Source organism: Myotis daubentonii, chromosome 16, assembly GCF_963259705.1.
Source record: "Myotis daubentonii chromosome 16, mMyoDau2.1, whole genome shotgun sequence".
Lineage (NCBI taxonomy): Eukaryota > Metazoa > Chordata > Mammalia > Chiroptera > Vespertilionidae > Myotis > Myotis daubentonii.
The window spans coordinates 33,816,405-33,938,300 of NC_081855.1; the positions used below are offsets into that span (position 1 = coordinate 33,816,405).

At 46.9% G+C, this 121,896-nt stretch overlaps 1 protein-coding gene and 2 long non-coding RNA genes across 12 annotated transcripts in view; 2 read left to right on the forward strand and 1 right to left on the reverse strand.

The window, feature by feature from the left end:
• The window catches only part of LOC132218444 (uncharacterized), an 18,897-nt gene extending 1,707 nt beyond the window's left edge, over positions 1-17,190 (forward strand). Inside the window, exons 3-8 of one of the 5 annotated variants that reach the window (XR_009449196.1) lie at positions 49-2,531; positions 6,326-6,439; positions 11,354-11,420; positions 11,510-11,823; positions 12,470-14,250; positions 17,176-17,190. This is a non-coding gene — a long non-coding RNA (uncharacterized LOC132218444). Of the gene's footprint in view, positions 1-48; positions 2,532-2,592; positions 2,608-6,325; positions 6,440-8,105; positions 8,121-9,791; positions 9,807-11,353; positions 11,421-11,509; positions 11,824-12,469; positions 14,251-17,175 lie in introns of those variants that run through there. The other 4 variants (XR_009449198.1, XR_009449195.1, XR_009449197.1 and 1 more) reach the window with 4 other exon arrangements.
• Positions 17,191-63,075: 45,885 nt separating this feature from the next.
• On the reverse strand, positions 63,076-66,254 carry LOC132218446 (uncharacterized). Its single transcript, XR_009449200.1, has 2 exons — positions 66,119-66,254; positions 63,076-65,564 (listed from the first exon to the last, which is right to left on the reverse strand). It is a non-coding gene; the product is annotated as an uncharacterized LOC132218446 (long non-coding RNA).
• Positions 66,255-66,394: 140 nt separating this feature from the next.
• HNF1B (HNF1 homeobox B) lies at positions 66,395-120,000 on the forward strand. Of its 6 annotated transcripts, none has more exons than XM_059669664.1 (9): positions 66,395-66,986; positions 71,410-71,609; positions 76,701-76,965; positions 78,514-78,749; positions 97,207-97,367; positions 102,784-102,919; positions 106,799-106,993; positions 109,234-109,352; positions 119,047-119,215. In XM_059669664.1, the coding sequence occupies exons 1-9, from the start codon at positions 66,643-66,645 to the stop codon at positions 119,065-119,067; spliced, it is 1,677 nt and encodes a 558-aa protein (XP_059525647.1). In that variant the 5' UTR covers positions 66,395-66,642; the 3' UTR covers positions 119,068-119,215. The 6 variants fall into 6 exon arrangements, with proteins under 6 accessions (XP_059525647.1, XP_059525648.1, XP_059525649.1 ...); XM_059669665.1 differs by having other exon boundaries at positions 102,787-102,919; XM_059669666.1 differs by having other exon boundaries at positions 76,779-76,965.
• Positions 120,001-121,896: the final 1,896 nt, after the last annotated feature.

Genomic DNA, 121,896 nt, shown 5'->3' on the forward strand with positions numbered 1-121,896 from the left:
TGGAGGTTTCTGAACAGAGGAAACGTCATGATCAAATTTGTATTTCAGAAGGGTGGCTTTGATGGCCAAGTGAAAGATGGACAAGGTGTTTATTAAGCGTGCCTGGAGACCAGCCCCAGAAGATTTCTCATGAATCTGATGCTTGGCTAACAAGACTCTTCTACAAACCATTCCTGGCTATTCTCTATCCCTGGACTTGCAGCTCTAGAAGATGAAGATCTAAAGTGGTGGAACGACCACTTCTAAAGAGCTTATGTCCAAAATAAACCTTTTCTGTGGCATTATTCAGGCTCTGTCATTCTTCCCATTTAGGCATTCTAGTGGACCCTCTGTGGATGGGCAGGACCATATGTGTGTCCTGCACTGAGCCCATGAATGCAAGGTACTCATGAAAGATCAGAGGCAAGATCCTTCCAGCTAGGTCCTTTCCTCCTTCCATGCCCATGTCTCTAGACAGGGAAAAGGGCATAATAATATTTTCTCAATCATTCTGTGAATAAAAATGACCTTCTAGCACTTAGCAAGCCCATTGGAGCAGGACTGGATGCCTAACCCCAGGAGAGCAACCCCAGCCCTTGGGATGTGGGACTTTGAGTGGCAAAGACTGGTAAGTGCCAGCTCCTGCCCTGGAGTGGCTAGGAGTTAGGGTACAGTTAGGACAGAGGCCCTGTGGGTGGAGTCTTTGATTCAGAGTTTTCCTGAGGCAGAGGATAAACCTAGGTCTCCCAGAGAAGCCTTGACAAAAACTATGGTCTGAGCTGACCGCTACAAGCTCCATCTCCCAGCGCTCTCTGTTCACTTTCCCACCTTGATTCCCCCCACTTAGCCTGCCGAGTTTGGCAGGCTCCCATATCAACTTGTCCCTGTCCATCACACTGCTGTTGCTTCTCCATAGCACATCTTATAACCCCAGTGGCCCATGGCCTCACCAGTCTGTACATTGGAATGAGCATATTAGCATCAGTATCTTCTTTTACTGGTTGGCCATCTACGTCCCAAACCCCAGCATGCTTTAGTCACTCTTGGTCATTTATGGGGGTTCATAGACACCTCTAACATGGTCTCAAACCATTTCACCTATTGTCTGCCATTCTGAATGCCAAAGATACTTGAGGATGGCATCCTACAACTTCCACTTACGTTTCTGCCCTGTAGATGTCCTGAATTCCCTAGAAAGTTGTTCGTGCTCTTTTGTGAGCTGCTCATTTTTTTTCTCGCCTGCATTCCAACCACCTTTATATTTTGGAGAAAACTCTTATTTCTCCTTATGGAAATTGACAAGGGCCAGACAGTCTCACCCTGCTTCCTAGCAGGTAGGGTTTGGAGTTAGGATGCTATGTTCTGATGATGTGGATTGATCGGGAGTGACACTTAAGACTTATGAATTGTCAACACCAATTCACAACGGCAGAGGTGCCAGGGACAGCATCCTCACCAGATTTGCCACGGGCTGGACTTGGCTATGTCCTCTTCTACCTGCTGTATTTAGGTTCTTGATATTTTTCCCAAGCCTGGTTCACCAGTCTTCCCTACTGTTTCTGTGAGCTGTATAATAATGTCTTTCCAGAATTCCTGCTCTCTCAAGTTGGACAGAATTGGCTTTTTTGTTTGCATCCAAGAACATTCACTTGTACAGAAATGGGTGTCAGGAGTGGACACGGGCCAAAAATACTCAGGGGGATGGCAGGAGTCTGGGTTTTATGAACTGGTCTAGTTAGAAGCCCCCTTGTTCACATGCCTATGCTCTCCTATTCACGTGGCCCACCCCCTTGAGACCTTGGATGGTCTCTGTTTTGGGGAGCCACCTCCATGGTTGGCAGAGCTACAAATGGAACCCTGGGTTGCTCACAGCCTGTGTTTCTTTACCCGTGACCTCTGGCTAAGCGCCCCTCACCCTGTGGCCATTTGCTCTAATGGGCTTCTCCTTTCCCCCGACCTCCCTCTCCCACCTTCAGTGGACAGGGGTCTGTCATTGCACCTGTGCCTCTGGGCGGCTGCTGGGTGCCTCCTCGTACAAGACCCTGATGCCACCCCACCTCTGTGGCAGCATCTCTCATTCCCTGGAGACCCCATTCAGTGCTCCCCTGCAGCTCCAAGGACCTGCTGAGCCCAGGTCCCAGCCTGTCACTAGTTCCCCAAGTCCTGCCTGCAGCCCCAGGATCCTCAAGGCAGTCTGAGAGGAGGATTAATCCCTTATACAGAGGGGTGCAGACACCAGGTGGGCACTCCCCTCGGCTCCCCTCTCTGGCCCCTCAGAAATGCCTTGAGCACCAAGTCTGTGCTGATGTCCAGCTCCTGGAGGGCTCGGCCTACGCACTGCAGCCACCAGAGAGGACCCATCTGCGGAGTGGCAGGTGGAATAGGCCTCCCAGGGCAGCTGGATGCCCACCTGGCCCCAAAGCCATTCTTCAGCCTCCCACTTACCTCTTCTGAAGGGTAACCAGGTGTGGCTTCCACCCAGCCCAGCTACCTGCCTTGGGAGGCAGCAGAGACTGTCACCCTCTGCTGGCCAATTCCTGTTACTGCAGAAGGTAAGAGTCATCCCTGTTGCCCACCAGGAAGCCAGCCCAGCACATCCTTCCCATTTCACAGGTCAGAACCAGGCCGTGGCGTTTCCCTCAGCGGGGATGGAGCAGAGCAGGATGGGGAATAAGGACAGTCTCTGCAGCTGATGTGTGTGGTCCCCATTTTCTCAAGCCCAGAAGGCTCCAGGGACCTCTGTGCATTTGTAACTGTAGCTATGTCGCTGTATTTCCCTTGTCCACCCGCCTCGTATCCTGAACACCGTAGGCTCAAGTGGGTCCACCTTCCTCTCCTCAGGTCCACACCTCCGGTCTACCCGGGTTCAACGGGCTCCCCTCAGGTTCAGTGCGCCTCTCGCCTCAATTCCCGCTGGGCCCACACCTACTCTCACTATTAAATTAAGATTTATTTCTGTTACTGAATTTAATGTTTTTTATTGACTATATTTTTATTGCTCTTTTGTTTTTCTTTATCATTTCCATTAGCTAGATTAAATTCTCATCTGCTGATTTGAAAGTCATACTTCTCTTTTTATTCTTCTAGAATTTACCCCTGTGGTTTTCAATGCATGTTAATATTCTCACCTATTCCAGAACAGGAAAATTACCTTAGTGTGACCTCATTTCTCTTTGGACATGCACTCTCCAACCCCATCCCACTTGGCAGCCAAGTAGATATGTCATATGGAATTTTAGTTCTTGATTTCTTGACTTCATGTTTGCACTTTAAAAAGTTGTTTATTTTGATAATAGCCGAATTTATCAGGTTATAAATCCACCCTTACTTCCTATGTATTTGTAACCTCCTCCTGGTCCCCTCCCCCTTTCCACTGGAATATTTCCCCCAAAAGTGTTTTCAAAAAAGGTCTTTTTAGCTTTGGATGCCTGAAGATATCTTTGTTTTGTCCTCACATTTAAATTATAGTTTACTTGGATATAGCATTCTAGGTTTAAATGTTTTCTTTGACACTTAGACTATTTATTCATTATCTTCCTGGCTAGAAATGCTGCTGAGAATTCTGAAATTAACCTGATTCCTTTATAAGTAGTCTTGTCTTTCTCTCTGAAACTTATAAAATTTGCTATATTAAAATTGTGGTTATATTTCTTTGTATGTGTTCATGTGTGACATTCATTCATTTATTCATTCATTCTATTGACACTTTATCAGCCTTCAAACTAGGATTTTTTTTCCTTGCAGCCCCATGGCCCCACTGGCTCAAGCATAGACTATAGGGACTTGGGACAAATCCAGGTTATAGTCCCCTAGTCCAGTGATGGCGAACCTATGACATGGGAACTCATTTTTTTGGTTGATTTTTCTTTGTTAAATGGCATTTAAATATCCTACATAATAAAAACCTAATATGCAAATCGAATGAACGGCAGAACAACCAGTCACTATGACATGCATTGACCACCAGGGGGCAGACACTTAACGCAGGAGCTGCCCCTAGCCCACAGGCCCAAACCGGTGGTGGCAGTTGGGGGTGGGGCTGGCAAGCAGACAGCACCAAGCCAGCCAAGGTGGTGGCCCTCCCCCCCCCCCCGCCCCCGCCCCAGATCGCCCTGCCGGTTGTCCCACAGGGAGGCAACCGGTGGTGGTGGGCAGTGGCCGGCAAGCAGGCGGTGCCATGCCAGCCAAGGTAGGTGCCAGCGGGGGTCCCCGATCACCCTGCCAGTCGCCCCGCAGATCGGCCCTGATCTCCAGCCAGGCCTAGGGACCATACCTATGCACGAATTTCATGCACCAAGCCTCTAGTATAAAATAAATATCAAAAATATAAATCTTTGTTTTACTGTGGTTGCAAATATCAAAAAATTTCTATATGTGACATGGCACCAAAGTTAAGTTAGGGTTTTTCAAAATGCTGACACGCCAAGCTCAAAAGGTTCGCCATCACTGATGTAGACTAATCCATTGCAAGGATACAATTCAGAGAATTTTTTAGTAAAAGTGTTCAGCAGGGCAACCATTGCCATATTTCAGTTTTAGATATTTCCATTACCCCTAAAAGTTCCTCTGCCCATTTACAGTTCACCCTGCTTCCACCTCCAGCTCTAGGCAACCACTGATTTGAATTTTCTCTTTATAAACTTGCTTTTTCTAAACATTTAAGCATGTACTCTTTGATTACTAAATAATATTCCATTTTATGCATATCATTGGCTGCTTTTTATTTACCAAGCATAGAAAAGATTCTAGTTGCATTATCTTAATGTGCTTATTCCTCTGAAACTATCCTACTAAATACATTGATATATTTTGTAGTTATTTGTATTACTTACAAATTTAATCTCTTTTTGGTTCTCTTGTATTCTTCTGGCAAACAAACCTTGCAGCACATCTGGGATACCCCAACTGCATAGGTAAATTATAGCAATATAGAGCATAGCCAGCAGATGGAGACAGAGAACACCAAATATTCAGACTCGGGTTTTTAACTATGCCTTTTCTCAGCCTCAGGAGCTGAGGCACCAGGATATCAAGTTTCATTCATTATAACATTGGCTCTCAAACCTGACTGTGCATTGCAATTACCTGTGCAACTTTAAAAAAATACAGATTCTGAGTTTAGTGGTCTGGGATGCAGTCTTGCCATTGAGACATCTAAAATCTGCACAAGTGCTTGTAATTACAGCGAAGTTTGAGACCCACTACTTTAGAACGGGGAACAGTGGGTCTTGAGTTGGAGAACTTGTGAAAAACAGAGACCCTAACTGTTGTAGTTTTCATCCTTTTGAGAATGTGTGCATGCTGAAATGGCCAGGCATTAAGCTTAAGATAGTTAAATATGTAATCAGGACTAAATCTGATACCGTCTCATGTTAGATTCTAATGCATCAGAGTAACTTTAGGCATCAACTATTTAAGAAAATTTTATAAGAGAAAAATTTCAATTAATAAAATGCTATTATCATTATTTTTATTATGATCCTTATTGTATCAACTCACCACACTGTATTACAACTGCCTGTTTACGTGGCTATCTCCCTACCAGACCGTGAGAGTTAGCATCGAGTCTTATTAACCTTCCTATCTCCCCCATCTAGCACTGGCCAGACATACAGCAGGCTCTCAACAAGTGTATGTTGAATTAATTGTGAAGGTATTAAATATCCCCATTTTATAGATGAGCAAAATGAGGCCTATAAGGAAATAATGACTTGTTCTAGGTGACACTGCTAGTCAAGGGCAGAGCAGGAATTGAATTCAGGTCTTGGACTCCTTTCTCCAGTGCTCTTCCCTCTATACTGCTGCTATCATCAGTCTGTCGAGGCCAGATATAGAAGTCAAAATACAAAGAGGAGTTCTTTTCCTGTTTGTTTGTTTGTTTGTTGTTGTTGTTGCTGTGTTTGACTCTGGTTTTCCCAACTATGGCTTTCCTGATAATTGAGGGCCTGAGGGGAAGATTTCACACAAGCCTTGCTCTCAGGTGGGATAACTGTGATATCAGAGCTGACAGCAGCCTTCAGGATCATCCAGTCCACCCCACCCCTTTACCTCAAGGCAGCGGTTCTCAACCTGTGGGTCGCGAACAATGAAAATACATCCTGCATATCAGATATTTACATTACGATTCATAACAGTAGCAAAATTACAGCCATGAAGTAGCAACAAAAATAAGTTTATGGTTGGGGGTCACCACAACATGAGGAACTGTATTAAAGGGCCACGGCATTAGGAAGGCTGAGAACCACTGCCTCAAGGGAGACCAAGAGTCCTACGGGGGAGTGAGTCAACCACAGTCACATGCTAACAGCAGAGTGGACTCCCTTTACAGTGCTCTTTTTATTCACAGGAGGTAAAGTGGCCTCAGCGTGGGCAGAGCAGCAGAGAGGAGCCAGTTACTCAGAGGGCAGATGCTCCATGGAAGCCTCCAGCACAAGCAGTCAACCCCTAAAGCCTCCAACAGGTACCCCAAGAAATATCGTGACTCATGCTGGGAGGGGAAGGAGAGGAAAGCTCAGCAGGCAGAGGACATGTAGTCTGGGCCCCGCCCAGAGGGACCTTTTATAGTTTATGCTCTTTGCCAACTGCTGACGTGCCGTGCTCTTTATAGCTTTTCTAAGAGGAGGGTATTACCTTCCCAAGCCTGGAGGTTCATAGCTACAGAAGGGACACAAGATGTTTCATCTCACTTGCGCCCTTTGAATGTGATTCATATGACTTATCTTTGGGTTATTGCACTTGCCTGGAGCTATAGCAGGATTGTCCCACCAGGTCCACTCTTTTCTGCCAACAATGCTGGCACCCAGGGCACAGCTAGAGAAGTGAAACTCTGAGATGGGGAAATACAATTCGATGTCACCGCGGTATGGAAGTGCGTGTGAAACTCACTGGTCCAGGTAGGGGTGGGGAGCAGGGCCTGCTGGCTGCTCCCAGGGTTCCTGTTGGGACTCGGGAGAGAATAGTGGGCAGTTGGTAGGACTACCCGGCCCTACATAGACCAGCAGCAAACTTTCACTCTTCATGCCTTCATTCATCATCCTTCGCACAAAACACAACAAATACCACCTACTCTGTGTCAGGCAACTACATGCTGAGAATAGTATACTGGCCCTGGCCTTGAGGAGCTCACAAATGACCTTTAGTTTTATCTGACTTTGAAAAATAAATCATGAGCTGCTGATTGTGCTTATTTCTGGGGTTCTGCAAAGAAGTGATTGCTGTTGTTTCCCTGGGCCAACTCCAGTGTGCGTGCCTGTGTGTGTGTGTGTGTGTGTGTGTGTAAGGACGCAGCCACTGCACAGCTCAGGTGCTACCTTCTCCAGGAAGCCTTCCCTAACCTGTCCTGCGTCCCGTCAAAGTGTGTTCTTTGGAACATCAATCCCATGAGATGTGTGAGAAAGGGTTTCATTGTCAAGTGAGTTTGGCAGATGCCGAATGTCACCTCCCCACCTTGGGGATTTCCGAATAACATTAGACTAAGCAAACAGAAAACTGTAGAAGAATCCCTTTAACTTTGATTAACACAGCCTTTTCCAAGCAACAGAATTCTTTTCGCAAGGAACACATACGAGCATCCGGTGGCGCGTGTTCTGTGTAACTCGCTGTGTAGGCTGTTGGAGAGGATTACATGAGATGCTAAACACATGACTCCCAGCACAGCTCCCAGCACGCGCGTCATGGACACCCAGCACATGAGTGCCTTTTGCACTTCTTCCCTAAAGTCAGCACTGTTTATTTAAGCCTTTCTTCGCTCGGCTACAAAAAAGCATTTTAGACTGTCGGGACAAGAAATTTTCCAGAAAACTACTGTTGATCCCTTTCCATGAAAGGAGGATCACATAAGGTGGAATTAAAGAAGTGTGTACTTTGGAAGCTGAAATGTGGCCCTGGCAAGCCTAGATAAGAGAACACTCGCTCTTGGATTACTGGGCAGTGACTGGTCACACCTGCACGAGCAGGAGGCAATGAAGTGGGGTGACTTGCCCAAGGTGGTGGAACAGCCCCACCTTGCACACACAAACCAGAGTGGGTCCCATCACTCGGGTTCAGATCTGAGCACCTCTTGGTCTGATCCTTTGGAAAAAATCTGGCAGTGATATCCCAAAAGCCTTAAAAATCTTTCCACCTAGGAATGCCATTCTGGAATTACAGTAAGGAAACTATGCAACGTGCAGACAAAGCCATGTGCATGAGGATCTTCATCACATTTTAAAGGACAAGACTGGGAGCGACCGACGTCTAACAGGGAATGGTTCAATCCACAATGGGGCTTCTCTCTTAAATACCTTACTGCTGTTTAAAATAAAGTTTATAAAGAGTTTGAGTGATATGGGGACATGCTTAGGCTGTAATGGTAAGGAAATAAAATGGGCTTAAGAATAAAAATACACATTATAATAATAGCTATGTTGGTGCGCTGAGGAAGAAAAATTTACCAATGTATTAGGAGTGGTTATTTCTTAGCAGAGAAGCAATGAATGATTTTTCTTTCTATTCTATGTATTTTTCTATATTTTCTCCTCTTGTCCTATATGTCTTTCTGTATTTCCAAGTTTTATACAATCATGATCAGGAAAAGGTAATCATTTGTTTTAAAAAGAAAAAGAAAAAGATTGGAAACCGAGTTACCAGTAGATCTAAATAGCGTTACAGGCACTATTGCGGTGCCCAGGGAAACCTCCCCTCTCTGAACAATGCCAGTTTGTGTTGGGGAATCCACCCACCAGTGCTTCCCAAACCCCAGGAACCATATGCCCTGTGTTGTCACATCTGTGTAGAACGTCCACTATTACTTAATATTTGTATAGAAACTAACTCAGTTTTTTAAACTTAAGTACATATATTTTAAGGTAACGTTTTAACTACTCTAAGTGGAAAAAAGTAATACCACTTTTCATCAATGGAAAGTAACCACAAAAAATAAATGCAGTAAAGCAAATCAATATTATCCAATTCTAGACAGGTGACGCTCCTGAGTTAAACCCTATTTTCTCTCTGTTTAATAAAAAGTGGGGGCTGGGAGACTGTTGTCAGGGAGGAAGGGACAGATTACCAAAGTTGTGAGATTAACAAATTCCAGCACAGCAAGACTCCTTAAATGAATCAGAAAGATTGAAAGGTAATTGAAAATTATTTTCTGATTAGACATTTTTAAAAATGATTTGCCTATGTAGCCCCCAAACTGCCTACCATACCACACACTGGGGGCGAGTGCCATGCAGTATGCCTAGCGCCTGTGGGTCTCCCACAGGCTGTGGTCACTTGCCCAGCTGGTTTCAAACTCAAGGACAGGTGTTTCATCGCCAGCATCTTTCCTTCCCTTGTACAATTCCACAGTCTCACCTTTGTTTCCATGCAGTATTCCTCATGCCTTTGTCATTTATTTGCAAAGCATGTTCCAGGGCTTGTAAAACCATAAACTTGCTGATGCTGCGCCAGTTCTGATCCAAAACAGGCCAGGCATGTTCCAAATGGCAAAAAAAAAAAGAGGCCACCGGTGCTGGGAAGTGGTGAAAGCCAGGTAAAGGCTTAGTGACCTTGAACTCGCTCTTTATACAGATGAAGAAACTGAGGCCTGCGAGGAGGGAGGGTTAGACCTAGAGGTCCCCCAATCCCAGCTCAATGCCACCTCTCTCTTACACTCCACCTGAAGTTTGCTCAGAATCAAAGTCACCGTTTGGCTTTTAGTGTGAGAGCTTTGCCCACTTTGGAACCAGAAAGTAAAATCAGAGACCAATGAAGAAGAGAAGGGGTCCTCCTGCAGGTGTTTCTCTTCAAGTCCGACCTCATTTTTCTCTTTCCTAATTGACACCTAGCTGGGGGCTTGCTTGGCTCAAGAAAGAATCACACACACACAAAAAATAAATCACAGATCTGTGAACTTCAGGAGAAGGGAGGGACTCATATGACTCATTCAACCAACGTCCAGGAGAGAATCTCCATCCACCACTGTGCCTGGCACTGCCGCCTCATTTAATCGAGGACAAGAAGTCCCAGAGAGGAAGTGTGACTCACTTAGGATGGCCCAGCTAGTAAGCAGCTGTGCTGGGACTTGGATACGAGTCTCTGGGTCCAAAGCCAGTGCTCATCTCAACAAAAAAAGTTTTAAAGATAAAATTCATTTTCAAACTTGGGCAAGCATCACTGGAACCGTAATTAAAATTCATTTATTTAATCCATTCATTCAACAAATACTGATCGAGTGGGATATGCCCATATATATTGACAAGAGATGCATGGTATGACCGCCTGGTAGCATTAAAGAGCTGCGTGAGGTCTGAGGCTTTGAATTTAAAATATTTTTTTATTGATTTCAGAGAGGAAGAGAGAGGGAGAGCGAGATAGAAACATCAATGATGAGAGAGAATCATTGATCGACTGCCTCCTGCACGCCCCCTACTGGGGATTGAGCCCGCAACCTGGGCATGTGCCCTTGACCGGAATCGAACCTGGGACCCTTCAATCCACAGGCTAGTGTTGAGGTTTTGAATTTAAAGTGTGAGCCATCAGCATGGTTGTGCGTTTTTCTCCAACTTTATGCAGCTACACAGGGTCAGGCACCAAGTAAGTGGAAAGTTAGATCTAACCCGGTTGCGGTTTTGCCAAAGGAATATGATGAAGTGAAGAGGGAGAGTTGAGAGTATGCAAGAAAGTGATCAAGATGAGGAATCATAGGATTTAAAATGAATTTTATTTTAAAACTTCACAAAATGAAAGTTAAAACCAGGCTGTGATGCCTGTTCAGGTTGAAATGATAATATTGTCATCTTGGTACCGAAGCTGTCTTAAGAGTGTTTGCCTGGGCTGGGTCAGCTTGTAGGCGCAGGAGGTTCTCCTCGATTTACATTGCTGTTGGAGCCAGTGCTCAACCTGAGGGCCTCAGGACTTTCCTTCCTCCGGAAGGAGCCTTTTGAGACAAATCTCAGGGTCAGTCCAAAGCTCAGGAGCTGCAACTCAACTTGTAAAGCCCTTTTATAGCATTACTTGCATAAGTAAATAGTTGGCTTCCTATTTCAGGAAGGGACGTATTTGTTCTCAAGGCTGCCTTGTGTCCTGGGCACCCACTGGGGTCCTGGAGAGCAGCCACTCCTCTCCTGACATCGTTTTGAAATAGCCAGGGCGATTTGGACTCTTCAACCACAAACTGCAAGAGTACACCGAATTCAGCTGAAATGTAAGCTGCACTGCTTCCCCTCTCAGTCTGGTCGTCTGTCCATCCCCTAACTTCTCATAGCACTTCCTGGGAATCTGGCCTCCTTGCCACTCATTGTAGGGGCCCATGCATGATACGCATTACTTGGTTTTCACTGATGTCAGCAGTGATAATGATTAAGTGCAAACACCCCACCCCATTCACATGTCTCCTTTTTTCCTGCAGATCCCCATGTGAGTGAAAGTGTGAATGCCTTCCAGAATTTCTCCCAGAACTTGTACCTAGAGTTCAGGTGAAGTGAAAGGGTAGAAAGTAAATTCTTTTTTGTTGTTGTTGTTGTTGTTAATCCTCACCCGAGGATATTTTTCCATTGATTTTTAGAGAGTGGAAGGGAGGAGAGAGACACACAGAGAGAAACATAGAGGTGAGACTCTCTCTCACCTCTGAGCCCTGACCAGGGCCGGGGATCAAGCCTGCAACTGAGATACGTGCCAGTGACTGGAATCAAACGCAGGGCCCTTCAGTCCGAGAGCCAACATTCTATCCACCGAGCCAAACTGGCCAGGAGGAAAGTAAGTCCTTTGGACACGAATCACACCACCACCCTTCCCGCACTTCAGATATCGACCTCTACCCTACTTAGATGCGGCAGTCCTTGGAAAAACCCAGAACAGAAACTTCCCTGCCAGGTGAAGGTATAAGAAAAGCAGAAGTATATGCATATATTAAAAATGTATCAAGATGTACACTTCAAATGTGTACTCTTTACTGTAGGTAAATTATAATCCAATAGAAATTTTTTAAATAAAGCAAATTCTAGATTATGTTCTAACCAGCATAGGATTTAGGGGTGGGAGCCAGCAAGAATGCATAGGTTACCCACGTTCAGATCCCAATGTTCTTGGTTGCCTTTGACAAGAGGACATCAAAATAGTGATGAGTGATTGCCTATTGTTGTTTCTGAAAGAGAACAATACAAGGTAAGGCACCCCACCCCCTACTCTTGCCCTCACATTCTCAATCCCTACAAGAGATTTAAACAAGAAAAACCCAGGAAATTCCAAGTGTGAATACCTCCCCAGATAAGACAGAAATGGAAGAAAACCAAACTTCTCAAAGTAAGCATTTTGATCTTCATGCAAACATGGAGTTAATCTCAGGACAGCTAAGCACAATTACACAGATGAATTCATTGTGTGAAATGGTCATTGAGCGTAGAGAATGTTAGTGCCAGTTCAGAGTCCAGGCTCTGCAGGGGTCATACCTGAATCTGCTGAGTTGAGCACATGGAAACCTCAGTGTGCATTCAGGCTTGACCATTGTTTTTTTCATTTATTTCAGAGTTTCTCACTGGAGTGGCTTCAGGAAATGCAAATCGAATGTCTGTAGTGGTATTTAAAGACATTCAGGGTTTCGATGTGTGTTACACTGAAAATATGAATAAATGTCTTTTGGGATGTATTTACATGTACTAATATTGTTATTAAGATAATGGTATAATTTTTATAATTCTTTGCCCTTCAAATCAGCTTCTATTTGTACAGAAAGAATACAAGCATTAGACTGGGGACCATGGCAACCAGGTTCTAGCTGCCATTCCATCTCAAATTCTCTGGGAGTCCTCAGTTACTTCCTTCTTTGACTCTGGGCCTCCACATTGTAAACTGAGGAGTTTGGACCACGTGGTCCAGCTCTCTAGTTCTGAGGCTGCAACTCAGTGGAGTTTGGAAACACCACTTCCCTTCCAGGATTTTATTGTAAGCAAATGGGAGGTGTTTTTACCATGTAAAATGCATAGGACTCTACAGTTGGTTTGGCCTACCAAACCCACAAACTTAGGGCCACAGTTGGAGAGAACTCAAGTCTTTGTTTGAAATAGCTGTCCCTGTTCCAACCGAGAGAAATATTTAAACTCATCAAGTATCATTGGCCGTGGTGAATGTGTGAAATGCAACACTATACAGAGAAATCTCTCTGTGTTTACAACCATACATATTTGCACTGAAAGAGTCCTAAGCAAAGATGCAGGCCCAGAGAGGTCAAGCAACTTTCCCAAGATTACACAGGCAGCAGGAGGGAATGGAGACCAACATGTAGGTCTCCTCACTCCCAGCCTGGTCAGAACTGCTGCATGTGCCAGAGTTAGAAAAGCTCACCTTTTGGACTTGTCTGTCCATATTTGCCTGTACCCTTCCCAGGAAATAGAAATGTTGAATTTTATATTTTAGAGTTGGATCTTATTGAAGTTTACTAGAGAAATGACAACTGATGAAACACGCACAGTCGCCTAATCTCTAGGACAGTTTCACAAAAGGAATGATGAAGGGTCTTTGTTCAAAGCTGCCCCTGCCTCTTCATCAGCAGCAGAGTAACCGGGAGGCAAGAGAAGGAAAGGGGGCTCCCAGACTCCCTAGGAACTGAGCAGAAGCAGCCTCAGCTGGATAGGTCTGTGTGGACTTCCTAAATTTGCACCAGAACAGGGTCCTGGTGTGCTGATGGAGCTTGGGCCTACGGAAAACAAGGTGGTATTGGAGTAAGAAAATGACAAAACAAATCTGAGTATGTCTCACAGTGTCCCCTGACCTTGCATCTTTGGGGAAGGTACTCCCATTGCTAGCATTCTCAAATGCCTGAGCCGCCATACACTTGTTACCCAAAGTCAGACCTTATATACAAAGTGCCACACTTCTGCTCAAATGCACTTGAATTCGGGGGTCATGTCTATACATGTCTCCTAGGGAGCGAGGGCAGGGTCTGGAGGCAAGGCAAGGAACTGTCAGCTGAAGCTAAGAGAAGTTAGCGTGGCATGGTGGAAATGGCGAGGAACCAGAAGAGCCAAGTTTCACTACCATCCAGCTGTATGACTTCAGGCAGGAAACCTATCTTCTCTGTTTCCTCACCTGTGAGAAGGGGAGAATCCCATCTCCTGAAAGCACTGTTGAAGGGATGAAAGGAGAAGACAGATCTATAGTTCCCTTTCTCTGTCCCTTTCCTTAGCAGGATCTACATGAGAGATGCTACCATGTACTGACCACCTACGAGATGCCAGGCACCTACTAGCTCATCATCACACTTGAAAGCGTTTTCACAAATGTCAGCTATGGAAAGATGTGGTACTCAAGGTAGGATGTCACGTTGACACTCAATTCTCACCCACCTCAAACCAACTGTTGCACTTGTTTGTGAAACAGTGATATGGCATGTGGCTCGCTTGTGTATTCTCCAGTATCTTCCACTGGAGATGGAAGAGCGTCCATCTTCCCTTTCTTCCATTCCCAGTCCCACTCTACTGCTAGTGTCATCTCTTGTAGTTGACGCTGACCTCTAAACCCTCTTAAGTAGGAAAGGCAGCTTCCCATATGTGAAAGAGGAGGGGCCACAGTGTCCTTGGCGAGACACTGTCTTCCAGCCCTACATGCCCCCTACTCCGCTTCCCCCAACACACAGTCATCTTCATACTGGACATTGTTGGCCCCCAACAAGGTTCCGATACAGAAGAAAGCACCTGTGAGGTATCAACTTGTCTCTGCCAGTCACTTGGAGGCCAAAAGTATCCCACTGTCAGCAGCTAAAAGCAAATCAGCCCCAAAAGCATCCCTGTGCCTCATCTGAACACAATCTCTGCTTTGAACCTTACGCCAAGTCTAGGGCTTACCAGCCAGAGGGTGTGTGAATTACCATATGAAAGAACTCTCTTGGATCACATTGAAAAGAATCCTCTTTTTAATTTAGATAAGAGAAAAACACCCAATTCTCCAGAAAATACATATAAATTCCTCTCTAAATGTCCAAACAGATTTATGCCCATAGAAGATGTAATGATCTCCTTATAGAATAAAGAAATTTCTCAGCTATGAGAAAGAGCCAAGAAACCCGGATTTTCTTCTGGGGACAGCAGCAGGGCCGCCACGGACGGTTGTCCAAGTTGTTCACTGCACAAGGGTGTTGGTTTATGGGGGCTGGAGGGGCTGGAAGGGAGTGGCTTAAATCCAGCCTGCACTCCACTAGCTGAGCCACATGCTCAGTGAGAGATTATGTCAGTTCAAAGGGAGGTGTACCTTTCAGTAATTCAGCAACGCCCCTGTGTCTGCTAGCAGGCAGCTCCCAGCCAGGAGAAATAGGTCTTTGCTTACAAACACATCATCTTCCAAAGGCTGGTGGCAAGAGCAGATAGCAGAAAGGCGGAAGTGAAGGCTGGGTCCTGGGGGGGTGTGAGGAGAAGCTGCTCTTGGAGACCATCTGGGTGTCGGGAGGGGCTTATGCCCCCAATGGCTCCCGGCTGGCTTCCAAGACTGCTCCGTTTGAGAAGAACCCAGTAAGGGCTCCTTGCTCTCCCTGCCCTTCACTATTCTCCATTAAGGCTCAGGTTGGCCTTCCCTGACCTCCCAGCCTTACCCTTCCCTGTTATGGGTTCTCAAAGCAGCTCTGCTTTTCCTTGATAGCTGTCATGTTGCACTTGCAAGAATATGTGCGTAGGTCATTTGATTCCCTTCCACCTCCCCTGCAGGACTGTAGGCTGTCTGAGGGGATACTAGATTGGGTTTTGCTCGTATGTCCCCAGCACAGCGTCTGGGCCACAAATCAGGAACTATGAATGGATGGAAATGGTGTAAATGAAAGGACATGGGTCTTGCACTTCTGCATCCCTTCCTGGGCCTGACAAAACACACTAGTGAAAATACAGCTTCCCAATTCACCCGAGGAGATTTGGGATTCGTATGTTTACAAGGTTTTCCGAGTGAGGCTAAACCACCCGTCAGGACTGCGAATCCGCACACACTGTTGCAATTGATATAGGAACCTTAGACACTAAACAGAGGGAGCCTGAGGTCCAACCTGAAGTCTCCTGGGAGGCCTTCTAGTGGAAATGACGCCTCAGCCAAGTCTCGATGGTAGTGTGATGTGAGGAAAGGAAAGAAGGGCATTCTGGGTCAAATGAACAAAAAACGAGAGACAGGACAACACATGGGGCACATTATGGAAAGGGCAGTGGGACTGAACCAAAATGACAACAATGAGCCCCTGGTAGTAACTCAAGCACAAGTCATCCACCATTCAACTGGGCTTCCAGAACTCTCTGGGGCAGGAAACCCACATTTCAGCAATCCACAGAGGAGTCCCTCTACACCCCCATTTGCAATGCAGGCCTCATTCCTATTTTGGTTTCCATTTACCTCTCTCTCTTTCTCTAATGAAACTGTGACCTCACGAATAGCCTTCTGAGCCCAGTGCCATCAGGGCAGTCTGCCGCTCCAGACACCCAGATGGTCTCCAAGACCCACCCACGACCCAGCCTTCACTTCTGCTTTTCTGCTCTCTGCTCTTGCCATGAGTCTTTGGGAGATGGATTTGCAAGCAGAGGGAAGACCTGTTCCTCCTTGCTGGGGGCGGCCTGCTCGCATACACAGGGCCTTGATAAATAGGCGTGATTTAAGAATTCCAAACTGTCCTGGATGGAAAGAAGAGGTGCTCACGCTGGCAAAATTGTAGGAGCAGCCACAGCCAGGGTGCCCAGCCATGCTCATCAACAAGGCAGGAATGGGTCGTTTTACTCCATTTAAAAGCAATCTCTCGGGAGCATAAAGATCAGGGCGCAGAGGGGCCTGCACGTTGTTTCACTTCATCTTTATTGAGCTCAGAATGGGAGGCGGGGGAAGGGGGCGGAGAATGGGTCTGAGGTTGGGAATGACAGAGCGGATGCATGTGGATGAGAGGGCAGATCCTCGAAGATCTGCCTTGGCTGGAGTGGGAACCGTCCACAAGCTGGTGAAGGAAAGACCGCTCACCCCCCACCCCAGCTCCTGTCCATCCTTCTCCACCTTTTATTGCCTCTGTTCCTGCTCCTCCCCTCTCCTCCCTTCCCCTCCTGCACTGCTGGCCAGGGGCTCCAGCTAGGTTGACAGGCCATCCTCCCTCTTAACTGGACTTTTTAAGCTGGGCTTTTCTCATGAGCCCGGCTATTGCCTGGACAGGTTTTCTAAGACCAGCAAATATGCCGCGGAGAGGACGGGAGAGTCCTCAGCACGGTTTCCCTCTCTTTGGACCAGGTGGCCTCTAGGAACCAACGTGGACCTGAAGTTCTCGGCCTCTGCACCCAGCTGCAGACCCAGGCGTCCTCTGAGCAGTGCCCCGTGCCACAGTTCAGTGCCACCCCACCGAAGCCTGCACTATCTTGTCTGCTGTCCAGTTACAAATTAATCTCTTGCCATCAGTGATTAACTTCTTCGAGCCACAGGAGCTGCTGAACCAAAACAGCCCCTTGGGGTGAGAGAGTCTGCAGGTCCGTGCGGTGTGTGGATCTGCCTGTGACCCTCGTCACTCTGGCCCCTGTGCTGTGTCAGCAGGGGAGCAGGGGAGCAGGGCCCGGGACAGGGTCCCGCTCTGGGCACTGCTGCTCCGGAATGCCTGCTGGGCTCCTCAAGGTGGAGACCCACACAGCAACGGCCTAGGCTTTGTTTCTTTAGTGTGATTGTCTGCAAGGAAGGTTTTTAAAGTGGGGTTGGGGTGGGTGTGTTCTCGGGAGGCCTGTGCCCCCTGGATACAACAGCCTGGGACTGATATGGAAGGAAGGGGAGCCAAACTTTGGGACTTGCCGGATGTTGAGGGGACTTAGGATCATCTCTTAGAGCACCTGTTGCAGGGGACGAGGCCTTGGAGATCGTCGATTCCAACTTCTTATTGACACCAAGAAAGGGGCCTGACTCACTACAGTCACACTTAGAGCCAACGGGGAGAGGAAGGGCCGATGTCAGGTTGTGTTGATATGTCAGGTAGAAGGCTCATTCCTCTGCCAACGCGGAGATAGGCAACACACAGCTCTCTTTGGAGAAAAGACCCAGGGAATCCTTCCATCCACCACGCCTGTCACCTGAGGTTCTTAAAAATAAAATTCCTGAGTTTTCTGAAAAAATCCTGGCAGATTTAGCCTCACTTCTTAGTTCTAGGGCTCCTCACGGCAATTTCAAAGCGATGTCTTTATTTACTTCTTTGGCCACCTCCCCGCGCCCCCCATCCCCCCAACCCATAGCCCCAGTCTACCCAGGAGGGAAGCATCAGACAAGCTCTGGCGGAGGGACACTGTAGAGAGCCTGACCAGCTCCTGAAAACGGCCAAGGTCATCAAAAACAAGGGGAGCCGGAGAAACCCGCTCAGCTCAGAGGAGCCTGCGGAGACCAATGACTGGGTGCAAGGAGTCCTGGGTGGGATCCTGGAACAGGAAAAGGCTATCATGGACCAACTAGTGAAATCTGAATAAAATGGACAGTCTAGCTTATAGTAATGTAACAATGCTGGTTCCTTAGTTGGAACAAATGTACCATACATAGTATGTACGATTTTAACAATAGGGGAAACCAGGTGATGGGTATATTGGGATCTGTACAATCTTTGCAACTTCTCTGTAAATCTAGAACTATTTTAAAATCAAGCATTTATTTAAAAATTTAAAAAATATTGCCTTTCAATTTCCTGAGACTAGAACCCTTTTATCAGATGTTTAATTACAGTGCCCATAACGTGCGAGGTGTGGAATAATAAGTATTGGGGGATAAGAAGGAGGGAGGAAGACACTGAGGCACAAAATACAAAAGTGAATATAATGATCCAGCAGCTGATAACTACATACACAAAATGTGGTATGTCCATTTAGTGGGATATTATCTATATATAAAACCCTAATATCAAATAAACCGAATGGCAGAAGAACCGAACAACCGGTCACTATGATGTGCACTGACCACTAGGGGGCATACACAGAACATGGTGGGCATTGGCAACAGGTGGCAGAGCGCAGAACATGGCAGGCATCGGCTGCGGTGGGATGGTGGAGCAGGTGAGTGGAGGCACCAGACCGAGGCGGGGCGCCGATCACTGTCAGCAGGTGCAAGTGGTGGCTTCTGGCCCCGATCACCCCTCAGGGCTTCTCCACATCCCCCTGCTCCTGAAGGGCAATAGGGGCTGGCAGCCACTGCTCGCATCCGCTGCTGGTGCTGGCCCCAATCGCTCTGCACCATCAGCGGGTGCAGGTGGGGCTAGCGCCATCAGAGTGTGGGAGTGGCGGTGGGAGCCGGGCTGCTGGCAGACAGGGGACTGGGGGCTGTGGCAGGAGGGGCTGGGTGGGAGCGTGGAGGGTGGGCCAAGACCCACCCCTGTGCCCACTGCAGCTTCACCACCCACAGTTCCTTTCAAGGTGCATGAATTCATGCACTGGGCCCCTAGGTGCCCATAAAAAGTAATGAGTCACTGATGCATGCTACAATGTGGGTGAATCTGGGGAATAATATGCTAAGTGAAAGAAGTCAGACACAAAAGGCCACATATTGCATGATTGCATTGATATGAAATGTCTGGAAAAGGCAAACCCACAAACAGAAAGCAGGTTAGTGATTGCCAGGGCCAGGGGGCCGGAGGGATGGTGAGTGCCGGCTGGTGGGTACAGGATTTCATTTGGGGGAGAGGAAAATGTTCTGCTATTGGATAATGGTGAGAGTTGCACAATCTTGTGAACAGACTAGGAACCACACACTTAACCACTTTTAAAGGGATTATGTAATAGACTAAAAACTAAAATGAAAATGTCAAAAAGTAAACACAACCTTCAAGCAGCTCACCATGTCTGGGGGAGAGTGTCAGTCCGGGTGACAGTGAGCCTCTCTCCTTGCCTGGAAGCTCCATGGGGTCAGGAGCCGTGACACTTTTGTTCACTCGTGTATCCTCAGCCCCTGGCACAGTCCTCAGTGAACGAAAGAATGAGTGTACTAAGTCCTGTGACAGCTGTGGGGTCACAGAGGAGAGGTAGAGGGGTTCAGAAAAATCTAGGGTGCTCAGAAAACCACAGGCTGTGAGGTGGACAATACTTACTGTACCACAGCACCCCAAAGATTTCCAAAGCCTCCCGAGTGGCCATCCGAGTCCCCAAGCAAAGCCCACCCAACGTGCCTCTGTCTAGCCCACTGCCGCTCCCTGCACCTGGGACCCCTTCCTCTTGAATACCCATAAACTCAGAGCTCTGCTCTGCCCAGGAGCCTGTAGTGTAGAGAAAGGGATGTGCTTACACATCGATTGGTTGCCTCCCGCATGCTCCCTGACCGGGGCCTGGGATTGAACCTGCAACCCAAGTACGTCCCCTTTTGGTGCGAGAGCCGGTACTCTAACCACTGAGCATCCGGCCAGGGCATAATTTGTTTTCCTGTTCCTCCTTCCCAGGTGGGCTGTATAGAGCCATAGATACAGGGATACGTCGTTTTATTGTGCTTCGTAGATGTTGCATATTTTACAAATTGAAGGCAAGATTACGACTCAATTGCGACACTCGCTTTATTACAACTCAATTACGGCGGTCTGGGACCAAACCCACATTATCTCCGAGGTGTAACTGCACAGCTCTTACTGTCATCACCAAGGCCCCTGCAAGACCCCCAAGGTGACTCAGCTACTCAAAGGTAAGTGCCCTGAAAAAAAAAGAAAAGAAAACTGCTTTTGACTTCTGGAGCCAGCCAGAAGGAAGTGAATTTCTTAAAAATCTGTTTTCAAGGACTTTAAAATATTGGGCGGCTGTGGCTGGAAATGGAGTGTTGTTGACATGTGAGGGCCTTGGCAGAGAGCTCTCTGTCACAAGCATGAGCTTAGAGGGAAAAGAAATTTGCAGACCTGGGCACTGTGACTTGGCAGGATATCAGAGGAGGGAGAGCAAAGGATTTGCAGTAAAAGTTGGGTGTGAAAAATAGCCCTGTCCCTCACCAGCTGTGTCATCTCAGGAAGTACAAAACCTGAGCCTCGGTTTCCTCCTGTGTAACCTGGGGATATAGCCCCTAGCCCGCTGGGTTGCTTGAGAGTCAAAAAATAGAATGCGTGTGAGGCATCCTGATGAATGCCTGGCCAATAAGAGAGCCTCAATAAATCGCAGGTACTCTTTTTCATTATCATTATGATTACTGTTATAATTATAGTGACACTTTGTCCATTTGGAGGGTATTTGAAAATAAATCTCCATCCCCAGAACTCTCACCTTCCAGTTTCTTCTCAAAGCCTATTCAAAGAAACACTGAGCTCTGGGTTCCTATCCTGGCTAAATTGCGAATGGCGTTTCTGTACCATTTCATAATGAGTGCCTCTGACGAAATCACAGAACCGCAGAAACTGAACTTGACCCAGGGAAGCTCTTGTACTTTTTCGCCTGTCTATAGAACGAAACAAAGAGTGGACAAGCTGACCATGAGAGCTTTTGTTCCTACCATACCTCAAACTTTAAAGTGAAATCTGACTTCATTGTCCCTCTCTTATGAAGTCTTTGGCATTGCATAATGCACTACTTTAAAGTTACAGCATGTGTAAACTCACATGGTTTAAACAGAAGAAGGAAAAGGGGGGAGGAAGAGGGAGGAGGGAAGGGGGAAGGCACAAGCATTGCTACTTTTAAAACCGCCCAGGTGATTCCCGTGTGCAGCCAGAGGCCCGTTGGATGGTGCCAGTTCCCTTCAACACTCACTCCTACACCCTCTCGGTAAATAGGAAATACCTGCTTGCTTGAGTCTCTCTTCAGGTGCTGGTGGGTTTAATAAAATCGCACCAGATTGGCATTTATTGTACTTGATAGGTACTGCTGGGTGCCACGTGCTTATTGTAAAACAACCCCGAGGAACGCTGGGAAGCACACTAGATCAAGGTGAGGGCTGTGTGTTCATGCGCACGGCTTAATGGGGGAGCCCAAGGCCTCAGCCAGGTGAGCGTTGCTGCTTAACACTGGGTGGCTTCTAAGAGATTTCAGATAGTCGCTGGACTCTCTAAGCTGTTGATCTGATCACAGACACCACATCCAAAGATGCAAGTTAAAAAATGTTTAAAGAATTTTTAAAAAAGCAAAGCTTAGTTGCTTATTTTCAGCTTTCTCGCAATGCTGTTTTCAGGTTGTATCTTAGAGACTGTGGGTTCTTGGTTTCCTCTTTGTTCACGCGACCACTAGATGGCGCACATGACGGAACATTAACCCTAAGGGGCGGCTGCTTTGCCGTGACTAGAAGGCACTCAGAGGGAAGGTTGCCAAATTTATCAAATAAAAAGAGAAGGCTCCCAGTTAAATCTGAATTTCAGATAAACAACAAGTAATTTCTTAGTGTAATCATGTCCCATGCAATATTTGTTTATCTGAAATCCAGCTTTAACTGGGTGTCCTGTCCTTAACCTGGGTCCTAAAGTAGCCTCATAAGAATGGTCAGACAATGGCATGTTTTGGAAATTTTTGCTCCATGAGATATTCTGAATTCCTTGGGTCAACACATGGGTAAACATGAAAAGAGAAAGAGCCTGCATTTTTCAGATTTTCCCCATCACCCTCAAGGCATAACAGTCCTACAGAGGAAGCTGGGCTCTGCTCCTTGGGAAGGGAGGGGAAGGATCAAGATTGATTGAAGTGAGTCATCCTCACTCCCCTGCTGAGAGGTCCCCACCCCGGGAACTCAGCCCATCTGCATGGATTCATTCCACACACCTTCCCGAGCACCTTCTGTATGCCAGGTGCTGCACATAAACACCACTGCATTTTGCAAGTGAGGACCTGGGACTCTGAATTCTCAGATAACAGGGCAAGTGATGCAGCTAAGATTTTAATCTAAGCAGTCTGACGACAGAGAAGCCATCACAGAAACTTAATTAAAATGCAGCCCCTACTGCATGGCCGGTGTGGCTCAGTGGCTGTGCATCGACCGATCAACCAGATCACAGTTTGATTCCCGTCTCCATCCCCAGTAGGGGGCGTGCATGAGGACACCAATCAATAATCCTCTCTCATCGTTGATGTTTCTTTTCTTTTTAAAAAAATGTATTTTTATTGCTTTCAGAGAGGAAGGGAGAGGGAGAGAAAGCCAGAAACATTTTTTAAATGTTTTAAAAATGCAGCTCCTACTCGCACTGAATTGTAATCTAGCGAGGAGGACAGAGGAATAATTAATTAATTAGTAGAAACAGAATGGTACTAGAGGTGAGCAACCTAGAGAAATCATGGGATAAAATCACGGGGACTTAAACCAGTGGTGGGTAGGAGGAGAGCACAAGGTTGTCAAGGAGGGTTTCCCCAAGATAACAGAGTTTGAAAAACATGGAGGAATCTACTTGGGAAAGGAGTGGAAGAAGGATTTCCTTGGTGAAAGAGAGCAGCAAATACATAGGCTCCAAGGTGGCAAACAGCTAAATAGCTTTAAGAAGTCTGGGTGAAGTGGCCATCCGGAGTGGTGAGAGATGGGCAGAAGTCACTAACATAGCACCTTTGCTATCACAATGAAAATTGGATTTTATTCTGAAACTTTTTCAGAGCCATTAAAGGATTTTAAATGAGGGGAGTGATCTAAAACTGGGCCAAGTTTACTTGAGTAGCATTGTGGAAATGGATGGGAAAGGGCACACATAGAAGCCCAACATCCTCCAAACGCCTCCAAACTCCTCCAAACCTGCCCCCGTGTTCCCAGTGAAGATGACTGCCCTCGCAGTGGCCCTTGCCTTCCTGTCTTCCCTCGGAGGCGCCTGTCTTCCTCTTCCTGTCCCCACCCGTGGGAGTAGATCGCCATGTACAAATCCTAAGACAAGTTGCTTTATAGGTAAAAGTTCCGAGTTCTTGTCAGCTTGTACTGCCTTTATTCTGTCCTCACTATTGACAGAGAGAATTCTGGGTTGAAAAAGGTTTCCCCTTGGAATTTGCAGGCAGCGCTCCATTGTCTGTGGTGATACCAGCCTGGGTCTCTTCCCCTTGATCTCACGTTCGTAGATCATGTTGCGCATTGTACTTCAGCTGCACTGGCCTTCTTGCTGCTCCTGGAACACGTCAAGGTTTTACCTACCTACTCGTTTCCTCTTCCTGGAATTTTCTTCCCCAGCCCCGCTCATGGCTGTTTCCCCCCTCAGGTTTGAGCTCAGATGTCAGCTCTCTTACCAACTTAGCAAAACTATCAAATATGAGGTGTGCAAATGTGTTTATTGAATTAACTTAAAATGATTGATCAGTTCATTCTATGTAGGGTTCTGTGGGAATGTTTCCGAAAGGCAGAAGCCACAGAGAGCAAAGGGCAAGGGGGGCCTCCAGAGGGCAGAGCTGGGGAAGCTGTACGCTTGCTGCCAGGCAGGATGGCCGTGTGGTTTCTGGTAAACTATGACATGGGCTCTGGGCTATGGACTGGTGACCATGGAGAGTTGTTTCCTGTGCTTTCTCTGCAATTACCCTGTTCTCCCTCCATTCCTACTGACTGAGTGCATCAGCATGATTAAGTTTACTGCTCAGCCGGGCTGGACCACACAGGACAGCAAGAGCTTCACAGCTGAGGGCTAAACAGCACCCAGACTGGGTGAAATTGTGGCTTGTCTCTTCTGGGAAAGGAGGTTGACTGTATTGATGTAGAGGGTGGGTACTTTTGCAGGCATATTTATGGAGATATAGGTGAGTGTGGGTATTGGATGGTTAAAGGGGGTGGACTGTACTGAATGTTGTTGTTTGTGCAATTCAGCATCCACTCACCTTTCCTTCTGATAACACATCTCCTCCAAATATGGTTTGTTTGGCATCCTGATTCTGCCCCAGGTTTGGAGATGGGCCTTGATTCTGTTCTGCCAATCAGCATATCTTACCCCCGGGATGCATAAAGAGAGCCACTGAAATCTGATACATGTGCTTGTTAGGATGTGAGACCTGGGGTCACTGTGGGAGACGAGGAGGGACTGGCCCTCACTGACATTGTTAGAATCTAGTCCTTCACCTGAATCAGTCCCACCTCAGCCCTTTCCAGTTGCATAAGTCAAACGGTCTCCATGAGGTTTAAGCCAGTTTGAGTTGGGTTCTCTCACAGCAGAAGAAGTTCTAACAGGAACATTAGCAGGATTGGTGCTTTTATCTCTTCATAATAAAACTTGTTATTTATCAAGAGCCGTGTGGTTTACAAAGCATTTGCCTGGACAGATCCCATGATCTTGTCACCTGCCAGTAGGGCAGGCCAACCTTGCACTCTGATCCTCCATTTCCTAGATGAGGAAACTGGGATGGAGAAACTCCACTTTTCCAGACAACCAGCCAGTAATCAGAGGAGCTGGGCCTGAACCCAGGTGTGACTCCAGGAAAAAGTCTCACGTGGCAGGCGTTGCACAGAAGCCATCACAGAATGTAGCAAGTAAAACGAGGCAGACACGTACCAGCCCACCCAAATGCTCAGCAGCGGGGCCTGGATTTGAAATCCCAAGCCCCAGCACGGTTGCTTCTGCGGGAGGGGAAATGACTCCGTCTGAGATGTCTCTGGGGCAGTCAAGCGGGAGGTCATTTTCCCTGTGGTTTTATTGATTTTATGATGAGGGAGTCTGTGATGTTAGTTGGAAATATTTATACTTTAAAGAGAGAAACTCAGGGGACTCAGTCGTGTCTGTAGGCCAGTCACTCCCAGGGACCTTCTTAATTTAGCGGTTCCTCCCCTCGCACCCCCTTCTTCTGTCAGTCTTCCCTTACACAGGGCGGGGCTGAGTGGGGGACGTGTTTATGAGGCTGGCGCTCCAGAGCCCACGTGGAGGAGTAAATTACAAGTGACCGTACCTCCAGGATGGGGCCGCCTCCCTTGCCCTGGCGGCGCTTCAAAGCTTCGTGAACATTCCCCAAGGAGAACAGCCGCCCCCATGGGGCTCCGTGCAGCCCTCTGATGGCTCTGTCAGACACCTGCCCAAGGGTTCCCCCAGGCCCGCAGGCTTGCCTTCGCTTGTCAGCACACTCCTCTTGGGTAGGCTGACTACCCAAGGCAGAAGGAGACACTGAGGCACAGGACGGCCTGGGCTATAAACTTCGCAGGCATGACCCATCCTCTGAAGTCAGTCTCAAGTTCCATCTTCCTGCCCGACCTATCTAAAGGGCCAGGATTGTGCTTGTCTATCTTTGAATGCCTCTTTCTAGCACAAATTATGACAATAGCTGGAACGGAATACCTTTTTGTGGAAAGAGTTGACACTGTTGCTGTCCTGTTCTTTATGCCAAATTTGATTATAAGTCCAATTTGAATTTCCAATCCTTTAGGCCACAGAGAGCACAGAAGTTAAGATGTTCATAGGTCCTGGGATAGTGTCCAAACTGATTCCTGGTAACTTCCAGGCACCAAAATAAAAACACTTTGGTAAAACTGCTGTACAATTTACAAGGCTCTTTTACTTCTACCCTACCATTCACCTCTATAACCCAGGAGGCTGGCACACCTACGCCAACCCCAGAGCTTGGGAAACAGACACAGAGAGGTTGGAAGATTAGCCAAAGTCACTTGGCTGATAAGTGACAAAGCCAGGACCCCAACCCCGGTCTTTCCTTCTGAGTCCAGTGTCCTTCCCATTGCATCATCACAAGGGGTGTGTTTTTGTCCCTGACTTCTGAGGGGCCCTGGAGGGACTACCTGGGATGGAGGAAGATGTAATCACGGATGGGAAGTCCCTGACTTTGCCTGGGGCAATGGAGCAGGAGGGTGAGGGTTCTCTCCACGTTTCTCCCATTTCCTGAGCACTTAGTATTGGCCAGGCCCCATGCCGCACACATACCTGCTTCCAGGAGGGAAGCTGAAGCTTGGCGCCCTCCCTTATGCAGAGCCTCCAAGGGTAACGGGTGCCATCAATTCTTTACCCAGTAACACCTGAGATGCCCTGAGCTCATGTATGGTAGAAACCTGTTAGAGGTTTTCCAAATTTGACAACAACCTCGAAAAAGTGCCTGACTTGGTGAATAATGACTCGCGAAGCTGAATAACAAACTCTCAGTAATGTACACCAAATTTTAATCAACCATGCTAAGGAAAGACTGAATTATCTTTCTCTCCTCACTATGGAAAATATCACAAATCCCGGTCATGTTGAGGAGTGATCAAAAAGTATGCAGTCAACATGTGGGTAAGAAGGTATTTTTAAGAGCTCTGTTTAGGTAGTCCATTTTTTTTTTAATTGTCTTTTTTTCTGGATTTTGTGATATTTGGGGTATTTGCTTTTAAATGATTTTTATTTTTTTTCATTTCTAAATCTAAGTAGATGGTCATGTTGGTATATGCTATGTGCTCAGGAAATGGGAGAAACATGGAGACAATACCCACCCTCCTGCTCCATTGCCCCAGGCAAAGTCAGGGGTTTCCCATCCTTGATTACATGTCCTCCATCTTCAGTAGCCCCTCCAGGGCCCCAGGGACAGAAACACAGCCCTTGTGATAATGCAATGGAAAGAACACTAGACTCAGAAGGAAAGACCTAGATTGGAGTCCTGGCTTTGTCACTTATCAGCCAAGTAACTTTGGCTAATCTTCCAACCTCTCTGTGTCTGTTTCCCAACCTAACTTATAATTGTAATTTTGCATTCTTTAATATATATATATATATTTCATTTCAAAAAGGAAGGGAGAGAGAAACATCAATGATGAGAGAGAATCATTGATTGGCTGCCTCCTGTGCGCCCCCCACTGGGGGTGGAAGGAAATCGAGCCCCAAACCTGGCATATGCCCTTGGCCAGAATCGAACCCGGGACCCTTTAGTCCACAGGCTGACGCTCTGTCCACTGAACCAAACCAGCTAGGGCAGCATTCTTTTTTTCTTAAAGAGACTATCAAATTATGAAAGTGTCAGGCCCCATGTGAGGGGATCTGTCCCTGTATGGTCATCTTATGTAAATATTATAATAGACTTAGAGAAGATCCTTTTGCCCCATCTCCCACAAACTGGAAAGGAGTGAAGTCTGGTTTCAAACTCAGGCCCTGTGAACGAACACTTTCATGCATTATTAACATTCACAATGCCTCTTTGACACACATCCATAGGAATAATGACATCCATAGGAATAATAATAGCACCCACCTCATAGATGGTTGGGAAGATTAAAATGAGGTAAAAGGTTTCAAGGGCTCAGAACAATTTCTGGCAAAGCGTGAGCATCATGTAAAATGTTAGCCGTTATTAGTGAGGTAATTTCTTGTGCTATTTGTCTTTCCCTTTACACGTATCACAGGGTAAGGACAATGTTTTAAAAGGTTATTTCTATGTTCTCAGCATATAGTAGGTATTTAGTATATGTTGAATTTTAATTGAATGAACACACTGTTGTGTTTTGTTCTCTGTCTTTTAATTTAAAAAAAAAATCAGATTTGGTGCAGTGAAGTCCCAAGTTCTCCCCCTTGGCCCTTCCCCATCCCTTGCAGAAGAGTCTATTCCTTAGAATGTCAGACCTGGGAGCTGGTCTGGTCAACCTCCGTTTACGGAGAAGGGTTGGGAGCCCCAGGAAGGCAAGGTGAAGTACCTGTGGCCACCTGGTTAGTAGCAAAGGAAGGATTTATAATCCAGCAGACGAGGGGAGTTTAATCACGTCTGTCGAATGGCTGTTCTCTAAGAAATAGAGCTCACCGCTTCCTTGTACCCATTACTCACTGACAACACTTCATGAGCACTCACTCTGCTCAGGAGTGGGAAGAGTACAGGCCACGATGCCAACAGATCAGGCTGAAATCCCGGTTCCACCACTTGGCAGGCGTGTGCCCGTGGATACAATAAGCCTCGCTTCCTTGTTTGTAAAATGGGGACAATAACACGGAGTCTGCAGGCATTTTGTGGACATTAGATGAACAGATGCATTGATGTTTCTCCTCCCCACCTCCCCACCCCCTGCTCTGCTAGCAAGCTGAAGAAACAGAAGACAGAACCCTTATTCTCCAGGAGGTTATAATCAAAGATATAACTGTATGTCTTTCCAAGGATGAAGAAGCTGCAGCAGAGAGGAGCTAAGGCAGTGTCGAGGGAAAGAACATTCATTGAGGTGCTCTAAGGAAGAGGCAACCCCAGTTTTGAAGGAGGGAAGGAAGCTAGATTGCCAGGGTGGAGCACAGAGCTTTTCCAGGCTGCCTTTCAGAGAGACCGCCCGTAAGAAGTAGCCGTCCCTCCCTCTCTGCCCACTTCCCCAGCTCTGTTTGTTCACAGCAGTTACATCGCTGACACACTCATCTGCCTTCCATAATGGTCTGTATCCCCAACTAGGACGTATGTCGCATGAGAGCAGAGACTTCCTCTGTTTCACATACTCAGCCGCTACAGCTCCAGTCCCTAGAATAGTGTCTCGCACGTAGTGGTTGTTCACGAATTATTTCCTGAATGAGTGAGGAGTGACAAGTGACAATGGTAGGAACTGAGTTATCTTGGGAAGAAAGGAATGATCTGAGTGGGAAGAGTCTGTGTTTAAAGTACTGAGAAATACAGTGGATGATACTAAAGCTGACGTCCGATCATTTCCAAGGACAGGAAGAGGGCCCCCGCTGTGGGTCTGGCGGAGTAGCTTCCCCCTGGAGGAGGCCCCCAGTCCTGACCTTTGGCCAGTTCTCATACCAGACGGGGAGCCTCCGCCCACACGAGGCTTCAGGTGCCTTTAGGTCAGCTCTTCGCCTGGGGATCATCTGTAGTCACAAGTCATTTTCAACTGCATTTGACTTTGTTGAGTGTTGGCCCAGTGAGACTGCGGCGTTAGAAAGACCGGCACTCGGAGCCCACGAAGAACAGGGTTGAATCACCAGGCATCTTGTTTGTGTTGGAGGGTGAGGTACACTCCAGGAGCCTTCACCCATGAAACTGTCTGCAATACTTGAAGACATGCTTTATAAAAAACTCCCTGGTGACCAGGAATGTACCCTTCCAACGTGGGATGTGTCTGAAAACATTTTGAACACCTGAATTACCACTGGTTGCCTGGTGTCCCTCGTGTACAGTAGGGGGCGCCATTGACACGAATTACATCAGTTCTATATTGACTCCATTATCCTGGTTACAGTCTCCTGTTTACAGCTCTGCACAGACAGCCCTGGCTCTTAACACTGAATACTTAACAGATGAGCCGGGAGAGGAGCGTGGCTTGCTCAGACAGTTCGAAGGAAAGCGTGTTTCTGGTTGGCATCCTATTGACGGGAACTAGTTCCCTTTCTACAAAAACCTTTTCGTCTTTTCCCGTTCTCACCATGTAAGACTGGCGTTCCTCTTAAAGAGGCTCTTTATGTCACACACCCCACGGGTCAATGTTTGGCATCGAGAGTCCCTGTGTTAGAAGAATGCCAGGTGTCCAAAATGGGGGAACCCAAGTCCTGCCCACTGGCCTGAAGAAAATCCAGATGATGCTTCTGGGCCAAGCCCAGTTCTCCCAGGAGATGAAGTTGTTAGGGCTGCAAGGGTGATTGTTTGGAGAGCTGTTCTTGGCTCCCCTTGAAGCAATCCGCACTCATTTGAAGGAGAAAGCTGCATGAGAGCTTCTGGGTGCCAATACTGTAGGGATGTCCACTCACTTAGGGACGGGCAATTGATTTGCATTTATAAAAGCTCCGCGCTTTTAGCATAAGGGATGAATAGAGGGCGCCCTCCTTCCCTCCAACTTCTGGGAGAGTGGCCTGCATCGGGCTTCCTATGCACAAGCCCTCACGGCTAGCTCAGCTCCACCAGGTCCTGCTTGGACCCCCTGAGATGCCCAAGGGACCACATGGGTCAGGAAAGTACCAAGACTATTGGGGAGACAAAGGTACTTTTATCTTTTCTGGAGTCTCAGACCTTCACTGTCCCCATCAAACCTGCTTCTAGTCCTGAGGAAGGAGGGCAGTGGGTTCCCAAGAAGTCCGGCGTTCCTCACGGCTCAAGGACTGAGACTGGGCAGCAGGCCGACTGGGGTCTGAGGACCAAGCAAAGGGAGCAGCCAGGAAGTCCCTTTGGGCCTCTCAACTCCCTCCCCCTCCCTCCACACAACTCCAGGAGGTGGAGGTGCCAGCGAGAGACCGGGAAACAAAGGTGGCTTTCACCCAGAGCCAGCTGAGAGGGGACAAGACCACAGTGGCGGGGTCTGCAGCCCTGAAGCAGGGAGCTGTCCTGTGACTCTGAGCTCAAAAATGTGTGAAATTTCTTTTTGCTGGGTATTCTACATCAAGCGGAACCTGTTCTCAGAGAAACATTCCATTTCACAGACCCTAATGGCTTTCCTCTGTGCTGCTGCATTAATGAGACTCCGGCTCATTCTAATCAGAAGGAAGCCATGCAGATAATTGCCTGAATTTTTAATTCAGGGTTATGATAGGGGAATCAAAGTCACACTGCAGTTGCTGAGGCTGCCTCTGGTTCCAGGCCATTGACTTTTGCAATTTTCTTTGATTTCCCCCCTCCGTCGCTTTCTCCCCACCCCCTCTTCTCTCTCTCTCTCTCTCTCTCTCTCTCTCTCTCTCTCTCTCTCTCTCTCAGTGGAGACTGACAGTTTCGGGTTGGGGCAGAGTGGAGGAATAGGGACAGCCCTTGGGATCGTCTACAGTCTTTCATTGTCCTCCACCCCACCCCCATGAAAGAGTGGATGCCGCCTGCACCTGCCACCCAGGGCTGGTTCTGGGAGAGTGCCCTGCAACTGGCCTCCCCACTCAGGGTCTCCGTGCCCGTAAGCAAAGACAGGAAATTTGCCCCAGGAAAGGATCCCCCTCGGCAATTTACTTCTCATTTCATCTCAGTTCTTTGGGCAAAGGGACAGAAGTGGAAGGCGAAAGGGGGAAGAAGTCAGGCGACCTGAGCAGCGCAGCGTCTTTTAATCCCCTGTGAAGGCGATTTGCTCCCATCCGTGCTGGGACCAAGGGCCGGTGGGAAGCTGCAGGGATCCTGGCATGGCAATCCCTGCGTGCTAGAATTTTAAAGAATTGACAGGCTCTGAGAACTTACAGGTGGTGGAGAGGTGAATTCCGACTGGTGGTATTATATGCCACCAACCAGCAAATGGACCAGAACCCAGAGGCTGGCCCAGGAGAAAGCTCTCTGATGTTGGCCCGTGTTCCCAGGGGATCCAGGACGGTGGGTTTGCTACGGTGACAGCCAGCCTTTCTGGCTCAGCTCCAACCAGGCAAGCTGGCTTTTCCAGGAGAGAGACTGTTCCTGCAAGAGAGGTTTCTCCCAGCATCCTCCAGTGCCGGCTATAGCAACACTGTAGGCAAATGTTTACACTTGAAAACCTGTACTCAGCAGCGTGATTCTTTTCCTTCCAGACTCCACTGCTGAATCGCTGGGCACCAGTCACGTGGCCTCTGAGGGCAGAATTTACTTCCACATCTCGGGTTCTACATAGGCTCAGGAGCCTGACTTTCAAGAGAGGGAGAAGATATTTGCGCCATGACTGAGCATCTTCTAGGTACCAAGGTCTTTATGCCGTCATTGCAATGACTCCTGACAAGTGCCTTGTGAAGAAGAGACGGCGGCCTGGACTTTACAGATGAGGAAAATCGGGTTCACCAGGAAGAAACAGAAACGGTGCTGCCACCTGCACCTCGCCTTCCAGGGGGACTTTTCTTCCATGGGCTCCCGAGGTCCCTTGAAAGTCGCATGCTCAGGGCTTGGTAAGGCTGCTGCGAATGCAGCCTCTCCGACTGCAGGCTGCGGCTTTCAGACACGATAAGGAGCAGTTACTTTTATTATGCTGGTGGAATTTGCCCTCCGCGGGGCTTTTGTTTCCTCAATAAAATGCCACCTCATGCTTGAATAGCATCCCTCTCCCAAGAATGCCGAAGCAACCTTACGTATGCTCTGCAGTGATTCAAACAGTAAGGGATAAGGAGAAGACTGAACTCCTTCAGAACTTTCCATCTCTTTCAGACCAGTGGACCTCATCTTGGCTCTATGATATTTTAAGAGATGTTTGTGAACCTCTCTTGAACTTTTAATGCAAAATCACCCTCCATTTTCCTTTCATTAAAAAGAAAAGAAACACATACCTGTAGCCAGAGTTAGGGTCTCATTTACTCAACCAGTCAGCAAATATTTAATGAGCACCTACTATGTGCCAGGCTGTGCCAGGCACTGAGGATGCTGAGATAAAGGGATTGATTGAGTCCTGCCCTCCAGTTTAGTGGGGCAGGTGAATGAGTCACAACTTACCATGCAGGGTAAGGGCTGTGGCAGAGGGAAGTACACACTACTATGAACACTGAAAGGAAAGCCTGAAATGGAGCTAAAAAGATGATGGGTAACGCCAACAAAATCGAGAGGAACAGCAAGTTCCTGAGCCCAGAGTGTGTGTAGAGCCACTCAGGGACAAAAGACCCCATTCTAAACTTGGGTTCCTTCCTGTCTCAAGAGCTATCTTTTAGCTCCCTGGAGACCCAGATCTGTGCAGGTCAGCTCCAGCCCTGTGAACTCGGAGTTAATGATTGAACTGGGCATCAGTGCCATGGCTTCCTTGGGGTGAGCTGCACTGCTCAGCCCTGGAAACTGCCAAGTTCCTGGCTCTGTCCCGCCCAGGGTAGGCCAGGGCCAGATCCAGCCCCCACACCCAGATGCAGCTCATTGTCAAAGTCGGCTGGAGTCTCACCCACATGACATGCAGTTACCGAACTTCCTGCTACAAACCTAAGGCACAGTGGTACAGTAGAAAGGGGGTGTAAAAGGACATGAGAGTCTTGGGTACAAATCTGGTTCTGTTACTAATTAGCTGGGTGACCTTGGGATTGTGTCCTTACCTTTTCTGGGCACCAGAAGTTTGGACCAGAACATGCCATGTTTTCTCACATTTCCGTGCCGTTGTATGTGCCAGTACCTTTGCCTGGCACACCCTTTCCCTCCCCGTTGCCTTCTTACTCTCCTCCAGGACGCAGCCCAAGGGGCATCATCTTCAGGAAGCCTTCCCCCAGCAACAGGCTGAGTTAGGCGGCCCTCGCCCCATAGCACTCTCTGTTTCCCTTTACCACAGTGCCTGGCCTGTGTTCTTATTGCCTCTCCAGCCCTCTACCCCCAGCCTGCATGAGTTTCTTGAAGACAGCAGCTGGAGTTTATCCATTTTTGTATCCCCAGTACATAGCACTGTCTGGCACCAAGGGTGTGTCCAGAAATTTTTAATTTCATCCACTTAGAGTCACTGTGATCACTGACCTTTGTAAACTTATTTCTACTATTTTGTTTTGTCTTCTTTTTATCCTTTCTCTCTCTCTCTCTCTCTCTCTCTCTCTCTCTCTCTCTCTCTCTCTTTTTACATTTTACCAAATTGACTCTATTTTTCTATATTTTCCTTTGTTTGGTTTGCAAGTTCTACATTCTTTTAGTGGAAACCCTTAACATATATATATAAAAGCCTAAGTGACCAAATGACCGAACGAACAAACAGCTGGTTGACCGGTTGCTGTGATGCGCACTGACCACCAGGGGCAGATGCTCAATGCAGAGGATCAGGCTCCTTCCTGTCTGGATCAGGCCTGTGGGGATCGGGCCAAAACCGGCGATCAAACATCCCCCAAGGGGTTCCAGATTGGAAGAGGGTGCAGGCCAGGCTGAGGGACCCCACCCATGCACAAATTTGTGCACCAGGCCTCTTGTTTTAACATAAATTCTTGTTTTAATGACTATAATGTAACCAATATGTCTAACCTTTCCCCCCCCCCGCAAATATAAAAACCTTAGAGCACTTTACTTTGTCCTCCCCAAATCCCTATTGTATCTTGGTACCTTATTTTATTTTTAAACCTACAAAAATTACTCTTTTTAAAAATGTTATAGCCGATGAGTAGTGAGATATAGTAGCGTGCTTACGTATATACTGAATTTATTTTAGCTCATGTTGCTTCTCGCTATGCCACTTTTTCTATGTGGGCTCAATTCTCTTTCTTGAAGTGCATCCTTTAGTAGTCCTTTCACTGACAGATAAAAATCTCTCTGTCTTTGCCTGAAAATATCATTATTTTGCTGTCTCTCCTGAATAATATATTAGGTATGAATTTCAACACTCATGGCTATTCTTCCTTCGCACTTTGAAGATTATTTCCACTGTGTTCTGTCACCTTTGGTTGCCGATAAGAGGTCTTGTTTCAGTTTAACTGACATTCATGTGTAGGAAGCTGTGTTTTTATTTCCCTCTGGTAGCTTTTCATGTTTTGGCGGGTTTTGTGTGTTTTGTTTTGGTTTGGTTTTGCTCTGTATAATTTCTGTGGCTTCATTATGCTGATGTGTCTAAGTGTATACTTGTTTTTATTGATCCTGCATAGGAACCAGTATACCCCTTTAACCTGAGTACGCATATCTTTTTTCAAGTTTGGAAACCAGGATGTCTTTATTATTGCCTTTTCTACATTTTCTCTAGACTCTCATTTAGAATTCCTTTTATAAGTCTGTTGGACATTCCCATTCTTTATTTCCTGTCTCTTTTCTTCTCCATGTTTCCTTTTGGGTGACTTCCTTAGATGCATATTTCATATCACTAATTCTCTCTTCACTAGCAACTATCCTGTCATCTACCAATCCATTATATTTTAGGTTTCAATGACTATATTTTTTTTTATTTAAAAAAATTCCACATTTTCACAATTTATTTATTTTTCAGTATCCCATTCTTGACCTATTGTCTCTTTAAATATTCTAAATGCACATATAGGGTGAGAAAAGTAGACTTACAGTTGTGAATATGCAAAACACAGAGTTAATAAAGCTGTTGTAATCACCTGCATGTATTCCCATATGAACAACTGTAAGGCTACTTTTGCCCACCCCTGTATTTTATAATCTCTTTCAGAATGTTCTATTATCTGCAGTTTTGTGGATGGTAATTCTCCTACTTGTTGTCTCTGTTAACTCACCCTCGTGGTGCTTCATTTTCTAGTATAGTTGGAACTTTTTATTGTGGGCTCACCTTCAGCAGGGATTATCTTTTGTGAAGTTTCACACATGCCTCTCTCAGGGCCCTTGGATTTTACTGCTCTGAAGTGGTCCTCATACTGGCTATTATAATCTCAGACTCTACACTGACACATGGCATAATCTTGGGTTTACAGCTTCTCATGGATGTCTATTTTCCCACCCATAGTCCCAGGTGGGTATCAGACTCCTTATAAATTTTCTAGGGCGGTGAGCAGTTCCCATTTGTGTACAGGGGAGCCTGTATAATTCACCCTTCCTCTTCACCTCTCCCCGACCTCAGCTTCTCTTCTGTGCCTTCGTTTCGTACTGGAACGTACCTCTAGCCCCTAACGCTTATGTCTGAATCTGAAACCCATGTTGGCCTCATGGTCTCAGAACTTACTTTCAACTCTAGTTTTGAACCCTTCTCTCTCTTTTTCTCACAAGCTCAACATTGTATTTGTTAATTTTTTTTTCTCCTTAATCCACATTTTCTATGAATTTGTAGAGAAACAAGCCCAATCAGTCTCATTTACCAGAAGTCTCCACATATTTCTTTCTGATGAGAGAATGAATGACTGACTGAATGAATGAATGTTCCTTCAGGTTCTAAAATCTATAATTTCAATGTACTCAAAGGAGAAGCTTCACACCAGAAATAGAAATTTTGAAACCCTATTCGTTTTTCAATCTCTCTCTTTCTCTCTCTGTGGACATAGACACAGGACCCAGTGACTCCCGTGGACACGTATTTTAGCACATAAACTAAGGCCCCCCCCCTCCCAGTTACATTTGGCAACAGTGCCTAGCTTTCTTGTTCAAATTGGCATGAGTGCATTGACCTAACTTGCAGAATATTAGAATACCTAAAGAGCTTTACAAACAAAAGTTCTGTGTATCGTAGTTTATTCCCGACAGTGCTAACAGTCAAACGTCAAGGTGCCTCTCTGGTAAGTTCTTCCGAGGTTTTATTAGAGGGAGATGGAAACCTGGTCCTCAAAAAAAAATTCTCATTCGTGCTTGAACAACGGAAGGAAACACTTTCTAGAATGAAGAAGACAGGGTACGGCATTGTGAGGTTTTGTCCCTGCTGCCTTGGAACTGCCAAGAGCAGGCTGCAGTTCCTCCACCCCCAGGGTGTGCTTGTCTTGGGTGAAAATCACCGCCGGTTGGGTCAGTCCTACACAAGTTTATTGAGCTCTGGCTGTGGAGCCTCACTGTGCCACACACACCCTGAGGACGCAGAGACCGACTGGATAAAGCCCGGCCCCCCACCCCCCCCCCTAACCACCACCCCCATCCCATACTACAGTCTGGATGATACAGAGCACGCATGGGAAAGAGAATATTTCCTGTGATTTTTTTCCATGTATTTTCATTTTTAACTTTATTTTCCTTTATTTACCTACTTAGAATCATTGCCATTTCTCCCACGCAATGCCCCTTCCCCCAGAACAGTGACCACCCTGCAGCTTTTGTGGGACTTACTCCACGGCAGTTTGTAGCGTGCACGAGGGTCCCCAGCAGCCCTTCCCCATCATGAAATTCATTTTTCCCTCAGAGCCATGGGCGGGCAGAACTTTAGGATAAGCACAGGAGGGCCTCCTCTTTCTCAGAAGCCCCAGGGCCCCTCCTCTGCACTTCCTTTGGGGCACCTGCCACTGTTCACCCTCAGCAAACAACTGTTCTCTAATTTAGGGCTGCTGGGACTTGAATGTACCACAAGTCACCCAAGGAGCTTTCTGAAAATGCAGATCCTGGTTGAGGAGGCCTGGGGTGGGGCCTGAGTTCTGCATTTCTAACCAGCTCCCGGATGATGTCAGCGCTGCTGGCCCACAGACCAGCCTTGGACTAGTAAGGGTCCAATACAAGGCAGACACCGCACTGTGTACACGGGTCATGGGGTTTGGAAGTGACGAGCTGGAAAAGAGCAACAGAGTTTAAGAAAAGACACAGAACCTCAAAGCTCAGAGCCCAGGGGCTACAGGGAAATACTGTGTGGTTATGGTTAAGATGTGGCTGTCCGTACATGGTATTCTAGGTGCATGGGAAAAAGAAGAACCAATCATTTGCCTGGTTAACCACAGAAAACGAACTTTAATGTATTTCCTTGCAGGACAGTCATTTCCCTCTCTAGTGACTAATGCCAACAATACTTTATTCTGAGACTTCAGGCAAAACTGTAACAAGGCAGCTTCCTTCCGGTGGTGCTCTCTCATGAGCCCAGTGACCCTGTCCTCTCCAGCACCCCAAGTACCCCTGCAGCATTTGGGGCCAAAACTAGACCAGGTCATTTAGTCAGATTATCTTGTATCTTCTCTGGTTCCCCTGAGCCCACCTGCTTTTTAGAAACTGTCCTAGACAGGCTGTGAAGGCCTGAATTCTTAGTAGGATGTTGGGAAGAGGGGGAAATGGTGATGATGAGGGTTGGCCATCTGCCTGCTAGTTTTCATGTCTGTACTGGTGTTCTAGTGAGAGCTCCTTTCCTGTGCTACTCTGACTCAACAGACCTGTTGGTCTTTTCTTCTTTTCTTTTTTTAAATATATTGTATTGATTTTTTACAGAGAGGAAGGGAGAGGGATAGAGAGCTAGAAACATCAATGAGAGAGAAACATTGATCAGCTGCCTCCTGCACACCCCCTACTGGGGATGTGCCCGAAACCAAGGTACATGCCCTTGACCGGAATCGAACCTGGGACCTTTCAGTCCACAGCCCGAAGCTCTAGCCACTGAGCCAAACCGGTTAGGGCCTGTTGGTCTCTTCTTAAGGAAGGGGGGAAATCCTCCTTCCAGTAATAATCTCATCTACTAAGTACATTGCCCTGGGCATTTTTCTTTCCCTGGTAATTAATGTGGCCTGTAAACAGTGTGTAGCGCCCTCAGGCTATAGTCACTTCCTGCAAGAGAAACTGAGATGGGGCCCCCTGAGCTAGCCCAGAGCTGTGTGCATTGCCCCCTATTGGGGTGCAAGTCAAATCTGACAGCAAGTTCTCCAAATGACTTCAAAATGCGCTGGGAAAGAGGACAAAGATAAGGGAGGGAGTTCCTTGAAGGGGCCACCCACAATTTGTTGCAGAGAAAGATGCAAAGGGCCCAGCTCTCCAATTCTGTATATTTGATCCTTCTTTTCTTAAAGATTAACAGGGGAAAAGCACCTAAACAGCAGAGTGTCACAAAGTCCACAGGCCCAAGTCTGTGGGCAGAGGCAGAGCAGAGAGGTGCTGTAACAACCTTCAACATTAGCATGGGTGGCGGTGGTGAGGGGAGTGGGACACTTTCAGAAGCACATGGGATTTCAGAGAGGAAGGGACCTGAGCAGTTGCATAAATCAACCCCCTAGTTTACTAATGAGGAAACCAAGGCCCACCAAGGGGAAGGGATGCCCCAAGTCACCGCGCAAATACCCCGAGGGTATTTTAAATGCATTTATTAAAATGCAGAGATGGCCAGCACCGGTTTGGCTCAGTGGATGGAGCGTCGGCCTGCGGACTGAAGGGTCCCGGGTTCGATTCCGGTCAGGGGCATGTACCTTGGTTGCGGGCACATCCCCAGTGGGGGGTGTGCAGGAGGCAGCTGATCGATGTTTCTCTCTCATCGATGTTTCTGGCTTTCTATTCCTCTCCCTTCCTCTCTGTAAAAAATCAATAAAATATATTTTAAAAATAAATAAATAAAAATAAAATAAAATGCAGAGGTGAATTCTTGTATAAAATAGCCTTGGCATCCTGTCACAGAGAACTTCAGAACCGATTTATGAAAGCTCAAAAGCTGTGATGCAAACTCGACCATCCTTAACTTTCTTTTTGATACTGTTAGGATTCCCTGGATTAACTTGGAGAGGGGTGGGGGGGAAGAGCACCAAACCCTATAAGTTAACCCACTGTTTAGTATATCCCCCTAGTTGAGGATGGTTGTACATTTCTGAATAATTTAAAAAAAAAAAAGAAAAGAGAGGAAAAACAGCATTTTATGACGTGAAAGTTATATGAAATTCAAATTTCAGTGTCCATAAACAACATTTTGTTGGTCTACAGCCACCTTCACTTGTTTATATGTTACCTTTGGCTGCGTTTGCATTTCAATGGCAGAGTCCAGTAGTTACACAGACTATATGGTGCTCAAAGCCAAGAATATTTACCATTTTGCTCTTTATAGAGAGAGCTTGCAAACCCTTCCTGTGTGGAGAATAAAGATTTGTAATAGGATGTTGGCTTTGCCTGTGAGTGGAAGGGGGAGAGTGAATTCCTTGTGGGGCCATGTCTCTGTGAGCTCTGTCTCTCTCACCTCTGCACCTGCCCCACATTCGAGGAGCTCTGTTACCCCCGAATGTCCCTCCATTAGAGCCTCTTGGCGGTCCCCTCCAAATGTCCCTTTAAGACCGCTGCAGTTTCTGGGTAGGAGTCACAGATGTACCTACAATCAGAGACTCGTCTGTTACAGGGCATTAGGAATCAGAGATCAGAAAACGGGACTTGTGCTTCCATCTAAGGCCTGTTATTGGCAGTGTCCGAAGATAGGAGGAATGAAGCTTATCCATGAAGCCTCCGGAATCTCCTCCTCTGGAATGCTGCCCTGACTCCCTTGGGAAGACTGAGAGGCAGCGAAGCGCCCTCTGAGCCCCTTTGGACTCTGAGCTGCACTCAGCATTACAGTGCAATTACCATATTGCATTGTCAGTGGTTACTTGTTTACCTGTCTCCAGGAAGATAGGAAGCTGATCTTATCATCTCTGGATCCCCCAGGACCTTGGACGGCACCCAGCACACAGTAGGTGTATTCGTTCGCTAGGGCTTCTCTAACAAAATTGCACAGACGGAGGGCTTCAGCAACAGAAATTTACTTGCTCACAATTCCGGAGGCTGGAAGTGCAAGGTCAAGGTGTCAGCGGGTTTGGTTTCTCCTGAGGCCTCTCTCTTTGGCTTGTAGATGGCAGCCATCGCCCCGTCTCTTCACAGGGCCCTTTCTCTGGGTGCACAGATCCCTGGTGTCTCGTCCTTTTCTAATAAGGACACCGGTCCTATTGGATTAGGGGCTCCATTCTTATGACCTCCTTTAATCTTAAAGGCCTAGCTCCAAATACAGTCAGTCATATGGTGGTTAGGGCTCAGCATATGAATTTGGGGGGAATACAATTCCGTTTATCACGGTGGGTGCCTAATAAATATTTTTTTTGGAAAGAAGGAAGGAGGGATGGATTCTGCACACTAAACTGTTTACAAATGGCAGAGCATGATACAAATGTACGTATTATAATATCACGCAGGGGAATAAACCATCTCCCTCTTTAACGTCCCCTCTCCTCCCGAAACTGACTCACAAGCCACCAAACACCAGTTTTGTTGAGTTTCATGCATTGACCCAGAGAAGGGAGCCCGTGCTCTTCTGGTCTCCCCAGGGGTATTGACCTCAAAGCAACAGACAGACTCTCTAGCCCTATCCAGCCATTTTAGGTCCTTTGGGCCAGGAAGAAATATACGTGTTTCATGTCATAACCTGGTATGTATGTTTCATAAAACAATAACGCTACTCTGCAATACACGCTGGCATTTTCAGTTATATTCTTTAAAAAGTAGATTTTTGTTTGTGAACCAATACATTGATTTTATGACCCATGAATGGGCCAGAGTTGAAAAGCACTGCTATTTTCCTTACAAAGGAGAGCAGAGTAGGGCTCCTTTTCTTCTTTTCCCAGTTACTGACCTTTCATATGACACCTATCATTTACAGAAGAGTTCCACAGCCATCGGATCTTACAACCATCCGGAGAGGTACATTTTATAAAAGAAGAAATTGAGAGTTGGAAATACTAATTATGCTAAAGGTCATTCAGCCAGAATTCGACTGGGATTTGAACCCACAGTCTCTGACTCAGAATAAGAGCTCTTGCTGAGTGGTTTCATGTATGTCAGAAGGGGAAAATGTTGCCCGTTTTTCTCATTCACGTATTTATTTTACTGTCCTAATTGGCTGTTCTTACCTTACCTAGAAAGTTTTCAACTTTTGGGTATTCTGACTTTTGGGTTAGCTTCAAAAAATTTACAAAGCTCAAATAAAAAATATTTTTCTGATTATAAAAAAAACAGAAATAAATTACATACAATTTTATAAAATATAGAAAAGTTGACAAAATAAAATCACCCAAAATCTGAATATCCAGAGAAAAGCATTATGGGTACTTTGTTTATATCCTTGCAGGTGTTATTTTGTTTGTTTGTTTGTCGTCATACTTGATTTTATTATTGAACATTATCCAAGAGGTCTTTTTCCATCTTATTTCAAACTCAATTTAACAGCCACAAGAGCATTTTCATGATGTGAATGCACCACAATTTACTTAACCATCCCCTACCACTGGACACTTGTTTTATTTCCAGTTCTCATCTGTAAATCACACTTAAGAAGATAAATATTGACCTAAGTACTTTTTTATGCCCAAGTGATTTTCCTGGGTTAATTTCAACATTCACTAAATCTTTTTCTTTTTTTAAAAAAAAATAAACTCTCAGTGGAGACCTTCAGTATTATCTAGCTCAACATCTTCGACTTAAAGGTGTGAATTTCTACAGGAGTTCCCACTGGGGGCCATAGGACCTTTAGGTGGATAGTGGGATGGGCAGAACCAAGGAAACCATGCCCTTGAACTTGAGGAGTGAGATCATCGTAACACTTAGAAAAAAAAAATAATCTATTAAGGCCTGTATTCCCATCACTCACCACTAACACACCCACCACAGCAGGAGGTCTCCATGGAGGGAGGCATCAGGATTTGGGGAAGGGGAAGGGATTTGCCCCATATTGCACTGAGAGAACCAGTCCCTGAGCCCAGATCAAGCAATTCTCAGTTCAGTGCTGTCCACGCCCTACTGAAGAGGTGTGGCATAAACCATAAAGTATCCATGAAAACTGTATCGTGGACCTGAACCTCAAGGTCCATGTGTTCCTCCAAGTGGGAAAACAGCACTTGTGCACTGAGGTTTACTGTTTGGCTAAGCGAATATAAAACCAGCAAAGCAATGGCTTTGATGTATTATAAAAATTTGGAATACATGAGTGGAGCAACTTGTGTTGAACAGTTTAAAAACGCTAAGAAAAGAACTAGAGACACAGCGACTAGAGGAAGAGCCTTAACCATCAGTGTGAAACTCAAGCAGAAATTTCGTTTTAGGTTTTTAGCCAGAAATAAATTTGTCAAGAGTCACATTTTAACATCAGATACTTGAGCCGTACTGGGGTATATGCCGTACCTGGGTGGTAAATATCTACCCGCGATTGGTCTCAACTATGCCCAACCTAAGTTCCATTACTTCCTTACTGTCTTGGCTTATCTTGGTTCCTAGAGAACTTGCTTCTTGCTGAATTGCATTACTAACATTACCAGTCCCCACACCGTCCTTTGCTGCTAGCTTTGGATCACATACAAGTCCCGTGGCCAACAACTCAGTGACTGGCTGCCAGCTTTCTAGAAGGTAAGTTGGCATTTATGAAAAGCCACAAAAATGCCAACAGTCTTAGGCCAAACAACCTCACTCCTACGGCTCTTCCCCAGCAGAGAAGTCCAAAGGAGAAGACCGTTTGCAAAAGCTACCCATTGTGGTGTTATTTAGAACTGTCTGATCCCCCAGGTCAACAACAGCACCTCTCTAACAGCAGCTACCACTTGTTGAAGGATTTCCCTGGCAGGTCTTGACATGCCCCTAAGCCTCACTGTCATGACTGTGGACACTGAGGCTCAGAGCACAAGGCAGTAGCCAAAACACGGTCACATGGCCGGTACGTGGCAGAGCCAAGGCTTGAACCACAGGTTTGGGGACTGTTCCACTCACCCGCTAGGGTTGCTTGGGACCCAGATACTGCGGTAGCGAGTCTCGGGAATGAGCCGGCATGAGACGGCTTCCACAATAAGCAACGCAGAAAAGGCCTTCCTTGAAATAACACGAAGGGGAAGCGGATTCCAACACCAATGTGCAGCGTGATGATAATTTTCATTAAAATATGTGTAAACACTGGAAGCAGTCACAGAGGGAAACAGTCGGGCTAGCGTCTGGGTGGGTGCTGTATTCTATTTGTATTTCCTTCATGTTGTTATGCCGAAGTCTTAACAGCAAGCCTTTTATAAAAAAAAAAAAAAGCACCGACGGGGCCACTGACTTGTGCTTAATAAATGCACGTGGGTGTTTTTCCTCTCTCTCTCCTACCTTTGAGTAACTGTTCTACCCAGCCACTTCTCTCTCGGTTTCATGATGCCAGCACCTTGCTGAAACCACAGCTTCCCCCTGGGAGCTGCTGGGCGCTCAAAAGGGAATCACGGGCAGGTCTTTCTCAGTAGAGGTGAGAGGCTATTGGAATATGACATCACTATTCAAATGGCGAAGGAGAGAGGGAGAGCACCAAACTCGGGTGCCAGGAGAAAACCAGTGGGCTTTTATGGCTCTGTTTATGGGAAGTGCCTCGCCGGCTGAAAGGTCAGGAGCTGACGTGTCTAGTGGCACTGGAGCATTACATGAAACTGCAAAAATAGAACCTTATAAAAATGCATAAGCGCATGAAACACCCACTTGATTTGTAGTGAGTGGTACAGTGGCCAAGACTTTGTCAGGCCCTGGGAAAAAAGAAGCATCTTAGCGCCCCAAGCACCAAGGATGCCCTTGGCATTGTCCTAGGCCAGTGATGGCGAACCTATGACACGCGTGTCAGAGGTGACACGCGAACTCATTTTTTTTGGTTGATTTTTCTCTGTTAAATGGCATTTAAATATATAAAATAAATATCAAAAATATGAATCTTTGTTTTACTATGGTTGCAAATATCAAGAAATTTCTATATGTGACACAGCACTAGAGTTTAAGTTAGGATTTTTCAAAATGCTGACACGCCGAGCTCAAAAGGTTCGCCATCACTGGCCTAGGCCCTTCTAGTTACAAAAGGCTGAGCACTGATAGGCATCAATTAAGTAGCATATACGTGCATCTGATGGAGCTCCTCTTGTATTAACTGAGTTACTCCTGTGGGAGATCCTATTGGTTTATCTTATATTTTATGGAGGAGAAAACTGAAGCTTTAAAGAGGTTAAACACACACACACACACACTCACACACACACATACACACACACACACGCACACACTCTCACACACACGCACACACACACTCACACACATATGCGCACACACATACACACGCACACACATGCACACGCACACATGCACACACACGCACACACACATACACACATACGCACACGCACACATACACACACAGATGCACACACACATACGCGCACACACACACACACACACACACCTTGCATCCCTTATATTGAGGACACTGCCTTTCCTTTCGTTCACAGGAAATGCTGCATCGAGCCCTTCCTCTGGGTGGTCAGATCTGAGCGACAGTTCATGGGGCTTCTTGCCTTTTTGGTGAAAGAAAGAGGCACTGTGGCCTGTGATGGAAAAGAGTGTGGCCTTTGGAATGAAATGGACCCAGGTTTGCATCCTGACATCCATGTTCGGTAACTTGAATGAGTCACTGAATGTCTGTGAGCCTCACTTTTCTCATCTGTGAAATGGGGGCCCATGTGCAGGTGGTGAGGGTTGGAGTCCAGCACAGTGCCTGGTATATAGTGGGAGTGTTTTTGCTTGATTAACGGTCTGTCCCTTGCTGACTCTAGAGGAACCTCTACTACCCAGGTCTCCTCCTCTTCAGTGAAGCTGCTGTGATCAGACACTGATTACATGGACGCACCTCCAGGCTGCTTCCTTTGACCACTTCCTTTGCCTTCACAGTGAGGCTACCAAGCTTTGCCTGATCCACCCACCAATCGGATTTCTCTTTCCTGTGATGGGCATTCTCTCCCTTTTGGCTATGTATTCGCCAACCTCACAAAATATGTATCTTAATCTTCGTTGTGCCTAATCATTGGTGTCCTTGGTTCACCTCTCTTTCTAAACTCATTGGGTGCTACCTGCCTTACCTGTCTACACTGTTCTTGACATACCCTGTCTGCACCCAGAACATTCCAGCAGTGACCACAGCTGCTTTCTCACCTTTTTATCCCCCGTGGCCCGAGCACTGTACCTGGCATATAGTTGGTGCTCAATAATTGTGTGATAAATGGATGAATGAATGAACAAATGATTAACCAGTAGTTTGTATGGCCTGAGCAGAGAGTGAGTCATCCTACAAACGTTTGCCAAGGGCCTATTGTTAGCGGTGGGAGGAGGGACGCAAGATAAGTCTGTTAGGCTCCCTGGGAGTCAGAGAGATTATGTGCAGCTTCTGTTTTGTGTTTTATATACATCCTCTCATTTAATCCTCAAAAGAACCATATACATACAAGTGGAAGCCCCATTTCACAGATAAGACTAACTTGCCTTGTTACCCAGCTTGGTGAGGAGTCTAACCCAGGTCTCCCTGACGCCAGAGCCCATGTCACCTCCTTATACTGGAAGACCATTTTGCCCAGTGGTTAAACACGTGGGTTCTGCTGTTCATTGCCTGACTTGCCTCTTACTAGCTGTGAGCATTCTGACAATTCATGGGACTCCCCAAGGTGTAGTTATCTGTAAAATGGGGATATTTCCTACTTCAAGGGTTGATGTGAGAATTAAGTGAAACAATTTAAAATACCAGGATCCAAGCACACAGCAAGTCTTTGGTAGCAGCAACAGCAACAGAAGCAGTAATTATAGTTAGTAATAGTGGTGGTATTAATAGTGGTAGTAGAGCAGTAACGGTAATAGTGGTGGTGTTATGAATAGTAGTAGTAGCTGCAATGGTGATAGTAGTAGCAGTAGTAATAGTAGAGGTAGCAATAGCAGCAGTGATAGTAATAGTGGTAATAGCTATAGTAGCAATAGCAGTACTAATAGTGGTGACAATGGTATTAGCAGTAGCAGTAGTATCAGGGTGATTTTAGTTGCAATGTAACCAAAGCCAAGATAGTAATTTGAGGAGGTCAAATGGGCTTGTCCAGCTTATGTTAAACTGGGAGGCTGAGTGAGTACGGGGGTGGGAGAATGGTGTCATTGAAACCCAGCGCCGATGCGCTGGGACCCAGTTGTCCTTTATGCCCCGGAACAGAACAGGAGCACTGCAATTCCCAGACACAACCACAAGGTGGAGCAGTGACTCAGCACCCACGATGTCGGAAATCTCCCCACCCCCCAGGGCAAAATAACCGGATGGGGAGCTAGGAGTAGAACCAGGAGACGCCTAGTAAATCAAGGAGAGCTGGCTCCCCGAGCTTTAGAGGCCATTTGCTTCCTAGCCTTTGACACAGGCTTCCGGAGAGCAAGGTTAAACCCAGGAGAGCAGGACGGGCACAGGCAAAGCGGGAACAGCACCAGCAGGCGGCAGGGAACATGGTGCTCAGCCTGTTCCACCTGACTGCTAATGCTGGGACAAGGTTCACTCACGCTCCTACTCCCCACCCGGGTGCAAGTAAATGGGCCACAGGGTATGAGCAGTTCCCCTTTCTTTCTCACTCATTTGGACCCTGCTATATGCCTTTGAGAACCACTGGTCTGAACCAGACATGGCGGCCAGAGGATGAGGAGAGAGCGCCTGAATAGTATCAGAGTTGTATTTAAAGAAACCATGTATACCTAGAGGCCTGGAGTGGGGTAGAAGGGGTTATAGGTAGCATCACAAAGCATGTGGCTTTGGAGATGAACCTGAGTTCACACTCTGGCTCTACACTATAGCTATGTGACCTTGGGCAAGGGGATAATATTAGTACCAACCTGGTGGGATTGTTGTGCAGATTAAATGACACAATCTCTGTAAAGTGCTTTGCCTGTGCCCAGTGGCAACTACAGTCTTGCTCAGAGAATGTAACTACGATCCCTACTCTCATTACGGCTCTGTCGGCATGATTAAATGCACTCCCACAAGCCTATCGGTGTCATATGGTCTTACACAGGAACTGTCTTGCTGGTATATTTTGCTAAATTGGTGTCACGTGTGATAGAACTGACTTCCAGTGAGATTTTAAGGCCCCCAAGGGTAAGACTAGAAACACACCTATGTCTCTTGACTCTTGTACAATTCCAAGTATAAATCTGGACATAGTGATTAATAAGTTCATTCACTGGTCAATTGTAAAGTTGATAACTTGCAAGTTTTCCAGTGGCATTCATTCCAATGATCATTTGTTAGGCACCTGCTCTGTACCATGAGCACTGGGATAGCCTACTTTGAGGAGACTCTCCAGCTATGGCTCTGGGGGAGTCCAAAGTACTTCTTCCCCCCACTCTGACCAAACTGACCCTGATTCCGGACAGAAACACTGGCAGGGAACAGAAAGGACAGTACAAGACGCTAACGTGGTTCAGTGGATTTAGGCATTTGTTTTTCAAGTTCACAAGGCCATTTCCTCAGGGATGAGACAAAATCGATGGATAAGTTACTCTGACACGGAAGGAAGGGAAGACGGAAAAAGCTGAAAGTCCTGCTTAAGTAAATTCCACAGGACCCGAAGGGGTGCAGGCCTCTTTTAAGTATCTTCTCTGGCCTCCTAAGTTCTCCTCAGCCTCAGTGCTCTTCCTGCCTTCCTGGTCTCCGTTTCCTCATCTGGAAAATGGGAGTATGAGACCAGCAGGTCACTAAAGCAATCTGAGGCCCTGGACATAGCTCCGTGGAGACTCAAAGTGGGGGAGTTCTCCTTTCCAGTCAGCAGCTCCCCCCGGGGCCAGGCAGAGCCACACGTCCTCTCTGCACCTCTGCTTCCCCGTGTACAACTGACCACTAAGTTGGCTGTAGGTGACCTCCTAGGACCAGTGCTGCCTACTCTTCTCTGACCCCTGACCCAACACGGTTGGGGGCTTGCGTAAGTAGAGGACTTTTACTTCTTTTTCTTTCTCTCAGAGGTGGGTCACTTTCATGAGGACATACCCCTCCAGAGACAGTGTGGGGACACTTCAGTGGATGGAGGCAAACAGGGCTGTCCCTTGATCTGAGGGTGGAATTGACTGGGTTGCTGTTGCCCTTGGGAAACCATGACCCGCTCTCCCTGCGGCTGTTTCCCCCTTTGCAAAACGGATGTGCATGTTTTGTTTTTAATCAGCAACATTACCCCTAAAGAAATTTTGAATGGCAATTCTATCATGAAATATCTCAAGCAGTAACTTTGATATATGACTCCTTTTTCTTTTTTTCTTTTTGCAAATTACAAAACAAATAACCTTACCTCTCCTCTGGTGCTCCTTCCCTCTCTTCAACTCAGAAACACAGGGGCTCATTCAAGAGCATTTACCCTATTAGAGAAGAGAAAAAAAGAAGAACATTAATATGGGCTCTCTCTCTTGCCCCGATTCACCCTCGTTTCATTGCTGGCTGAACATTTCCCCTACGACCAGACACATTTGAATAATTCATATTCAATAAGCTGAAAGGTTGACCTTCCGCAGCAAGATGACTCCTAAAAATGAAAGTATTGTACATAAAGGCAGTGTCTCATGGAGCAGTCTGGGATGACACCTAAGTGAATGTCCCTCATTCAATTCACAGAATGCGGGATTAGGTCAGAAGTGACCATCACGACTGTGACACACCACCCAGGCCTCTTTGGAGAGCTTCTTCGGTGGGAGCTGGGCTCAGGTGAAGAGGCAGGGATGAAAGAACCCTACCTCAGAAGATGGCCATGTGACCGAGATAAAAATGGTCTGCTCTGCAGAGTATGAAAAGATGAGGCCTAACAGAGCTGAAATTCAGATACCTGTTAGGGGCCAGGGAAGTTTCATTCATTTGCTCATTCAAAAAACATTTATGGAGACCTACTAAATGCCAGGCATTGTTCTAGATGCTGGCATTGTAGCAGTGAATGAACCAGACCTCCACCCCTGCAAAAAAAATGTCTGCTTTCTTGGGTCTTATATCTAATTGAGAAGACAGACAATACCAGTAAACAGAATTAATTGGTTCAATACATAGCCTGTCCGCTTTGAAGAAGAAAAAATCAAAGGTTTGGGGCCAGAGACTATCAAGGAGGGGGTGGGATATGATTTTAATCAAGGTAGGCAGGAAACGCCTCACTGAGATGACAGGTTGAGGGAGATGAAGAGCGAGCTGCACAGATATCTGGAGAAGATTTCCCATGGCAGGCAAACAGCAAGTGCCAAGGTCCGGAGGCACGAATGTGTCAGGTACAACACGGAGAGCCTTGGCCCAAGACAAGTACTTCCCATAGAGCTTTTCTCTGAGTGAGATGGGATGCTGTTGGGGTATTTATCAGCAGAGAAGAACACGATCTGACTTTTGACTTAACAAAATCCCCCTGGTTGCTGTATAGAGATTAAACCATAGAGCAAGGGCAGGAACCCAGGAACCAGATCAGACAATAAGGGAAGATGGCTGGCGTGACTAAGAGGATGCTGATTGGGGTGCCAACAAGTGGTCAACTTCTGGCTGTATTTTGAAGGAAGAAGCAACCTAATTGTTGAAGAATGATTAGATACAGGTTTACAAGAAAAGGATGGGTTCTTGTTTGGGGATATGAACAGGGAGAACAATGAAATTGCCATTTATGGATTGGGCGAGATGGCAGGAAAAGCAGATTTGAGGACAGAAATCGGAAGCTGCAGATTAACAATAGGAAAGGAGGAAGACCTGTGGAGTGCTTGTCCCACCTGGGGTGAGGTGGGGTTTCAAAAAATCCTACAAAACTGTCACCCAGGGCACGCTGCACAAGCAGTGCTGCGAGGTGGGGAAAGCCCTGCCTTTTTTGTTGCTTTTTTTTTAGTAAGAACATCTGGTTTCGAGTCTACATTTGCCACTCTCTCTAGCCAAGGGCTTTTGTGTGCTTTCACCTACTCACCTTCAAAATTGGGATGTCTCTGTGTGCTTTGTAAAATGCAAAACATTACACCTAGAGGCAGAGGCGTAGTGCAAGACCACACTCTGGAACCAAAAACAGCTGGATTTAGAGCCTCTTACTGTAAACAGGATCTTGGACACGTTTCTTAACCTCTCAAAGCCTTCATTCTCTTGTGTGTAAAGCAGAGATGATGCTGGCTACTTTGCAAGGTTGTCATGAAAATTCTCGAGAAAACATGTTTAAAGCATCTGTCAGAGAGCTTGGTACAAAGTGGGTGTTCGACCTATGATGGCTACTGTTACACATAAAAGTAACTGCTACTGTGGGTATATTTATTTGTAGGTTGGCCTTCTGAATGTGTGGTCACCTGTATAAAAATTCAGGGTGGCCACAAAGTTTGGAAAGAGACAATATTATTTCATTGTGCATCATAACGTCATGATTTACTATGTGCCTATGGCTACCCTGTGGATACTCTGATTATGAGCCTCCAATGAACTGCTAGAAGCTGAGAAATACTGAAAGAGATTAAACATCCATTCAAACTTTCTGGAGATGAGAAACCTTATCTTATTTTTCTTTCTGTCTTCCACTGCTAGCCCGATCCAACGACTACACCCAAGAGGTATGTAATAGACAGGTAGGATCAAAGGAAAGGAACTTAGAGATCATCACCTGCTTTTCAAACTAGAGAAGCCAGAGCCCAGAGAGGGCCAGTGACTTGCCAGAGTGACCCAGGACCGTACCTCTCATATTTGTGGAAGAACTGGAACTGGTGTGGGTGGGATCTGGATCCTTTCGCTGACTTAGATCCACATCAGCCTCTTCCATGGGCCCATCCAGCCTGACAGAGATTCAGAGGGTTTCCTTGTAGAGATGATAGGAGCGGGGGACCTTGAGTGGTCCTTTGAGCCTGTTGGATTTCTCCGGGGCCTGCAGTGTTTGCACTGGTCTAGACATTTTCCACCAAACCTCCCGGCAAATATTTGAAGGCCTTGATACAATGCCACACAAATAACCATATCTAAAGCCCTCCCATGTAAACAGCCCGAAGTCCTTCGTCAGTCAGCAGTGACCCGAGAACAAAACCAAAACCAAAACTTGGCTCCTCAAAACCGTTTTTAGAAAGAAAACCTCAAAGACCACCTAAAAGGTGACGCGTTTTTGTTGTGGTTAAAGTCACAATTGTTATTGATGCCATTCATTGAAAGCTGGGAGAGGGAGGCTGTGTGTGTGTGTGTGTGTGTGTGTGTGTGTGTGTCTGTGTGTGTATGTAATGGTTTTTCCATGATACAGAAGAAATTTCCCATGGTAGAAAATGCTGTTTTAAAAAGTAACTTTTACACTTCAAAACACCGTATGCCTCTTGTTTTGTCCAAGAGTTGCATGTTCAACATTTGAATAACCCTTTTATCTGACAGGTATAGGGGAAAGACTTTAGAATTCTATTAGATGGGGGGAATTTTGCTCTGGAATTATGAGATGGTTCATATAATGAGTTTCCCATCATTGGCAAAGGAAAAATGTACCATTTCCTCTCATATTAGCAAATCTGGCAGTAGCACTATAGAAGGTTTGGACAGGGAGATGGAGAGAAAGTCGCATGAAATATCAGTAATAATAGTAGTTACAGTTTAGACTAACGAAGCCACCATGGGTAACCACAGGTTAGAAATCCCAGGACCATCACTTAGCCTGACTACCTACCCATCATCACATAGCACCCCCATCACCAAAGAGTCTTTGTATAATCATCCTTACTTCTGTTCTACCTTTGAACCTTGTAAATTGAGAATCCTAGTTTCTAAAATGGTCTACTTTATTTATCTCAAATAATCACTGGTTAATCAGATCAACTATCCACTGGTAATCAGTAAACAAGTCCTTTGACCAAAGCAGGGAACCAAATAACTTCAATGTGTTATTATTATTATTATTATTATTACAAAAATGGCAAATAACATTTATTGAAGGCTCACTCTGTGACATCACTGTAAATGATCTAATTTAATCTTCACTAAAACTTTGAATTGATACTATATTATCTCCATTTTTACCCATCTAGAATTTAAGTCCTAACTAGTACACTATTCCAGTTTAAATACATGAAGGCTCGTTAGAAACAATTGGTAAGATATCAGTATTATAAAAACCCTAAAAGATCATATGATCTGAATGTAGTATCTTGTATGTTCATTCTTACTAATAGTTGAGTGGCGGTAATACATATATGATAAATACAATCACACTATGAATATGTTCAAAATCTTTTTTCACTCAATATATTGATAAACCTTTAACTAAATAAATAAGGATTTAAAAGTATCAACAGTAGTTGAGATGAAGGAAACATGCGCTTTCTCACTTTGCCTTAATTTTTTTATAATGATTAAATATTCCCAAGAAGAAAGTTATTTCTTTTCTTAAAAAATAATTCCAGTACTGCATAGGCCTTGTAGCAGGGCATTGGTATGAATCCATTGGTAAAAAGTCAGTAATCATTTGCACCTGCTTAGAGCTTTCTGGTTGGCAAAGCCCTGCTGCATACCACTTCAGTTTAATCTTCACAGTGACCCTATGTAATATGTAATATGATGCCCACTTTCTGGGCAAGGAAAATGACGTTCAAAGAATTTATAGTATGCATGACTCAAGGTCATATATATCTATACGGTAAAACTGGAAGTTTGGTCTCTTGGCTTTAAGTGCTGCTCATATTCTAACAACTCGGTATCTTCTGATAATTACCTTATCCTTGTGCCCCGATTCTTAACGTATTTTCTGGATTCTGCTCTGCCACCTCTTCCTGAAAGTTTACATTATAAATTTTCACTCTGGGGACCTATTATTTTGAAAAGGATGTCTATATTATAATAGCTGTTGTTGATTGCTGGAAAGATAAAGATAATACCTTGTTCTTAGCTAGACCCTCTGTGGAAACATGAAACACACGTTGCAAGTCTGCCTATAGCACCTCCTACGAGGTCTCTAGGCCCCACCACCTCCTGCCGCCTCCACAGACTTCCTTGTGCCCTTATGGTTTGCAGAGCCCAAGTCATGGGAGCAACTTCCAATGAACAACCGCAGTCAACCTTACTGTATGTTTCCTATGTGCCAAGCACCTGCCACTCTTCGTTTTATGAAGTCCTAACAGTAATAGTGTACCCATTGTCAAGTGAGGAAACAGATTAGAAAGGTTAAGTCGCTAGCCCATCATCACACTCATTCAGGGCTGGAATGGAAATGCAGACCCAGCCATCAGTCCTCACTGCCATGTGCTGAAATGCTCCTCTTGGCTGCCCTTGAGGAGCAGAAAACAGTTAAGAAGGAATCAGGGGTCACGGGTACTGATTTGGTTTTTGAAAGTGTAGACACACACACACACACACACACACACCTGTGTAAGTGCACATAAAGGAAACAGACAAATGAAGAGTGATTGCTTGGAGAAAGAGAGGGAGCTGGGGATTGGGAATCAGGTAGTAAGGTGAGAAGGGAGACTCTGTTTTTACTTTATATAGTTCAGATTGCTTGCATTTTTTAAATGTTTATTCGGGTTTGTAAATTATGGTAAAACAAATATAAATTTACCATCTTAGCCATTTAAAAATATATATTTTTATTAATAACAAAAATATTTTTATTGATTTCAGAGAGGAAGGGAAAGGGAAAGAGATAGAAACAATGATGAAATGATGAGAGAGAATAATTGATCGGCTGCCTCCTGCACGCCCCCTACTGGGCATTGAGCCTGTAACTCAGGCATGTGCCCTGACCCCGTGACCTCATAGGTCCATGCTCAACCACTGAGCCAAACCTCGGCCCATCTTAGCCGTTTTTAAGTGTACCATTCAGTAGTATTAAATATATTCACACTGTTGTGTAATCATCATCACCATCTTTCTCCAGAACTTTTTCATCTTGCAAAACTGAAATTGCATGTATTAGAACATTTCATTTAATAACCAAACTCCCATTTCCCCACTTCCTCACCTGCCTCCACCCCTGACCACCACCATCCTACTTCCTGTCCCAACAAATTTGACTGCTCTCAGTATCTCATATACATGGAATCACATAGTATTTGTTTTTGGGTAACTGGCTTATTTCACTTACTTCGCATAATGTCCTCAAGGTTCATTCATAGTATAGCATGTGTCAGAATTTCCTTCTTAAGACTGAAAAATACTCCATCTGTGTATCTATCACAGTTTTGCTTATCCATTTATCCATTAATGAACGCTTGGGTTGCTTCCGCCTTCTGGCTCTTGTGAATAATGCTGCTATAAACATGGGTGTATAAATATCACTTTGAGATCTGCTTTTAATTCTTTTGGGTGTACACCCAGAAGTGGAACTGATGGATCATTTGGTGATGTCTGTTCGTTTTGTAATTTAAAAATAAAAGTCTTTTTTTCATGTGAATGCTCAGATAGAGTAGAAAAATATTAGTAATGAGACGTTGAAGACAATAGTGCAAACAGTGGACTTGAGAGTCAAGGTGGTTGTCCAGGAGCACCTGTCAGGCTGCGTGATTTCGGAGGGTAGGGGCAGGATTGGCAGCTTTATACGCCATCCCACCCCGTGCCCCACACCACGTCTGTCGTCTTATAGGTGTTCAATATACATGAATTCAAGGAATGACTTTACCAGAGCCTCTAGGCAAGTGACACATTTTCCCAAAGGTAACAAAAGGGCTTCCTGGAAGCAGTGCCCCAATGACAGTGGAACACGGGACTTGGCCACCTGCTTACTCACGGCGTGACCTTGGACACCTAACTTCTGGAGCCTTAGTCTCCTCAGTCACATGAAGACACTACCCCCCTGATATTGTCACATGATTACTGTGAAATTTCACCGTTCCTTTGTTCATCTATGCAGCAAATATTGAGGCCTCCTGGCCCAGGGCTAGATCAAATTTGAAGTAAGAACACTTCGTTGAATAAGCATGGCTTGAATTTTCATTTTGTGCCATTTTGCACAGTCTTTCTGTATTCTTTGATTAGCTCTACTTTAAGCACCTGGTCTCATTCCTCTGTTTTTAAAGCAAGTCTCTAAAAAGAAAAAAAGTGTTCAGGCTTCTCTGGGAGCTGCAAACACCACTTGCGTCTGGTGGTGGGTAAATCAGAAGCGCATCCCCCCTTGTCCTACAGGGAAAAAACTCCTGGGTCAGAAACTTCTGGGAAACTGTGCATTGCTCAGCTCTCTGAAGAACCCGCCGGCTTTTCTAACCCATAATGGTCATCTCCAGCTGCAAGGGGAAGTTAATGAGGTGTGCGGGACAGTGATGGGAAAATCAGCCTCCACATCACTCCTGACACCCCTGCTAGGTGAGGGCCGCAGAGGGGAGCCAGCCACAGGGTAAGAGACATGGGCCGGAAAATAATATCCACTTCATTAGCCACTGATTCTGAGTGTCTGCAGAGGCCAAGGTCCAGCCTACGGACTGTGACAGAACATTCTTACCCGACTGTGAGGTCTGGGCAAAGGCAGGCAGAGAACTTCCTCACTGCCTCTATCCAGTGGCATCTGGAGAACATCTCTCTCTCTCTCTCTCTCTCTCTCTCTCTCTCTCTCTCTCTCTCTCTTTCCCCCCTTTCTTTTCGCTCTCTTCTTTCTCTTTCTCTTTCTTTTTCTTTTCCCTTTTTCTTCTTTTCCTTTTAAAATGTTATTTATCTTATCTCTTTTTCTCATTTCCCCGTTTCCTTTTCTCCTCTTTTCCTTTCTCTCATTCTATACCTTCAATCAATTTCCTCTTTATTCAAATCTTTAAAAAGAATCCCAAGAGGCAGATATTTGGCGACCTCTAGCCAGGTTTTCACTTTAAAATAAAATAAAATAAAATAAAATAAAATAAAATAAAATAAAATAAAATAAAATAAAATAAAATAAATAAAATAAAATAAAATAAAATAATAAAATAAAAAATAAAATAAAATAATAAATTAAATAAAATTAAATAAAATAAATAAAATAAAATGCAGTAGTACTTTCATGCATCCAAACGGGGTCCCAAAGTGATACGTGTGGGTATAGGCTGAAAATATTAGCGCTTATTTTTATATTGATGTTAATTCCATGGCCTTTGTATTTTCCTGTTGGCTTTATAATAAGCCTAAACTATTTTTTTAATATATTTTATTGATTTTTTACAGAGAGGAAGGGAGAGGGATAGAGAGTCAGAAACATCAATGAGAGAGAAACACCGACCAGCTGCCTCCTGCACACTCCCCACTGGGGATGTGCCTGCAACCAAGGCACATGCCCCTGACCGGAATCGAACCGGGGACCCTTCAGTCCACAGGCCAACTCTCTATCCACTGAGCCAAACTGATCAGGGCAAGCCTAAACTATTAATACAGTAGCACATGGAGTCAGGAAATAATGGGATCGAGGTGCTCAAACTTTTTTTTTTTTACTGAGAGGAGCATTGACCAATTTCTGCTTTAAAGAAAAGCCCCTTAAACTCTGAATAACGTTTTTTCTTTTTCTTTTTTTTAAATTTTTTATTTTATTGCTTAAAGTATTACAAAGGGTATTACATATGTATCCATTTTATCCCCCCGCCCTAGACAGTCCCCTAGCCTCCCCTATCCCCCAGTGTCTTATGTCCATTGGTTATGCTTATATGCATGCATACAAGTCCTTTAGTTGATCTCTTACCCCCCTACCTCCTGCCCCCCAACCCTCCCCGGCCTTCCCGCTGCAGCTCGACAATCTGTTTGAGGCAGCTCTGCCTCTGTATCTATTATTGTTCAAAAGTTTATAATGGTCTCTATTGTCCATGAATGAGTGAGATCATGTGGTATTTTTCCTTTATTGATTGGCTTATTTCACTTAGCATAATGCTCTCCAGTTCCATCCATGACGTTGCAAATGGTAAGAGTTCCTTCCTTTTTAGAGCAGCATAGTATTCCATCGTGTAGATGTACCACAGTTTTCTAATCCATTCATCTACTGAGGGGCACTTAGGCTGTTTCCAGATCTTAGCTATGGTGAATTGTGCTGCTATGAACATAGGGGTGCATATATCCTTTCTGATTGGCATTTCTGGTTTCTTGGGATATATTCCTAGAAGTGGGATCACAGGGTCAAATGGGAGTTCCATTTTCAGTTTTTTAAGGAAACTCCATACTGTCTTCCATAGTGGCTGCACCAGTCTGCATTCCCACCAGCAGTGCACAAGTGTTCCTTTTTCTCCACATCCTCTCCAGCACTTGTCGTTTGTTGATTTGTTGATGATAGCCAGTCTGACAGGTGTGAGATGGTAGCTCATTGCTGTTTTGATTTGCATCTCTCGGATGATTAGTGACTTTGAGCATGTTTTCATATGTCTCTTGGCTTTCTGAATGTCCTCTTTTGAAAGGTGTCTATTTAGGTCCTTTGCCCATTTTTTGATTGGATTGTTTATCTTCCTTTTGTTAAGTTGTATGAGTTCCCTATAAATTTTGGAGATTAGGCCCTTATCAGATATGACATTGGCAAATATGTTTTCCCACACAGTGGGTTTTCTCGTTGTTTTGTTGATGGTTTCTTTTGCTGTGCAGAAGCTTTTTATTTTGATGTAGTCCCATTTGTTCATTTTCTCTTTAGTTTCAAGTGCCCTAGCAGCTGTATCAGTGAAGAAATTGCTTCGGCATATGTCTGAGATTTTGTTGCCTTTGGATTCTTCTAGAATTTTTATGGTTTCCCGTTGTACATTTAAGTCCTTTATCCATTTTGAGTTTATTTTTGTGTATGGTGTAAGTTGGTGGCCTAGTTTCATTTTCTTGCATATATCTGTCCAATTTTCCCAACACCATTTATTGAAGAGACTATCTTGGCTCCATTGTATGTTCTTGCCTCCTTTGTCAAATATTAATTGAGCATATTGGTTCGGGCCGATTTCTGGGCTCTCTATTCTATTCCATTGATCTATATGCCTATTCTTGTGCCAGTACCAGGCAGTTTTGAGAACAGTGGCTTTGTAATACAACTTGATATCTGGTATTGAGATCCCACCTACTTTGTTCTTTTTCAGGATTGCTGCAGCTATTCGGGGTCTTTTTTTATTCCAGATGAATTTTTGGAAAGTTCGTTCTAGATCTCTGAAGTATGCCGTTGGTACTTTAATGGGAAGTGCGTTGAATTTATAGGTTGCTTTGGGTAGTATGGACATTTTAATGATGTTGATTCTACCAATCCATGAACACGGTATGTTCTTCCATCTGTTTATGTCTTCCTCTATATCTTTTTTCAATGTCCTGTAGTTTTCTGAGTAGAGGTCTTTTACCTCTTTAGTTAAGTTTATTCCTAGGTAGCTTAATTTTTTTGGTGCAATGGTAAATGGGATTGTTTTTATAATCTCTCTTTCTGAAAGTTCACTATTGGTGTATAGAAATGCCTCAGATTTCTTGGGGAAACTCTGAATAACGTTTTTTCATTGCTATCTATGGTCAGTGCCTTTGACTGCACTCCCAAGGGATTTTGGGGGTGCATGTAGGGCCTGAGCAGTGAGGAGGGTGGAGGCTTGATACCCCAAGAAGTGTTGTCACTGCAGAGAAACTACACCACGTTTGATTTCCGGGTCTATGTCACTTATTTGAAAAGTCTTCCCTCGGAAGACCCCTCACTCACAATAGTGCCTCCCACACACCCTCCTATATCCCCCCGCCGTTGGATTTCCCCCCGTAGCTTGCCCTCGCTGAAGTACTACGTATGTGCTCACTGACTGGTTTCATGGCCTCTGCCCCCTCGCTAGAGTGGCAGCTCTATGAGGACAGGACCCTCTGTTTTACTCCCTGCTGTGTCTCCAGTATCCGGAATAGTGCTTGACTCAGAAAGGTACTTACTTGGTAAGCAAACAAGCTAAGTGCTGCAAATGATTGAGTTACACCAAACTGGCTTAAGGAGAGTTCCTTAGAAAAGGCGTTGTGGGGTCTTCTCTCTTCTTTGTAATCCTTAGTCTTCTGGGAGCTCATTTCACAGCAACTGTGATGCTTTATTAAGTGGAGTTCAAACTCTCTGGCTCCCTGGCCAGACAGAACTCCTTGAGGGTAGGAATTATGCCTTTAAATCCCCAGCACTTCACATTTAGTAAACGCTTGAATAGATGCCTGTGGATGAATAGATGAACGTATTCTGGGCCTTGCACATGCAGGGTGGGATTGTGAGCTGAGGCACCAAGTCCCTGGGGCATGCTCCATTGTCCCATCAAATTTCACTTACAAAACAGAAGTTCAAAGGCAAAATTATTAGTATTTCAGGATGCCACACATTACCAAATCTCGCCTAGGGGCCCCAACCACCCTCCGTTGAGAAGCACTGAACTCAACCTGGGGTTAGCTGGGGTATTCCTGAAGAAGTGAGACCTTGCGGATCCCAGGTTACAGGGCTGGGGGCTGGGTGGGTGGAGATGAGATGATTAGAAGGGAAAGGATTAATCAGGAAAGCTTCCTGCTGCAGATCATAAATTTTAAAGCAAGTTTTCGGAGAAGTTGTGGGATCTGGTTTGACCTTTAAGCTTTGCTCAGCTCCTCTTTCTGCCTGAAATGCTCTCTGGTGTTTTGTTGTCAAAATCTTACCCTTCCAGGGCTCTGAGCCCCCACAGAACTTGGCTGTTGCTCCTATTATGACTAGCATCTGTTGCTGCTTATTAATTGTGCCAGTTGTTTATATTTATTCTCTTTCCTGCCAATTTCGACACTGTTTTCCTTTTTACAGTTGAAGAAACTGAGGTTCAGAGTGGAAACTTGCCCAAGGTCACGCCTAGGCAGCAGCAGCGGCAAATTTCAAACCTACGTGAGCCTGACTCTGAGCCACACACTGATCCCCGTGTTGCCGCTGCCTCCTGGCTGGTACAGGAAATGTCTGAGGCCAGACAGAGCTGCTTTTGAATCTCAGCTGGGTGTGAGCAACAGCAGGCTCTCTGCAGCCAAGCTCTCTGAGTATCAGTTGAGAAAATGAGTAATAGGAATAATGACATTGTCTCCTGAGACTGTTATGAGGAGGAAATGAGAGGCTTCCTGTACAGCAATCAGCACAGCACTTAGTGTAAAGCCTGTTCCATTCTATCTAGCAATAGAAGTTAAGAGCATACGTGTCTGTCTCTCCCACTGTATAACCAACTCCTTTACAGCAGAAATTGAATCTTGTTCACCCCAGCAGTGCTGGATACCTCCTGCAGTGCCCAGCACATAGTGGGTGCTCAATAAATGTTTGCTACATTGATTTGGCACCCCTGATGGCTCTTCCTCCCCCCCCCCCCCCCAGGCCCAGAAGCAGGGTCTTTGTCTACTTACCAGGGCACTAAAGGATGCCACCCCTGAGCGTGAAGCCTAGTGGCCACCTGGATGCCCAAGGTGCCTGTTGTGGACAGCGCTCCTGAGCAGACACAAGCTGGCAGGGCAGGGCCAGGGTCCTCCCTGGTTGTGCTCTACCATTAAGAACTAGAAGGAGAGGAGAGGAGACATAAGTGGGCAAGACCCAGGGTAATACCAAGCAGGCAGCAGTTCCTGACTCATAGATTGGACCCAAAGCCTTTGCCGACACCCTTCCAAGCTTTTCCATCACAGAAGCATGGCATTGGATGGAGAAATGCGGGTCTCTCATCGTGTCTTATTATTCCTAGGTCTTGTATCTGCTCCTGGGCAGCATTTTGCACTAATCTTGTCATTATACAAACACAGTCTTGTAAAGAAGACAGTGGAGTCTAAATTCAGATGACTTGGGTCAATAGATGGTGATTCTGGCATCTTCAGGGGGTCATTTTTTTTTCTCTGAGCCTCAGTTTCTTCATCCGTGAAATGTGAGTACTAATGCCTGCCTTCCCTTCTTTGCAGGACTATTTTGAGGATCAAACAAAAGGAGAAAGATCTTTGCACACCATAAAACACTGAGCAAACATGATAGTTCTTTATGTGGCAGGTATCTCCTTAGGAAGACTTTGGTCTCCCTCTCACCACACACACACGATCACAAGGTCTCTCTCTGTGCTGAGACTGTTCCGGGTGTTTCTATGTGCTCCCCCTCTGCTGAAGTGGGTAGAGGGCTCAGAAGATGGGAAAGAGCTGACGGGAGACACTAAGCATGGGATTAGGCAATCCATAGTTCAAGTCCAAGGTTCCGTTTCTGTTTGTGGGCCCCTGGGCCAATCCTTACCACCCTCTCGGAGCCTCCGTTTCCTCATCATGAATGCAGAGAGATGGTCTACCTCATAGATTTGTGAGGAGAAATAAAGGAGAAAGAGTAGCAAGGGCATCTCATTAACATGTATTTGAATATTAATCTGAAAACAGATTCTAAGAAATTTTAGTCAAGGGCATTGCTTTTTTCCGCTCTCTAAACACCATAGCCTAGCCCATATTGTTTATTCAATAAACATTTATGGAGCACCTGCTGTGTGCTGGGCCGCCTGCCAGCCTCACTTTTAATGGGTGTAATAAAAGAAAGGGGAATAGATTATTGCTCTGGAGTGAAGGCTCTCTCTGCTAGGTGTAGTATTTATTAGTTTAATAGCATACTAGGTCGCTAATTTTTAATTTAATCTTTTACAAACTACTGGAAACACCCTATTTCTAAAAATGACCCAGCAGAAGGATGTGAATAGTTGAATCAAAATGAGGGAAATCTCCTCTACGCTTAGGAGTTTCCCCGGAAATGTCTGGTAGGGAAACAAAAGCGCAGAGCTGGAGGGGTGTCTAGAAGGGAAGCTGAGTGCCGGGGTGGATGGGATTGGAGATCTTCCCGTGTCCATCTGTCAGTACCTCGCAGCTCTCCGCAAAAGGCTTCGCCCATAGTAGACACTTGGTCGTGTCTGTAGGGAACTTACCCCAGAAGCTGTGCATTTAGAACGAGTAGGAGCGGAGGAAGGCAGGGAGCCCCTGAGCCACATGCTGTGTTTGAGGAAGCACGTATGAAACCAAGTCCTGCCTGTGCCAACCCCATGCAAGGTGTTCTGTGTTATCTAATGTAATTCTTCCAATAACCCGATGAGGTATCAATTCCATTATTATCACCATTTACGTTTGGTGATCATGTGAAAACTGAAAGAAATTAAGTCACCTTGCCCAAAGCCACTGCCCTTCCCCGCCTCCCCCCCCCCCTCCGCCTCCACCCCATCCCGCCCCGGCCCACACACACACCCTTCCAGAAAGCAGCTGGTCTATTTGACTCCAAAGCCAGGATTTCCCTAGTGCATGCTGCTGTGTCTCTTAGGAAAGTAATTTCTCTTCCCTGGATCTGCTTCCTCATCCCAAACTTAAAGGAGTGAAGTGAGATGCCCCTCGGTCTCTTTCATATCTATTTCTACCTACATGGGTGCTTTATCCAACTGTTGAGAAACTGGGGCGCATGGGTCAAATCCAGCCAGTCCATTGTTTTTATTAATCTTTATTGTTGAAAGTGTTACATATGTCCCCTTTATCCCCCCCTTGTCCCCTTCCAGTCCACCCCAGCTCCCTGCCCCAGGCCCTTACCACCCCACTGTCTGGGTTCATGGATTATGCATATATGCATACAAGGTCTTCAGCCCATTGTTTTTATAGAGTTTTACTGAAATACAGCCACACATATTCATGTATGTTTATCTATAACAGCAGAGTTAAGTACTTGTGCAAAAGACTGTATGGCACACAAAGCCTAAAATATGTTACTATCTGGCACTTCATAGAAAAGGTTTGTCAACCCCTGGAATATATCGGTCTGTAGGTTTTAATGGTGATAGATTATATATGGTAAGTGGAAAAGAAGCTGGAGGGTCACATGTCAACAGTAAACAGTTGGGATAGAGTAAGAAGGTGACTTCCATCCACTCTTTACATTTTACACTTTGGAATTAGTGCTTTAACTTACTCTTTACTAAGTTATAACTTATAGTAACATGCACAAACCCTAAATGTATAGCCTGATGATGTACTCACCATCCCAATCACGATATAGGACTTTTCCAGCACACCAGAAAGCTCCCTCATGACCCATCCATCTCTACGAATACCCAGAAGTAATATCGATTTTAACTTCAATCCCAATGGATTGATTCTTCCTGCTTGTTAACTTCGTATAAATGGAATCACATAGAAAATACCCTTTTGTGTCTAGGAAAGGTATTCTACAACTTCCATGCTGACAACTCAGAAAACTGAGAAGTACAAATAAGGAAACAAAAATTACCTTTATGGCATCATCCAGAAATAACCACTCAGCCTTTACATTAACAACTCCTTAAAATGTCCTATGTCTTATTTTCCCATCTTTAAAACGGGGCTGCTCTATCAGTCCATCGCCACCTTATCCTATGTGAAGCATAAACAAAGAGTATTTCCACTGTACTCTTATTTCTTCCGTTTGGGGGAAGTTTAACCAAAGGATTTCATGAGACAATTCATTTAGCCAGCATTTTTGACTCACATCTTGTAGGACTATCTGCTGGGATGGTTACGCTTTTCTCTTAAAATTTCCATATGAAGGAGTAGGTATTGGATCTGTGCACAGACCTGTAGTTGCAGTTACTTTGTGAGCGCTCATATCGCACTAGGTGGCATACACAAGGTCCATCTGGGCAGGGGGTTACCGGAAATTGCCGGGTAAAAATACATCACCTGCAAGACTATCTGGACACTCATAGGAAGTTTCCCCTCTACTTCGTGAAACTTCCTGTATGTCCACATAGTTTGCTTGGGGTAGGGGGGAAGAATGGGTTTGCCGCCACCTGGATTTTGAGAGAGAAAGGAGAGTCAGACTGGGCACAGAGCAGTTGGAACTACAAATCCAAGTTCTGTGGTTAAAAGGGAAGTGATGGCTGGTTTTTTAATGGGTCTTTCCAGCTCAACACAGAAACTGATCTTCATCACACTTGACTGCTCCCATCATGATAGCAAGTGGAAGACAGAGACAAAGAGCATGTTCTCCAGGGACATTTACTCTCAACACTTCATTATCTTGGCTGAGGGGAGCTGGGTAGGCAGAGAATGTTCTCCCAGGGGGCTGAACCGTGAGGGGCCAGGACCTCCCCTATGTCACAACAAACCAAAGACAATAAGGTGAAATGAAGGAACCTCATTTCCATGAACTTATTACCTACCCCTTTCTCGGGGAGAGTCTGAGATAAGTGCAAACTTCCCCCAGGGCTCCATGCACACAACCCCTCCCCCCTTCCCACCCCTTCTTTTCGGCTCCTAGCACATGTGTAGCAGATTCTGTATTGCCAAGCGACAGCCCTAGTTCCTTAGCAGCCTGACTTGGATCAGTGACTCTGGGAGGATCGGCCTTCCTACACCTAGATTTCACTCTGAATTTAGCAGATTGAGAGCTTTCCTCCCCCACATTGAAATTCTTCTCTTCCTGAAACTAACCCCAACTTCCTCCTAATTACCTGTTTAAAGTGGGGAAGGTAGAGGAGAATTTGCTTAGAAGCAGCTTTGCTAATTCCCTGAGGGGTCTGAATTTTTGTTCCTAATCTCTTAGTCCCTCCAACCCCAGCGCTGGATCTGCTGGACTTGGAGAACCCTGAGCCTGCAGAGATTTTACTACTGGGAACTGGCTTCCTGCCTCCCCAGACTGCCAAGCATTATCAGACCCCAGGGGTTTTCCAGGGAGTCCCCTTCAATGCACACAAGCCCCCACCCCTGCACTGCAGGGATCCATATTTTACAGATGAAACTGAGGCTTAGAGAGCGGAAAGGGATGTTCTCTGCCCCAGAAACTATGGGTCTGTGATGAGTCGACCCTAAAAAAAAAAAAAAAAGAAAGAAAGAAAAGAAAAGCTCGTTCCCCTCTTTCTCCTGCGCTGTCTTCATGGGCGCCCGTGGGCGTCCTTCCTGCCCTGCCCACGCCCCAGGGAGATGCAGGTGAAGTTTCTATGGTGCCGAAAGATTCCCGGCCTCCTTCCTGGCCCAGACCGGGGTGGGAAAAACAATACGAAACGAAACAAAACGAATTTCCCTCTTGGACGCCTTCTCAACGTGTGCGTTCTCCCTGCGTCTGCAGAGTGCGGCCTAGACCAGGAGCCGCTCGTGTCCCGCAGCTGTGAATAAACCAGAAGGCAGTGGGTCACGGTGGGACGCGCGGCCGCCCACTGTCCACCAGCTGCATGCAGGCCGCGCCTTGCTTTCACTGCTAGAAAGGAGGTCCCCCCTCAATCCTAATTTTACCCCGAAAGCGGAGGCGCTTTGATATTCTGGGTTTAAACTGGAGCGCGAGGCCCAAGCGTCCAGCTCCCCGCACAGCTGGGCCAGGCCTGGCGCTGGGGCGGCCCGGGTGCTGGGTGCTGGGTCAAGAGCTTTGGCTACTATCCCCGGCCATACATTAGCCTGCGCCTCCTTCCCGCTCGCCTACGCTCAGAGGCGACATTTCTGCAAATCTCACCGCCGAGCCGGCTAGAGGGGGCCGGCCGGGGGGACGGCAGAGCACAAATAAACGAGGTCGCTGCGCTCATCCCCCCACCCTGCCCCCAGGTCCGGGGCTCCCCCGGCCCTCCACCTGCGTTGGTTCGGACGCCTCGGAGGGGCTCTCCTCTCCCCTCCTCCTCCATCCCCTAGACCTAGCTCCAAGAACACCCCAAGGTCCTCCAGCTCTCACCTGGGCCCCCGAGGCGCAGTTTCTTCTCTCCAGACTAGAGCCGGCCCTGCGGCCGGCGGGAAAGCCCGGAGCCTTCCACGCCGGGCCGCACACTCCTTGCTTCCCAAGTCCAAAGGTCGCCTAAAGTTTGGCTGATAAACAGAACCAGTACAAGAAGGCCCTCGGCCCCCCAGCGGGAGCACAATGGGCCCGGCCAGCCCCGCTCCCGCCCGGGTCCCCGGCTCCCCACGTCTGCCCCTCGGGCTCTCCCGCTCTCGGTTTTCCCCCTCCCCACCGTCATTTGCATCTTGCCGAAAGCCGGCCTCCCCGCTGATTTGCATATCTTATATGGCCTAATGGTGGCGATCATGGCCAGTTAGAAGTTTTCTGACTTCTCGGAGGAGACTCCGGGACCCCGGGGAGTAACAGGTGTCTGGAGGCTGAAGGGTGGGGGGCTTCCTGGACTTGGGGTTCGTTTGTGAAACTCCCCACCACCCTCTTCTCTCGCACCTACATCCCCCCCCTTCCTTTTCTGTCCTTGGAAAATGGTGTCCAAGCTCACGTCGCTGCAGCAAGAACTCCTGAGCGCCCTGCTGAGCTCCGGCGTCACCAAGGAGGTGCTGGTCCAGGCCTTGGAGGAACTGCTGCCCTCCCCGAGCTTCGGGGTGAAGCTGGAGACCCTGCCCTTGTCCCCCGGGAGCGGGGCCGAACCCGACACCAAGCCGGTCTTCCATACTTTAACGAACGGCCACGCCAAGGGCCGCCTGTCCGGGGACGAGGGCTCCGAGGACGGGGACGACTATGACACCCCTCCCATCCTCAAGGAGCTGCAAGCGCTCAACACGGAGGAGGCGGTGGAGCAGCGGGCGGAGGTGGACCGGATGCTCAGGTAGGTGCGGACCAGGTCGGGAGAATGCGCCCGAGCCCCGGTGTCTGAGCCGCCCTGCGCCCGACCACCCGCGCGCTGCCTACTTCCCATCGGAGAAGTCCCCGAGGCTGCTCGGCTTCTCTTCCCAACACCTGGACCCCGCCCAGCCTCTCCCCCGGCCGGCCCGGAGCCTGGGGCTTCCTATCGCCCGGCTCGGGCCAGTGTCCGGGCCGAGGGGCCCTCCCGGCAGAGCTGGAGCTGGGCCTGTGGGAACCCAGCGGCGGAGCCCTCAGCCTAAGGGTTGCCCGCGCAACGGAAGGTGCGAGCGGGTGCAGTGACACAGCCGCGGTTCCCCAGGGGCAGCGGCTCGGGCCCCACGAGTCGCAGGCCACGCATTTCTCCTGGCCGCCTCCTCTCGGTCCAGGAGAACGCAGGCCGGCCTACGGCACAGTGCCCCGCAGCACTTCGCAGAGGGGCCGGCTGCACCCGGGCCGGGACCTGGGGGGCGAGTTCTCCCATTTGCACCCCCACTCCCATCGGCAGCGCCCTTGCTAGGCCCCAGGGCTATCCGGAATCCCCCAAACAGGTGCAGATTCGCAAAGGAAACGGTTTGTCTGTTGTAGGGCCAGGGTGGACCCGCACTGGGCAAAGGAAAGTGCGTGTACTTAAGCAAAGGAGCGAGAGGCAAGTGCGGCCCAAACCCCAGGTCGCAGCGGACCTGGTCGCAACCCGAGAAAGGAGGGCGTTTCTGGATCTCGCCGGTGACATCCCGGCGTCCCCGGGGCACTCGGGCGGCTGGCCGGCGGTCCGTCTCCCTGTTCGGGGTCGTTTGCTGGGCCTCGTAGACCGGCTTGAGGCGTTGACAGCTGGTGACTAATTATTGAAGGGGCCGAGCAGTTCCCTTAGAGTGCGCGTCCCTCCGGCCACTTGGCTCCAGCACCGAGCCCCTCGCGTGGCCTCGGACTCCTCAGCGCCGCGGTTTCCAGGCAGGGCCGGGGCCAAAGTCCCGTCCTGGGCTCAGGCAGCCTCGGTCGCACGCCCGCAGCGGCAGTTTGGGGTGGGAGGTGACCTTGCATTTGAATTTGCTACCTGGGGACCCGGCGGTTTACTCTCCAGCCAAGACAATCAGGGGGACGTCTAGATTTTTCTTCCAAAAGAACTTTGCTACAAGGCAGGGGTTTGAGGTTCTCCCCTTGTTTCCCCCCGGTGCAGAGGCGGTTTCTCTCCCGCCTCCGAGGGCTCGGGGGCAGGAAGGTGAGACGGGTCGGAAGGAGTGACTGGGGCGCCTGGGCGGCCTGGAGGTGCACCAGGGCCTGGCGGGTTGACGGAGCTCCCGCCGCCCGCCAGCCGGGCCTGCGGGGCCTGGGCCTATCCGCCCGGCCGCAGACGCCCACCTTCTAGCCGGGCTCTGGGCAAATCTGGGGAGTCCGGGGCGCCCCGGGGCGCCCCTCCGCACCCAGCCCGACGCGGGGCTGGACGCAGCACAGAGGTAACATAAACGGCAGCACGTGGAGTTAGGGCGTTATTAATTTATTTCTATAAATCATCAACAGAAAGATACACAAAGAGTCGCGATTAGGTTGAAAAGAGAGGCGGGTTATTCATTGGTGAAGTTGTAAACGCGGCTGAGAGAGGGAAGGAAATCCAAACGCGGGCGCGGGGCTGCTGGCTCCGGCCGGCGCGCACGGGCACGCACGGCGCTGCGGGGCGCTCAGGCCAAGCCCCCGCGCGGCCGACGCCTGCGCCGCCCTCCGCCGTCCGCCGAGCCCCGGCTCCCGCGGGTGGGGAGCGAGCCTGGGGGGCCTAAGACCCTCGCCGGGACGCAGACCCAGGACAGACCCCAGGTTTCTCTCCCCGCCCCAAGCTGCGCTGCCTTCCCTCCCCCAGCTCGGGAGTTGTCGGACTTGATTAAAGTAATTTTTCAAGAACTTGCTAACGGTTCCCATGGCACTTGCACAGTCGGTTCTGAGCACCAGGCACAAGCGCTCCCCTTTTGGCTCACGCCGTTCCCGTAAGGCGGGAAGAAAAGAACAGGAAAAGTCACTTTTTGGAGCTCCTGCACGCACCGCACCGGATACCTTCTGGACGAGAGAGGCGAGAAAGGAAGGGTCGGGGATCGTGCCGCCGGCGCCCCGGCGTCGGGAAAGTTGGCCACTTGCTGAGGAGCCGGAGCGAGGCGGTGCGGGGCCCGGGGCGTCGCCGCTCGAGGCCGGGCGGGTATTGTTTGGAGAGGAGCGCGCCGGGCGGCTGTGCCCGCGCCCCGGGCGGGCGTTTGACACCTGCGCCGCGAGCACAATGGCCGCGCGCGCTTCTCCGGAGCCGTGGACTTACCGGGCGCAGGAACCCGGAATATTTCCTAATGTTAAAAAAGGAACCAGTTCTCTGAGCTCTTCCCGGTGAATGTCTGTAAATCCCGGGGCAGAAAGCTGTAAAGGTGTAACTACGCCATCTTACCCCCGACTCTAGTCCTTCGGTGCGGCTTACAGGTTTGCTGCAGTTCATGGGGTTTTCGTGGGCTTTTGTTTTTTTAAACCTTCCCAGTTGTTGAGCTCATTCACTCTTTCCACAGAACCTTTAGATCTTAGAACATTACACTGTTTCACTAGGTTTCTTAGACACACAAAGTTAACACAGGTAAAGAAATGTAAGCAAAACAACAATAACCAAAGAATCTGTTAAAGCGATATTAACGGAAGCAGATGCTTTTTCTAACTTTAGCCATTATTACTCCTATCTGCTGAAAGTGTTTTTCTACCCTAAAAATATCTGTGGAAATACTCACCAGAAATAAGCTTTAAAATTATCTCTGATACACGTATGTCCAAAATGTTACATTCTTTTTCTCGTACTGGAGGTGAATTCTCCATGTTTGAAACTGTACTTGCATTTTCTCATTTCTTTTTGTCCTTGTTGTTGCTTTATTATATTGTATTAGTTGGAAGCAACCTTTTTAATTCTTGAGAAAGTCATTAACTTATATTTAATTAATCTTAAAAGCTTGCGTTTCTCAAAAACATCTGTTCTCACGAATTTAATATCAAAGAACTGCTAAAATAACCTGTTGTTTGAATGCTTACAAACTATACCAATTTAATTAGTAGATTTTTAATTCACTAAACAAAATTTATTTTATTTGACATATTATAGGCACCATTTAGAAACAAATTGGTTATTTAATCTGCAACACCATATCTGTTTTGATCTCTACTTTACACCGTTTTTTATTTTATCTGAAACTAATTTTTCCCTTCATTTTTTTTCATGTTCTATCAGGCTACTATATATATCAACATACAGTAAAGGGATGTTGATTTTTTAAAATTAAATATGTAGCTGCATTAAATAGTGTATGTGGATATATTGCTTCTTTAACACTTTTTTTCTATACTATACATTATTTGTTTTTTTTAAATGCTATCTCAGTTTCAAGTCACCTATTCAACAAGCAAGAAAAGATATTGACAAAATTGAAACTATTTTGAATAAATAAAATTCAAAGGCATCAACTCATTGTTTTAAAGAGGCCTTTTGTACCCCATTTCTCACTGTTTATGAGAAATGAAAAATATAAGCAAGTTCTTATATTTTGAAGCTTGAAATTTAGGAGAAAATTTGCCTTTCAGATATTCTTACCCTGTTAGGGCAGAAAGGTAGGAATACAGGAAAACAAGGCATTGGGGATAGGTAATACCTTATTCAGAAATCAAAATTATTTATTTGTCCCCATTAGGTTTTATTTGGGAGGCGTGGCTGTGGTGAAATTTATTTTTTAACTTTACCTGTTTGCCCCAATGGAGTGATTTTTCAGTCCCAGGGAGAACGTTATTTTACTTCTTAAAACTTTTCAAAAAATTGGAATACCATTTACTATCTGGCTAAGAAGTCCTCCTTGCATCTCAGGAGGTGGACATATATGTTTTACTCCTATTTTATAAGACAAGAAACAGACACCCACTCAGAAGGGAAATAATGTGGGCGAGGTCTAGGTAAATTGAGAAACTGATGCTACCCCCTATCCTGGTAGGATCGGTCTGCCCAGCCCCAAGCCAGTGGCATGTCCACTTTCTAATGGGGCTCCTGTCTTTTAAGTCTCTCACATTCCAGGCAAGCGAAGGAAACCAAAATAAAATAGGATCTTTTCTTTCTGCCTAACGAGTGCTGGTCACTGGCCATGCTTCCCCATTCCTGAAGACAAGAAGTCATCTTCATCTTCCCCCTCCTAATCGAAGAAGAAAGGGATGGAGGGCACTGTATAGGAGCTCTCATATAGTACGATATAGGTTCTATTTTGGCCTCACCTCTTTCCCAGGGATGTAACTTGGACAGGTGAAGAAATAGGTGAAGATCAGGGTATTGCACAGAGTTTAGGTAAAACCCATAGAAAGAGAATATTTCTCCCCAGACATCTTCCACCAGCACCCTAACCATTTGTTTATCTGTCTAGTGAGGACCCCTGGAGGGCTGCCAAGATGATCAAGGGCTACATGCAGCAGCACAACATCCCCCAGAGGGAGGTGGTCGATGTCACGGGTCTGAACCAGTCACACCTCTCACAGCATCTCAACAAGGGCACTCCTATGAAGACCCAGAAGCGCGCCGCCCTGTACACCTGGTACGTCCGAAAGCAGCGGGAGATCCTCCGACGTAAGTGCTTTAATTCGGCTTCTGCCTCAACCTGGAGTGACCTTTGCCCTAACTCTGACCCCGGTGGGATACCTCAGTTTTCACCTCATCAAGAAAGCCTTCATAGCACTTGCTACATATATGAAGCTAGCAGGTGGATTTGGCCGTCCTCGGTGCTGTTTGATGGATTAGCCTATGCTATGGCATTTCCTCCTTCCATGGTTCCTTTACTGCCGAGCCAGGTGTTTTGACAAGTCCTTCAGTGTGTGCAATTTACCTTGAAATTTTTGGCCCTTGCTTCCAACATCTTTCTCTTTGAAACCAAGAGGGTAACAGAGGAATATTATCCTCAAAGTAAGCAAAGCAGCTCCCCTTGACACAGATTAAAGTTCCCAAGGAAGACATTTCATAATCAATCCTATTGATCACTTATTGTTATTTCTCTCCCCTCTGGAAACATATTTTTAAAAATAGAGAATATTTATATATACATACATTCAGAACCTGATCGTGTTTTGTTGTTGTTGTGGTTGTTTTGTTTTGGTGGGTGTGAGGGTAGTTACTGAGTTCTGAAGCAATTTAAGGTGCTGCTCACATTTACTAAAATTGGTCCTTTGGGGACCTCAGCTTGTGAGCCTGTCTAATGAAGAAGCTGCTTCTCACTCTCACTAGGGCAGGACTCAGGAGAAGTGTCTGCCTTTGGAACTCTGACCAATCAATTCTTGTCATTCTCATTCCCAACTGTCCTCTCTGTCCCAAGATTTCTTTCACACAGTAATACTGAGAGATTTTTGTTCTGAAGTCTAAGGAAGTTTGAACTTCATTTGAATGGCCCGAGTATGAATAACATACTGTTTTTATTTTAGGAAAAGTATACTTTTACATTATACTTTATTTTTTTAAAATATATTTTTATCGATTTTTAGAGAGAGAGGAAAGAAGAGAGAGAGAAACATCAATGTGGAAAACATTAATTGGCTGCCTCCCACATGACCATGTATTGAGCCCCCAACCTGGGCATGTGCCCTGACCAGGAATCAAACCAGTGATGTTTTGGTGCATGGGACAATGCTCAACCAACTGAGCCACACTGGCCAAAGCAATACTTTAATTATTTTGATCTTACCCTTTTCCTAGGAAAATTTTGTGTGAGTTTTCAGTCTTCCCCACACTGTCCCCTGGGCTGTGAGTTTCTCTGTCTTTGTCAAGATATTAGTTTCCATCACTTTCTGGGTTAGTTTTATCCCCCTCTAGCTGGACGGCCACTTGTAAAAATCATTCTTGTTTTCTGTCATACACTGCTCCAGAGTGATTGGTTCAATATTTATTGTCTCGGTGTCTGGGGGCTGGAAAGGCCTTCATGATGGAAGGACAGGTTTTTTTAGACATTCATCTTATATTGTGGTCATTTGCTCTTCTGTTGAAAGCATTATATGGATAGATTAGAAGCAGTAAAGTGAGAGCTCCTTGCTGTGTCGGGGAAGGGTCTCTGGGTTGATCCATCATCCGTGGTGACTAGTTTGGGAAAATTTTGGGTTTCTGACCTGAAGCAACTCTGTAATTCCTGAAAGTCCATTTTCAGGAGCCAGGCCCCATGCAATATCTTTAGCTTGAGCTGCCTCCCTGTGTTCAATGGGAGTTCCCTCAGAAAGAAGAGGCGAACTGGGAGCTTCTAAAAAGACAAGAAGTCCTAGAAATTTCTCAAGATCCTTGAGAAGCGACATTTTATAAAAATGTATGATAGTGGTGCAAGGGAGTTTTTAAATTGTTGTTGTTCAAAGTCAAATGAGACAAAGCTTAAGAGCTTCAGAAACATTTCTTTATTCTGAAAATATTATATAAGCTCCTGTTAGGTGCCAAGCACTGTGCTCTGCTGTGGGATACACAGGGCCTTTTCTCCAGAGACTGACAACCTAATGAAGGGATGAAATGTTTGAATAAATAATGACAACTGCTTTCTAAAGGCTGTTATAAAGGTATTTCAAGGGACATCAGAGGAATTACTAAACTGGCTGGAGATATCATGGAGGGCTTTCTGGAGGAGGTGACATTTGAACCAAAGTCTGACGGATAAAAATTAGGAAGTGAGATAAATAAAAGTGGGACAGTGTGAATGGGGTGGGAGGAAGCAAAGGAGGTAGGATAATTTTAAAAAGCTGTAACTTGATTACAAATTTTCTTGAAAACCAAAAATAATAAATGGTAATATTCATGGGCCCTTCTTTGCATGTAGAATCTCCTTGTCCATGCCGGCCTCTGAGCCTATAAAGAATTTACTGCACCCAACTTCTTCAAATTTATTTCTATTAGCAGAGAACATTTTCTTTCTCTTCTTATTGCCTCATGGTCCCCGCTCCCCCTCCCCCCATTAATCTGGAAAGAAGTGGAGAGTTGGTGGTGGCTGGAGAACCTAGGAGAATCTCGTTCTTCAAAAATTGAGAGAGGTTAGGGCCAAGGCTCTGACAGAGCCTGGATGTTATTGAGCACCTACAGGCAAGTCAGCCTGTCTGAACCTGAGTTCTGACCACCATGCGGGCTGCTGCCTTCTCAAAGGACAGCTGACAGACAGGCAGTCCCCACACCAAGGGTGGTTGTGAATGTGTTTCACACCCACCACAGACAAAACCCCAGGATTCAGTTTTGTTACCTCCACCTGAGTCAGATTTGGAGGTTTTGTAGGTGTATTATTTGTGTTTTGTTTTTAGTGAGAAGTGATGCAAAGGCTGCTGGTTACGAGCCTTAGGGGCTACGGGTTGAGTTCACAACCTGGCTTCTGCCCCACATCCATGTGACTTTGGGCAGGTCATTTAATCAGCCTGAACCTCGCTTTCTTCATCTATAAAATTGAGGTAGCAATACCTGTTGCATGGAGAGGTTGTGAGAATTAGATGAAGGGACACATTTAGAGAACTTGGCTCAACACCATAGAAAGGGTTCAATAAATGTTAACTGTTATTACATCCATTCACATCAAGTGAAGAACCTCAAGTTGACCTGGGTCCTTAGGCTTAGCCTTACTGGCTTGGGCTGCTATTCATGGTGGTTCCACAGGGCCACGGAGAGGAGAGAGGACACTGAGGCAGACCCCCACTGAGCAGAGACCTTCTCTCTGCTCCTCTGACTAATCGTCCCTAAAGTGACTGTATTTAGATTGCTGCTGTGAAGACCAAATGACATAGGAGGTGTGAAAGCACTTTGAAAAGTATAGCTTCCATAGGAATTGGGGTCATCATCATCATCCTGACTAGGGGTACATGTTCTAAGACAGTGGTCCTCAACCTTCTGGCCCTTTAAATACAGTTCCTCATGTTGTGACCCAACCATAAAATTATTTTCGTTGCTACTTCATAACTGTAATGTTGCTACTGTTATGAATCGAAATGTAAATATCTGATATACAGGATGGTCTTAGGCGACCCCTGTGAAAGGAGTCGCCAAAGGAGTCGTTACCCACAGGTTGAGAACCGCTGTTCTAAGATATTTAGAGCCCCTTAGGTTTTCACCTAGTCCCATTCCACAGATGGGGAAGCTGAGGGACCAGGGACTTAAGTAACTTGGCTGGGGCTGGTTCTACATTGACCCATTGAGTCAGTGACTTCCTGCCAGCAAATTGGGCAGAAACTCTCCTAGGTATCTCAAGGAATTGTTGGGGACCAGTGAAAACAGAGCCCGCAATGGCCTGAGAATCGTCAACAGTGGGTGGGACCCAAATAAAAGGCCCCAGTGACGGGTTCAGTCCATCAACCTGGGAGACTGCTCATTGACTTGGCCAGTCAGCAGTTAGTTAAGCAGAGCCCGATAACCACCTGCAGCTGGGGTCCTGAAGCCAGGGGCATTCGGGGCCCACTGCTCCTTGTGATGCACCAAAGTGGAAATTAATCCCTAGATTGGTGTGGTCAAGTTCCCCCTTGCTGGAGGTGTATAGATGGAGGACCACTTGGTAGGGTGTGGTAGAAGGGGTTCAAGCATTAAGTAGTGGCCTGACTTTGAGCCTTGAGGATTTTGGATCTAGTTGTCTCTGAGAGCCATGGGTGTGACTTTAGGAACCAAGAGAGAAAAACATCAAGGTCCAGAACATGGGGACCAGGAGTTAGGAAATGAATCTGTTAGGTGTCCTGGCTCAGCAGAGTGTTTGGCCTCTATGCTTATTCATCTGTAAAATGGAATCAGTCACCCCGATGAGCACTGCTTCAAGCAGACGTAAGGAAGAGAACAACAAGCTCTCTCCTTCCATAAGTAAATATCAAATCTCACTTAAACCACAAGGCTAGGGTATCACTACTGAGCAAGCTGCCATCTTTCTTTCATTCTTTCAACCAAAATGTGTTGAGGGTCATGATATGCCTGGATCCTGGGACCTAGACAGACAGGGAGCATCATTCCATCTGCATTTCTCTTTCTCCAACTCATTAATGCCGTTCCTAGAAGAGTCCTGTGTTTGTTGTCTTCTGCATTTGCCAACTTTCAAACGTGTGGAGGAGTCTGTAAGACCTTTCCCTCATAAATAGACCCCTAGGTGTACACCCCCGCCCCCCCCCCCCACACACACCCCATTGCCTTTGAAGTGATCTGATTCTTAAAGAACTTTTCTCTTTCCAATACGAAGCTTTGGTTATGTTTATTTTGAAGCTGTGGTCAAAAGTTTGAGGTTTGAGGTTTTCCTAAGAGCATAATATCATAATGTAGATGCCTAGGACATATGAGGAGAGAGGAGTGGTGGGGAGAGCTGTTTGTTGAGCAGTTTCCCCCTAGACCTGAGACTTGGTTGAGTTCATCCCCTTGACATCAAGATAACAAGAGTTCAGGATACAGAGGGTTGCTTCATGTCTGAGGCCAGTGAACCAACGGGGAAAAGTAATAATAAATTGCTCTTATAAAACAATGCTTGACCACCTTTGAGCTCCTTCAAAGAAAGGAAAGGGGTGGCTTTGGTGGCATGAACTGAGGTGGGCCATGAGGGGCCTGTCTGGAGCCTCCCCTTCGTATCCTCGCATACAATAACGGCAGGCCGCGAAGCTCAGGGGAGAGGGATAAACATGTTTTTGTTCGTCTGTCTGTCTGCCAAGTGAAGGCTGTAGACCCTATCAAATCTACTCCTTTCTCTTTTTTCAGAATTCAACCAGACAGTCCAGAGTTCTGGAAATATCACAGACAAAAGCAGTCAGGATCAGCTGCTGTTTCTCTTTCCAGAGTTCAGCCAACAGAGCCAGGGGCCTGGGCAGTCCGATGATGCCTGCTCTGAGCCCCCCAACAAGAAGATGCGTCGCAACCGGTTCAAGTGGGGGCCCGCATCCCAGCAAATCTTGTACCAGGCCTACGATCGGCAAAAGAACCCCAGCAAGGAAGAGAGGGAGGCCTTAGTGGAAGAGTGCAACAGGTAACACCACCGGAAGCTCCCTCGAGCCGGCGGGCAAACACACGGACCTGAGATCCATTCCCTGGGTCCTGGGACATTGAGACACTGGTTACCCAGACACGTGTGGCCCAACTAGGGTCTCCCAAAGCACGTTCCACAGAACTGTAATTTCGAGTCCCTAATAAATAAATTTGAGGAATAGCATATGCATACTTCTTCGTAGGGAGTCATAAAGGTCCTGTAGTCAAGAAACCCACTTAGCTTTGTTGAATTGGTTGTGAACCATGCAATCTTTTCTCCTGAGGACTCCCTTTGTGAACTGTTATTCCAGGGAGGATAGTCTGGAGAGTGCTGGTCTAAAATACGATGCCAGCGAAATGGGACTCATTGTCTGACCTTCGTATAGACCAGGGAAAAACTATCCGGGAGTCCCAGACTGACTCTATCCTCAACCAGTTGTAAATCCATTGGCCCCAAAGGAAACTTGGATCTGTTCAGTGCACCGTACCCATACTGCTTAAGAGTCCTTTTTGTATCTTAACAACTACATATACTTTTAAAGAAAACTATTAGATATCCTTGAGATATCTTTTTGTTTCATTCCTGCCTCCCTCCTCCCTGACTCCAACGGTGACTTTGAAAGAGAATTTTTTAAATTGATTTTAGAGAGAAAGGGAGAAGGAGAGATAGAAACATCAACGATGAGAGAATCATTGATTGGCTGCCTCTTGCACGCTCCCACTGGGGATCAGGCCCACAACCCTGACCAGGAATCAAACTGCGGCCTCCTGTTTCATAGGTTGACGCTCAACCACTGAGCAACACTGGCCAGGCGTCCAACAGTGACTTTTTAAACATTCTGTTCTTGGCTCTGGGCTCTGTCTGTCTTTGGCTGGACTGGCTCTGATGGTGGAAGGATGTGGCGAGGGAGGTCAGGCCAGAAAATAGGAAGGCAGAGCGGTCAGCTGTGCATGTCACAGAGTCCTCAGGCTGTGCTCTTGTCCCCCTGACAGCATCCAGTGATGTCTAAGAATCTCTCTCAAACCTGCTCTTTGGGGGGGACTTCTGTAGTGAAAATAAAGGGTCTGGATTCCCTGGCACTCGTTTGGGGTGTCCAAACCCCAAAAGACCAGAATTCCTTTAGAGTGCTATGAAGGGACTCAGATAGCCAGTGGAGGACTTGGCCTTTGGTAGGGCGGGAAGAGGAGCAATATGAGGAGGGGTCAAGAAACCCACTTAGCTTTGTTGCCTGTCCCCATCTTGCTCTCTTCTCTTCTTTCTGGAGCCTCATCAGAGGCTAAGCCCTGGCTTCCAGGCATCAGGGCTTGTTTGGTACCTGTGTTCAGCCCATTCCAGCCATCTCAGCAGAGAACTACATGGGCAACTTTTTCTCTGGGCAGGTTTTTTCCCCAGGCTTCTGCTCTCTCCTTGGCCTCTTCACACTCCTAACCAAAACCATTGGGGTTATATGTTTGGGGCCAAAACCATTGGGGTTATGTGTTTGGGGCCAAGCAGAGCCAGCCGCCCCTGGCCACCCTCGCTCACCATCTCCCCTCTATCCATTCTCAGGGCAGAATGTTTGCAGCGAGGCGTCTCCCCCTCCAAAGCCCACGGCCTGGGCTCCAACCTGGTCACTGAGGTCCGTGTCTACAACTGGTTTGCAAACCGCAGGAAAGAGGAAGCGTTCCGGCAGAAGCTGGCCATGGATGCCTACAGCTCCAACCAGACGCACAGCCTGAACCCCCTGCTCTCCCACGGCTCCCCCCACCACCAGCCCAGTGCCTCTCCTCCCAACAAGCTGTCAGGTAGGCACGCCCTGGACCCTACGGCCTCGGCCATCCGATCAGTCTGCTTCTCCCCAGGGTCTCAACTGGCTCAAGATTTTTCAGAGGAAAATATGCTTTGGGATGGCCCAACAGCCAGCCCTTCCTGTTGCCAGAATATTCTTGTGAAGAGTGTGTGGCTGTGGTCAGGGTTCCTCTGAGTCCTTGGTCAGCCTCCAGAGAGCCCTTTGCCCCATTCTTCTCTGGCCCCCTTTCCTCTTCCTCTGTGGCTGATGACTCAGCAGGTCAGTGCCACCATCAGATTGGACTGAGAGGCCTACCTTATTGGTGTGCTAGATGCAAACCGCAGGCAGAAAGGTTGCCTGTCCATAGCCTGTCAGGGCTCTGTCTAGCTCCAGCAACAGGAGCCCAGGGACCTCTGGGGAAGGGCCACTCTATGGGAAGCCTCTGCTTGTTGGTTCTGTGTTCTGCCAGAGTTAGGGTGGAGTCACTTGAAATATTTGCCATGATGAGTTGGCATAAACCAACTGAGTTCCTACTGTGTGTGTCTGTGTGCCAGGCCCTGGCCTGGGTTAGGATGCCTGTGCTGTGGGGTATGGGCTTGTCAGGATGGAATCCCACATCCTCATTGTGGGAAAGCACCCCTATATGCTGAGTGTTGCATCAGGCATAGGCTGGGGTGAGTATTTCCTCCTGGGGCTTCGTTCCTGCAGGAAAGCTGGCTTCCTGGGATGGGTGTGCTTATTGAGGCTGGTTTGATGGTTGTATAGACAAAGTATGTGATGGTCCCCTGCCTGCTCTGGGATAGGACTTGTGAAAGGAGAGCCAGGCACCATTTCTAACCTGGGAGTGGTTCTGAAGCCTATTCCTCCCCTTGCCTGCTGGTTGCCCTTCTGCTGGGAGGGGCTGGAGATCTGGAGCTGACCTAAGTGTTGTGTGTGTGTGGGGTGGGGTGGGGTGGGGGGGAGAGTGGGGGGGTGCAGGCCCAGAGCAACCAGCTGGGTGGTATCCAAGCATTTGTTTCACACTGTACCCTCCCATAGCATGACCTCTTCAGGGGTCTCTGGGAGCTGTCTCTGTCCAGTGTAAAGCCCGGGCCAGGGCTCAGAACTTCTCTGGACCCAGATCCCACAGAAGGAAGGGCTCAGCCACATGGGGAGAAAGATTGGTTACTCTGGAGAGGCAGTGCAGCCCCCAGACCAACACTGGCCTGATTGCAGAGTAACTTAGCCCCTTTATGGGCATTCAAAGCAGGGTTCAGAGGACAGGGGCAAATGGCTTGTGGCCGGCACCAAGCAGCACCAGAGCACTTGCTGTCCGCAGTGATCCATGGAGCTGGAGCTGGGAGCTGCGGGGGGTGTGGCTGGGGCAAGGGGCATTATTGAGAAGACAATGGCTATTGTCCTGGGACTTGTGATCTCCACACCAAAGTCAGGGAGCCTGCAAGCCAAACAAAGGCCCAGCAGCTTTCTGACAAGCTGGGGTTGTGGTGAGGTCACCACGGAGTCGTTAGCTTAGGCGTTCTGTGTATTGACGGGAGGCCCCGGGAGCTGGGCTGGAGGGACGGCAGCAGGTCCTGGAGGCTAGGCAGGGCCCAGACACCCCTCTCTCTGGTCAGTCTGCGAAGGTGCATCCTACGGAAGTGGATTTTCTGGGGTCCCCAGAAGCCTTGGCCTTTTAAAAAATCATGGGATATTAGACCTGGGAGGGACGGTGAAGATGGAAACCGAGGCTGCTGATTCCCATGCCGCATTTTCCCCAGCACAGGTGTGCTCTGAGCGCGTACCAAGTCCCAACACCATGCTAGTGATGAGGAAGCCACATGTCCCTGCCCTTGCGAGCTTATTATCTAGTTGGCAGGCATCACGCCAGCGTGGAGTCCCCCAGAACTAGCTTGGAATTGAGGTCATCTTTGGGGGTTCATGCATCTTTCTAGGGACAGATTGCTATTTGTAGAGCCAGAACCGTGGGATGCTGTTCTCTTGTACTGTCTGCCTTTCCCTCTGCCTTAATTTTCACTGCGGGTTGATCAAGCTAGTCCTTGTTCACACTCGGGGACTGGATTCTCTGGACTTGGTTTTAAATCCTGGTTCTAATCAACCAGGTTAATTCCCATAACTACCATGTGGCCAGTTCACGTAACTTCTCTGAGCCTGAGTTTACTGTCTGTAAAATGGAGAGACAGTACCTACCTCCTAGGGTCCTTGTGCAGGTTAAATGAGAAAATGTATGAATACTATCTTTCCCAATAAACCATAACTGCTGTCATTGTCATTATCATTACAGACGACTAAACAGTGGGAAAAAATGATAGGCAGCAGAAAGCTATTTCCTTTTAAATTTCACACACTGGGGCCTTATTGCTGAGAGGCAGTGAGATGTGTCCGGAGCCTGGGCTGGTGCCTGGGGTGCAGGAAGTGGGGATCAGTTCCAGCGGCCCCCTCTCAGGCTGCCGGGGCGGGTGGCACATGAGCTGTGACCGGCTCCTCGGGAAAGCACCTGGGGCCAGGCAGAGAGCAGGCTGTAGCCCAGTGCTCAGGGAAGGCTTTGGTCCGCAGAGCCCCATGTATTTCCTTCTCATCACAGTCCCCACGACCAAGGTAAGGTCTCTGGGTCTCTAACCAGGTCCAAACTGTAACTGGATGCAGAATACAAACTACTGTGGTGTCTGAGGAGAAACCAGCATCCAGCGTCAGCACTAGCAACCTCTAAGGCTGAGCTGTGAAGACAGGGCCCCAGCACCCCCCCAACCCCCCCACCCCCGGCCACATCTCCTCCTTCCTTCCCCTCCAAACACCAGCATCTGAGCCGGGAGGACTGGAGGCACCTTAGAGACAAATCTTTCCCTTACAGCCTCTTCCTGGAAAGGAGGGCATCCCTTCCCTCTCAGCCACGCTTGGCGCGTTGTGGCCCACTTGCCCACGATGACCACGGGGTGACCCTGGTCCTGGAATGTCCTGCACAATAGGAGTGGCAGGAGGAGCACTTTGCCTCTGTCAGCGGCTGATTGGTTACAAGGTGCCCTACAAACACACTGTCAGCAGAATCAGCTGTTTTCAGCGTAGCCCCTCCCGGCTTTACAATCACACATCAGCATGCAGTCCCTGGTTGTCATGGCTTTGTGTCCCTTATGCATGCTTAATTGACAATTAAGTTGGGGCTTTGAACCAGCCTGGCTGCCGCTGATGGGCCTTCATCTTTCCAGGGAGTGTCACAGGGGCACCCTTTGTTTGCTCTTCTTGGGGGCCTGAAGTTACTGTAGCAGGCTGCAGGCGGCCATTTATCTTCAGCCTGGAAAGCCTTTATCTGCACCCCCACCCCCCATTCCAACTCTTGCCAGCAGGAGCTGTCCCTGGTTATAGGCCCCATGACAGCCCATTCTGAGGCCATTGAGCGGGCCCGGAGTGATGGCCCCTACCTCCATTCTGGAGTGGAATCAAGAGAAAGGCCCCCGAAAGGTCAGAGAGCAGGGCTGCGGCAAGGAAAAGGGCTGGTTGGAGACTGGTGCTTGTATTGATTGGCTTGAGGAGGAGGAGGAAGTTGGCACGGATGGAAGCTGGGCTAGCCTTGGACCAAGCCATGGGATCTGGCTGCGTGATCTGTGGTGGCCTTGCTTGCTGTACCCTTTGCTCCAGTCTGCAGCAGACTCACCTGGCCACCTTCAGCAAACTCACCCCACCACCCTCAGCAGACTCACCCCGCTGCCTTGCGACAGCAAGGGAGGGGCAGGTCTTCATCAGCCTTCATTCACCCCACACACACTGTCTTCGTTCTTATGTCACCTTTCCAGATGGAGATCAGGGCTCACTCTCCTGGAAAGAAAGGGAGGCACAGGGGTGAGCAGAAGCCCTTCCAGGATAACTTTCAGCTACCCTGGCCCATGCGTCTTCACCAAGAGGACATGTTCATTTTTGCCGCTGCTTACTCCTCCCTCCCTCTGTACTCTATTCCTCTCTCTCCAAGCCCAGTGGGCTTGATTGTCCTGATGGTCAGATCAGAGCTTGAAAACCAGAGCATCCTGCCTCCTCCCCATCCCCTTTCACATCTCCCAACTCATCGGTAGGACTCTAACCCTGGGTCCCAGACAAACCTAACTCTGGGCTAGGATGTCTGTATGGTTGCTATCGTTTTCTTTGATGCCGAAGTCCACAGGACCCAAGGAAATCTCACAAGTGCCCAGTGGCAGGGTTGTAACGAAAGTGAATCATCATAACAGCTAGTGTTGATGGAGTACTTTTTGGGTACCAGGCTCTGGGCTGAGCACCTACATACATGCAGCATCTTCGACAACAACCTTGATGGGTAGAAACCATCTGTATCCTTATCCCCATTTTATAACCAAGGAAGGTAAGATGTTTAGAATCTAAGTGATTTGCCCAAGTTTATATAGTTAGGAAGTGGCAGAGACAGGTTTTGAGTTGTCAGGCCCTGTCCATCTCTCTGCTTTATACAGGTGCTAAGAACTTTTCAGTCACGAAAACCAGCACACACACACACTCCCCACACGGTCCCTTCTCCCACTTTCTCACTGCTCCCCCCTGAATGACAAAGAGGCTTTGGGAGAGCATGGCCAAGGAGGTGGGGTTAGGGAGGGGGGTCTCTCAATCTGGCTAGTTTACTGCTACACAGTCCCGTTCCCCGCCCCCCCCCAGCTGTTGCCCCTGACCGAGGTGGATCCGTGCCCCGCCCAGGGAAGAAACAAAGCCCTCTCTTTCAGGACCCCATCCCCATCTGGGTGGGGATTTGAACTGCCCTTGCAGTCAGCACTGTCTGGGGCACTAAATGTCTTAACAACTTAATGGGACTTCTTAGACTGCAGGCACCCCAGCTCACCTCTGGAGCCCCACCCCCTCCCTGCGCAGCAGACAAGGGGAGGGGTTTATGAGGGCAGTTGTAAAAATATTCATCTGGGCAACAGACGTCCCCATAGTAAATAAGCCCTTTTGTCCCTAAGTAGCAGATTATTTCATTCAGAAGAGACACAAGTCTTGTCTTGAAACGTCCGTTTGTACTGACTTGGAGTTCAGTGGTGGACAAGGCCCCAGACAGTCTCCTTCCTCAGGACTTTATCTGACTGCCATTTTATCTGTTAAATTTGAAGGTGGTTTTATCTTGCCATATCACCTTCATGGGCTGCCACTAGATTGGGGAAGACAATCAGGATATTAATGAGATTAAGGGGCCTGGCCTTCAGAGCATTCTGCCAGCAACCTTCCCCGGATAGGGGACCAACCCTGGCCTGCATACAAAGAAAGCCTGAGGCTGGGCTGGCGGGGCGCCCACCCTCTGCACAAAGGGGCCAGGAGATACTGGAGTCCTATCACTGTCCGCAGCCTATTGGCCATGCCTCATCCCCCTGAAGGTCCCTTAGAGGATTCAAGGACTCCTTGTTGCCTCCAGTTAGGTCAGAAGGAAGGAAGCTGCCTGCCAGCGCAGAGCCCTGGCCTGCAGGCAATGGGAGAAGTGCCCTTGGAATCTGGTTGTTGAAGGTTTGATGGGAACGGACAGGAACTTGGAGAGAATTAAACACTGAAGGTGCAAAGAGAGGCAGAAATTTGTGCAAGGGTCTTTGCAGCTAATCGCTTAATGGGAAGGCATAAGATCGGGCCTTATGCCCCTGCCCACTTTTCAAGAAGAACAAGCACAAATGGAGAAGGAAAAAATGTGTGTGTGTGTGTGTGTGTGTGTGTGTGTGTGTGAGAGAGAGAGAGAGAGAGAGAGAGAGAGAGAGAGAATGAATGAAACATAGCCCCAAAATAAAATAAAATGAAGCATTTAATTGTGGTTATCATCCTAGCTGTTCATAAGAACTCTAGTATAGCGGTTGACAAACTATTTTTTTGTAAAAAGCCAGATAGTAAATATTTTAGGTTGTTGTTTTGTTGTTGTTGTTGTTAATCCTCACCTGAGGATATTTTTTTCCATTAATTTTTAGATAGAGGGGAAGGGAGAGGGAGAGAGAAACGTCGATGTGCGAGAGACACATTGATTGGTTGCCTCCCACACACACTCCCACCAGGCCGGGGATTGAGCCTGCAACCAAGGTATGTGCCCTTGACTGGAATTGAACCTGCAACCCTTCAGTCTGAGGGCTGATGTTCTAACCACTGAGAAAACTGGCTAGGGCAATATTTCAGGTTTTTCAGGCCATCCTGTCTCTTTATAGAGTAAAACCAGCCATGGAGCATATGCAAATGAATGCACACAGCTGTCTTCCAAGTAAACTTTATTTACAGAAACTGAAATTTGAAATTTTTTAGAATTTTCACATAACACAAAATCTTCTTTTGATTTTCCCCAACCATTTAAAAATATAAAAACTATTCTGAGTTCATGGATCATATAAACACAGGCTGCTTTGGCCTGTGAACCCAGTTTGCTGACCCATGTTCTAGGACAAGGGTTCCTACACCTTACTGCACTTTAGAATCAACTATGGAGCTTCTAAAAATCCCAGTGTGCAGGCCGAACCATAGATGCCCTACCACCAACAACCCCAATGTTTAACATACACTGAAGATACTCTCCAGGGTATCTTTTTGTAAATCCAGTGGGCATAGCAACCAAATCATGGGCTACAGAATCCAGAAGCAGGTCTGAGTTCCAACTTCAACTTGACCACTTAACTAGCTGTGGGATCCCAAGTCTCTGGGATCTCTGAGCCTCAGTTTCTCAATGTGTCAAGTGGGGACACCCATTCATGCAGATACCGGAAGGATTTAGTGAGAATATAGGTAAAGCATCCTGGACTTTCATAAATGGTGGCCATTACCATTCCTTGCAGAGCCTGGTTAGTTTTTACTCGTTTTTGCTTTTTGTTGTTTCCTCTTTTCCTCTTCGAGGTTTCTTTCAACCCTAATTTTTAGAGAATTTGAGTATTTCTAACCTTGGTGCTTGCAGCAGACTCGGGCTGGCTCCTGTAGCACATTGAGCATGAGGCAGTTTCTCGTGCTTCCAAGAAGGACTGCGCTGTGACATCCAGATGGCATTTCCAGCGCCGTAGGCATTTCGGGCGAATACACGAACCAGTGCGAGAAAGCTGGGAGGCGCCAAGGATTGTGGTGGGGGACCAGGGCTCGTGAACATGTAGCAGGAGGTCAGGTTCATAAGATGATCCTCAATTTCCTATACCTAATAGGGCATTTTTTTCTCCTTTAATTAAAGGAGGTGTGTGTACCCTGCGTGTTCTTATTTAGCCTCGGTAACTGCAAATTGGGGGTATGGTGGGGTGTGGTACTTTCCTAGGGGAGGCCAAATCTGAAAAACTTAACGGCCTTTGTTCTTAAGAGGGAAGCTCTCCCACGTGTCAGGCAAAGAGCGGTAAGAAGGGGAGGGTGGATGCAATCCCCGCAGTGAACACAGGCAAGGAACACAGGAACACAGAATTCCTGAGGACTGACTTTCTGGAAGTCACTCCCCTCAACCCATGAACATGTGTCTGCTTCAGACGCCTTCCCACCGCCTCTGCCCTGGCTGCAGCAGCCCCCACAGAAGCACACCTGTGAGTTCAGCCACTGGCGTCCAATAATGAGGCTCAGTCTCTCTCATGCGTTCAGGAGTTCAAGAGTCAAGTTTCTCAGTACAAGTACTGGGCATGTCCTTCCCAAGTTGAAAGAACACCATTCAGTCTTTAGTGTTTCATGACTTCCCCCAAAGGATGTCTGCATCCCCCAAGGCAAGGTGGTTACAGGCAGTCTCATGTCAGGGCTACACTCAGACGGGTATGTCCAGGTAGCAAGGTGTAGCGCCCAAAACAGGCTTGGGCTTGATGTGTGGTTCTGTCACTATCTGCTGGCATGGTGTCAAACAAGTGACTTAATCTTTTTAGGCCTCAGTTTCTTTATCTGTGAAATGGGGGTCACAATACCTACCTCCTGAGGGCTGTTGTAAGGCTTAAATATGGTAAGCCACCCCCAGAGCCAAGTACAGTGCCTGGCAAGGAAGGTGTGATTGGGCTGACTCAGGAGCCCTCAGGGCACTGAGAGGAGGAAGAGCTTGGATCTCCCTGGGTGCTTGACCAGGGTATGGTTTGCAATTTCTCCCCTGGACGTTTCCCTTTTCATGAACCCTGCTTGATATTTGCGACATCAGAAACAATGAAACCCGAGTGGTTCTCCAATCTCCTTCCGAGGCCACATACTAGTAAAAGGCATCTGGGGAGCTCATTAAAAATAACCATGGCGCCCCCACTCACACATTTGAGAATCAGAATTTGGGGAAGAGGGTCAGGCATGTGAAGTTTCAACAAGCTCCCTGAGCGATTTAGATGTAGAGTCGGCTGTACATCCCTGGGCTTGATGGAGCAAGAGGGTTCTGAAGGGGCTGGCAGTCATTCTGATGGCCCCTTACTGCACTAGGCAGCTGGGATGAGGGGCTCTGAACTAGGATTCAGGAGACCTGAGTCACTGAGGAGCAGGGGTGACCTTGAGCAAATCACAACATCTCAGGGATTCTGGCAAATGAGGGTGTTGGACCTTTAAGCTCGGACAGTTTCTCATTCGGAGATTGTGTGGAGCATCAGGTCTTGGGGCCAGGACTCTGCTGCTTGAATTAACAGAGGGAGGTTTGCCATTGTGATATTTTATTGTTAAGCTCCTCATCTGTTTCTCTCCCTCCTGCTCTCCCTTGCTCCTTCTCCATTTCAGGAATTGTGTGCTGTTAGAGGCCTTCCACCTTTATTAGGGACCAATAGAGCTTTACAGCACCAGAAGATTGGGTGGGGCCGGTCACAATAAACAGATTTATAATGGGTATAAACGGGACACCTATAACCGCTGGAAGTTAACACTTTCAGGGCCTTTGAGTGGCAGCTTGCCTGCCCATGCCTTTTGGCCCTGCCTTCTGCAGGTGCCTCTTCCTGTTGATTGGGATTGGCAGTGAAGTCCAGTGAGCCTCTTGCTCAGCAAGAGTGGAAAACCTCTGAGCAACATCTATTTATGTAACATCAGTTTGCATGATGGGCACAAAATAGGTGCTTAATTTGTCTCAAGATGGAGCCTTCTCCTCCTCCTCCTCGAGAATCCTACTGCAAGGATTTGCATTCCTACCCATCAAAGAAAAAGTAACTTTTATTCTCACTGTGAGGAAGATAGTCCCCGAAGTCTCTGAAAATCTAGCTCAGTACGTATGCATTCCACGTGATAGAATTGTGGGCAATCATGTTCGCACGTAAGTGTGAACTCGCTTTCTTCACCACTGTGTCCCCCCTCCACAGCCCTGTGCCTAGAACGTGATGGACATTTTATATATTTGTGGGTTGGAGCTCTATATTATAAAGGGCTTTCTGTGCAGAAGCTTAATACCTGAATCCCCTGTTTTACAATCTGTTATTCAATTTTAGAGTTAAACTGAGCATTTATTATTTAAAGCATATTTTTCTTTTTCTAGGAACAATGTCATTTGCTCTACCTCCATTAATTCTGCTTAATCAAAGTATATGGTTCTAAAATAAAAATCCGTCACCATTAAATACTACCAAGAAGTTTTTGAAGAGCATGTTTGTTATTCTTTCTCCCTAATGTTTTACTAGTTGTTACTAGTTTAGATAGTCTACTAGTTTGGTTCTTCTAGTTAGTTTTATGTTCTACTAGATTAGTTCCTTTTATAATCTCTTGGGCAAGAAAAAAGCTAGAACAGCTCTTCCTGAGTTTCTATTGAGCGAACTGAGGTTTAGAAAAGGGACTGGACTTTTTGCAAATCAAAGTCATTTAGAAAAACAGAAAGGAAACTGCCCAGCTCTAGGCAGCTACCAGTTCTCTGGGGTGCTCCCTGAGCACTTCACTGGTGCTCCTCCTCAATGGAAGTCAGTAGCCATCCACCTTCAGAGTCTCAGTGCCCAGCACCTGGTGCTCCCTGGGCCCAGCATCCATGAGCTGGTGATCAGTGGCCGTCTGTCATGATGATGGTGATGATGATGATGATAATGATGCTGATGGCACTGCCCTCACCAACAGTGATGAAGAGGCCGGGGTCTGGCCAGGCAAACCCCCTTAACAAGGCAGCTCTGACACTTGCCAGACCTCAAAGGATCTTCTCTCCCAGTGTCACTTCCCAGTAGGGTCCTGCTTATGAATAGGCCGCAGTGGAAAACGTCTCTTTTCTAAGGCAATTTTATTAGCCCTTAAGTCACAATACAGATGTCTGTTTATAGGACCTAACTTTTGTGTGGACACCCAGTGGCTCAGTCTGCTGATGGCTTTATAACCTTCCCCCCTGTTGCCCAGACCCACAAGAAGCATCATCATTCTCCTCATCAGCCAAGCCCAGGGCCTTTGTTGCAGCCACATTGCCCCTGCCTGCAAAGGCAGCCTCTTGGAAAAGTGACCCGAGGAGCCGGGCTATAGCAGGGCTCTGTTTGTCCCCACAGCCATAGGCCTAATGATGGCCACCGTTAACCCTTCCTAGTTTTACTCTAGATTCCTTTGGAGAAAAGGGCATTTAAGTCACTCATTAATTGATGATCCTTATCCCCAAATCGACCCAGGGGGCCTAAGACTGGATTCGAACATGATGAGTCTAAATTTGAGGTCCCCACCTATAGCCTAAAACCTTTAGAAAAGGTAAAGCTGCGCTCATGGAAGCACCCATTCCCCTGCCCCTGACAGCACCCTAGGTAACTAATGGGCGCTATGAGTAGGCCCCAAGAAGTAGAGAATGGGTGAGGTCCTCGAAGACATCCCATCGGCTCCTTTTTACACTACATAAAGCACTGTCCAAAACGCAGGTGTAAAAAGGAAGTCCTGCTGTGTCACACTTACTCCTCAGCACACCCACCTCCCATCTTCATGAAATTGCCCAAATGTGTCCATACTACTTCTTCATTGTGATTAGATTTTAATCTTGCTTTCTCCTTCTCTCTTCCCCGCCCCGCTTCCTCCTTAAAAACGCATGCCTCTCCCTAAGAAAAGCCAGGAGAATAAGAGGATAAAGCTACCCCTATCAGTTCTCCGCTGCTCAACTCAGACTACAGATGAAGGGAGGGTGGAGCCCTTAGAGTTGAAGTGTAGGCCATTCATCCATCACTTACTCATTTCAACACATACCTCTGAGAGCCTATCACAGGCTAGGCTCTGTGCAAGGTGCTGAGGCCCTGCCCTCATTGGACTTATATTCATCCCAATGAGAGATACAGCCGCCAAGAAAAAAGTAAACAAATAAAATAGTTTCAAACTATTTTGAACTATAGACGCCTCAACATATCTGGAGTCAATTTGGGGCTTGTGGGGAAGAGGGAGAAGGGTCGGCTGCCAAGTACCACTGACTTGTGGGAGACCCTTAGCGAGAGGTAGTGAAAATCACCTCCTCCTCTTCGAACCTCAGCTCTCCACCCAGTCACATGAGCACCTACCTGTGACACGCTGAGAAGCAGACTGTGTAAAACACTCCCATATGTGAGGACTTCTCAAGTTCTTAAATGCCAGCCTGGCTTCTCTCCCCGGAAGCCTGGGTCTCTAGGCTGAAGCGTCCATTGCAAACGCTCTGATGTTTGTGGTGGCTGGTGGGGCTGGCGGGGAGGACAGGCGGCGTTTGTGTCCCTTCTACCTTCCCACAGGTGCACCGTGTACATTCGCTTCTGTTCTCAGCCAAGATGCTTTTGATGGAAGACTTTTTTTTTTTCCTTTTCTTGGTTACATTTGCTTTGATTTTTTATAAGAAAACCAGTTTGTGGGCTTCCCTTAAGTATCACTCCACTTTTCCTCCTTGAGTTCAAGAATGTTTACCATCTCCGTAGGCCTGTCTGTGTTTCTCCTCTTATGAACTGGGCTCCCAACTAAGCCACCTCAGGTAGAAAGACATCTGGAATTGAAGCCAGCCCAGTGTTTAAATTACTTTCATCTTGCATCAGCTTTTTCCTCCCAGGAATTTCAGATTTTTAAACTCTTTGCACACATTCTTTATTCCTGCAGAGGCAGCCATATTAACAAGAACTGGCAATAGCCTTGTCTTATCAATGAGGAAACTGAGGCAGCAATGCTAACTCATTCGAGAGCCTTCATTTCTGGAGGTTCAGTCTCGAGCCCGGGAATGGTTCACATTCTTTCATTCCAAATGTGTGTCTCAGAAGTTCACCAGACGGAGTCGTTCCTGTCTCTGCCTCTCTCCTCAAGAAAGTGGCTCTTCTTTGCAAAAAGAGGAAGTGGATTTCTGAGGACACAGTGCTGGGCCCATCAAGACTGGCTGGTTCTTCTGGGTCCCCTCCCCAACCCTTTTAGGAAAGACAGCTCAGTCTACCCATAATTGATGGACACAGTTGTTCCCTTTTGGGAAGAGCTTTCGCCTTTGCATGATCCCTCCTGCTGGAGTTTAATTCCCAGTTTTTAGACCCAACAGGGTTGGGCTGCGCTCTGCATGAGGTTAGGAACACAGGGGAAGAATGTGTGTGACAGAGCCCTGGCCAGTTGAGTAATGTTTACTCTGTTGGTGGCTGGGACGCTCGCTCCTGCTGGCAGAGGTCCACCAGCCGGAGGAACATTCCTGCATTATCAGGGATGGGAGATTGGCTCTGAAATGTCAAGGGTGAAAGGCATCCCACCAAATGCTGGGTGCAGCCCACAGACCCCAGTGAAAGGGACCCCGGGCTTCAGCGCCAGAGACCACGTTGGGGCAAGCTGAGCCTGTCATTGCCCAGAAGGCCCCACCTCCCCTCTGCTTCTCACTGAGTAATTCTGGTCATGCTTTCCGGCCTGACATTACTCTCCTGTTTGCCTAGCATTTTTCTCTCCCAGGAAAACCCGGTGCTTTTCTAACCTTCCTTTACTCATTCATTCTTCTGGCTTCTGAAGAAGGAAGATCTCTACGGCCACTTTATAGACAAAAACGCCAAGGCCCCAAAGCTGACAGGCCCAGAGTCAAAGCAGAGGGATAGAAAGAATTCGTTCAAAGTGTCTAGAGTCTAGACACTGGTGCCCTGTGGATTTCTGGAATTGTGGCATTGGAGTCTCCGCTGCTTTTTGAAGCTCCTAGGGAGCTGGGTTAGATACCCAGGGCTCTATAAGCGGTGGTTCTGAGTCCCCGAGCACAGTTTTCTGGACAACCTCTGTGGTTAATGACACACTGAGCAGCTCCTCTCTGTAAGGCAGTTGGTGTGTGTCTTTGAGCACAGGTGCACAGCCAGTTCTATAGAACCCAGCATATGCATCATAAAAGCCACCATGCAAAGTCGCACCATAAAAACCACAGGGCTTATAGGAAAAAAATGGGATGGAGGGCACAATACTCAAAAACTCCGTCAGTGACACCTTTTAAACAGATAAGAATCTAATAAAAACATCAGCAGGGTTTTACACCTATTTAGTGATTAAGGACTACATAAATGCCGTGAAATCATAAATAGGGCACTTTGTCTTGAAAAAGTCCCGAAGTTTGCCTATGGATGTGGGTGTCAGAAGGGTTGCAACTTGTGAGCTACTGTGAATTGGTGAGCTAAAGGCGATGGAAAATCGGAAGGAAAGTTGTGACTCCAGATGTGGACAGATGCAGCTTATGGCACATGCAGTGAACTGATGGTAGGCAGTAGATGTTCTTTGGGTGTGTGTGTGCACATTTATGCACACAAGTATGTTTAATGTATTCCTGTATAGCTCCATTCAGCTGGGTAGAGATGTCTGAATTCTTCAAATGCAAAATTCATGTTGCATTCAAATAATTCCCTAATATACCAGTAGACCTGAAAGAAATCCACACTTTCAGTGCAAACTTCACTGCAGAACCGACTGTATTTTCTCTTTCTGCCAGAGGGATGCTTCCTTGTTGTGGGGCATGAATATTCGAAGTAGCTGAAGGTTCATTCAATAAATAGTCCCAATTTCAGGCCTTCTAGCAGGTTCTGAAGATGCAATAATGAGTAAAAGCCATCTCTTCCTTTAAGAGGGAAAGAGAAGTAAAGGTATCATCAGAGCATTAAGAGTCTCTACTACATTCAAAATACAAAGAACGGAGCAGATAACTATCCAGGTGAATAAAGACAAGCTTCCCAGAGGAGGTGACATTTATCCCTCTTACAGGATGTGACATAGAAAAGAAGGGAAGAGCTTTCCAGGCAGGAGGAATAGCATAAGCAAAGGCACAGAGGCAGGAGAGGGCAGGGCCTGTGTGAGGAATGGCAGGTCCATGTGAAAAAACAAGTGATTTGTCTCTGTCCCGCATGCTTCCAGGAATTCAGGAATAGCATCATCATCCATGATGCTGAGAACTAGGAACACGTGAAAGTACATAACCTCAACGGAGCCTGTGGGATGTCTTTAGATTCCAGCTGAGATAACTTCTGCTGCTGGACACACCTGCTATGGTTCATAGGGCCAGTGATGGGGACATGCTCAATTAGTGACTTGAGCCAGGAAGTGAGTGGAAGGTATATGGCCACCTTCTGGCCTTGTCATTTCTCCTATGGGACCTCTGGGGCTATTAAGCTGGCATATTTGGCCAGTTAATATTAAACCAGAGCCCACATAGCATATTTATTTTCAGAGCTTACAATGGTGAAGGAAAAGGGAAGGTGTCATTTCACTTCTTAACACAGAGCCTGGCTTGTGCTCAAATCAGCCTTTCTAAAAATGTCTTTTAGAGAAAGATAGTTCCAAAGGAGGAGGATCTGATGTGTCTTGAGCAGGGGTCCTCAAACTTTTTAAACAGGGGGCCAGTTCACTGTCCCTCAGACCGTTGGAGGGCCGGACTATAGTTTAAAAAAAGAACTATGAACAAATTCCTATGCACACAGCGGCAGCAAAAACACCCAGCGGGCCGGATAAATGTTTTCGGCGGGCCGCATGTGGCCCGCGGGCCGTAGTTTGAGGACCCCTGGTCTTGAGCAACTGCTAGGTGCTAAGCATGGTCTGGGTTCTTTGACATCCATTAACTCCTCCGTCTTCTTCCCAATAAGCTAAGGGGTGGATATTAGCAATAACGAAACCGAAGTTCAGGGAGGTTAAGTAACTTCCCCTAGGTCACACAGCTATTAGGTGGTAGAGCCAAGATTTAAACCCAGGTTGCCTGGCCCCTGAGACTTCTGCTTTCATTCTCATCTCAAGCCCTCTTCTGAGTTTGTGAAATACACAAGCACCTGGCCTCTCCTTCCTTTAATAAGAGCACCAGCAGATACCTTGTGATACACCCTCCACTGCCACCACCCCCACCCCTTTATGGCACTTGGCTGATTACAGTCACCCTCTCAGGGTCCAGAGTGATTACCAAATTCCTGGTGAGAAAAGCACCAGTGGGAAGGGTTACAGGTAAATGCGGAGCTGATGAATGGCCTCATGTCTAGCTCCCACCACACTCCACAGCAGTGGTTCTCAACCTTCATAACGCTGCGACCCTTTAATACAGTTCCTCATGTTGTGGTGACCCCCAACCATAAAATTATTTTTTTGCTACTTCATAACTGTAATTTTGCTACTGTTATGAATCGTAATGTAAATATCTGATATGCAGGATGTATTTTCATTGTTACAAATTGAACATGATTAAAGCATAGTGATTAATCACAAAAACAATATGTAATTATATATGTGTTTTCCGATGGTCTTAGGCGACCCCTGTAAAAGGGTCGTTCGACCCCAAAGGTTGAGAACCGCTGCTCTACAGTGAAATAGCCCCTTCCCCACAGTGGGAAGTCCTCTGGCTTACAAATGAGGAAGCTAGATTTCACCCAATACATTGATAGCAGAGTGAAGATCAAAACATGGATTCCTAATTCTCAAGCAGATACTATCCCTCAGCCAGAGGTCTTTAAAGGAATGTTCAGAGGTCTAGGCCCATCCATGTGTAAACAGAGTAGGTCCCCTGTTTTATTTCTCACATGCTGAAGTTCTGCTAGGGAAGAAAACAGTGTTTGAAAACCACAGCAACCTTGGGCTATACAAATGGCTCTTGACTCTCTCCTGCCAGACTCTCTTGTAAAGAAGGCTTTTGTTTCCTGTGCATATCTTTGGTTAATTATTTTTAAATAAATAATTATGTAGCCTGTGGTAGGGGAGAAGCCTCCCAGTGACCCATATTTGATCATCAGAGGGCTGGCCCTCTTCCTCCAGCCAAATTAAATAGGCTAAAACCAGAGTCTGTTTGACTTGAGACTGAATCGATGATGGGGACAGGCTGGGGGTGAAAACACACCTGACTCCCAGCGTTATCACCACTCTCTCAGGAGCAGAGCATCTTGGGGAGGTAAATAGCTAGTCAGGGAGTCAGAGAAAGCAGGAGAAAGACCAGGCGAAGTCCAGTTCCTCCAAGAGGAGAGGACCAGAGGGCCTCAGTGGTCCACCAGGTTTGGATGCTCTGGAAACTATTCTCCATGGAAAGGTTGTTCTATTCAGTGCTTAGAACCTGCCTTACGTTTTCTAGAATTCTTGAGTCTTGGGCACATATATTGGGGTCTATTCCTATACCAGCACCCTCCCCCCAGCATCTCCCTTAGTGGTTGCCATTTATTTAGCATTGCGCTAGGAGCTTTCTAGATGTTATCTCTAATATAAAAATAGGAAAGCATTCTCTCCATTTTATAAGAGGAAACTAAGGCACAGAGAAAAAAAATTCCCAAAATTACACATCTGTTAAGAGCAACGTCAAGATCTGAACCTGAGTTAGTCTAGCTCCATAGCCCACAGCATCCCCACTGCCCCTCCTTGTTAGAAAATTATTCCTTTCATTGATTTGAAATCTGCTTCCCTCTTTTCCATTGAACATAGCTCTGACTTCTGAGCTCACAAGCTTCAGGTCTTTCTTCTTCCATATAACAATACTATGAGCTAATGTGAGTGGAGAAAAAGGACCTAATTTAACCCAGTGGGACAAAGTAGAGGGTGATAAATAGGAAAGCAGGGGGTTGCAGATCAGTGCAAAGGAAGACAGAAAGGACTAGGCAGGGGGTGTTGATTTAGAGATGTGGAAGCCTTCCTTTCTTTTAACTTCATGGCTCCTAATTCCCCAAAAGTGTAATGGCCCAGACCAGTAGCTACTGATTGCTAGTGCTGCCCCACTATCAACACCACCCCCATTAAGAGCCCCTTGAATCAAAGGATGGGGAAAACAACCAATAGTAGAAGCCCATAGAGCATGCATTCAACCACTTGATAGTCAAACAAGTTGCTCTTGAGGGTTAGAGCCCTGCGTTAGCACTTACTTGTCTTCTCCCAGCCCTCATAAGCTTTAGGCCATATCAGCCTTGGGTAGTGTCCTTTAGGGGATCCAAGAAAAACTGGCTTGGGTCTCCTCTTGGCAAGCTTTGTGTAAGTGAATTGGAGGCTGCAGTTATGACCGCTTGCCTGGCTTCTGGGGGGACTTTGTAGCCTCCTTGGGAAGGAGCAGGGCAGGGGGGAAGCAGACCAGCAGAATTAATATGCTTTAAAAAGTGATGGTTCATCTTTGGATGGGAAACTGGGCAAAAGGAGAAGTACAGCCAAATAGTTGGCCTACCTCTTCAAATGAGTTCATGCCTAGAACATCCAATCTGCCTCCCTTGCAGAACAGGGTCCCCCAATCCTTTATTGACAAATCCAAAGCAAAAACAAAAAACAAAACACAACACTCTCTTTCTAGCTTTGAGCATAGGGTGAGTTGCCCACTACGCCAGCTTTGTCTTTGGCTGTCTGGTGGGCACATCAAGCAGGACTTTGATTCTGCAAACTTACCCAGGTTCTTTGCCCAGCTTCTGTTTCCTTCTGTTGTCTGGTCTCTACCCAGCATCTTCCCTTTCCTGAGCAAGAGGGTGGGTCAGGGCAGTGAGGTTATAAACATGCTTGGTTCTCCCCTCCCTTGCAGACCAAACTACAGTGCTTACTAAGCATCTACATCCCACCTGTGTGCTGCCTGCCCCACCTCTCAGCCTTCCCCTGTGCCCTGAAAATCAGCCAAATGGGACCCCATCAAAGGAATGTGAGTCCCAAAGCCAAGGACTCCTAGCTGCAGCCCCATCCCTGTCCTGCTTTGCCTGTGACCCCCAGGCCTTTTGGACTCAGCCAAAACAGTGGTGCACAGAGACTAATGCATTTTGCTATGGCTCTTTCAAGGGTCATTGGGCGAGTGCCTCTTTGTAAAATGGGTTAGCTCATACTTTGCAACCACACATAGCCGAGAGATGCCAGGAAAACATTTTTATAAGGCAGTTTGAAGAATAAAAGAAATATTCCAGCCAGGAAGAAGAAACCCCAAATCCTAATGCAGCAACAAGCAGGATTCATTCATTCATTCATTCATTTGACATGTATTTATTGAGTGGCTACCAAGTGCCAAGGCACTGGAGATGCAGCAATGAACAAACAAAACAGATAAAAATGTCCTGCCCTCATGGAGCTTACATTGCAAAACTCAATAAAGGCCTTTCCCCTAGAAAAAGACCGCCAGTATTTCTTGTGGGTAGACCGGGGAGGAGAAGGCAATTTTGTTTTCTTGTCATCCACTCTTGAAAACAAGAGGAGGGGTGGAGTTAGTATTCTGGGGCCCTGGTGGCACTAATGTTCACTGTTGGGTCTGCCTTGTTTTGCAGGAGTGCGCTACAACCAACAGGGAAACAATGAGGTCACTTCCTCCTCTACAATCAGTCACCATGGCAACAGCGCCATGGTGACCAGCCAGTCTGTTTTACAGCAAGTCTCTCCAGCCAGCTTGGACCCAGGCCACAATCTCCTCTCACCTGATGGTAAAATGGTGAGTACACCTGGGCCATTGTAGCTCTGGAGCTGATAAGATAAGAGGCAAAACAAACACAACTTCTCACAAGGCCTGCCTCAAACAATGAACCATTGTAGCCCTACTGGGGAAGATGGGGGCTGCCCAGAGTCGGAACGGAGAGGTAGAATGGGTGACCCAGCCTTTGGCGGGTGGAAGAGGTGTTCGGCTTGAACCCAGCCAATAAACCTGACAGAGCTCTGCTCTCATTTTATTGATTGAATGCCTCATAAAGGAGCGAGCCGGGTGGGACACTGTTTGTTTTGGGGCTGCCAATGACATTTGTGTTGATAAAATGTTCATTCACCACCACCCCCAACCAAGGCCTCCAAAGCCAGTTTTTCTGACCCAGAGAGGGCCTCACTTTTTCTCTTCACCACCCCCTGGTGCTGGCAAGGAGAGTAATTAAGTCAGGATTTAGTGGGTGGCAGGTGGGGAGAGCCTTCTTGAACAGGGATTTTGAAGGACATTGGATGGCATGCTAGTGACAATTGTGGCACAAAATGGCAGATGGGGTGGGGCAGTGCTTACAGGGTGGGTGAGAAGCACCGCCTTTGAAGTTACAATGACCCAGGTTCAAATCCCAGTTCCAGCACTTAATAGTTGTAGCCTTGAGTAGGTTACTGAGCTACTCCAGGTCTCTTTGTCATCAATAAATTGGGGGTAATAACAATAGGGTTATTGAGGAGACAAAGGTGGTAACAGGGGAAGTACTCAGCACAGTGTTTGGTGAGGTAAATACTCAATAAGTGACAGTGTTGCCCAGCCAGTGAGGCTTAGTGGTTGAGCGTTGACCTATGACCAGGGAGGTCACAGTTCCATTCCCGGTCAGGGCACATGCCCGGGTTGCAGGCTCGATCCCCAATAGGGGGCATGCAAGAGCCAGCTGATCAATGATTCTCTCTCATCGTTGATGTTTCTATTTCTCTCCCTCTCCCCTCCTCTCTGAAATCGATAAAAACATATTTAAAGAAAACAAAAGTGACAGTATTGTTATGTTAACGTCAGTGTTATTCTCTTTGAATGACGTTTTCTATATCCATTACCACAGTCCATGCCCAGATGTAAGTTGAGCACACTTGGTGAGGAATGGACTGTTTGAGTTTGAATTTTCAAGGTTCGAATCCTCTAGCAGCACAATTACAGGGGAGAGCAGTCCATGAGCAAACACAGGCATTACGACATCTGTAAGGGTAGGAAATGGAAAACTTTAGTCTTTGGTCATGCTCTGTGTTTGGGGTCGGGGGGGGAATCCCCCACACAGGTTCCTGGCTTCTATGCTCAAGGTGGAGCTGCATGCATTCCCCTCAAGGTGTCTGACCCAGAGGCGGTGGAGGCCGGAGTGGGGGGAAGGGCCAGGGAGCAGATGCCATTTTAGACCTTGACGTGTGTGCTGTATGGGCAACACAGGAATGGTGAGTCACAGGTGATTGAGTCCCCAGCTCCCCGGAGGGAAAACAAAGTGTAGTTTCTGAGGAGAGAACTGGCCTGGTCAACTCTAGTTTCAGGGCACCTACCTGAGCTGATCTCCCTGGCAGGGCCTCTGCAAAATAAATGAAGGGGGCTCCTGGGGGAGGCATTTTGCGGCCTCCTTGCCCTCCCTTTTCCCTTCACCTTCTCCATGAAGAACAGTTTGTCTCGGCTACCTTGTGAGAGGCACAGACAAGTCCTTATGAGTTCTCAAGAGTCACTTTGAGACCCAAACAAGTAGGGATGACCCAGGCTTCCTTGGAGAAGGGACCTTGTAGAAGAGGTCTTGACTTCTCAGTGGATGTTTCCCTTGGAGTTTCCCTTTGAGCCATCCCCCTTGATCTCCTAAGGGGCAGACTGCCTCACCCAGGCCGGGCTACTCCAAGGGCAGCCTGCAGACACGCTTTCTTTTTGCTGTTCTGCTTGACAGTGCCCTGATGGGCAGTATATTCTTGGGTTGACGATTGACCAAGACAGTACACCTCAGCGTTAGCAAACACCTGGAAGCTTGTTTGCAGGAATCAGCTTTTCACCAGTCTCCAACACCCTGGCTCATATGTTATGTCACTATTACTGGAAACCTTAATTCAAGAGTCCGTGTCCTGTTAATGTCTAACGGATCTTGGTCCACCAAGGCAAGAGGGTACTATGGTTAACAATAATACAGGCAAGGGGACCAGTGTGTCCAAGTCTTGGTCTTTGTTATTTACCAGCAATAGGGTGGGCATTGCTTAACTTCAGTTTCCTCATCTGTAAAGTGAGGGGTAAAATGAGGGGTAATGGGTGTGAGGATGGTTTATCGCTCTGCTGTTCTTTGAGGACAAGGCCTGTACAAGGAATGTGTGCTTTCAGGAGGACTTGCATTTGAAATCTTCCCCCAGATACTGGTTTTGGAAATAATGCTGATCCATTTGCGCTTTGGTTTGCACTCTCTGTCCCCCACCCCTGCCCAGATGGCATGCGTTGACAAAGAGCTGGCCAGGGCTAGGGTTGCAGTCTGTGCATGTTGAACCTTGTTTTTTTTCAACCATGTACTGGATATTTTCGCGGCCTCAAAGCAGTGTGACCTAATGGTGAAAAGCTCAGGCCTCAGAGTCAGGTAGCTGCTTTCAATGCCAACCCTACCGCTTGGGCACATTTCTTACCTTCTCTAACTTCAGTTTCCTTGTGTGCAAAGTAGGGAGAATAATGCCGACCTCATAGGTTGTCGGCAGGTAAAGCAGTTAGCATAGTGAAAGGACTGCACTTGGCAGCATTAATTCACGTTCTCTGAATTATCATGTAAGGATCATGACTGATATCCGCAGCAGCCCCCTGGCTTCCATCAGTTCTGGAGGCAAATAAAAAATAATGGTTGCCGCCCTAGCTGGTTTGGCTCAGTGGATAGAGTGTGGGCCTGAGGACTGAAGGGTCCCGGGTTTGATTCCAGTCAAGGGCACGTACCACGGTTGCAGGCTTCATCCCAGCCCTGGTCGGGGTACACATGGGAGGCAACCAGTCAATGTGTCTCTCTCACATCAATGCTTCTCTCTGTGTCTCTCCCCCTCCCTACCACTCTAAAAAAAGAAAGAAAGAAAATAATGGTTACATTTTAGAGTGGGAAGGAATTTGACCAAGGTTACCCAGACATAGTAAGTGGGTGGGATTTAAACTCCAGCAAAACGGGGTTTGGATTCTGACTTCCTCGCTTACTAGTCAAATGACATAGACTAGTTTCTCAATTCTTTGAAGATCACTTTCTTTTTTAAAAACGTGTATTTCATTGATTTTTTACAGAGAGGAAGGGAGAGGGATAGAGAGCTAGAAACATTGATGAGAGAGAAACATCGATCAGCTGCCTCCTGCACACCTCCCACTGGGGATGTGCCTGTGACCAAGGTACACACCCTTGACCGGAATCAAACCTGGGACCCTTCAGTCCGCAGGCCGATGCTCTATCCACTGAGCCAAACCGGTCAGGGCTGAAGATCAATTTCTTAATCTGGAACATAGGGGCAGTCGTCATAATGCCTTCCCTCTTGGTGTCATTATATATCGAGGACAGTCAGTGAAAGCACTTTATGAACTCTAAAGCCATCCACGTTTACGTTGTTTGTATCATTGGCACCCACGTTTCTCTTTCACCACTAAACCCAAGCACTGAACTGGCAGAGATTACCGTCACCACTTTGACTTTTTCTGAAGGACTACATTACCCAAGGGAAGTCTGAAGGCACATTACTGACTTTTTTTTTTTTTAATGACTCTGACATTTTGAAAAACAAGTCCTGCGAACAGGCTGGTTTTCTCTTGTTTGATGTGGCTGGAATTCCTTCTTGGTCACATGACCCCTAACTCACTTCTTGATGCTCATTTTGAAAACACAAACAAACCTGTTTGGTTTTTTCTTTCTTTCTTTTTCAAATTAACCTTGGAAGCTATGGGGCTGATCAGAAGGGCAGGGGAGGAGGGAGATAGTATCTTACCTCGGTGCTGGTGGGAGACCTATACTCTGAGCAGTTCTGGGTAACAAGAGATAGAAGAAAAACTAGACTACATCTGATGTGTGTATCCTAACCCTAAAACACCTCTCAGGGTTCCTGATGCCATCCAGAATGTCTGGATTAATTCAGAATGAGAGGGGGGATGTCCTTTCTTAATAATTTTAAAACTTATGTTAAAACTGTAAATAGTAAACTGGCTTGTCATGAAAAAAAGTGTGTGTGTGTGTGTGTGTGTGTGTGTGTGTAACTGATAGTTCCTTATAATTAATGGTGAAAAATTGGAAGCATTTCTGATAACATCAGAATCACAGCAAGCACATCTATTACAGCTGTTATTATTTAATACCAACCAACGCAGTATGACATGTACACATAATAGTACTAGCACAGAAGAGACCCTATCAGCATTATATGCTTATGATACCATTATACACCTGGAAAAATGAAGAAAATCAAAATGGAAAAGACACTTTTAGGAATAAATAAAAGGAATCAATTGTCAAGAAAAACATTCAGAGTGGCCATGTATGAAGTAAACACATAAATGCCATCAGTTTTTTCTTACTAATCTGTCACTAGAATGTGATGTAACACAGAACGGGCATACCTGAGGCCCACAGCTTATTTAGTAGCTTTGTCATTACAATATCAGCTACTTGACAAAAAAAATTCTAATGCACAGTGGAGATTTGAAAAAGTAGAGAAGCTCAATAATACCTGATCTTCCCCAACCCTTGGTAATAGGTACAGGGGTGGGGAAAAGTTCTGTATAAAAGGTAAGAACTTGAGTTCTAGAGTCTGACAGTCCCAAGCTTACATGCCAGATGTACCATTTACTAGTTGTTGAATCTTAAGCAATATGCATATCTATGCTGAGCCTCAGTTTTTCCATCAGTGAAATGGGAATGGCAGGACTTTCTACCTCATGGGACTATGGTGAGGTTTGTGAGTTAATATATGAGCAGTGCTTGGCAGAGCCTGTAATCAGTGAGAGCTTACCTGAGCTCCTGCCTGGTCCCCAACCTGCTCTCTCTGGGGAATCCCAGGACATTTCTTCGGTTATTATTTTTAGCAATCATGTGTCTTTAGCACCAATTATATAGAAGGCATAGAGCAGGACAGAGGGTACTTCCAAAGTGAGCAAGAGACAATCATATAATACCCATGAGCAGAAGAATCAGTAAGGCAGGCTGGTAACTGTAAGATAGTCAACAGATGGAAGCACATAAGGGAAGGGATTGTTGCCTATTTTATTTACTGCTCTATCTTCAGCACTTAGAACAGTTCCTACCTGCCAGTAGGTGCTTTATAACTGTGAATGAGTGACTGAATGAATTCATCCATTAATTAGTCGTGCTAAGGAATTGCTGGGTGGTGTCATTTTGGACACTGCTTTTTGCAGTTTCAATTCCACTTATGCTACTCTTGTTTTCTCTTTCCAGCAGATCTCGGTCTCAGGAGGTGGTTTGCCCCCCGTCAGCACCTTGACGAATATCCACAGCCTGTCCCACCATAACCCCCAGCAATCTCAAAACCTCATCATGACACCCCTCTCTGGAGTCATGGCCATTGCACAAAGTAAGCCTTGTTCTTGATCAGTAAACTTGGGGGCACAGAGAAGTAGCATGGGAAGTGAGTCAACCTGATAAGAAAGGACTAACGAAGACCCCCTTCAAACTCACCCACCACTTGCAGGATTGAGTCACCTGGTTTAGTTTTTTATCTCTCTCCTTGAAGATATTTGGATTGTTTAGCCTAAAACAAGAAAAAAAAAATATGCGATGGAGTTGAATCTTGGTCACAGCTTATCAGCTGTGCATCCTGGTTCCAATCATTGAATCTTTGTGAGGTTCCGTTTCCTAATCTGTAAAATGGGTTGCTGATCAATGACAGTGTGCATAGACATACTTATCGTCTATAAGGTATGAATCTGTATAATACTGTAGTTTATACTTTTATCTAGTGTTCGTTCTATCCCTAAGTATGTGGGAGGTTCTCCAGGAGGTTGTCTAATGTTTGTGTCAGTGAAGATGGAGCAAGACATGATGGGCCTCCTTCTAAACGAAATTTGTGTGATCAGATGAGACCTCTTTGGCCCAGCGTGAAAATGCAGTGAGAGGGAACTCTATGGGAAATAGTCATAGCATCTCTGGGTCTTTAAGGAGAAATAGGTTGTTGACGCCCATGTCTTGAAGATGGGCAGATGGGTCAGGTCCTTCCAGCTCCAGAAGGCTCATGGGAGGGCTGACGCAGGCTGTATCCATGAATGCCTCTCTCGGAGTTTTAACCTCGATTAGTGTTCAGCGTATTTTCAGCTGCATAATGACAGCTCAGGCCAAGTCATCCTTGTGACTCTGGAAAGTATTCCTGAGAAGTCTCAGGAGAGATCTAGGGGTGGCACATTGCTCATCTTTCTTTCTGGGACTTCCCCATTGGACTCATGGCCTCCCTTGTGACAAGTACCCAAGTTGACCACCTCTCCTGCCTTATCCTCTCCTTCCCTCCACTCTCCCGAAACCAGCATTAGCCGGGACAGCAACTTGGGTCGCTTCTGAAGAGAATGACTTCATATGCTTTTTAAGGGCAGAACAGGCCTAGGCCCACAGGAGGCACACAGACGGTCTGAATGAGTATGTGTGGCTCTCACCTTATCCTTAGCTGCTCAGAAATTTGTATACTCTACATTTTTTAAAAAATATATTTTATTGATTTTTTACAGAGAGGAAGGGAGAGGGATAGAGAGTTAGAAACATCAATGAGAGAGAAACATCGATCCGCTGCCTCCTGCACACTCCCCACTGGGGATGTGCCCGCAACCAAGGTACATGCCCTTGACTGGAATCGAACCTGGGACCCTTGAGTCCGCAGATTGACGCTGTATCCATTGAGCCAAACCAGTTAGGGCTCCACATTTATTTTTACAGAGGGAAATGGGAATGGAGAAAGCCCTTAGAGGACTTAAAAAATAATAAATTAGTTTACACTTACTGCCTTTTCACTGGGCCCTCTCCAGAAATACGGTAACCATACTAATGCCATTGAGAGTGAGATAGGCTACCTGAAACCAGCTCACTTGCTTTCTAGACGATTTGATTAAAAGGCCCATGGGTAAGAGATCCCACCTGTTTGGTTCTACAGCCAAAAAGATACACAAACCATCCTACTTACCTTCATTTTTCCCATGCCAAGCTTTGGCTGACACACACAGTTATATCTTTTCTTGGGCACTATCTGAACTGACATTTTCTCTGTGGCTGCTCCATATTTTTCAATTTAGTTCCTCCTGGTTTTCTTCACCCAGGTTTCTCTCCCTTCTCACAATATTGTTAATCTTAATCTCCTACCGCAGCATGGCAACATCAGAGTGTACATTGACCATAGGGTGTGTGTGTGTGTGTGTGTGTGTGTGTGTGTGTGTGTGTACTTGGAGTGGAATGGAGCATGAAGAATGGTGAGCCAGAAAACATGGCTGAAACACAGTAGTCCTATCTGTGGAGTGTCAGGATGAAGAATTAGTTGCAAGCACCCTCTTTTAGCCAGCTCATGTCCTGTTGGGTATGTGGGCCCTGCCTTGGGACCACTGAGGCCATGGAGATGTATTAACAAATTACTTGGCAGTGCCGATTCCTCCTCCTGTACTCATCTACTGGCCTGGACACCAGGCTTCTTAAGCAGGAATTAGTGCCCAGAAAACAGATGAAAAGGCCAAGAGTCACACTTCATGGGAGCTAGAATGACATCAGGGGCTCTCAGTCCTGGAATTGAGGCACATCAGGGTCACAGACTGCGTTAAAAGTGAGATCCTTGGGCCTCACCTCTAAAGGTTCTAGCTCATTAAGCCTTGGGTGGGGCCTAGGAATGTCTATTTCATAAGCTCACCCAGATGATTCTAAAGCACAGGCAGGTTTCAGAACCATGCCCTCAAATGTCATCCACTCTACACAGGATAATTTGCTTTTCTGGGCAGAGATTTCCCAACAGGCAGCAACAATGGGCTCTTGGGAAACAGCAAATCTATGGGACTTCTTAGGAGACTGAGCCCATCAGTGGAAAGTAGGAGAGGGAAACAGAATACCAGGATATCAGGTGAGACATTGGCTTGGGGAGACACTGAGCCCCTGTGGGGAACTGGAGATAGTGCTATTCTGAGGATGATCTGAAGACCCCACCCAGGCCCCACCCAGGAGAGCCAGGAGGGGGCTTATCCGCCCTTCACTCACCTTTTATGTTCCTGATAACAGTATCAGCTAAAGCTCTGAGTAGGCAATTGTTGAGGTCTTCGTGCTATCTCCATGGAGGACTTCCCACAGACCTGCTTATGAAACGATCCATTTCAGGAAAGGCTCTCTAGGTGTCCCATCCTCATTTACTAAAAGAGACCTTTTCCTGGATTTCCTTCTTCATTTTATTCTCCCCTTCCCCTTCCTCCCACTTCCCAGAAGGCAAGGTCAAAGGAACATTGGCAGGTCTAGGAAAGAGGTTGGGTGTCTTTCCTCTGATGCTCTTGTCCCCACTCCCAAACATCTCAGCTGCCTTCCCCAGAGTCTGGTGCAGGGAACAGATGGCAGGTGGGTACCATGGACCCAATCTTTGAAGTGCCCACCCCAGTTCTAGAGAGGCCTCAAGGATATAAACAGTACAGAACCCCAGAGGTTCTCATGCCCCCACATCAGGAAAATGGCAAGACCCACTACAACCGCCAACCTTCACTTTACTATTTCCTCCTCCCAGTACCTGCTCCTTGTGATGCCACAAGCCTTGGTGTTACCAGATAAGATATGCCCACTTCATAGACTGGCTAAGTTCCAGGGGTTTCCCTCCTCTTTGCTACAGACAAGAGAATGAGCACCTAGCCTCTCCCAGGGTCTTGACACAAAGCTACTAAATGAGTGTCTTCAGACTCCCAGGACTGCAGAGGTGGTGGTGGTGGTGGTGGTGGTGGTGGTGGTGGTGGTGTGTGTGTGTACACCAAAATGCGGGTCCCTGCACACTCCTGCCCTCTGCTGGACAGACAGATCTGGGCAATAACCTGTTCTTCAGAGTGGCTGCCTTTAACTCTGCCCTGAGGGCATCACCAGGGCGGAAAGTCTCCCAGAGGCAGGCATGGATTGAGTAAGCAAGTAGGATCAGCTTTCCCAGGGCCCTGGCAACCTCAAGGGAGGGAAGTGTGGGAGGTCATATCACTTTGGGAGACGCTCCAGCCTCAGTCAGATCTGTGTGAAGCCCATTTCCATCTACAACTCACTGTGGAGTTTGAGCAAGTCCCTTAATCTCTTTAAGCCTCAGTGTTGTTGTCTGGAAAATGGACCTATAAAACTGCTTCCTATGCAGTCTCTGTGTCACCAGCTGAGTCCAGTGCCTGACACATAGCAGGGGCTCAGTGGATGGCCTTTGCCATCCATCTACCTCTCCTCTTCCCTGAAGCCACCTCTGATCTTTCCCTCTTTCCTCCCACAGGTCTCAACACCTCCCAAGCACAGAGCGTCCCCGTCATCAACAGTGTGGCCGGCAGCCTGGCAGCCCTGCAGCCGGTGCAGTTCTCCCAGCAGCTGCACAGCCCTCACCAGCAGCCCCTCATGCAGCAGAGCCCAGGCAGCCACATGGCCCAGCAGCCCTTCATGGCGGCTGTGACTCAGCTGCAGAACTCACACAGTAAGGACCCGGGAGGGTTGGGGAGGAACACAGAGGGCCCTCAGCAGCCAACCCCTTCCCTCTCTGGCTCTGAACCTTCTCTGAAGTTTGTCGGTTTGCTCCCTTTGTCCTACCTGTGATCAACCAAGACAGTTTTTGAAGCATAACCCTTGTGTGGTGCTGTGCCTTTTCGATTCCTCTACTCTACCCTTAAGAGCCCCGGGGAGGGTCTGAAGAGGCCAGTTGAAGCCTGTGAGGGAGTTGGAGATAGAGAGCAGGGATGGTGTGGAACACGTGCCCCCGGTTTCCCACTCTGGCACCCACCAGTCAACCTCAGCACCTTTCCCAATGAGCTCCAAGTTAGCCTTTTCAACCTAGAAATCCAAGCAGCCATTCCCAAATGATTATAGTTGGCATATAATTTGCATCCTATTTGCCTTCCCTGGAATTGAAGAATCTCCTAGAGTCGCCATGCCTTCCAGTTTGCACTCCAAGCATCACAAACCATGAGTAGAGGTGGAAAATACCGCCTGTATGCCTTCCTGGACCAGGAATGTTAGTGTGTCTACCCCGCCCTGCCCCCTACCCCCACCTCCTGGCTATTTCCCATCTCCAATTTCTACACCTACCCTAAGTCTACCTTTCAACCACTCATTTTCTACCTACTTCCAGCCCCTATAGCTCTCCCCACCCCTATCCTGAGCCTTGGGCCCCCCGTCCTCTGGTCAGATTAGCGTATAGCCCCTGGCTTGCTAATTTGGGGAGAAATCATGGAAAGGATGGCTTCCCTGCTTCAGGCGTGACCCCACAGGAACATCAGAGAAGTCTCTGGAATCGAGTGGTGGTCTTGGAGTCAGACAGACCTAGATTTAAATCTTGGCTCTGAGACATACCAGCTATATGGCCATCGGTATGTTACTTAGCCACTCTGAGCCTCAATTTCTTCACCCGTAAAATGGAAGTGATATGTGTGTAGAGTGATTGTGGCAATAAAAATGGTTATGAACTGTGTTTGGTAAGCATCAAGAGTTATAGAAACACAAGTGACTGTTCATTAAGGGACTCCGTCGTAGGAGGAGGCAGGAATAAGGAAGAGGACTTTAGTTTCTCCGCTGACTGCCTCAGGCAGAGCTGTGGATCTGAGGGATCTGAGGGAGACAGTCAAGTTCGGCCTTCTATCCTCCGGGCTCTATTCCCCCCCTCAGGCCTGCGGAGCTGGTTTCTAAGCACCATCTCACATTCCAATCACATTTTTGTGGCTTTGAAAACATCTGCCACAGCCTGTAGCAGAGTCTGGGAGCACATGTGCCCTAGTTCCCTTCTTCTCAGGGCCTGGCAATATGCTCCCCACTTGCCCCTGCCCCGTCACCTGGGCAGGCTTCCTCCGTGGCTTCCTGGGTGGGTGGGACAGTCAGAGAGTGATCACCAGTCACCTATGAATGCTGAGGCTCAGCTGGCCTGGCTGACTGTGAGGAGACCGCCTGTGGGGCTCCAGCCCGGGAAACAACCAGCCTCCCTCCACAGGGAGGGCAAGCCGAGGCAGCAGGCAGTGACCTTCACCCCTGTTCCCTACTCAGAGGTCCCTCCCTCAAGGCCAAACACCCACATGCTTTCATTAGTTGGCTACGTGGCCTAGAATTTACATAAATCTTACGGAGTCACAACTAGTGTGAACCAAAAGGTTCCAGACGTGGTGAACAAGTACTAAAAAGGGAGCCATGTGTTCCTGGAGGTTTTATTAGATTCTAGTCTCCTTTTGTCTATCCTTCATATTTCTGGAGTGTCATAAGAGGTGTTGTTGCGTGTGTGACTCAATGTCAGAAGGCATTTAGTGCAAACTGGAAAGCCCAGAATTATATCAGTTATGCCCATGTCTGATTACAATTTTTAATTAATCTCTGACTGCTAGCATGAAACCTGGTGCTTGAGTTCTGTCAGTTTTCCAGCTACTTAGAACTTTTTTGACTTAAAATCCCAGATGTACCACATATGCCTAAGGGTCCCTTGGTGGCACTCAGGCATCTCACAGAAGTGCCGTCCACCATTACATAGTAGGCACTGCAAGGCTGTTTATTGGGTGCAAAGTGTTTTAAATACGATCTCGTCTAATCCTATAACAGATCTCATTCCCATTCTACCAGTAGGAAACAGAGGCTAAGGAACTTGGTTAAGGATAGTGTGGGATGTGCATACGCCTGAGTGATCGGCACCTTGATTTCGTCTTCACTCTCTTCTCTCTCTCTCTCTCTCTCTCTCTCCAGTGTACACACACAAGCAGGAACCTCCCCAGTATTCCCACACCTCCCGGTTTCCATCTGCGATGGTGGTCACAGATACCAGCAGCATCAGTACGCTCACCAACATGTCTTCTAGTAAACAGGTAATGCCATTGGGAAAGGGGGTGGGGGGATGACTAAGATTATTGATGTGTGGAGAGTGTGGCAGGTTTGGACTCAGCCACAAGGCTGGTCCTTCTGAGGTTCTCCGCTACTTGCTAAAGGAATCGCTGAGTCACAGGGCAAAGAAGATGGGCCACAAGCTAAAGAGGCTTATTGTTCCCCTGGTGTCCTGAGCAAGAGCTCTAAATGCGGACTGAAGTTTGATAAGTCACTGGAGCCTGGATTCCACAGAGCCTTTAGTCATGGAGATTGACTCTTTCCCCAGTGGATTGCCAGTGATCCATGGAAAAGGTATTTCCAGGGAGAACTCAGGATTGCCCACAAATTAGTTGATGGAGAAAGTGAGTAGTAAGTCAGGAATCCTGAGGCTGATTTCTCCAGTCCAGGACCCATACGGGACCTAGAATGCTGTAAGCTCTAGAGCAGTGGTTCTCAACCTTCCTAATGCCGCGACCCTTTAATACAGTTCCTCATGTTGTGGTGACCCCCAACCATAACATTATTTTCGTTGCTACTTCATAACTGTAATTTTGCTACTGTTTTGAATCGTAATGTAAATATCTGCTATGCAGGATGTATTTTCATTGTTACAAATTAAACATAATTAAAGCATAGTGATTAATCACAAAAACAATATGTAATTATATATGTTTTCTGATGGTCTTAGGCGACCCCTGTGAAAGGGTCGTTCGACCCCCAAAGGGGGTCACATCCCACAGGTTGAGAACCACTGCTCTAGAGAATGACCCAATTCTACCAAACCATGCGGACTCCCTAATAGACAGCCTGTTGTGTCCAGGGGCCTGCATTCACTTGGTGTTTTATTAAAAAAACACCTTAGCATCAACTTCCGGCTGCATTGAAAGTGGGGGATCCAGAGGTTTAGTCACTGTTTCAGTTGATGACTAATTCCCACGACCTCATAGAGGTGATGGGGTAGTAAAGACAACCAACAGTGAGGCTTGTCGCTGAGCTTGGACACCTGGACTGTAATGGGGCACTGAGAGCTAGAAAACAGGACAAGAAGTCTGAACACAGATGACAATTCCAGAATAATACAATAGGCCTTTTAGTGGCCGGGCTCCATGCCGCGTGGGAACTGTTTAGCCTTTATTGATTACTAGATAAGCAGACGACAACCTTGAACTTCATGTCAGAGGCTCTCAGCAGGGTTTGGTCTTGTTGATGATTTTTATTTCCATCTGAGCTCTGCGAATCACACCTTATCCACTGCCATGTGCTTCCAGCAGGTTCTTTCATGGGCTCAGGGTTCTCTGCTCTTCCCTTTGCCCCGTCTCCTCCTGGGTCTGCAGTGTTGTAAAGCAGGAGGGTTCTGTTCCTGGTTGTACCACTTGGCTGGTGGTCTTGACCTTCCTGAGCCTTTGTTTTTTCATCTTTAAAACTAAAATTGTAACACCTACTTGTTCTGGGATTCAATGAGGTCACCCAGATTAAGTGCCTGGCATGTCTTGGGCGTACACACACACACACACACACACCCCACCTACGCATGCAGCCGGGCTCTGGAGTTGGGGGACAAGGGAGAGGTGTGTGGGACCTGCTTTACTACTCTTCTCTCACCCGATGGAAGATGAAAGGACAGCCCCCCACACACTGCCTTGCCCTTCGACTCTGCGATTTCCCACTCTTTGTACTGAGCAGGGAAAACATTTATCTGTGCTCACAAATCTCAATCAGGGGGGCAGCCAGGCGCAGCAGCCCCGCTTGGGAATACCTTCCCCTTTGAAAGGTTTATCAATCCATCTGCCGCTTGGTCAGCCCTAGACAGGACTATGATTAATTATTTCTGTCTTTCCCAAGTTGACTTTGATGCTTGCTTGTTGAAACAAGTCTTCTGAATTCAGGAAATGGTCTCTTAATCAAAATACTTCAAGATGCTCCCTGAGACGCTGTACCAGCCCCCAAATGGCTTCTCCCCTTCACTGGACAGAGTGGCCAGCCAACCTTGACGCTGTATGCAAGTCCCTCTAGAACTACCATGAAGTTATCTCCAAGTCCCCAGACATTTCAGGAGTCTGATGACAGACTCACTTTCAGGATGATGAGGATAATGATTACACTTAGTAAGGATAAAACTATATAGTACTTCTCATGAAAATCATCTTGTCATTTTCTCTTTATTGAAACCTCCTAAGAAATATAAAGAAATGAACTAAGACTCAGAGATGAAGAGTGTTCTGCCCGAGGTCACACTGATGATCAATTCTAGAGCAGGATCTCCAGACTTTCTTTGGTCTTTGATTCTCAGTCCTGGACTCTTTCCACTCAAATAACACTTGCCTTCCAATACCCATCTTTAAAATACCCACAGTAATCTCTGCTCTCGTGGTCTTTAACAATTAGGAAGAACAGTAAAAAGTAGAAATGCTAGTTTTGAATTCATTCATTCATTCATTCATTCATTCATTCATATTTAGCTGAATATCTACTACAGCCCAAGCATTTAGCTATTATATTTCAACCGTTTCCTACAAAATGAAGAAGAGGGAATGGAGAAAGCAGAATGAAGTGGGATGAGTGTAAAGGAACTCAGGGTGAAGAAAATTTGTACAAACTCTGTTCTAAAGGCAGAGAGTCAAAGTGAATTCCAAAAGAGACCTAGTGGCACATCTGCTTGTTTTGTTTGTTTTCAAGTATTTTCTGAAAGGGGTTTCAAGACCATTGTTAAGAATCAGGGGCACATAGAATGAGGAGAGGAGGATTCCTTGGTCAAATATGTTGGGAGAATGATTGGCCTAAACCAGGGGTTCTCAAACTACGGCCCGCGGGCCACATGCGGCCCGCCGAAAACATTTATCCGGCCTACTGGGTGTTTTTGCCACCGCTGCCTGTCCTGCTTAGCAGCCAACTCGTCCCGGGCCCACAGTGCGCATGTGTGGAATGTCTGAGTGACAGTGAACTGGCCCCCTGTTTAAAAAGTTTGAGGACCTCTGGCCTAAACAGTTAAATACCACAAGGCAGGGTTTCCAGAATCTTTCAGATGCTGACCTACATATCGAACAGGGCCATTAGTGTGCACCTCAGTAATCAAGTCATAGGAACACAGCCAGAGCAATGCTACTTCAGAGGCACCCTAAAGTGCTAGGAAAAGGCAACAGACCCAGGCTGACCCCAGCTCCTTCTACTACCCCTGGCTACATGACCATGGGCAGTTAACTCACTGCTGTGAAATAGTTTCTTCATCTCTTATGGGGAAATCCCACCCCATCTCACAGAACTGTCAAACCCTCCCACCCAAATCTGCTGATTTGGCTAGGTGGATAGAGCATCGGCCTGCGGACTGAAGGGTCCTGGATTCGATTCTGATCAAGGGCACATGCCCGGGTTGTGGGCTTGATTCCTAGTAGGGGGCGTGCAGGAGGCAGCTGATCATTGATTCTCTTTCATTCTCTCTCTCTCTCTCTCTCTCTCTCTCTCTCTCTCTCTCTCTGTCTTTCTCTCTCTCTCCCTCTCTCCTTTCCTCTCTGAAATTAATAAAAATATATTTAAAACATTATCTTTATAAAACAAACAAAGAAGTGCCTAAGAGAGTGGGATATAGTCCCTCCCTGTTCCATCTCCTTTCTGTTATCTTTAGGAGACACCTTCCATCCACTCTTTAAATATTGAACTCATTTCTTGGTCTATGCGTGGTCAAGGTTGGTTCTGACAATCACATTTCCCAGGATTAGGACCATCTCTCAGCCCGTCTCACCTTTTGGACCCAAACTCCAGATCCCTGCTTCTCATTCTTCAGCTGACACCTAGACGCCTCCTCACCTACCTCCCAGGAAAATACAAATAGTTCAGGGGCCTCTCAAAGCACCCAAGCCCTTTGTGCTTAGCTAAATGCTTGGGCCATCGTAGATATTCAGTAAATATGAATGAAAGAGTGAATGAACTCAAACCTAGTATTTCTAGCAGCACGCCAGGTGCTTTTTCATCTTACCTTTCCTGAGTAACACTCCCAACCATTCTGCAAGGTAGATATTTTTTTGCCTGGTTTACAGAGCAAAAATCTGAGGTTCAGCCAGAACCGGTTTGGCTCAGTGGATAGAGCGTCGGCCTGCGGACTCAAGGGTCCCGGGTTCGATTCCGGTCAAGGGCATGTGCCTTGGTTGCGGGCACATCCCCAGTGGGGGGCGTGCAGGAGGCAGCTGATCAATGTTTCTCTCTCATTGATGTTTCTGGCTCTCTATCCCTCTCCCTTCCTCTCTGTACAAAATCAATAAAATATATTTTTTTTTAAAAAAATCTGAGGTTCAAAGATGGGGTGGGATCTGGCCAAGTTCACACAGATGATAAATCTGGAGCTGAACTTCCAGATTTTGGTCTTCTCACTCCAGATCCATTTAACAACACTCCCCTTCCAATATCCATTTCTAAGTACCCATAAAAATGACCCGATTATGCAGGCATATAAGGCTAACGCTAGAATTTGAACTTGTATCTGTCCCATCCCAGTATTTCTTCTTGTCAAGATAGACATGCCCTGGGGCCTTATGGATCATGCTTCAGGAACTTCAGGCTAGAACTTTGTCATTGGGAATCCTTCTGCAGCTTCTGCCACCTGTGCTTCCCAGAGCTGTGCTGCCCTCTCGTCCTCAACCCTTGGGTGCTGGCGAGTTATTGTCTGACTGAGTCTGTGCCTGAGCTCCTGCAAAACAGTGCCCTGCCAGTCTGGAAACAAGACCACAGCAAGCACCGACCTCGGTTAGAACAAGTGTGGGCAGGCTGTGAGCTGACTCCTGTTTCCACAACTTCTCTACCCACTGCTCCACTTCCTAGTTTATAGAGAGGTCACTGGCCACGGGTGCTGACAAGAAGGAGGTGGAAGTCTCATCATAAATCCCCTGCAACTGTTCCCCACCCAGCCAATCTTCTCCACTGGAGGGGAGGCAGTACGGTCTGAAGTTTAAGAGTACTGACTTGGGGCCTGCCCAGTGTGGCTCAGTGGTTGAGCATCAGCCTATGAACCAGAAGGTCATGGTTCAATTCCTAGTTGTGGTCATATGCCCGGGTTGTGGGCTTGATTCCCAGTGTGGGGCATGCAGGAGGCAATCGATGATTCTCTTTCACCATTGATGTTTCTATATCTCTCTCCCTCTCCCTTTCTCTCTGAAATCAGTATATATATACAAATATATCACATATATATGTATATATATATATGTGTGTGTGTGTGTGTGTGTGTGTGTGTGTTTGTGTGTGTATGTGTATTTTTTTTTTTTAAGAGCACTGACTTGGGAGTTAGGTAGACCCAGGCTCAAGACTCAACCACTTTCTGCCTGTGTGACCTCAGGGAAAAGTCTTAGCCTCTCTGAGCTTCAGTTTCCTTACCTGTATATGAAGATAATGATTCCTCTTTTGTGGGATCATTGAAATAACTAAATGCAATAAGTATTGTAAAACACTTAGCTCAGTGCTTGACTCAAAATGCCCATTCTATGGCAGCTGGGGCAAACTAGGTTTCCCAGGATGTCAACCCTGAGAGCCTCTCATACACAGAAAGGAGGATTTTAGATGGCCAAGGGCATTTATTTCTGTGTTGCTGGACTCAGAAGGTAGGAATGATCTTCCTTGTGGTTAAGAGCACCAGCTTTTCTGTTGTGAGACTCTGCGCAAGTTACTTAGAATCTCTTTAGACGTCAGGTCCCTCATCTGTGAAATTGGAATTGTGATAATTTAGTTTAATTAATAAAGCTATAATTAAACTAACTTAAGTTAGTAATAGAAGTGAGTTATCTGTACTCACTGTCTCCACTTCCTCACTCCCAATTCTCTCTTGAGAAGACTCCAGACTGGCTTTTGTACTCACATTCCACTGAAACCTCTTGTCCAACTCACCGATACCTCCATGTTGCCAAATCCAATGGTCCCTTTTTAATTTATTTTTCAATTACAGCTGTCATTCAGTACTATTTTATGTTAGTTTCAGGTATACAGCATAGTGGTTAGAATTTATAAAGTGAGTTCCCTGATAAATCTAGTACCCACCTGGCCCCATACATAATTATTACAATACTATTGACTATATTCCCTGTGCTGTACATTACATCCCCATAATTATTTTGTAACTACCAGTCCTTCCCCGTTTTCATACAGTCTTCCAACCCCCTGCCCCTCTGATAACTGTCAGTTTGTTTCTCTGCGTTTCTGTTTGTTTGTTCATTTACTTTGTTCTTTAGAGTCTGTGATTTCACATGCAAGTGAAATCATATGATATTTGTCTTTCTCTGACTTATTTCACTTAGCATATGCCATGTTGTCACACATGGTAAGATTTTGTTCTTTTTTATGGCTAAGTAATAGTCCATGGTATATATGTAGCCCATCTTCTTTCTCAGTGGTCACCTTTCAGTCTCTATCTCTGACACAGCCAATCACTCCTTCCTTTTTTTCACTTGATTTAGGGACATTCCCCATGTGTGGCTCGCCACAGTTCCTTAGCAGGCAACTCATCTTCCCAGTATTCCCTTGTTGGAGGGCCCCAAGGCTACATTCTCTGCTTAGTTCACTCCTGGGTGATCTCTATGAATCCAGTGGCTTTGGATCAAGTATACACACTGATGGATTCTATAACTCTGTCTCCAGTGCAGATCTCTCCCCTGAATGCCCATTCACAAACCCAATGCAACTTTGGCCTACACATGTGCTTGTCTAATATCTCTGACGAGCCTGTCAAATTGAATCTGCCTAAAATAACTCATCCTTTTGCCCGTATTTCTCTTTACCCAAATTGCTTCTTCCTTGGGTTTCTCTATTTCCAAGAATGGTACCAGTTGTTCAAGTGAGATGCTGGAGAGTCTCCTTGAGTCTTCTCTCCACATCCTACATTCAGTCCATCAATAAGTTCTTCTAGGGATACTCCAAAATGCATCCTTAATCTGGTTACTTCCCACCCCATCAGTTTAAGGCACCCCTCCCTGCCCAGCCCCTACCCCCCGTTTCTCACTGACCTCCTGCCGTGGCTCCTAACTTCTCACTCCCACTTTCACTCTTGCCCCCCTATTGTGGGAATGGTCTGTTCAGCACACAGCAGCCAGAATTATCTCTTTAAAAAAGGAAATCAATCATGTTAATCCCCTGTCAAAACTTGCCAATGGCTTCACATTGCAACCAAAACTTCCAAGCCCTTTGTGATCAGCCCATCACTGACCCTACCATTCTCACCTCCTTCCCCTCCTCCCATTCCCTCAGCTTCAGCTGAACCAGAGCCAAAGTGGTCCTGCTGCAGGCCTCTGCATTTGTGTTATCTTCTGTCGGGAACACTCCTTCATGTGCACCTTTGCATGCTTGCTCCCTCATTTCATTCAGCTCAAATGTCACCACCCCAAAGAAGTCCCCTGATCTCCCTCCCTAAATTATTCTCTTTTCCTCAAGTCACCTTACCCTCTTACCATCCTTATTTTTCTACAAAGTATTTATCTGCATCTAAAGTTTTATATATATATTTGCTTGTTTGTTTGTTGTTCAAAGCCCTCCCTAAAATGAGGCGAGGGTATGAACAGGGTCTTGTTCAGGGCTGCATCCCCTTGCCCAAAAAAGTGCTAACTAAGCATGTAGAAGGCACTCTCATGTGCTAAAGGAATGAATGATAATTACCTGCCTCAAAGGGCTGATGTAAGAACTCAGTGCAATGATGTGTACAAAGCCCTTACTTAGCTTGGTGCCCGGCACACAGTAGGACCTCGATAAATGCTAGCTATCACTATTAACAAATCCTCTTAGAAGGAGGACATCCTGAACAATCGCCCCAGACACCACCCCTTTCAGACGGAGGGCTCTGTAGTCACTCAGAGGTCCTGTGGGCAAGGCCCCCCGTGGGGCTGCGTGTGCTGGGCCTCGGTTCTGAGGGGCCACAGCAGCCCCCTTATCAGATGTTTGTGTTTAGACTCTGAAGGGGGCAAATAACTCTAGTTCCTTTGACAACATTTAGGGCCCTGTCACCATTTTATTATGTGAGCAAACATTTGATAGCTGGGAAAGCCCATCCCTAATGACAGGTCATAGAATCTCGCTGGCGTCTCCTTATCTGCCCTCTTGTTTGCTCTTCTATTGAAACCCGCAAGGTCACAAGCCATTTTCTCTCTCCTCCACCTGAAATCTGAAAATTGGAAAGAGGCTGATAGTGGGAAGTAAAGAGACTCGAGAGTGGGGGTGGGTGGCGGGAGGAAGAGCAGGCAAAGGGCATCAGAGGACCCTGAGCAGGGCCTCAAGAATGTAAAAGGGTCAGAAACCTGCCTTGTCACACGAATGTACAGCTCCGTCCCGCTCTGAAGGGCACGCAGAGCAGCATGGGCTGAGGCACCCCGTACAGCAGTCTTAATGAGGACAGTTACACCGAGCACCAGTCTGAGTACTTCCTGCATATCAGCTCATCTAATCCCTCAGCAGCCTCCGCTTTATAGGTGAAGAAACTGAGGCACAGAGAGGCACAAGGGCTCAAAGCTAGTCGAAGGCTCCTTACCTCAGCACGTCATAGAAAGAACACGTGGGTTCAAACCCCAGAATGGGTTCGAATCTGGCTCCAGTCCCTCATAATTGTGAAATCTGGGATAATTCACCGACTCTCCTTGAGTCCTGCTTTCCTAATCTGTAAAATGGACATAACAGCAACCTCATTTAAGGTTATGGTTGGAAGTACTGATTAATGAAATGATAATGGGATAGATAGGAGGCCTGTACTGGTCGTGGTAGGTGCATGTGTGTGTGATTGAGGGGGAGTCTTGAGAGAATAAGCCAAAAGGCAGAACCTTCCCCTGAGATGCCAACACAAGTGAAAGGGAAGGAGGAGACAGAGGGAAACAGAAAAAGGACTCCTTGGAAGGGAAAGGAGAGGAATGATGTTCCACGACAGTTGAAATGAATGAGGCCCGGGGCTCTGGAAAGGAGCCTGCCCGGTGGTGGGGGTGTGGCTCCCCTCGCAGGCTTTCCCTGTCCGTTCTGGGATCTCTCCCCACCGCCCCAGCCCACCGGAAGCCTGGCATCAGAAGCCTTCAGCCCTTGGGTTTCTTTCCCAACTCTCCAAGTTTCTTGCCCTCGTAGTAATGAGCCTTAGAGAGCACTTTGTAGTTTCCCACGCTCCTTCCCTGATAAATCACCGGAGTAAGTGCTGTTTTTCTCATGCGCTTTATGACCTTGTTGCTCAAAATAGATCAGCAGCACAGCACAACCTGGGAGCTGATTAGAAATGCAGGTTCTTAGGCCCACTGAGTCAGAATCTCCATTTTAACAGGATCTCTGGCCCTCATATTCATGTTTGGGAACCAGTGTTCTCAGGGGCCCTGCTCTTGGAGGTCTCACTTCAATGAGAGGCAAGAGCTGCCCATCCAGCTGCTGTTGCAACCACACTGAGCTCTTTATAAACACCGCTCTCACAGAAAGAGGAGCCCCAGCTCAGGATAAAGGTCAGCAAGTTGCGACTATTGCAAGGTCTGCAGCAATTCACTTCTCTCTTCTGAAGTGGCCGGGAAAGCCGGCTGGCAGGTTTTGCTAAAGGAAATGTGCTTCAGGACCAGCACCCCAGAACTGAGCAGACACTCCGTCCTCAGCCCTCCACTCCCAGCTCTTTGCCTGCCGAGTTGGGTCTCAACTCCCCTACAGAAGCCAAACTAATGGCCCATGTCCCTGCCAATTGCACACAGCTGAGCTCTCTGTCCTTTCTCTCTGCAGTGTCCTCTCCAAGCCTGGTGATATCCACACATCACTTACTTTGTGCACAGCAACAAGGATCCTATTTTCCACACCATCACTCTCTGGGCAGCTGTCATGGAAAAGCCCAGTGGCCTGACAAGCACCTGCAAGAGGTCCCTGCTTACCTGACATCCTGCCGGTACCTCGGACAATCCGTTCGCAGGAGGCGCAGCCCGAAGCCCAGCTTCCCTTCCATGCAGTATTGTCATGATGCCTCTCCCAAGATGTCAAGTCCTCCCGTCCGACCCAGAGGTGGGAGAAGAAACCACGGAAGAGGAAGAGAGAAAGCCGTAGTGTCTACATTATGCTCCTTCATCGAACAAACTGATGTGAAAACTTGAATCTGTTACTGAAATGAGGAGAGGAGGACACGTGCTATATTGAACTGAGCCAAACACACTGTAAATATCAGCACTCCCTCCCCCACCCCATCCCAACTGATCCTGAGATTTCTTTTAAAGAAGTAAATTTGTCCAATGGGTGTAAACTATAAACTACTGTAATTAAGTGCAATTTCCCCTGCACTTCCTTGCCCCTCTGCCGTGTATATAATACTAAAGTATCTATTAGTTTTCTTTGTAAAGGTCAGAGTTGAATTTTTCAAAGTGATTTCCCCCCTTTTCCTTCCCATATGGAGAAATACCCTACATCGGAAGTGCAGCCTTTGCCCCTCTCTCATGCCTGTACACGCACAGGGACACTGTGTATTTTGGACTGACTGCCCGCTAACTCCAGCCTCCTGATGTTAAGACACACCTCTGGATCCCTGGAGGGGGCCGAACATAGTGTCAGAGTAACGTCCTAGCGTCTGGTGGGGCTAAGGGTTCAGCCAGTGCACCCCCAAGAAACCCCAAGGCAGGGAAACTGGCTGTTTGATAGCATAAGAAAAAGTTGTCCTTTCAGAAAGCCTCCCATTAAAACTATTTTATCACTGCCCAGAGTTTCTTATTTCTGTCTCTGACACTTCCCCTGCCGCCATTCTACGGAGGACCCCTGGCCTCGCCGCCTTGGAATTTTCCACTTACTCCACTGTGCTCCCTGCTGCACGTCCCCATGTCTTTGCACTGCCTTTACTGCTAAGGTAAGAAGAGTTCATTCTCCCAGCCAGACTCCACAAATCCATCAGAGGGAATCTAGCAAGAGCAGGAGAGAACACCATTTTCTTCTCTGCAATTCACAGGAGTAAAGTGGTAGAGCCTATTCTTGGTGACTGTGGTCATAGGAACAGATGGAAACCCTGTGAGCCACTTTTTCAGCCACAGCTTAAACATTAATTCCAGCTTTTCCTCCCTTCTGTAGGGCTGTCAATCACTAGGAGAGGGCACCGGTGGGTGTCGCCTTCTGCCCGGTTTCCCTCCCTAGTAGAGATGCTAATGGAAACAAATAGTCCAAAAGGGGAAAAGCTAAAGGCCTGGACACTCTGCCAGCAGGGACTTTGCCATAAATAATCCAGCGTTGACTCAGGAAGAAGGATAATGGACCTGTTCTCTTGGCTGTCTCCTCTTGTGTACAGCATAGATCTACCAGCATTTCTCACTTCTTGTGGTTTCTTGCTTTAAAATGGAAAATGTCCTAGTCAGCATGTAAGCAAGGCCCCAAGCAACAGGTTTTTAAAAATTCCAATTTAGTGGGAGATGCAATTCTCAGTGAGCCAGACAAATTTACTGAGTACCTACTATGTGCCCGGGGCAGGGACGAATGGATATGGAAATGCTGACCTCTTTGGTTCCTGGCTCCCCTAAACAAGGTAATTTGGGCTGAAGTAGTCCAGAGCAAACTCATGGTTGGGTTGAGATGGCCGAGGCCAAGACCAAGCACCATGTGTCAAGAGAGGCCAAGATCCCCTGTCACTAGTTGAGATGGCCTGTGAGTCCCAGGAAGAGGAAGGGAACATAAGCCTCAATCACCAGTCTCAATTGAGGCCCTATTTCTGGACTCATGTTGTTTCTGGAGTAGCAAGTATCGGCTTTGATAGATGTTAGATCTTGCATTGTTGTGATGGCTTTGAGAATTCAGAAAGTTATATTCATCCAAGAGGTCATCTAGGCAGAGGTAGAGGTGGGAGGGAGGATGGGTGGGTTGGGAAGGTCTTTAGGGACCAAATCCTATATAAACAAAGGCATGTAGAAAATGACCCTATCAACTGAAAGCTCCCAAGAAGGTTAGCACCTTCCTTCTCATCAAACAGGGACCAATTGTTGCAGCCACTACGAAAAACAGTATGGAGTTTCCTTTAAAAATTAAAAATAGAACCACCTGATGACCCAGCAATTCCATTTCTGGGCATTTACCTGAAGAAACCCAAAGCACTAAATTGAAAAGATACATGCACGCCCATATTCATAGTAATGTTATTCACAATAGTCAAGATATGGAAGCAACCTAAATGTCCATCAATAGATGATTGTATAAAGCTGTGGTACATATATACAACGGAATATGATTCAGCCCTAAAAAGAATGAAATCTTACCATTTGCAACAACGTGGATGAACCTAGAGTATATTGTGCCAAGTGAAATAAGTCAGACAGGAAAAGAAAAATACCATCTGGTTTCACTTATATGTGGAATCTAAAGAACAAAATAAAATAGAAACAGACTCATAGAAACAAAGAACAAACTGTCGGTTGCCAGATGCAAGGGGGCTTGGAGGGATAGGTGAAAAGGTGAAGGGATTAAGAAGTACAAATTGGTAGTTACAAAATAATCATGAAGATGTAAAGTACGGCGTAGGGAATATGTCAATAATGTAATAACTATGTATGGGGCTGGCTAGCCGGACACTGAACTTACCAGGGGAGTCACTTCATAAGTTATACGTAATCACTA

Excerpts from the sequence above, each read along its gene's own strand:
- HNF1B (XM_059669668.1), top strand. The coding sequence starts at position 66,643 with ATGGTGTCCAAGCTCACGTCGCTGCAGCAAGAACTCCTGAGCGCCCTG. Across the intron at positions 78,750-97,206 it reads TCCTCCCAACAAGCTGTCAG|GAGTGCGCTACAACCAACAG; the intron begins GTAGGCACGCCC and ends CTTGTTTTGCAG. Across the intron at positions 97,368-102,786 it reads TCTCACCTGATGGTAAAATG|ATCTCGGTCTCAGGAGGTGG; the intron begins GTGAGTACACCT and ends TCTTTCCAGCAG.